Genomic DNA, 144,179 nt, shown 5'->3' with positions numbered 1-144,179 from the left:
AGGTTTGGAGTGCCCCGAGCCCTGGTCTCGGACAATGGTCGGCAATTTAATAGTGGACCAACTCGGGAATATTGTGCTCGTTTTGGAATACAGACCAGGTTCTCTGCCGTGTCCCGACCATAAACCAACGGCCAAGCCGAAGCGGCCAATAAGATAGTGCTCAAGGGGATCAAAAAATCCCTTGACGCAGCAAAAGGGGCTTGGGTGGACGACCTGCCTGGAGTCTTGTGGTCTGCTCGGACAACTGTAAAGGAAGCAACGGGACACTCCCCGTTCGGACTAGTCTACGGTAGTGAGGCAGTACTACCCGTAGAGGTCGGTATCCCATCACCTCGGATCACCTTCTATGACTTCGAGCAAAATGAAGAAGAAAAGCCTGTCAACCTCGACCTGCTGCCAGAAACAAGGGGCAACTCATTGTTAAGGTCGATCCGCTACAAGCAAAGAGTAATCGGCAGTTCAATCGTCGAGTCAAGTCAAGGCCAATCCAGCTTGGAGATTGGGTGGTCGGGAAGTTCGAAGCTACGGGGCTATCACATCTGAAAGGCAAACTAGGGGCCAACTGGGACGGTCCTTACAAAGTAACCAAAGTCATCAAGCCTGGTACATTTCAGCTCGAGAATCCTGAAGGCATACCACTTGCTCGGCCATGGAATCTGGATAATCTAAAGAAATACTATGTATAGTCAATTGCAATTAGGGGCATATACCAGATACTGGCCAGACGTGGCATGTAGTCACTCGGTCCAGTCCAGGTCGAAATTGTAAGACTTAACCAGTCAATCTTCTAAGTTATAAAAAGACTTAACCAATCATTTTCATTTGTCCTGTTCCAATTAAACTTACCAGTTTTAAGTATTCGAATTTTAGCCCGACCAACTATATCTTTCGAAACTTAACCAGTTTCAATCACGAGTTGTTCGAGTTAAATCCGACCAGCGCTATCAGGCAAAACTTAACCAGTTCGAAGAATCAGTACGAAAATTGCAATCGACAAACATAAAAGGTGCTCGGATAAAATAGAAAGAGGACTTTCATTAAAGTTAGAAAAATATTACATCCTAAAACCTTGGTACTACCAAGGTTAAGAGCAAAAAGAAAAACAAAATACAATTCAAAGGAAACCTAAGCGACATGGGGGTCGGTCTGATCATTAGTACTTCCATGATATTCCTCGGACCTGGCCACCCCTTGGTCCTGCTCCTCAGCAACCTCCGCCTCCTCGCCATCATCTTCATCATCGTCCTCATCGGCAGGCGATATGCAGCTCGGCAGCAAGGCCTGGTCTTCCTCCTTCAGAAGGCATCATAGCTTCCCTTCACCTCGGACCAGGGAAGAGAGGGTGGGATCTGGCCAAGGCCGCCTTCATCCGCTTGAGGGCGTCGTCCACCCCCATCTTCTGGGCAGTAGAGCCGACCTCGTTGACAAAATCGGTACAAGCCTTGGTCTCCTTCCAACCCGCAAACCATTGGTCCTCGGTTTTGGGAGCCTTTTCCAGCTCAGCCAGTTGGAAGCGCAGCTCGGTTATTTTGCCCTCTGCCTCCACAACTCGGGCCTCAGCAGCCGTCTTGGCAATCACGGCCTCGTCCCTCTCCTTAATGAGTGCCTGCTTGGCCAAGTCCCACTGGGCCCGCTCAGCCTTGAAATCTTCCTGGTCCCGATCAATGCAGCGCTTGGCGTTGACAAGGTCGGCCTCGGCTATCCTCTGGCCCTCCTTGGCAGCGCGGAGCTCCTCGTAGTGCTTTTTACCACGAGCCTCCAAGTCGGATACCTTGTCGGCCAGGTGCACCTTGTTCCGAGCCACGTTGACCAGCCGAGCGGAGAACTGCAATAACAAAAAGATTCAGTACTTGGCAATGAAAAGCGGTAAAGTTAAAAGCGAGAGGAGCTCACCTCAACCCAGCTGCGGAAGAGGTCGTTCGTCTCCTCCGGGCCGCTGGACTGCGCAATGTATTCCCGGTCGGTAGGGCTGTACAGGCACTCGACCGCATTCATCCAACGGGTGTCGAGCCCGTGGGCATCCAGTTCGGCAAACGGCTTAGCCAGCGAAGGTTGAGCTCTTCCGGGTCGTCATGAGGGCGAGGGGTGGCCGGCGTATATTGAGGACTCTGAACCGGTCGGAAGTCCTCAGAATGGACGGAAATCCGAGTCCCCTCGGACCTGTCTGCCCGCTCCTCCGTTCGGGGACTATTGACTTCGACAGATTTGGCCTTTTTAGCCTTTTCGTCCTGGGACTTGGCCAACGCCTTCTCGGTCTTGCCACCTTCTGAGGATCCCGCTCCTTTCTCTTCTTAGAAGCCTTAGGCTTCGACGGATCCTGCAAAGTTTCAAGGTCAGCTCGGAACTAGCAAGAAAAAGTACTCGGCCAAAACCCGAGACAACCTTTTGGAGGGTTGGGAACTCCGATCTTCTTTGCCTTCAACTCAGCCTTAAGCTGGGCCGCCCTCATTGCTGCATAGTTCAACTTCTCAGCCATTTCGGGGTCGGATTCCAAGAGACGCGTCAAAGAACAAGCTGCAAAGAGAAGCATATTGCTACGAAGTTGAAATACAAACACAAACAAACATGCACAGTAACCCCCTCGGCCGATTACCCCTGGGGAATGTCCAGCTAAGACCGACCGCCGACAGCAAGTGCTCGCTCTTGAACAAGCGGCAGCTCGGTATCCAGTTGCTAGCTACATAGACTTCTCCCCCTTGAACAATTTGCGCCTCAGTCTGCATGTATATAGCCGCAACGGCTTCTTCCTCAGACATCTCAGGAACCCTGAAGTTAAGCTCGTGGTTGGGCTCGACATCCGGTCGGACTGTGGGGATTCCCCAGTCCCCTCCAAAATATACGAAGGCGAACTCCCTCCTAAAGCCTTTTTGAGACGTAGGCAGGTCAAGCACCACCTTGTAACCCTGTCGGGCTTGAAAATACCACCAACCTGGACCGTTGTCTCCGGCCGACATCTCGACCAATTTGAACATGTTGCGCCATAGTCTGATAGTCGGTCGGACGCTCAGCATAGCGCATAAGGTCTGAACAGCGATGATTCCTCCCCAGGAATTCGGAGAGATTTGACTTATGCACAAATTGTAGGCGTTGAGAAGATCCTTCACAAAGGGAGTCAAAGGAAATCGGAGCCCCATCTCCAAAGACTTATAGTAGACCGCAGTGCAGCCCGGGGGAGGAGTAAGAACCGTATGAAAGGCTTCCGGTCGGACTAACATATAAGGGTCCCTTATGTGAAACCTTGCAGCCTGCCCCCTCAGATCATCAAGAAGGGCCTTCATCAGTGAGGGGAGCGGAAACTTGGACCCCGGTCCTCCTTTCGGATCTGGATCCGGAAACTCCGGTCGGCCGGAGGTTGACACTTCTTCGCTGTCCGACATCGTCACCCTCACTACACCATCAGCAAGGTATTTATCTAAGTAACTGGCTTTAGAAGAAAAGGCCAGGGACACTTCCCAAGGGAAGGGAACAGCGCCCTCGACCTCTTCCTCTAGCGACGATGAGGGGCTCGGAAGCAGAACCGCGTCGGGAACGGCCGAGGGGTCGGGACAACTTATTAAGGTCGACACCAACGTTATTCCCATCCCTCTCACCTCCTCGAACCGATTATAGGGAGGTGAGGTCGGAGGTGTCACCGACTCGGACGATTATCCCATTATTGTATTGACAAGGGAGTCGGCCGAGGTTATTGAAAAGAAAAAGCGAATAAAACTAAAAAAGCAAGAGCGTACCTGGTCGGACGAGGGAAACCGGAGAAATTGCAGAAAAACTTAGAGAGAAGCGAGAGCTTTTAGAGAGAGAAAGTGAAGAATTTTTGGAAGATTTTGCACAAATGATTTCTCTCTCCTCTCCGTACAAATATATAGGCGTGCCTCGGGACGCGTCCCTCCACAAACCTATCAAATGCCTCCACATGGCCAATGGAAGATGAAACGTCAAAATTTCCAGAAAGTCCCATCCAGCTCAACTACCCAGCTGAGAGACGCCATGTGGCAAACCGCAGGTCTCCCACTCAAGGCCACCCGCTCGATCCTAACAGGCATTATCCTCGGATGTCAGTCGGACAAAAAGACTCCCTAACTCCGCTCAGCCAAATCTACCAAGTGTTAGGGATAACCCGGTCGGCCTCTCCAGGGCATGTTAGCCCCTGTCCGAGCAGCGCCCGTCAATCCAGAACCCGGTCGGTCAAGTTGGGGCTCCATCACCCTTTGCCCGACCAGGTCTCTGTTCGTCCCCTTTACTTAGCCAAGTTTGCTAAGTGCTAGGGAGCACCCGGTCGGCCTCTCCCGGGCATGTTAGCCCCTGTCCGAGCAGCGCCCGTCAATCCAGAACCCGGTCGGTCAAGTTGGGGCTCCATCACCCTTTGCCCGACCAGGTCTCTGTTCGCCCCCTTTACTTACCAAGTTTGCTAAGTGCTAGGGAGCACCCGGTCGGCCTCTCCAGGGCATGTTAGCCCCTTGTCCGAGCAGCGCCCGTCAATCCAGAACCCGGTCGGTCAAGTTGGGGCTCCATCACCCTTTGCCCGACCAGGTCCCTGTTCGCCCCCTTTACTTAGCCAAGTTTGCTAAGTGCTAGGGAGCACCCGGTCGGCCTCTCCAGGGCATGTTAGCCCCTGTCCGAGCAGCGCCCGTCAATCTAGAACCCGATCGGTCACATGGGGCTACCTTACCCATTGTCCGACCAGGTCTCCACAACTCCCCTTTACATGGCCAATACCACCAAGTACTAGGGGGCACCTGGTCGGCACTCCAAGGCTCAGTAGCCCTTGTCCGAGCTGCGCCCGTCATCTAGAACCCGGTCGGTCACATGGGGCCACCTTACCCGTTGTCCGACCAGGTCTCTGCAACTCCCTTTACTCGGGTCGGTAGAACTAGGTACCGAAGGGTACCCGGTCGGCCTCTCCAGGGCTCGTTAGCCCCTGTCCGAGCCACGCCCACCTGTCTGGACCCGGTCGGGCTAACAAGAGGCTCCTTGGCCCCTGTCCGAGCCGGTTCCTTCTCCAGGGACCTGGTCGGTCAAGTGAAGGGCCCATTAACCTCACAGCCAATTTTGTCGCCTCCTTCGAGACCTGGCCGGTCAATGCAGAAGCTCGCCTCATCTCAAGCAAGTCTTTCAGCATACCAACCGCCTGGGGCTAAGAGCACCTGGTCGGCGCCTCCCCGACCTGGTTTCCTTCTGATTCCCCTTCATGGAGGTCGGCCTAACTAAACCAGCGGATCATCGACCTGGTCGGCGCCTTCCCGACCTGGTCTCCTCCTGATCCCCCTTCATGGAGGTCGGCCTAACTGAACCTGTGGATCACAGACCTGGTCGGCGCCTTCCCGACCTGGTCTCCTCCTGATCCCCCTTCATGGAGGTCGGCCTAACTGAACCTGTGGATCACAGACCTGGTCGGCGCCTTCCCGACCTGGTCTCCTCCTGGTCCCCCTTCATGGAGGTCGGCCCAATTAGACCTACGGATCAGACCTGGTCGGCGCATGTCCGACCTGGTCCCCCTCTGGCTTTTCCTTTCTGAGGTCGGTCAGATGAGAGAACTCTACGCCACCAAGAGGCTTCACCCGGTCGGACGGCTCTCCTGCCCCTTCCTGGCGTGGGGCTAAATGTTTGGGCACATTAAATCCTTCCAAGGAAGTCATGCCACATGGCATCGCCACCTAAGGATCGTGGGTCCCACCAGAATCACCCTTTGAAAAGGTATCACCAATCCCCAAGTGAGCTGTCATGTCCAGCACACCACTTTATGGAAATTCTCACCACTATAAATACCTCTTGTCCCATCAATGCAAAGGTATTGAATACTCACCTAACTAACTTGAGTTTCTCACATCTATTATCTCTCTACCTCAATCATCAACTGACTTGAGCGTCGGAGGGGCGATCCCTGAACAACCCCCGGGTTAGTTTTTCTGTGTTTTGCAGGTTTACGGTGAACTGATAACCAACCCTGCTCGGACCTAAGGACTTGTTCAGCACAGACCATTAACCTTAATTTCTAGACAGAAACAGCAACATTTTTGAAATTGCAGACTTCGAGGTATTTCAATAGTGTATAATTAGATGGGAAGGGATATGTAATTAGACTAACTAATAATACAATAAATACATTATATCGACACCTAGCATCCACCATCACCACCCTACCACCGCCAGCCGCCACCACCCCGCCAACATCACCACAACAACCACCCCGCCAACAACACTGCCAACACCACCACCACAACCATCCCGCACCACCATTAAAACCACCGCCGTAACCACCCCGCCACCACCATCTTCCATTTCACGAAAATTCACAAAAATTCACCAAGATCTTCATCTTCTCCATCTTCATCTTCTATGTGAGCAAATTTTTTTAAAAAAGATCTAATCTAACCAATTTTAGAAGGATCTAACCAAATTACAAATCCGACGAAGGAAGAAGAAGGAGATCAAAAGAGAGAGAAAGAAGGAGAACAAACAGATCTAATTTTCTTCGTTCGTTTGGGTTTGGCACAACTTGTAATACTTCCTCCTAAAATGTTTACAGAGAAAGGGTGTATTGTAACATTTCACTTCACACCTAAAAAGTTTACAGAGAAGGGTGTGCTGTAAGATTTCACTTCACACCTAATATTTCACTTTGCATCATGACCGAATTCGCACTTCGCATCGTGGGGAAGGAGAGAGAGTGGTGTGAGTGAGGAGCTCAACTTCGCTCAAAATTCTGACTGTAGTGTCGAGGGTACTAGGGAAAAGAGAGAGAGTGCGTGACGGAGGAGAAAGAGTGGAGGTGGTGGGGAATGGGTTGGGTTTTCGTGGTGCTGTAGGGGTGGTGAGGTGAAGGAATGGTTGTGGGTGGAAGATCATGAAGTAATTAGGGGAAAGATTAGGTAGTTTAATTATTTTAGATTAGAGTACTTAATCAATAATTTTTATATAAAGAAATGAAATTTAAGTAATTTTACCCTCCTAAACTTACCAAATAAGGAAAGAAAAAAATGTTAAATATTTTGGAACATCCCGAAATGGAAAGTGTTGCAAATATTGTGAAACAGAAGAAGTATGTGATTTCACTATAAAGAAACACATCGGCGGTTGATTGGTAATAATGCCGCACATTATCTTTGTCTGTCTTATCAAAAGCTTTCTAGCAGTAGCACTTACTTATTTAAGTTAAATCAAATAACTAAAAGAGATAGGGAGAGGTGGTAACTCAATGGAATACCACCCCGAATTTTAGGGCATTGTCAAGGGTTCGAATCCTCAATCCAACAATATATATGTTGGGACATTTACTTCTGGAGTGTTTAGTCTTATACCTAACATCTGAGCTGGTGAGCCATACAGACTAATAACCTAGCAGGGGTTATTCTTCGGACCAATTATCTTTCCTAATAAAAAAATAACTAAAAGGAAAATGGACACCGGCAATACCAACTTTGAATTATTATCTCATAGCAGTTCCTCAATTTAGGAAACTAAATCAAAATTATCAAGGAACAATCCCTTAATATTAAAGAGTTTAAACTTTGAATTATATCTCATAACAATCCTCTAATATAAAAAGTTCTTTAAGTTTGTGATGCATGAGATCTACAAATGATCTGAAATCATTAATGTGATCAGACACTGCGCCCTAGCAAATCACAATATGAGATTGAAAGTCGGTGGACTAGTCATTCTGTTTATGAATACGAACTAGACTTTTTGGTTGTGTAATGTACGAAGCTGGTGATCAAGCATCTCAGAAATCATGTTATTAAAGTTGCGGTCATATCTAGAAGAAATGTGGGTGGTATGGTATTTTATCAGTCGCATGACACCAATTCCATCATGTTGGAATTAAGGCTGGAAAAGCCTTAGCTTCTTTTATTATATTGTCCCACATTGCTTGTGGGAGGGAATGCTTCCTTGTTTTTATATTCCCTCCCTCCTTCCTATTATTGAGTTGGTACTTGAGATGCTTTTGTGGTGGGATGTCATGTTTGGTTTGGGCTTGCTATCACACGCGTGCGCCGCCCACCCGGACCGGGCTAGGGTCATGGGCCATGGGCCTTGGGCTTTGGGGAATAAACTTAACTTAACTAACTTTCTAGATCCGGGTTGAGCGCGTGTGTGACTAATGCAGATTTGTAACGTTTTGACCGTTACAGGATAATGGCAATCCCATAATATCCTCCCTATTTACCGCCTTCCTTTTTTGGCCTGATTTTCTCCTATAAAATCAGTGCTTCCTGATCAGTTCAAAACACAAAAACATTCTCTTCTATTCCTTCTATCCCCTCTCTTTCCTAGGCTTCGTGCTATTCTCCAAGTCTATACTACTAATGGTGGCAGTTTTAGGCTGTTGTGTTAACCTTGGAAAGATTTTCGGCCAGATCGATTACCACCATTATCAAGCCGTAATTGCTTTCAAGTCAGTGGTCTCCTACAACGACACATTCTTGAAATCATTGTCCTTCTGTCATTGAGTTTTGTCAGTTTCTAACAATTTGAAAGCAATTACCTTATTCGCAATGGCTGACAGTTCAACCAAATCCATGGCTTATCTGTCCAAGTTTGAGTCTCTTGACGGAAATAATTATAAACGATGGGCTCAAAAACTGCTCATGTTCTATGAACAGTTGGACATCGATTATATTATGTTTAAGGACTGTCCTACTGTTATTACTGCTACAGGTGATTCATCTTGTTCTCCTTTTGCTACTGTTATTAAGTAGAATGAGGACCAAATTTTAAAATATGAAAAAGAATAAAAAATTGTTCGTTTCCATCTCCTTCATCTGATGATAAATAATCTGTTTGATTTATTCATGGTGTATAAGTCATCTAAACTGGTTTGGGAGGCCCTTGAGAAAAAATATGGGGATGATGATGCTGGGAAACAAAAATATGTTGTCAGAAAGTGGTTGGCTTTCCAGATGGTTGATGATAAACCTGTCATGGACCAAGTTCATGCCTGCGAAAATCTGTGTGCTGATGTTTTAAATGAAGACATAAAAATTTACGAAGTTTTTCAGGCTAATGTATTGCTGGAAGAGTTTCCTCCTTCTTGGAGGGAGTTCCGTCACAATCTTAAGCATAGGAAAGAGTTCATATCTCTACAGGAACTAATTAATCAGTCATATGAGGATTGAAGAGGCAAACCGCATCAAGGATAATCAGGACTATGTTCTTGTTAATGTTACCAAAGCTAATCTGGTGGAATCTGCTGCTACTTCATCAGGTTCTGATAAGTTTAAAGGTAAAGGTAAAAAGGTCATCAATAAAGGTAAGAAGCAAGGGAAATTCAACAAGCCGAATGGTAAGATTCAAAAGAGGATTGTTCTTTGCTATGTATGCGGTAATAAGCCTGATCATAAGGCTTATCAATGTGCTCAACGCCAAGGGTAGTCTGTCCAAAAGGAAACACCTCAGGCTAACCTTGCTGAATCTGATGATATTTTTGCTGATGTGGTTATTGAAGCAAACCTGATCGAGAACAGTTTTGATTGGATTCTGGACACCGGGGCTTCAAGGCATTTATGTTCAAACAAGGAGCTGCTCCATGACTTTCAGGATACTATGGAAGGTGAGTGTGTTTACATGGGCAATGCGGCAACTGTTGGAGTGCTTGGACAAGCTAAGGAAAGGTCACTCTAAAACTTACCCCTGGAAAAACCCTCTCTCTTTCAAATGTCTTGTATGTTCCTTGTAACACCCCCAAAATCTATACACGTCTACGACTACGTCGCATCGACTTTGGGAGTGTTACCGCCGCGATGAAACGCAAGGCTTATTAGAAAGGAATGTTAACTCAAAATCATTGTCTCGAAAACTGAAATGCAGCGAAAATAAAAATGTAACTACAACTCAGGAATAATCATCAACGACCCCTTTTATCCAAACCACAAACTAATTAAGTAAATCATAACAGTCTTAAAATGCTTAATTAAAACGCGTTAAAGTTCCAAGACTAAGGACTATCCCTCGTACGCTCAGTATCATGCAGCACACCAGTACACCTAGTCTGCTCCCCATTGTAGCATCAATGGTTCATCACAGATTAACAAACACACAATAACACAAAATCAACTATGCTGAGTACATAGTAAACCATTGGATGCATACAAACATAAACAAAGCAATAATGATCATTCCTAGACATGATACTACACTAGCATTACATCCTTTACTTTTTATTTAGTTGGAAGCGAACGGGCACCGTCATCTTACTAGAATCATACGTGCTACTTAATCCTTAATAGACAACTTGGTCTGTTGGGTGAAATGCAAATACGATTTTGTTCCGTCTCACACACATCACCTTAGTATGCATACCCCCAAGATCGTACGGAACCTTCCGCCGACTTGAGTTATCAAAATTTATAAGGACACTACCGTCGTCACAGTAGGGCTGCGTAGGAGTGTAGAGAAAGTCCCACACTCCCCTCATTGTTCATCACTTGTAGGGAATCCAACTACAAGTTTATTGCCAAAATCCATTCTTATTATTGTCCATTCATACCACAATAATATAGAATCAGTAAACATGCTTTCTTAGATATAGTACTCCAATCTTTACTTCTTGTAACATTCTTGTTACACCATGGATCAAATAATATAAATCCAATAATCATGCTCATGATACGATAGAATTTCGCATTACAATGCCACATATCGATTTTCAATCATAAACATGTTACCAAACAATCTCAGCAATCACAATTGTTCCCTATCATGATTCTAGGTTCCGATAGACTAATTCGCAACCTAACATGATACTAATAATTGCAACTGAACTGGTACGTGTACGTACCTTGTAATGAAGAATTTTTGCTGCCTAAACAAACGTTCAGCTTATGAAATTGGGACCTAAATGAGTAAGGAAGTACTTCAGTGCTACGTCCTTGATAATATTATCAAATAATATGTGACTAATATTAGTTGTGCGCTTTTTTCTGTGTTGTGTCATATGTGCATATTCCGATTTCTATATGCTATAAGGGTTTTAATTGGAGCTTTTTCTATACTCATAAAATGAGAGTGTTTTTTGACATTACAAAAAAGTTTAGTAGCAAAATATAGATTTGTTTAGGTGCCATATATTGGATCAAAGGTTAAATAATTCAATAATAAGAGTTAGAAAATCAATTACTTTAATATATTGCAACATTGATAAAAAAAAAACTTGTAATGGTTTGTAATTGAACTTTATGTTATTTGGATTTTTTATTTTAAATATATATATATAGATTGATGAAACTATTTGGTTTTCTCATAAAATAAGCAACGATTTGCAGCAATGTGAAAGTTTCTGACTTGGTACTCGAAATCTTGACCTAAATTCTTATGAAGCGGTTAAGTGTAAATCAACATATAAATACAAATATATTGTTTTTATAGATGGGTCCCTCAAATGGATAAAATATATCACCTTTTATTTTATTAGATCATAGTAGTAAATATACCAAGTTATTGTGTCACTAATTTATATAAATAATCTCATTAGTTAATTATTTCTACACCATGATTTTAGGAAACATATGATAAAATCTAGGATTTGTTAATATATAATTTAGTAATTTTTAAGTTAGTAATTGCATAGTTTGAATAAAGTTAAATTAAAATATGCTAATTAAAAATATTTCTCGTGCAATTGATTCGCACGAGTTTCTTATGGATATCCACTTTTTTTTTTTTTTTGACGAGAAAAGTAGTAGCCATTTATTCATCTTTAGTTAATCAATCTAAAATTACATGCACATAGACTTCATGTGGAACCTCCTCTAACCACACCTTTGTCTCCTAAAACTTCTTGCTTACATGAGCTAAATTTTGTGCTACACTATTACCACTTCTTCGCACTAAAGAGAAAGCTATAGAACTGCATTGCTTTGCTAAGTGGAAAATATCCCCTACTATATTTCCAAAGCTTGTCTTCTCTTTAAGGCCCTTCTTCAAATGATAGTACAACTTACTGTTATCCGCTTCCATTATCACATTCCTTAGCCCAGCTTCAATCACAATTAGTAATGTTTGTCGGGCTGCCATAGCTTCTGCAACTTCAACACCAAAGGTTCCTTCTACCTTTGAACACATAGCAACCATTACTTCCCCTTCATGATCACGAGCTACTCCCCCTAGACCAAGCCCCTGGTCCTTAAATACCGCATCATCGGTGATTATTTTGTAGACCCCATAATCCGGAGCCTTCCATTTCTTACATTGATCTGCGTCCAGCACTTGCTCGTCCTCCTTCGCTTCATTTGCTCTCTCCACCTCATCAACTAGCCGTAGCGCCTTGTTCATAACATCTGTGGCTTCTACCATTCTATTCTAAAAAATCCAGGCGTTTCTTTTGAGCCAACTTCCCCATAGGATATTCCAGAAAATGCTCCACCAGACCCAGTCATTATGAAACTTCTCAAGTGAGACCACCCATTAAAAAAAAAAAAGACTTACCATTAACGGTATTACTATCTAAACGAAGTGGCGACCATCTCCAAATATGACGCACCTCACATCATTGAATTAGAGCGTGTTCAACAAATTCATTTGCTTATCCACATCTGGGACCTCTTACATCCACACACATCTTTCTCTTCGCCAACTTTGTTTTAACAGGTATTCCACCATGAAGAGCCTTCCACCCAAAGTTTTAAAATTTTTGACACGCCATACCACCCCACAAGTTCCTCCACAGCCTCATCTTCTTCTCCCCAGAATTCGATGCTTGTTGTGCCACTATTTCTTTTAATTCCACATGATATGCACTGCGCACAGTAAAGTTCCCATCCTTCGTATGGAACCAGGCCCATTGATCAACACTCAGATAAAGTGGTAGGGGTATACATTGGATGTAGTCCATTGCCCATTGACTGAAGTGCATTTTAAGCGTATCCTGATTCCATTGTCGTCCATTCATCAACTCACTTACACTTCCCAGGTTGTATTCGACATTGTTAGCTCTAAGCAGTACTTTAAACCCCGGGACCCAAGGGTCCTTACATACATCAATAGTTGAACCTTCCCCTACAACCTTATACACATCCTTCGCCAACAACTCACGTGCCGAGAGAATTGAGTGCCAGGTGAAACTTGCTTTTGGGCTCAGTTTTGCTTCCATAAGATTAGTATTCGAAAAATACTTGTTTTTAATGTTTTTCTCATCATTGAATCCGTGTTTGTCAACATTCGCGATGACTGCTTTGCCAGGAGCGCTTTGTTAAAGGCATGTAAATTTCGCACCCCTAAACCCCCTTCATTCTTTGACATATACATCTTTTCCCAAGACACCCAAGCCACCTTCCTCTCATTATTTCTGTCCCCAAAAGAAATTCCTACACAGATTCTCAATTACATTCAATATACTCGTCGGTATGGCGAAGCATTGCATAGCATACGTGGTATTGCTTGAGCGATTGCTTTAATGAGCTCTTCTCTACCTGCTTGTGATAAGAGACCTTCCTTCCATCCCTTTAGCTTCTACAAGACCTGTTCTTGAATAACTTGGAAAACCCGGTTTTTTTAACTCCCAATGTAAGTTGGAAGTCCTAATATTTTTGATGTCCATCAACAGCCTTAAAGGATAACTTTATCTGAAGCATATCTTTCTTCTGTGGGTCAATGTTTTGGCTAAAGGACACTTCAGAATTTTCCATATTCAATATCTGGCCTGATGCCGCCTCGTAAATGGAGAAAATTTCCATCACATTGTCAATCTCTTCTTCATTTGCTCTAGTAAAAAGCAAGCTATCATCAGCGAAAAAAAGGTGGCTGATAGGATCAACCTTTTTCCCGATCTTGACACCATGAATTGCCTTTTTGTTTTCAGTTGCCCTTAACAAAGCGGAGAGCCCCTCTGCACAGATTATAAAAAGGAACGGGGATAACGGGTCGCCTTGTCGGAGCCCCCGATATGGGAGGAATCTCCTATAGGGTTGACCATTTACCAAAAAAAGAGAAGGAAGCAGATTGTACACATCTCATAATTGCCGACACAAACGTTATTGGGAAGCCCACTTTACACATTATCTGCTCAAGAAATTGCCATTCCACTCTATTATAGGCTTTACTCATATCCAATTTCAACCCTAAATACCCGTCATTTCCCTTTTTCTTTTTCCTCAGGTAATGAAAACATTCATAAGCCACTAGAATATTGTCTGTAATCAGTCGTCCCGGGACAAAACCGCTCTAGGATTTATGAATAATGTGAGGGGGGATTTTTTTTCATTCTATTAGCTAGCACCTTTGCCACAACTTTGTACAATACATTACATAGGCTGATTGGTTTAAAATGAACAGGAGATTCACATTGTTTTTTCTTTGGAATGAAAACAAGATGAGTCTGATTTATAGAACCAATATCCCCCCCCCATTGTTCAAAATATCAAGAATTTTTTTTATCACATCATTTCAAATCATACTCCAAAATTTCTGATAAAAAAGGGCACACATACCATCAGACCCAGGGGCTTTTGTAGGGTACATTTGTGAAAGTGCTATGTAAATCTCCTCACTAGAGTACGGGATTCGAGCATTGCAGCCATGTCATGCATGATTTTTGTGCTAACTTCGTCTATGACAGGTTGTGTATCAATCTGAGCATTCGAACCGAAGACACCTTCAAAATACGATACCAACACTTCCGATATTTTCATGTTCATCTTCATATAAGTTATGAGCTTCGTCATAGAGATGGTCTTTATTATTCCGAGTTTGACGTTGCTTTGCCTTAGCATGAAAATTTTTATGTTCCGATCTCCATTTCTCAACCAATCTTGACGACTTATTTATCTCCAGTACAACTCTTTCCTTGCCTCCTATTCATCCATTTGTTCATCCAAAGCTCTCATTTGATCAATGTTCTCCCGGGATTGCTATTCTTCCATTAACTTCTTCATACTTTCTGAGCAGGTTCTCATCTCCTTGGCAAAATTGCCAAAAGTATTGTTGCTCCACTTCGTAAGATGGGCTGATGTATGAGAAATATTACTACACACATCTCCACCCTCAATCCAAGCACTATCAATTATTCCGAGCACTTATTATCCCTCACCCACATCTCTTCGAACCGGTACATCTTCCTTTTTTTCTTCGTTATCGGTGCATTGATACGGGCTTTCACACACAATACAAGCGGGAGACGATCTGATTTCATGTTCTCCAAATGCGAGACAAAGGATCCCGCAAACAATTCTCTCCATTCTGTGTTCGTCACAAATCGGTCCAACCTTTCCTAAATTTTGTGTTCCGCACCTTGATTATTTTTCCAAGAGAATGGATGCCTAATGAATCCAATATCTTCCAACTTATAAAAATCAAAGGCACTACAGAGTATCGCTGCTTCTTCAAACTTAAAATCACCACCCCCTTGCTTTTCAGTAGACCATAGCATCAAATTAAAATCACCACAACAAACCCAAGGCAGGTTCTGATTGTTATATAGTGTCTCGATTAAAGTACTTGTCTTCTGTTTATTTTCTTCCTCAAGGTACCCATATCTGTTCGTTAATCGCCACTTTTGTTGATCTGAGCTATCCACAAGAGCATCAATGTGTTACGTAGAATATGACTGCACTATTACGTCCCATTCTTTTGTCCACAGCAAAGCTAGTCCACCACTTCTTCGTCTCCCATCTCTAATACATCCCACTGCTACCATACTACTATACTTGAGTTTAACTTTTATTTTTTCCATCTCATGTGCGTGCATTTTTGTTTCTTGCAGAAAAATTACAAGGGGATTTTCGTTGATCACAATACGTCGTAACGCATTGACTGCCTTAGGGCTCCCCAAGCCCCGACAATTCCATGAGAGGATGTGCTTCATGGAGCACCGAGAGCCCATGATGTGGGGCCCATCACTTTTTCGTCAGCACTCTCCTTCGCATGGTACTCCGATCGTTTATGATTCTTTTTTTACAAGCTAGAGGTCCCTCCGTCTCCACCTGCTTTCCTTCCTCCCTCATAGTGTCTCTCTCCTTCCTAATCCGGCCCAGAATCGGTGCTTTCCTATGGGTAGGGGCAAAGCCAGCTCTAACTATCTTCTTCCATTTTTTCTTTTTAACCCCTTCCCCTGACTCGACCATATGATTGCCACTCCCCTGCGCAGTTTGGTTATAGTTGTCCTGCTGGCTTTGGACAGTATGAGTAGGGCTCCCTCCTTGTTGGCCCTACCCTCCCTCATCAGCCTCTACACTTTCTTTCCTACCTGCTCCGTTGGCCGTCACTTCTCCCTCTATAACACTTTTATTGTTAATCTCTGCTATGGAACACACATTAAGTTTTTCAACTACTTCCAGGACTTGAGTAGATGTGACATTATTCTCCCGCGACTGCTTAGATTTTGGTTTTGTCACAAATGATTTATGAGCACAACCTGGATTCATATCACTTCCTCTCTTCTCTACCTCCTTTATGTTCGTTTCCATGGTGAGGCTTTTAACCACATACCATACTCCAACACCGAATCTCCCTCCTCTCCATAATCATCACATTCCTTTAGTCCATACCCAATCTTTCCACAATAAAAAAAATATAGGGGGTTTCTCGTATTTGATCTTAAAGAAAACTTCCTTGCCTCCTCTCATCTTGATTTTTATTTTCTTAATCACAGGTTTTCGAGTATCGATCATCACTCCCAGCCTGATTGATTTGTCGATACCAACTGTTCCCGATGAATCCATTCTAGTGAAATTACCAATTTTATTTCCAATTACCTGAACATTGTCCTTGTTTAATCTGCCTTTAAAGGGTAGATTATACACCCTAACCCACATAGAAAATTCATGAATCTCCATATCTGAGGGTTTCTTATCTCCGATCATATCACTTAACATAAGAACATGCCGGTCAAAATGCCATGGCTGTTCCTCAACCACTCTTTGTTCATCTTTCCAGTGGAAGAATTGGAATACAAACATATTCTTCCCAATGGAACTATTCTCCACTCCATGCTTCGTTTGCCAAACACTTTTTATTGTCGCAATGAAAGCGTTTACGTTTATATTTCGATTCGTCCAGAGTCTCCAAACCAGCCCTAATTCCACCCCGTCCTCCTCGTCATCAGTCGCCTCATCTTTCCATTCAATTACATCTTCGTCTTTATTTTTCCGTGAATGCCTTATTTGTTCTCCTTCTCTATTCGCTTCTGTTTTGGGATTACTATCAGAGTTCTGTAGTTGTAGATTAGCCTCGCCCGTACTTGAGATTCGTGAGGGGGAAGCCATTAATGATGCTCTCAAATCAAGATAGATTTGGGAACGAAACCCAGAGTAGGAACAGAAAACCCTAGAACGAAACCCTCCCAAGGAAAACCTAGAGGGAACTTTTTTAAGGAGCCAATCACATGACTTTTCCACTTTTCTTGATGCACTTGCCAATACATATTTTAATTTATTAATATCATTAATTTGCTATAAGTCAACATCATAGAAAGCTGATATGTTGAAAATATACATTTCAAGATGAGTCTAATTAGATCACATGACTTTTATTTTTCCTTATGTAAAATTCACAAAACGCAGTAAAAAAAAAAGTGGGTAAATAGGAAAAATATTAATCTGTATTAAGTATTTAGAAATGGATGAAATATGAATCAAAGAAAAAAAAGTCATCACTTTTAATTTTAACTTCTAAATCGTTATTTCCAATTTATAGAACCATATATAGGCTTGTTTTCGGTATGATCAGAGCCAACAGTAACGTTGGGGCAATCATAAGTTACATTTCAGAATGTGCAATCAATACTCATGATATTAATTTACTTGACTATTTTTTTTTATTTTATTACATTGTCATTCCTAGTCTAATTTATTCACTTATCTGTGTTGTTTATTTAATCTGATTGGATCTGCTCTTATTGTCAGTAAATTGATCTTTTTTTTACATGAATTGCGCCATTTCAAAATTTTAGATTCCGTATTATTTGATTTAATTTGATGAAAAAAAATATCTATCAAAACATATCTACATTAAACATTCAGTGTATTCTTGCATGAGTCGAAACCTAGACGATTATTATAGAATATTATGATCACAAGTAGTGTTCAATTTTATTTATTCATTAGATTTTGAGTGACAATTTCTCTTTTGTTGGAAAGTGGCAATGTTAAACCTTAGCATATATTCATAAAATATCAAGTTATATGAAATAAGCAACATGTTTTCAAAAATAATAATTTTAATTTATAAATGGAAAACATAAGAGAGATAATCTAAGATGACTAAAATCATGACGCAAAGTTTTTATAAATTTGCGGGTGGGGGGTAGCATGGTGAAATGCAGTGGTGGTGGAAGACAATAAGAGAGAGAGAGGGGTGAACAGAACTGCATAAAGTAGGAGAAGAAGTGGTTGCATGATTGAGTCCTAGTAATGGATCGAATTGAGATTTTATCTGATTCTCAAAGTGAAGCAATGGGAAGAGCAAAAACTTTTTTCGTCAATTTTTTTTCTCAAAAATGGTTATTTACGTGTTGTACCATAATATTAACTACATCAGTCATTGAACACAAGGGTATTAATAAACAATATGTTATGAAAACTTTAAATCACGAGCTAATATTCACAGCATGATTTAGGGTCTGTTATCTTCGGCATAAAACAACTAAACTGAACTGATTGCAACTGAACTAAATCTATACAAATATATTAAAAAGTGTGCGTGATAATGTATACACGCCACGTGGCACCTCTGTTACTGCATTAGAATTTTCCAATGTGTATATAAATCATGTCAATGAACAAAAGTAAAATTAGCTTGCAACAGGATTTGAACCCGTGACCTAATTGCTATTATACATGACACAGTTAACATCTCAACCAACTTTTAATCATGCTTTAAGTGTTCACATTATTATATTTATACCTTTTAAATGTTAAGTTTTCCTTCATATATTTTATTGGGAATGGAAAAAAATGCATATCAAATTTGAAAAACACTACCGAACCGGGACAACTATCATAAACTTGTTGACTTCTAATAGAAATGATGATTGGAGCTGAACCAAACTGAATCGAACTGAATTAAACTTAATTAAATTAAACTGAATTAAACTTAATTTAACTGAACTCAACTGAAAATAAATTGGAAAGAACAGACCCTAAAATCATAAACTTGTTGACTTCTAAGGGAACACTATAAGAGAGGGGTGAATTATAGTGTGACAAATATACATTATATTTTGCGGAATTATAAAACAACGAAAGGCACAAGAGAAATACACAAGAGATTTTAGCGAGGAAAAACTTCCTAGGCCCAATAGGAAAAAACAACCTCGACCACAAGGGATTTTAACTCAAACTTTCCACTATAATAGGCCAAAACAACTCTATAACAATACTATTACTTTTCTCTTGAGCTACAACTTAAGTTACTAAACTCAAGTTCCCAACGATAGTTCCCACAACTGTCGTTCCTCTCAAACTTCACTCGAAGTTACTATCTCTTTCTCTTGCTTCACTCAAAGCTTCTCACACTTACAATGAAACTCGCTCAAGTTTCTTCCCTTTCTCTTGCTTTACTCAAAGCTTTTCTCAATACAGGATTTCACTCAAAATCCCCTTACCCCAAAAACCAAGATTACAAATAATAAAAACAATAAGAGAATAAGTAGGAAATACGTAAGGAACACAAGAGTATATTGAAGGAATGACGGTACTGACTCTATCTTAGTTAAACCCAATTAAAACCGAAGTCAGACACACTATGGAAGGACTACTAAAGTTTGACACTTTATGTAAAATAACTTAAAGTCCGACGCATTAAACTTTAGATTAAGCGCCTATTTATAACATAAGTAGTCATGAAATAACTTACCACTAATTAAACCACTAACCCCATGATATCCATAACTAAATTAATTAATTAGTTTTTATTTAACTTTACTTGAGAATTAAATAACCACTAACCCACTATTTAACTTAATTGGAAAAGCAGTAAAGCAAAATGTGGTTTTTAAAATTTGAAGCCTAATTAAACTAATTAAAATAAATTAAGGCTTTAATAAAATAATCAAGCCCATTACCCCACAAACAGTAAAGGTGTGCAGTAAGCTTAAACGTGATATTAGTTTGTTGGGGAGTAATTAAACCATATAAATTAATTAATACTTGGGAACTAATAAGCAAGCCCACTAAACCTACTAAAACAAATAAAACATTTAACAGTAAACATTACGTGGTTTTAGATACTTGGGGAATAATTAAACTATTTAAATTAATGATTTAAGAAAAAATATCTTTTTAAAATATTCAGATAAAAACTGAAAATCAGATTTTATTTAAAAATAAAATCTTTTGATTTACTTAGAATAAAAAGATAAGATTTTAAAATAAGATATTATCCTTTTCAAAACAGAAAATCATTTTAAAATCTTTTCCTAACAAACTAATAACAAACTCCCTAAAATAGTGGATCTAGTCAAAACTAACCTAAAACTTCTAACTAACCTGTTAGGCGCACAAGTAATGTTAGGCGCACTACATAGGATGTTTTAGGTCTGTTCCCAACCTGTATTCCCAAACTGTACCAATGTTTGTTCCCAACATAGGAACAGAACTGAATTTCCAATTATTCTCAAACTTTGGAAACATTGCTTAACATTTAACTCAAGTTCCTATGTGTTTGTGTGTGTTCCTATGTTACCACAGCATGTTCCCATCTACTAAGTTCCCATGCCAAAGGAACTTGTAGACTTAATTAATAGAAACTGACACAACCTTTTTACCATTTAGACTCATTAAACCTAGGAACTTAACGAGAGACTCTAAACCTTCATTCCAACTTTATAACTCAAGTTTCCTTACCTTTCCGGATCTTGTTCCCTTTTTACATTTAAGAACTTAAATACAAACTCATGCTTCTAAGCTTCCTTCATGTTAGGATAGTTGTTCCTTTGAATATCTTCACTTCAATCTTCAAGCCAAACCTCTTCACTTCAACCTTGATTGTAGTATTCTCTTTATCCATAGGAACAATGCACCTCGCACATCTTTCATAACAAGCATTCTCAATGCTATAGGCACAATCTTTTACAATGATTCTTGCACACATAAAACTCATAAACTTTGTTAGTTAAATTACTTTAGTTTGTCATCATCAAAACCATATTGGGTCAACAATTTCCCCCTTTTTGGTAATGACAAACCAAGACAAAGTAATATAAAAAATAACATAATTAGAATATAATATTATAATGCAAGATCATATTAAATAGAGAATAGACAATAGTAAGAATAATAAATAAGTATACTTTGCTCTAATCTTCCCCCTTTTGACATCATCAAAAAGCGAATTACTTTTAAAGAATTCATGATCAACCTTTCTAACTTATAGTGACACCACACCACCATAAACATAAAATTAATGGTCAAACATGAGTTAAAAATTTCAATTAGCTCAAACATAAATCTAGTAATATTAGCCATCCTCATGCACATGATGATCAATTAGTCAAAAAAGCTAAAGCTTGTTAAACATAAACCACCACTATTACCAAAGTGCAATCCATACAAAAGCAAACAAACCAAATGTCCAATAGAATTAAAAGAGACGATCAAAGGCTCATTTTGTGAAGGAATGGTTGATATAGGCTAAGTGGCAAAGATATATATGTATGAATTGGTCACTTGTTCCTCTACCATTACCTTATCTAAACTTCTAGTTTTCTTGTGATTTGCCTTTGAAGCACACACTCGTTCTTTTCAAATAACATGTGGTTCCTTACTTCTTTTTCAATACTTTGAATATAATTCTGTTGTCATTTTGAGATTCAAAGAAATAACTGATTCCTTTTGTTTACTTTTAGATTTGATACTAAAGGAACACACTTGGGACTACTAGAACCCATTGACAGCTTTGTAGAAGTAGGAACTTGAACATTTTTGGAACTTTTTCTCTTCTATTACTCCCTTTCACACATCTCTCCTTTTATTCTCCTATTTTTCTCTCATATTTCTTTGTCTCCCTCAAACTCTCCTTTTTCTTCTCCATATCACCTTATTCTCCCTCAAGCTTTTCCTTTTATTTTCTTTGTTCCCCCTCAATTGTAGCATCATCATCAATATTCAAAGTGATAGTGGAGGAACACAAACCGAAAGATTCGGAATTATGGTGAATTGGTTAGAAAAGAAAAAGTATATATATAAATGTGAGATGAAATCATTTTGGAGAAATCTTTGAGATTTTGAAAATTATATGGTAGAATAAAAGATATGAGAATTTAGGGAATGATATAACTCATGTGAAAACAGAATTGGACATTCATATGTAATGCACTTGATTCATGTGGAATGTATAACATATGAGTTCCTTAGATGAAAGGAACTACACTTTTTACTCCTTCCTCTTGACTAACAATTAGCAATATGGACAATAAGGGGAATATTACAAAGACATCAGTGAGTCATCTTATCAATTTAACTCATGACTATGCATAAAACATAGAAGCAATTGTGGTGACACACTTTCATATGGAAGATATTTCACAAAAACTCTACATAAAAGCGCTAGATGAATTTCACATTTAGGGAAAGACAAGATAACTTAACTCATTTAACAAAATCACCTCTACTATTTTCATAAACCTTTTTAAGTGAGCGAAATTAAAAAAAATCAACCAAAGAAGCTCAAGGAACAACGAGTGTCATATGTTTTTCCCCCTCACTAAGGCATTCATAAAGTCTAGCAATTAGAATTAGGAACCCAACTTTGTTTAGGTTCCATAGTATTACACATATTAGACTTTTTAACATGTAACTCAGTTTTAGACTTAACATCAAATTTGGCCATTAAACATAATTGAGAAGTTCCTTCATCTGAAAGTTCCTCTTCGGATTCAGACTCTTGTTCCCACGAGGGCCACTCTTTAATATAGTGATCTAATCTACCACATTTGAAACAACCATATTCATATTTTGAAGTAGAAGACTTTTTACCTTTGGTTTTGCTCGATTTGAGATCTCTGTACATCTTCTTGAATTTTCGAACAAGTTTCATAGTTTCTTCGGCATCAAAATCTTCGCCCTCTTCTTCCTCTTCATATGCCTTTCGAGCAAGTGCCCGATTTGTAGAAATTTCACCATATTGAGTTCCTAACTGAAGTTCATGGGTCAACAATGAACCTGCTAGCTGCTCTAGATTGAACTTGGTGAAATCTTTCGTTTCTTGGAGAGCAATTACTTTGGCCATCCATTTCTCCTTTGGTAAGCTCCTTAAAATTTTGTGAACCTGTTCCTCAGACGAAATATACTTTCCAAGAGAATCCAACTCGTTAAAAATGTTAGAAAATCGATTAAACATATTACGAATCGTCTCATATGGTTTCATTGAAAAGAGCTCATATTTACTCATTTGAAGACCAATCTTAGACCTTTTTACCTCATTTATTCCTTCGTGAGTGACTGCAAGTAAATCCCATATTTGTTTAGCATTTTCGCACCCCATGACAAGATTGTATTCATGAGGTCCAAGACCACAATTAGGGATGGCAACGGGTCGGATCTGGACCGGGTCCAGGTGGACACGGATCCAGATCCGTTTTCTGACCCTGGATCCAGATCCGACCCGAATCCACCGGGTTTAAGAAAGTTGGACCCAGATCCTGCGGATCCGAGTCCAAAACGGATCCGACTCATTTCATTCTCTTCAAAGAATAAACGAGCAATGAAAACCCAGTGGGACCCTTCAATTCATTCTCTTCAACACTTTCCCATTCCAAAACAGAACTACTCCTACAAGAAACAGAAGAAATAGAAGAATTCGAAGAACTTGAAGTTTTTCTTTCATAATTCAACCCACATGAATCTTGTGACCAAATTACCTCACTCTTAGAAACAACATTATTATTAATATTATCATCAGAAAAAACTCCATTCCTTTGTTTCTCAAATCTGAAGGTAAACACAGCTCCCATCATATGGGACCCACAATCTTCATCAAATAACCAGTTATAAACATCCCATGAAAGCTGAATCGGGTACCCATCAACTTCAATTCTCTCACTTCCTCTAAACTTCCACTTCAAATGCTTCACTTGTAATACTCGTTTCGAATCAAATCGAATCACTTGCAAAAGCCTCCTTCTCCAAATCCCCGACTAAGAGAGAGATTTGGCCATCGAAGACGACGACAATGTAGAACCCGATTCGGGCCCGGGGCCCGGCGCGAACTTGGCGGAGGAGAAGTCCCAGAAGAGGTAGATAGAGGAAAGAGAGTGAGGAGGTGGTGGGAGTTTTTTGATGCCGGATTTGTTCCAGAATAAGAAGGGTTTGAGAGTAAGGTGGAAGGAGAGAGAAGGAGATGGGTGGAGGTGAAGGTGGAAGGAGCAAATAAGTTTTGTTGACAGGAAACGCACGAGAAAATTAAATGGAGAGGAGGTCAGGAGCCCAGCCCAACATGGATTTTTTTTTAAAAAAATCGGATCTGCGGATCCTGGTCCATTGTATAGATCCGGACTCGGATCCGTGATCTAACAAGTGGACCCGGATCCGACCCGGATCCAACGGGTCCATAATTTTAGGATCCACTGCCATCTCTGACCACAATACAACAGTTGAATAGCTTGAGCATTCATTTCTAACTTCTTATAGTTAAAAGCATCAAAATCACATATAGGTTTAGGAACTACCTCGTTTTTCTCGTTTTTGGTTGTTACTTTGAAATCGCCAACTTCTATGACTTTCCATACCTGATAGTTTTGTGCTTTGATGAAGATCTCCATTCTGTTCTTCAAGTAGGTGAAGAATTTCCCGTTGAACATTGGAGGTCGTAAGGTTGAATAACCTTCTTTGAGCTTTTCAGTAAGTAGTGTTCCCGTCAGGATCTTTTCTCAATAGGGTTTCCTATGTTTTAGAGTTCCCACACTGATACCAATTGTTGACTTCTAAGGGAACACTATAAGAGGGGGGTGAATTATAGTGTGAAAAATATACGTTATTTTTTGCGGAATTATAAAACAACAAAAGGAACAAGAGAAATACACAAGAGATTTTAGCGAGGAAAAACTTCTTAGGCCCAATAGGAAGAAACAACCTCGACCACAAGGGATTTTAACTCAAACTTTCCACTATAGTAAGCCAAAACAACTCTATTTACATTACTATTAATTTTCTCTCGAGCGACGACTTAAGTTACTAAACTCAAGTTCCCAACGACAGTTCCCACAACTGTCGTTCCTCTCAAACTTCACTCGAAGTTACTTTCTCTTTCTCTTTCTCTTGCTTCACTCAAAGCTTCTCACACTTACAATGAAACTCACTCAAGTTTCTTCCCTTTCTCTTGCTTTACTCAAAGCTTTTCTCAATACAGGATTTCACTCAAAATCCCCTTACCCCAAAAACCAAGATTACAAACGATAAAAAAAATAAGAGAATAAGTAGGAAATACGTAAGGAACACAAGAGTGTATTGAAGGAATGACGGTACTAACTCTATCTTAGTTAAACCCAATTAAAACCGAAGTCAGACACATTATGGAAGGACTACTAAAGTTTGACACTTTATGTAAAATAACTTAAAATCCGACACATTAAACTTTAGATTAAGCGCCTATTTATAACATAAGTAGTCATGAAACAACTTACAACTAATTAAACCACTAACCCCATGATATCTATAACTTAATTAATTAATTAGTTTTTATTTAACTTTACTTGAGAATTAAATAACCACTAACCCACTACTTAACTTAATAGGAAAAGGAGTAAAGTATAACGTTGTTTTTAAAACTTGAAGCCTAATTAAACTAATTAAAATAAATTAAGGTTTTAATAAAATAATCAAGCCCATTACCCCACAAACAGTAAACGTGTAGCAGTAAGCTTAAACGTGATATTAGTTTGCTTGGGAAGTAATTAAACCATATAAATTAATTAATACATGGGAAATATTAAGCAAGCCCACTAAACCCACTAAAACAAATAAAACGTTTAACAGTAAACATTACGTGGTTTTAGATACTTGGGGAATATTTAAACTATTTAAATTAATGATTTAAAAAAAAATATCTTTTTAAAATATTCAAATAAAAACTGAAAATCAGATTTTTTTAAAAAATAAAATCTTTTGATTTACTTAGAATAAAAAGATAAGATATTAGAATAAGATATTATCCTTTTCAAAATAGAAAATCATTTTAAAATTTTTTCCTAATAAACTAATAACAAACTCCCTAAAATAGTGGATCTAGTCAAAACTAACCTAAAACTTCTAACTAACCTATTAGGCGCACAAGTAATGTTAGGCGCACTACATAGGACGTTTTAGGTTTGTTCCCAACCTGTGTTCCCAAACTGTACCAACGTCTGTTCCCAACATAGGAACAAAACTCAATTTCCAATTCTCAAACTTTGGAAACATTGCTTAACATTTAACTCAAGTTCCTATATGTTTGTGTGTGTTCCTATATTACCACATCAGGTTCCCATCTACTAAGTTCCCATGCCAAAGGAACTCGTAGACTTAATTAATAGAAACCGACACAACCTTTCTACCATTTAGACTCATTAAACCTAGGAACTTAACTAGAGACTCTAAACCTTCATTCCAACTTTATAACTCAAGTTTCCTTATCTTTCCGGATCTTGTTTCCTTTTTACATTTAGGAACTTAAATACAAACTCATGCATTCTAAGCTTCCTTCATGTTAGGATAGTTGTTCCTTTGAATATCTTCACTTCAATCTTCAAGTCAAACCTCTTCACTTCAACCTTGATTGTAGTATTCTCTTTATCCATCGGAACAATGCACCTCACACACCTTTCATAACAAACATTCTCAATGTTATAGGCACAATCTTTTACAATGATTCTTGCACACATAAAATTCATAAACTTTGTTAGTTAAATTACTTTAGTTTGTCATCATCAAAACCATATTGGGTCAAAAAACTTATAAACAAAAAAAATCCTGAGATTTTGCACGGTCAAAAACCTAGTGCATATTGAAAAGAAAAATACATAGTCCCTTATTTAAGTAAGTATATGTATTCATCAAGTAAGAGTTGACTACCAAGTAGTACTTGGTCTAGTGGTAAGGAGAGCATCGGTTGGGGGTTCAATCCACACTAGAAGTACTTTGAGGGTAGGGATTATCCTTACCCTTTCCCCTTACTCTCAAGTATCTGACCCATTAAAATTCGAGCGGGCCGGATACGGGATCCGGGCCACTTCTTACCAAAAGTGAGAGTTGACTCCTTTGGCAAGGTTTTTAAATCTTACCTTAGATTCTAAAAGTATTGGGTTCCAGTTACATTTGGTGCGATTAAAATATTACTTTATGGTTACGGAATCAATTGCGTAGATTTAATTTTTTTTAAAACCAACATACATGAGCAATTGTAAAAAACAATTCCTTGAATTATGCAAAGTGGGTTTTAATTTCAGAAATATGCCCAAAAAAAAAAAATATTCCCCGCGTACCGTCCACATAGGACGGCACACTAGATTTTTTTTTCTACTTAAGTAAAACCCAAAGTAGCGGTTTACTGAATTTTTTTTTTACTTAAGTAAAACCATGGCGCGATATAAACCGCTACTTCAAGTAGCGGTTCATTAATGAAGAGTAGCGGTTTGCTTGTAATATTTTCAATAAAAGCCTGTAATGCAAATATCTTTAAAATCGGTTGGTAAGAATGCGGACACAAGAACCCAAAGACCAAAAAGGAAAAGTCAATAAAACCAGTTGGTTTTATAGACTTTTTTTAAACCGCTACTTGAGATAGCGGTTTATGTGTATAAACCGCTACTTAAAGTAGCGGTTTATTTGAAAATAAACTGCTACTGTGAGTAGCGGTTTACGTGGGCAAAAACAAAAGAAAAAACAGTTTCTCGGGTACGCAGGGAATTTTTTTTTGGGCATATTTCTGGAATTAAAACCCACTTTTGCATTATTCAAGGAAAAAATTCCAATTGTAAATTCATCTCAAAATCTTACTGTCAAATGGTCGGATAAATACCAGTTACCAATTATACCATATTGTAGATTTGTAGGATAGTGATGCAACTGCCGGTTGCATCTATTTTTAAGGTAAATCTTGTTCGCAAGAATATCATAAAACCATCCTTTATAACCAAGTTTTTCAAAAAATAACTAGTATCTTTTTAAAATTTTCGTTCAAAAAAACTATTTTATTTAACAATATGCTACCATTTGATCCTTCAAAAGGTATAAATACTAATAATAATGGATTTACCTTTTTTAAAACCTTCATGAGCAATTGTAAATTCATCTCAAAATCTTACTGTCAAATGGTCGGATACACACCAGTTACCAATTTTACCATATTATAGATTTGTAGGATAGTGATTAGGCATGGCAATGGGGCGGGCGTGGGTCGGGTTTGCTTGGACCCAGATCCAGACTAGTTTAATTTTCACAGACCCAAATCTTCCCCAAATCCGTTGGGTCTAGATTTTTCAAATCCAAATCAGCTGGGTCTAGCGGGTTCACGGGTGCTAAATGGGTCCTTCGCAGTTTTAGATTTTCATCATATTTTTAAATATATGTAATTAAAAAATTTCGCCTTTATATATATATATATATATTATTATATTAATATATATATATTATATATATATATATATATATATATATATATATATATATATATATATATATATAGGTTCCTATATCCATGGTTAAAGCATTCTCTAAACAAAATTTTAAGAATTCACACATAAAATATTAAAATGTTACAACTTACGAAGTTACAAGTCTTAGATGAAATTACAACACTAACGAGTTCACAAAATCACAACTCATAAAACCTTATAGCATGAGCAATGGTTGGGTTGGTCTTTGTGTTTTTTTTCCTCTCTCCTTTTTCCTTCTTACACCTCACATCCCACTAAAACTTCCACCAACTCATCTTTTTTTTCTCACAATGGTTTGGTTGGTCTTACTTGGTTTTTCTATTTTTCTCTCCTACTTTTACCAAACCCCACCATATACTCTCTCTCCTACTTTTACCAAACCCCGCCATGCACAAATGTAAAAAAAATATTGGGCCCAGCTTTTTTGCCACTTGTCGTCTTCTCCCTCACCCCCAAGCATGCCATCCGAGGTGCTGTTGGTCTGGAATTCTAGACCAACCAGCTCCAAGGACCAAGTTCCCCAACGGTTAAACCAATTAAAACTAGTTTTACTATTTGCTAGACCAATTAAAACTAGACCATTGTAGATGCTCTTAGAGTTTAGGTAAAAAAAAATTTCTCATATGCAAATGGGTCCGGGGGAGGAGGGTTGGGTCTAGCATATATGGACCCGGACCCGACCCATGCTCGATCTTCAGGACCCAGACTCATTGGGTCTAAAATTTCTGGTCCCAGACCCTTATAAATGGGTCGGGTCCTAGCAGGTTTGGATCGGTCCAAGACTCATTGCTATCTCTAATAGTGATGCAACTGCTGGTTGCATCTATTTTTAAGGTAAATTTTGTTCGCAAAAATTTCATAAAACAACTATCTTTTGTAAATTTTCGTTCAAAAAGACTATTTTTTTTAAATTTTCGTTCAAAAAACTATCTTTTTTAAATTTTCGTTCATAAAAACTATCTTTTTTAAATTTTCGTTCAAAAAGACTATTTATAGAACAATATGCTACCATTTGATCCTTCAGGAGGTTTAACTACTAATAATAACGGGGTGACCACAAAATGCTTTTCTTTCCTCCCCTATCGTTTTTCCGTCTTTCCTTGCTATCTCGTAGGCATCAACCCTTGAAGCGACATTCAATTAATGATTAATGCTAACTATAAACATAAAATGTTAGTATATTGAAAGAAATTTACTATCTAAGGTAGTTTTTTGAAAGAAAAAAAAATTAACATATATTTTTTTTAAAAAAATTGATTATAAAAAGTAGTTTTTAGAAATTTTACCATCTTGTTTTAATGTTACCAATTTTTGTGCATTTGGTGCATTGTGCACTATTACACAAATTATCTGTTTTTTTAAAAAAATCAATATTATTTTATTTTAAGGTATCTTTTTATTTTACAAGAATCACTTTATTACATGAAAAGATAACTTTAACATAGCTACTTATAATGATATCTAAAAAGAAACACAAAAGGATGCACAACATACAATTGTCAAGTGAGAGCCTAGGAGTTGGTATTATATTGTTTGAAAGGTGACATCTTAATAATATTGAAGTACTATTATGGGTTTTTTTTTTAAAATCACGAAGACAATACAAGATATAAAAAAGGGAGAGGAAAATTCAAACTTGTGACATATTATTCACAACATCTCAATCCTAACCACTAGGCCAAGACAGCCTTGGTAAAGTACTACTATGTTAGAGTATTGCATAATATATTCTTTTCAAGGTAAGATAAGCGGTGCTTACTTGACGGGATAAGGAAAATTATTTATGAGTCACATGAGTTTTAGATAAGTGATGTTACTAAGAGCATCCACAACAAAGAGGAGGTCCTCTTCCTAAGTGATGTTACTAAGAGCATCCACAACAAAGAGGAGGTACTCTTCCTCTTATATTTTCTCTCTCCTTTTCTCCTCTTGACACCTCATTTTCTCTTTCCTCCACCTCATTTCCCACTAACTCATCATCTTCCTTTTAACATCTCCATATATTTTTCTACAACAAAGAGGATCCTCTTCTTCTTACTTTACACATACCCCACAATGTATTCTCTAATTTATTTTGATAATTATAGTTTTGATGGTATGTTTCATATTATTAATCTGTGTATAATTAAAATTAATTAATGCCATCTTTGACTACTACGCTTGTATAAGTTTGTAATCCGTAAAATAAATTAACACAATTATATAAAAAAACATAAATTGCATTTGACGAACAATAAAAGAACAGATGATGTACGATACACTAATATTTAAATACTAAAAATACACAAAGCCGATGTATAGTACATATTACTATTCATGTCGAACCCCGAACTTGTTCCATATGTGATCGACCAAATCGTTCTTTAAAGACATATGGATATTCCTATCATGAAGATCTTCTCTCCGAGTGAAAAAGTTATGAAGGTTTCTATCCTCATATCGTCCTCTCGTGATGGTAAATGGCTCAACAACGGTTCAGGATGATTCACCTTGATTTGAAGGTCGTTCTTGGGCAAATTCACTCGGGTCTTGATAATTTGCATAGGTATCTCGTTCATCGTCCACTATCATGTTATGCATGATAATACATGTCATAATGATTTCCATAGTTGGTCGATACTCCATGCTAGTGCTGGTTGACGTATTATTGCAAATCGAGCTTGTAACACCCCAAAGGCATGCTCCACATCTTTTCTAGCACTCTCTTGTCGCTGGGTGAACATCGTTTGTTTAGGAGTTTGAGGACGTTATGGCATCAACAAATGCTGCCCACTTTGGATATATCCCGTCTGTGAGATAGTATGCCATATGATAGGTGTTTCCATTAACTGTATAAGTGACGTTTGGTGCTCGACCATTAAGAATATCATCAAACACAGGAGAATATTGTAGTACGTTGATATCGTTGCATGACCCAGGTATCCCAAAAAATGCATGCCAAATCCAAAGATCTCTAGAAGCAACAGCTTCTAAAATGATAGTAGCTGTTCGAGATCTACCTTGGTACATTCCTTTCCATCCAACTGGACAATTTTTCCACTGCCAATGCATGCAATCAATGCTTCCTATCATCCCAGGAAATCCACGACGTTCTCCTTCACTTAGAAGACGGTGAAGATCTTCATCTGTGGGCCTTCTTAGGTAATCGTTCGAGAATTGAGTTGTCACCCCGTTAACAAAGTGGGTAAGACATTCTCTTGCCGTACTTGCACCCAACTTCAGATATTCGTCAACTTGGTCAGCTGAAGTACCATATGCTAATTGTCGTATTGCTGCAGTGCATTTTTGTAGAGTTGATGCACCTAATCGCCCAGTAGAATCTTCGCTCGGTCTGAAGAAGGAGTCACTTGCAGCCAAAGCATTAGTAATACGAAGGAAAACCTCCTTTCGCATGCGAAACCTTCGCCGAAACTGGCCTTCATCATACAACGGCTGGTTACAAAAGTAGTCCCTAATTAATCTCTCGTTAGCCCCCTCATGATCTCTAAGAACAACTTTCCTTCGTTTCTTCTTACTTGACCTATTTGGCACGTTTTGTTGAATGGATGAGGCAACAACATAAGTTATTGCCTACTCTGTAAGTCGCAAACTCTCACTCTCTTCAACCCAATCCAACATCATGTTATCATATATTTCATCCCTTGAACTAGAAGAATTATTGTCATAATTCATTTTCAATTTAGATATATTTGAAGGTGAATTTGTAAGTAAAGGATAATAGCTTTTTAGTATATTGTTGTGTAGATAGTGCTGAGTAGATCTCAGAATATATAGACAATTTGAATGTTAATGATTTACATGCCTTTTTTTTCTAACCACACAATTTTTAAAAAAAAATCTTGAATGAGGCAGAAGATAAGATTTTGGACAACTCCTGAAATGATTCAGGAACACTTTTCAGATAATTGGCTGGAAAGTAAAAGTTAATGTTGGACAACTCTTGAAAGGTTGACAACAACAACAAACATTATTACACCATCTGTAAATTATTTGATATGACTAGACAATGCAAAAAGTTGTGGGGGACATACACCATCATTTAGCTATATGACATGATTTGACAAATCACTACCAAAAAAATTTCAAGTACTCCAATAGTAAATTATATGATTTAGCTGAACAACGAAAAATAGAATTTGAACTCCAAACCAAAATAATTAATGCAACAACACACTTCCAATAACTTGAAAAGTTTACAATAACCCACAAACAATAAGATACTTAACATACTAAAATAGGAAATGTACTTAACACACTTACACTAATTTAAAAGGTTGACAACAACAACAAACATTAAGATATTTAACATATTACAACACATCTAGACACCTTAACACTAATAATACATATTCTTAAACTCCTCCTTAAGTTTCAAGTACAATTCCTTGTCATCTTCGTCGAGAACGGGTTTTGCCATCAACATACTTAGCATACGCATCTTTAAAAGAGTCAATATTGTTGATAATTGCCATCAACATACCTTAACATACTTAACCTTGACTCTTTAAAGATGCGTATGTTAAGTATGTTGATGGCAAAACCCGTTCTCGACGAAGATGACAAGGAATTGTACTTGAAACTTAAGGAGGAGTTTAAGAATATGTATTATTAGTGTTAAGGTGTCTAGATGTGTTGTATATATGTTAAATATCTTAATGTTTGTTGTTGTTGTCAACCTTTTAAATTAGTGTAAGTGTGTTAAGTACATTTCCTATTTTAGTATGTTAAGTATCTTATTGTTTGTGGGTTATTGTAAACTTTTCAAGTTATTGGAAGTGTGTTGTTGCATTAATTATTTTGGTTTGGAGTTCAAATTCTATTTTTCAAGTACGAGAAGAAAAGGAACGAAGTGAAGATAATTGCCTCTTGCTGTTTTTGCCTTTTCTTCACTTCACTTCGTTCCTTCATGAGTTCTAGCATCTGTTCTCCTATATTGTTCCTTCTATCATTAATGTCTTCTAGAGATGCTTGAAAAGAGTCAAGGTTTATCGTACTGGCAGTAGCAGCTTCTTTTGCTTTCCTCTTTGCTTTTTTCTGGCCATCCGGCCTACCATTTCCAATTTCTTCAGTCTGTGTATCTGGTTCCGACCTCTTAGAGGTTCCCCCGCTCTCTGAGGAACATTGAATGCCACCAGTGGGTTGCCATTTTGTTCTCGTCTTCATGATTTTCCATGCATGCATTAAATTAAATCTATTACCATGATACAATTTCGAATAACTCTCATGAGTGTTGTCCTCCACATCTTCATTTGTTTGTCCACTTTTTTTGTCTCTTAGACACTTGCCATACACACCGACCCATCTTGAAACAGTGCGATTAATGTGATCCCAACGATTTTGCAATGATTTTATAGTTCTTTCTTTCAACTCAGTTGGATTAGTATGGCGTGCAGCCTCATAAAGTTCAAAATAGTTTTCCATAAAACTCCCATTGATTGATTAGTCCCTTTCCCGGTGTCTCCACCTGCGTTGATGTAAGCAGAGACTAGAGCTTCATCTTCTTTTATATTGAAAGTCACCTTCGGAGTCTTCTTTTTGGTACTTCCTTCGGGAAATAATTGAACAACAACTTCATCAATGTCTTCTAGATGTTGCGCTCTACTTATTTTTTCATTTGGGGTCCTACTACTACTACCATCCCCTCCTGGAGAATGCTCAATTGGTTCACCACCAAAATGTTGAGACATGGGAAACATTGGAATATTTTGGGAAGTATCAAGTTCATTTTGGTTTGAAGAGTAATGAGGATTTTGTGGTGTTATTTGAACATTATTTGCCTTGATTGACTACTAAAAAACTGAAATGCCATCTGAAATTGAGGATTGTTAAAAATACTTGGATCAAACTGAATATTATTTGGATTGTGATGGAAGTTTGGATCATTTTGGGCGTTTGGATTATTTATGTAATTTGGATTATTGTCATCCATAATTATCAAACTTTTAAAGGGAATGAATTGATTATTATAGAGTAAGTAAAGAAAGAGAGAAATGTGGTAAAAAAATAAGTGTGTCAAACTATGGTAAAATTGGACTCTATTTATAGAGAAAAATAAAACATGTCCAATAGTATATTTTATTATATAAAATTTTGAATCTAAATTATTTTATAGTTGTTGCTAAAATTAGTGACTCTTTGAGAAAGATAATATCCAACCAAAACTTAAACAACTATCAAGTGGGCCCACTACAAAAAAAAATCAACAATTTTTTGTGAAAACGCAGCAAAGCAGTGGAAGAAGCTGTGTTTTGCAGCCCAGTCATCAACCTCTTCGGCACAAGGGCCGATGCTCCATTTCCTCTACAAAAAGAGGATTTCCTTCAATCCTCTTCTAAAGAGGATCCTCTTAGTAAGGTCTACAATGGAGAGGAGCTCCTTTTTGAGGAGAGAGAGAGCTAAAAGGAAGCTCTAACCCTCTTTGTTGTGATGCTCTAATCTACCACTTGTACTGTATAAAATTATAATATCAAGGCTAGGACCTTTGACTTTCTATCTCCCACATGTGAGAACAAAGGTGCAAATCTTAATGGAAGTAAATTTCGATTTTGTGGGGAGGAGGAATGAGGCTTGTTGGGCCTCTAGGTAAGTGACCCTGTGCAAGGTAGGGGTGTTCATTTCGGATGATTTGATCCAAAAAAATGAATATCCGAAATTTTGGATTGAATCGAATATCCGAAAACTAAAATATTACATTTTTCAAAGGAAAAGTTCATAAATAAGTTTCGAATCGAATGAGATATTTCGAATATCCGGTCTCGAAAACTGATATTTTTAAAACGGATATTTTTGGATATTTCGAATCGGTTATCCAAATTTATCTGAAAAGATCCAATATTTCGAATATTTTCGAATATCGAAAAATAAAAATTTTCGATCTATATCGAATTCAAAAAATTTCGAATATTCGACTTGAAATATCCAAAAACAAAAAAAGGGATTACACATTCGAATTCAACCTCATCGAATATTTATGAACACCTCATAGCAAAGGCAGAGAAAAAAATTCTTTTCACGAGTTCCAGTAAGGGGGCAAAAAACAATTTATAAAGTTATAGAATCGTATCATATTGAACTCTTGTTTTTATGTGGTATATATATTTTACATATTCAAAGTCAATAACTCGTTGGTTGCGAGTCTTTTCAGGGAACGGTTGTTACTTGTAAATGGGGAAGATAGATATCTTAATCATGATCTCACGAGGCGTCGAGGCATATAAATTATAATATTATAGTAATTAGTAATACAATAATGAGGACAAGCTAGTTACATAATTGCAGGATAAGTGCTATATAAAACAGTTATTCATGGTATTATATTGGGAGATATTCGTAATCATGATCCCCCAACGTTATATACGTTTGCTACTATTATGAACTTATACTTACAATTTATAGATGTTAATTAGGTTAATTTGTTGAGATAGTAGTTCGTAGTCTAAGGGCCTGTTCTCCCCAGCTTATTTTCAGTTCAGTTCAGTTTAGCTCTAATAAGTTCAGTTCAGTTCAGCTCCAATAAGTTCAGTTCAGTTCAGTTCAGTTCAGCTCCAATAAGTTCAGTTCAGTTCAGTTCAGTTCAGCTCAGCTCCATTCTTTTATAATTATTTTGTTAAATATTATTATTATGTTGGTATAATTTATTTTACTAATTACTCTTATTATTATTATTATCATTATTATTATTATTATTTAAATATATATCATTACTATTAAGTAGTATTATTATTGTTGTTTCTATATATTATTTTGTTTATTATACCTTCACTCATTATTATTACTATTATTATTAGGAGGAACATGTATGGTTTAGGTCAAAGCACAAATAAACCCACTTTGTTTAGCCCATAAACCAATCAAATCGCGTCAAGACGTTTTATGATGTAATTTTCGCGGTCCAACCCAATCATTATTTTTATTACTAAATATTTTTATATTATACAATCTAATTATTATAATAGTAATATTAATTTACTTCTTAGATATTATTGTTATCATATATCATCATCAAGTATTAATATATTAATACAAATAATATAAAATAATTATTATTAATTATCATTATTATCATTAATTATTATTATTATTATTAATTTACAATTATTAATATTATTTATTTATAACTATCATTTAAAAATATCCAAAATACTATTATTATTATCCATTATTATTACTTATCATTATAATTATTATTTAATATTCACATCATTATTGTTTAAAATATTATTTATATATTTAGGGCATGTTCTCTTCGGCATAAAACAGCTGAACTGAACTGAACTGAACTTATTGGAGCTGAACTGAACTGAACTGAACTTATCAGAGCTGAACTGAACTGAACTGAACTGGACTGAACTGAACTGAATTGAATTGAATTGAAATAAACTGAATGTAATAAATATATAAATAATATTTTAAACAAGAATAATATGAATATTAAATAATAATTATAAAGATAAGTAATAATAATGAATAATAATAATAATAGTATTTTGGATATTTTTAAATGATAGTTATAAATAAATTATATTAATAATCATAAATTAATAATAATAATAATAATTAATGATAATAATGATAAATAATAATAATTATTTTATATTATTTGTATTAATATATTAATACTTGATGATGATAAATAATAACAATAATATCTAAGAAGTAAATTAATACTCCCTCCGGTCAAAAAAAAAAAATTAATACTCCCTCTGTTTTTTTATCATTCCTACTTTTCTGTGCGCGTCTTCCAATGCACGTTTTAAAACTTAAATATCTTTCATTATATATTAGTAAAAATTATAACGATTGAATATTAATAAAGTACTAATTGAGACGAATCAAACAAGACCCCACATGACTATGTTTTTTCTTATAAATTGAGAACATTTGAGAAGATTCTCTCTATGCATGAATAGTGTCAAGATTCTAAGTGAGAAAGATAAAAAAAATAGAGGGAGTATTACTATTTTAATAATTAGATCTAATAATATAAAAATATTTAGTAATAAAAATAATGATTGGGTTGGACCGCAAAAATTACATCATAAACTGTCTTGACGCAATTTGATTGGTTTATGGGCTAAAAAAGGTGGGTTTATTTGTGCTTTGACCTAAATCATGTTCCTCCTAATAATAATAGTAATAATAATGAGTAAAGCTATAATAAACAAAATAATGTATAGAAACAACAATAATACTAATAATAATAATAATAATAATAATAATAATAATAATAATAATAATAATAATAATACTTAATTGTAATGATATATATTTAAATAACAATAATAATCATAATAATAATGATAATAATAATAATAATAAATAATAATAATAATAGTAATAATAATAATAAGAGTAATTAGTAAAATAAATTATACCAACATAATAATAATATTTAACAAAATAATTATAAAAGAATGGAGCTGAACTAAAATGAACTGAATTGAACTGAACTTAACTGAACTGAACTGAACTGAACTTATTGGAGCTGAACTGAACTGAACTTATTGGAGCTGAACTTAACTGAACTGAACTGAAAATAAGTTGGGGAGAACAGGCCCTTATTATATTCAATTTAATTTAATTCAATTCAGTTCAATTCAATTCAGTTCAGTTCAGTTCAACTCTAATAAGTTCAGTTCAGTTCAATTCAGCTGTTTTATGCCGAAGAGAACAGGCCCTAAGACCTGAAATCGATTAAATTGATATTATTAAATGTGATTTTTTGAGGAAGTGGTAGTAGCTCAATAGAATATCATTCAAACAATGAGTCTTTACTTCTGTTGTTTTTTAGGATGTTTAACTTTATATCCAACTTTTGAACTAGTGTACTCTAGATGTTGGTTTTCGGGCCAATTATCTTTCCTAATTAAAAAAAGTTATCTATGATTTCCAATGCGAGAAAAACTATTATAAGGACAAGTTCTACAATGATGTCATTGGAATTAACTAATAAACATCATGTGTATCATGCTAGCGTAAATATAGGCATTTTAAACAAAAAGAACAGACAATTTAGGATAAGCTAATGTGTCTCATTAATAGAAGAACTAATACACAATATATTTAGGAGATCTTCTTGTGTTTTTTTTAATTGAACCATCTAATTTTTTTCCATAATTTTAACGAAGAGGAGAGAGAAGGAAATTGGACCTATAACTCTCTCATTATGGTAGAATAGAAAGTATAGTAAAGGGTATAGAGTTATAATAGCATTAACATATTTGCCAAAAATAGAATCATTGCACTAAAAAAAGCACCCGAAAATGAAAAATAATAATGCAACAAAAAGACAGAGGAGGTATAAGAAAAGAATTTGCAGATTTAACAAATAAAACGTAAATCAAAAGACTACTTTTTTTTTCTAATACTCGCAATGTTGAAATATGCATAAAGACTAAGGAGAGAAATAAAGAGAGAAATATAAAATATATTGCTAAAGTATCAATATTGTTTAAGGAACTTAATGATATAGAAAACGTTTATATATAAAAAACAGAGAAAATATATCATAAAGTGTTGTGAGAAATAGAGAGAAGTTATGCAAATATATCAGAGAGTATTGTATTGCATTGATGTGAAGAACTGATTTCTTACATCGGTATTTATAGGCAAAAGTATACTGTTTTTAACATTACATTTTCAACGATTTCTGCGCGGACGAAAAACTTTCCTAACATGCAGTAAATGCATGGCATGACATTCACTATGCTTGAACAGTGAAATTTTCCAATTCACTGTTTCTCAATACTCCCCCTTGAATGTCCATTTATAATTCATAATAGACGTTATCTTATTAAGAATCTTTGTTAGGAAAAATCCTGTGGGAATAATCCGTAACTACTAGGGAAAGAGTATAACTATTATGTATCTTTATATGCTTAAAATCAACTGCCTCATTAAAAACCTTGTCAGGAAAAACCCGGGGGATAAAAACCTGATCGAAGGGAAAAAGAGTGCAGCGCATATAATACTCCCCCTGAATTAGCATACATCAGAAGATGACGCATTCCAATTTTCGGACTAATTCTTCAAATTTCTTCGCCGGAAGGGATTTGGTGAATAAATCTGCAAGATTCTCACATGATTGGATTTGTCGAATGTTGATCGTCCCTTCCTTTTGGAGGTCATGAGTGAAGAAGAGCTTTGGTGATAAATGTTTAGTTCTGTCTCCTTTGATGTACCCTTCGCTTACTTGGGTGATGCATGCAGTATTGTCTTCGTAGATGATAGTTGGATTTGTTGTTATTGTTTCCATCCCGCATTCTTCTTGGATATTCTTGATCATTGACCTTAGCCATACACATTCCCTTCCAGCTTCATAAAGAGCAATTAATTCCGCATGATTTGATGATGTGGCCGTCAAAGTCTGCTTTGTAGATTTCCAAGATATTGCAGTACCTCCATAAGTGAATACATATCCGGATTGAGACTTAGCCTTTTGTGGGTCTGAGAGGTAGCCAGCATCTGCATATCCAATGAGTGACGCATTGGGTCTTGACTGATAGAATAATCCGAGATCTTGTGTTCCTCGAAGATAACGTAATAAGTGTCTGACTCCATTCCAATGTCTCTTGGTTGGTGCATTGCTGTATCTAGCTAACAAGTTTACTAAAAAGCTATGTCAGGTCGAGTATTGTTAGCCAAGTACATTAAAGCACCAATTGCACTTAGATATGGTACTTCAGGACCAAGAATCTCCTCGTTCTCTTCTCGTGGTCTGAATGGATCATCTTTCTCATTCAGGGAACGCACTACCATTGGAGAACTTATTGGGTGGGCTTTGTCCATGAAAAAACGTTTCAGGATTTTTTCTGTATAGTTTGATTGATGGACAAAAATCCCATTTCTTAGATGTTCCATTTGCAGGCCAAGGCAAAATTTTGTCTTCCCGAGATCTTTCATCTCAAATTCTTTCATCAAGTATTTTGCAGTCGCTTCAAGTTCTCTAGGAGTTCCGATAATGTTCAAATCATCGACATATACAGCAATGATCGCGAATCCTGATTTAGATCGCTTAATGAAAACACAGGGACTGATTTGATTATTTTTGAATCCTTCTTTCAATAGGTATTCACTAAGACGATTATACCACATTCTTCCAGATTGTTTTAACCCATAGAGTGATTTTCTCAATTTTATTGAGAACATCTCTTTGGGCATGCAATTTTCTGGTAGTTTTAGTCCTTCAGGAACTTTCATATAAATATCTGTGTCAAGTGAGCCATACAAATATGCGGTCACTACATCCATCAATCTCATTTGCAATCCTTTCGAAACTGATAAACTTACCAGAAATCTTAGTGTAGTTGCATCGACTACTGGAGAATATGTCTCATCATAATCAATCCCTGGCATTTGCGAGAAGCCTTGGGCTACTAATCTTGCCTTATATCTAGTAACCTCATTTTTCTCATTTCGTTTTCTCACGAATACCCATTTGTACCCAACTGGTTTTACACCTTTTGGTATTTGGGTTATTTGACCGAATACTTCACGTTTTTCAAGTGATCTCAATTCTGCTTGAATTGCCTCTTTCCATTTTGGCCAATCTTTTCTACGGCGACATTCATCAACTGTATTTGGCTCTACATCATTTTCATCGTATGTCATTTCAACCGCTATCGAGTAAGCAAAAATTTCATTCAAGACAACATCTTTTCGATTCCATTGTCTCTTTGTAGAAACATAATTAATTGAAGTTTCATTGTTGTCTACGCTTTCATGTTCCTTTTCTTCTGGAACACGTTTCTCTTCATTTTTGTTTTCATCATGCTCTGTTGGGAGATTTATATTAATTTCGTTCGTTGTCTCCCCTTGCCTTTTCATTTTTCTCGGTTTTAAATCTTTAGAACCGGGTGGGTCTGCCACGTTTTCGACGTGCTATTGACTCATTTTCAATTGCCTTATTGTCATTAGGAATTTCAATCCGTTCCGGAGCATTCGCAGCAGGTACATGTGACTTTGTCACTTTCTTAGAATCTGTGAATGCATCTGGCAATTGGTTTGCAATACTTTGCAGATGAACAATTTTCTTGACTTCTTGTTCACATGAATTTGTTCTCGGGTCCAGAAACGACATTTGCGATGCGTTCCATGTAATTTCCGATTTTATATTTTGTGGGTCCACTTTCTCTCCCCTAAGGATGGGAATACCGACTCATTAAAATGACAGTCGGCAAATCGAGCCGTAAATAGATCACCAGTTGTTGGCTCTAAATATTTGATAATTGATGGAGATTCAAATCCAACATATATTCCCATCCTTCTTTGTGGACCCATTTTAGTACGTTGGGGCGGAGCAATAGGTACATGTACAGCGCACCCAAAAATTCTCAAATGTGAGATATTCGGTTCTCGACCATACTAATTGTAATGGTGAGAATTTGTGATAGGCTGTCGGCCTTAATCTTATCAATGTTGCCGCATGTAATATAGCATGACCCCAAGTAGTAGATGGCAATTTTGACCTCATTATTAATGGTCTTGCAATTAATTGTAGTCTTTTGATTAATGATTCAGCAAGACCATTTTGTGTATGTACATGAGGTACGGGTGCTCAACAATAATCCCAATAGACATGCAATAGTCATTAAATGTTTGGGATGTAAATTCCCCAGCATTGTCTAATCTTATTTTCTTTATTGTATGATCTGGGAATTGAGTTCTTAATCGAATTATTTGAGCCAAAAGTTTTGCAAATGCAACATTTCTGCTTGACAGAAGGCTCACATGTGACCATCGAGTAGAGGCATCAATTAATACCATGAAATAACGAAATGGTCCACATGCAGGATGAATAGGCCCACAAATATCTCCTTGAATTCTTTCTAAAAACATTGGAGATTCAGTGGCAATCTTATTTATAGATGGTCTGATTATCAATTTGCCAAGTGAGCATGCAGAGCATGTTAATTCATTTGACCGAGGAATTTTGACATTCTTTATAGAGTGTCCATTTGAGTTTTCAATGATTCTATGCATCATTCCTGTGCCAGGATGGCCTAATCGGTCATGCCATAGAGTAAATGATTTTCTATTATCTAACTTCTGGTTAGATATCATATTAATTTCAATCGGACGTATATCTATGCGATATAGTCCCGAGGAAATTGCTGGCAATTTTTCATAGATGTATTTCTTGCCATTTTTTCTCTGCCGTTAGGCATATGAATTCCTCTTTGTTCACTGTCATTGTTTCCAAATGGTAACCATTCTGACGTACATCTTTGAAACTTATGAGGTTCCTTCGAGATTTACTCGAATATAATGCGTCATTAATTATCAATTTTGTCCCATTTGGAAATATAATGCAAGCTTTTCCAGAGCCTTCAATTAGCTTGGCTGTCCCAGAAATTGTACTAACATTTGCTTGGAATATTGTAAGTTTTGAAAAATACTCTTTATTTTTCAATATGGTGTGTGTTGTCCCACTGTCCAGGAGACATTGTTCTTTAGTTCCAACTTCTGATGAATTCAAAATAATAAATACGATGATTAGTATAAGAAAAATACGTATTTTTATTAATAATAAAGGAACAAATACATGAAAGTGGATATTGAAGCAGTTGAAATAAAAAGCACATTAATCGATAGTGATCTAAACAAACTTACCGCGTCCACCACTATGTATAGCATTTGCTTTTGGTGGATTAGAGCTTTCTATAACATTTATCTCATGAGTGGCTGAAGACCCCGTAGGTCTAAGATTATGATTTTTCAGCAAAAGATCATTATTTTGTTCAGCCACAAGTAGTATTGAGATTAGCTCAGAGTACTTTTTGAAAGTTCTGAACCTGTATTGTTCTGCCAATAGGATATTAGAGGCGTGGAAAGTGGAGAGCGTTTTGTTTATCATTTGCTCTTCTGTGATGGGATGATCACAATATCTTAACAATGATACAATTCTAAACAATGTTGAATTGTAATCACTGACCGTTTTAAAATCCTGGAACCTCAGATTGGTCCAGTCATAATGTGCCTTTGGGAGAAGCACATTTTTGTGATGCCCATATCTTTCATTTAGGCTATCCCATAGTTCTTTTGGATCATCCACAAGTAGATATTCACTTTTTAAACTTTCATGTAAATGATGTCTTAGGAGGACTAAGGCTTTTGCCTTTTCTTGTACAGTCGCAATTTTAACTGATGCGGCTGTTGTAGTTGCATCCCTTGTTGGGTTGTCACATCTTTAATTGTATGTTCCAGTCCTTGGGCCTTTAAATTCATTTGGGCGTCCACCGTCCATTCTAAAAACTTTTGCCCAGATAGATCTAGTATGTTAAATTGTCTTTTCACTAGATTTCCCATTCTTTTGACTACAAATAGGTAAATATTTGAAATTAGTAATGATGATAAATCACATATATATATTATTCACATATATATATTATCTCCCCCTGATTTATATCATTATTATTATAGATAAATAATACAAACAAAAAAAACTAAAAATAGCGTACAACAATAATGAAGCTAAGCAAAAAAAAGCAAGAAAATACCAAAAATAGAAACAAAATACAAGAAGTGAATAAACAAAAAAAAAACTTCCTAAAATGCACTTAAAGACAAAAAAAATTGATATTCATGTGCATTTTTCTCCATTCTTCCGGGGGAAATTTTTTTTTGTCTCCTATTTATGTATTAGGAGGTATATCATTAATGCCATGAGGAGGAAAAAGAAACCGGCTATAAGAAATAAGTAGAGTTTTATTTTCCTAAAATCCTCTTCAAAAGAGGAAGATGAGGGTGGAGGACGGTTGTCGTCAGCGTTAAACATGGTGGCCGGAAGGTTGAGGAAGAAGGAAAAAAAATTTGTGGGTTTAGAGAAAAAAAAAAATCGGAAGAAGATAAGGGATATGTGGTGAAAATGGGGATGGTAATCCGCTTTTATAAAGGGTTATCCCTAACTGTGCAGTTCATATACAGTTAAAAAATATACAACGCAATAAAATTCTAATATTGACAAATATATATTAGAGCATGCTAGTAAATTGGTAATATAATATATGTAACTATAAATGCAAAAAAAAAAGTAGAAGATTAGAGACAATAATATATAATAATGTTCTGAATGCTTGTTCCATGCATACATACGACATTATTGCACATATAAGACATAATAATGCTATCACTTCACTAGGCCGTCCATATAGGTGGCAATAAAAAAAATTAACCTGTCCATATAGGCGGTTTAAGAGCAGATAAAATAAAATAACGTAAATAAAATGTCCTTGCCCTCCATGAAGGTGGCGTCAAAATTATTTGTTTTCTGCGTTAGTAGTATGGTGACGTTTACTACTAGTTTCTTCCTGTTCATCTCTATCTCTTTTATTACTGGGCGGAGGTTGATTTTCAACTAGTTGTATAGGAGGGTTATTATTGGTGTTGGGAACAGGGGTTTGTGGGTTTTCTCTGATATGAGTATTTGTAACGTTGTTACGGTAACTGTGTCGGGGCTGTATTACAGTTCCCCTCGCTGGGTTGGTAGTGAATGGCACATTGTTTCGCTCTATCCAAAAATAAATACCCGAGACAGAGACATTGTGTAAAACAATGTTAATCCCGTTACTTTGTTGGTCCATGTTCAGGTAGTAAAAGGGTTGGGCTTGGAGAAAAAAAAAATTAAACTTAAAAACAAAATGGATGTAAAAATTTTAAAGATACCTTAAAAAAATTTCCGGTAGAACACTCGTGCTGATAACGTGTTGTGAGAAATAGAGAGAGAAGTTATGCAAATATATCAGAGAGTATTGTATTGTATTGATGTGAAGAACTGATTTCTTACATCGGTATTTATAGGCAAAAGTATACTGTTTTTAACATTACATTTTCAACGATTTCTGCACGAACAAAAAACTTTCCTAACATGTAGTAAATACATGACATGACATTCACTATGCTTGAACAGTGAAATTTTCCAATTCACTGTTTCTCAACATAAAGAATGTTGTTAGGTATGTGAACTAACAACAAACAATTTCGTCATATTGTAGTACTGTATGAGTATAATTAGGACTTTTGAACTATTCTGCAATCATCCAAGACATAAGAAAACAAATGTCAAATATAGTGGGAGAGTGTCCTCGTGATTATCCTCACATTACAGTTCTCTTTTTCCATCCAGAATGATTACACAGCACTCATGCATTCCACTAGATACTCTATGAAAAGTCACAACATTGAATAGATTTTAAGAACTATCACTTTTTCTTCTCTTCATTACAATTACTAATGTTTTGGGTATTTTCTAGAAAAAATGAGGATGCGCTACGAAGATATTTTATTAAAAAGGAATTTTTATCATAAATAATGTTAAAGAGAGTATTAATTCATCCTACGTGTTGAACTTGAAATTAATTTTATGAATATCGTCCACGAAGGACAGCACGCCATCGTTTTGGTGTTTTTAATAAAATCGCTACTCCAAGTAGTGGTCAATACTAATAATGTTTCATCGAAATTGACCACTACTTCAAATTGCAGTTATATTATGTCCATGAAGACAAGTTTTAAAGCATGCATACAAACCACTACTCAACAAAAGAGAAGAGGGAAAAAGGGCGCCACCTGCGCGGGACGCACAACCCTACGTGGCGCGCTTTTTCCCCTTTTTTGCCTCAGTGGAGATTTGTGGTATAAACCGCTACTTGGAAATCGCTACACCAAGTAGCGATTTTGCCTCGTAAATAATGCCTCAACTTAAAGTTAACCACTACTCTTAGTAATAGTTTGCTCTTTTTTTTTCTTGCGTGCTATCCTATGTGGACGGTATCCATAGATTTAGTTTCAAGTTCTACATATATTCTATTTATCCAATGCGTTTTACCCCATCAGATAAATCAACCAAGTTCCATACTTGATTTTTAGACATGGAATCCATTTCAGATTTCATGGCTTTAAGCCATCTTTCAATGTCAGGACTCTCCAAAGTATCTTTGTAGCTAGTAGGTTCTTTTCATTCTAAAATTGTTATTTCATAACTTTCAGTCAAAAGAAAGTCAATATATCTCTTTGACGGAATGATAGTCCTACTAGTCCTACGTTCGGAACAACAAAAGAAGTTTCTACCTCATTAGGTTGAGGGACTTTGCATGGAGTATCTCCAAGTGGGACGGTAGGAGGTATGTGAATTGAATGAACCGCCTCCTGAGTATTTTCATTTCGAGCCTCCTTTAACAAAGGTTTTAACCTCATCCATTTGTTCCTCATCTTGAATTTCTTCGAGATACACTACTCCCACTTGTTTTTTTTGGAAATAAACTCCTTTTGCAAGAAAGACACCATTACGAGAAACAGATACTTTGTTTTCACTTTAGTTGTAGAAGTAGTATCCCTTAGTCTCTTTTGGGTAACCCACAGAGAGAAAATTTATCGAATTTGGGTGAAGATAGAGCTTATCAGAGAGTAAACGTTTTACATAGACTTCACAACCCCATATCCGTGGAGAAGACAATTTTAGAATGTTTTTAGTCCACATTTCATATGTTGTCTTTTTCACTGCTTGGATGTATGGTGTTTTGATAAGTGTAAATGTTGTTATTTCAAGCTAATCCCCAGAATGAAATAGGAAGATCAACACAAGACTCGTCATGGATCAAACCATATCAAGTAGAGTTTGATTTATTCTTTCATAAATGTCATTTAATTGTGTAGTGTTCCTAGTGGAGTCCATTGTGAAAGCATTCCACAATCCTTCAAATTATCACCAAATTCTTGAGATAAATATTCAGCATCAGGATCGAATCACAATGCGTTAATTTTCTTCCCAAGTTGGTTTTGTACTTCATTTTGGAACTCCTTGAATTTTTTAAAGGGTTCTGACTTATGCCGCATAAGGTAAACATATCCGAATATGCTTACATCATCAGTAAAATTTGTGAAGTAATTGTGCCCTCCCCTAGCCAAAGTGACTCATAATCTACACACATCCATATATATGAGGGCTAAAAGGTCATTGGCCTTTTCACTTCATCCCTGTGAAAGGATACTTTATCATTTTCCCCATCAAGCAAAACTCACAAGTATCAAATGATTCGAAATAAAATGATTTGAGAATTCCATCTTTATGAAGTTTCTCAGTGCGCTTTGAGCTTATGTCACCTAATCGACAATGCTATAGGTATGTAGGGTTTGAATCATTTGCTTTATGATTCTTACTGTCTGTGGTATAGATGTGGGTTTCTAAGTCTAGCACATATTAACCATTTAATAACTTAGCGAAGACATAGAACATATCATTCAAATACGTAGAACAATAATTGTTCTTTATGGTAAATGAAAAACATTCCGACTCCAAAGGAATAAATATAATGTCCTTTGTTATAGCAGGAACACAATAACAATTATTAAGTTCTAAAACTAATCCTGAAGGTAAAAGTAGGTTATATACTCCCACTGCCAATGTAACAACTCGTACTCCATTGTCAATGTGAAGATCTATTCTCTCTTTTGATAAGTCATTTTATATATAGTTTTTAGGTGCATTTAGGTTGCATTTTAGAGCATTTAGTTTAATATTTAGGTTCATTATTGCATCATATTCTTAAGTTATGTTATTCTACTCCTATTCAGTATATTTTCTTATTTTTGATGAATTTAAGGTAATGAGAACGTATTTGGAGTATGATTAGCTAAGCTTGAGGATTAGGAGCACTTGGAAGGAAGATACAATGCATAAGGATCTTCATGGATATTTTATAGTATGAGTTTGAGCAAAAACAAAGCGGGAAATCATTAGAAGAATGTAAAAAACAGTTATGTCTACTCTCTTGATCATAACTTTTGATGTGATTCTTATAATCGAGTAATTCCAGCAGATTTGAAAACTAGACTTGAAGAACTTTCCAATGATAGGAAGCACACCTCGAGGAGACTTCTAGTCAAAGAGTCTGTTGGAATCTGTCATCGTACGCGCGGATCACTAATTCCGTCCATTTAATGATATTTCGACTTTTCTTATCTTGTAAATTACTTTTCTAGTCATATTAGGTTACCTACTATTAATTATATTAGATTTTTATTCTTTCTCTTTCCTTCTTCCTTTTTGACTCTTTAGTTTTTATTTTCTAAGTTTAGTTTTAGTTTTCTCGTCTTTTTCTCTCTAGTTTTTTTAGTTGCAAACCCTAGTTTTTTATGTTCTTCATTAATTTATGATTTCTATTTATTTCTTTCATTGATTGCTTTAATTATGTTTTCCTTGGTAGATGTAGTTTCTATTCTTTGTTTCATGATTGAGTAGTCTTATTTTCTAGGGTTTAGGAATCCATGTTTATATGATATCATTGTTGATTGATATTTATTGATGGTTTGATTAGTTACTTAAATCTCTAATTGATTAGTGTTTTTATTATTAATCTTGTAATATGATCAATTGCCTGATTAAATATTGCTAATATCGAGTCATAGATCGAGAGATACTACTCTTTAGAGGCTTACATGCAATTAGCAAATCTGATTATGTTGAGTGACCGTACTAGCATATGTTGATTTGAGAGCGTTAAGTCCCGATTCTAGGATTAACCTATGCTCTACATATCTGATTAATTGAACTATTGATGATATTTTGATAGATTATAGTTATAAACATGGTGAACCATTACCCTAGATCCCTTTTAGTTTGCTTTTCGTAGTTTTATTACTTTAGAACTTTAATTCAAATATGTGTGATCTTTTTTAGTTTCTCTACACCTTAAAAACTAAATTAAAACGACCATTTCTCTGCGTATTTGACCGTACTTACCCTACTACATCGTTCGAAGGTTTTGCAGGAATTATTTTTGACAGATATAAGACATCTTATCACCTTTCCTAATGTTCTACTTCTTTTGAGGCCTTACAGATAATGTGTGAACCACATGCGGTATCAAATACCCAAGAAGCAGATGTTGCTAAGTTCTTCTATAACATACATATTTGAACTAGGAACTCCTTTATTTTGATCTTTTAGATACTTGGGGCTACTACTCTTCCATAGACCGACCTTGTTACATGTGTAACAATAGTGCTCATCAGTAAATTTTAGTTTTAGTGTAGTCTTTTGCTTTTCAGAAGTTTCAGATTTGACAACTTGTTTGCTTTCGTCCTTCTTGACAGCAATCCCAATCCTATTGAGCGATTTTCCTTTGCTAACCATAAGCACATCTGTATGTTCTTTTGCTGGCTTGTTAGGGATGTTTCGCGGAGTCTAAGTTAGCATTTCACGAAAGTGATGTGTCATCTTTAGCCAAGTACTCCATCTGGTTTTCATTATTTTACTCACTTTCCTTTTTTGGTTGTCATATACTCCCTCCGTCCCTAAATAGAGTGCTCATTTCTTTTGGGTACAAGGATTAAGTAGAAATTATGTGTAGGACATTTTCGTTGTATTAAATCATAATAAAATATAGAAGTTGGTACACCTTTTATGAATTGTTTATTAAGGAGATAGAATGTGGGCCATATGGGAAAGTGGGTGATATTATAAAAGTTGAAAGCAAAATAATATATTAATTGGTGGACCGTACCAAATAAGAAAATAGGAAATTTATTTGGGACAAACATAAATATAAAAATGGAAACTCTATTTAGGGACGGAGGGAGTATTAGTTTATCTAGGGCTATTCATTTAGGATTATCCTCCTAATACGATCCGAAATTTCAGATCGGCAAATTGTGATATGAATCCGATCTAGAAAAAAAATCAGGGATATCCAACTTTCAGATATCCATAATTTTCGGATCGAATATCCGGAACTATCATATGTAAAAAAATTAAAACAAATCAAGGTTCTTTACTTGTTTTTTTCAAGACCAAATCGACAACAACAACATAATATTCTAAATAATTTATACCGCCTTCATCTGTAGGGTTTCTTTTAATAAAGTGATGCAAAAAGGTTTTCATCAATTTAGAGAGGCGGGGATTGGAGAATGCAACAAATTAAAATCCAACCAAAAAAATTTTGACTCCTCCGGACAAACTAATGAACATTAGGCAGCAACAACCACCTTTATGCTGCTCCTCCTCCTCCTCCTCCTCCTTACGCAACACTCACAACCCTCACAACCCTCAAATTCCTCCCTATCACACAATGCTCAGTTGCTCACAATCCCATGTCGACAGTGAACCTGGAACAATTAAAATTAGTGACATACTAGACTAGAAGTGAGTAGGAGGGGCAAGCATGTTGAGCGGCTGGCGAACTATCATCGCTTCGACTTGTTGTGATTTAAAATCAAGTGCTAACTTGTTTGCACAATCACAATAATCGAGAAAGAAATATGAGATTAAAACAACAACCAAGTAAGGCAAAGAGACAGAAAACAAGAAAGAATACACCAATATACGTGGCAAACCCGGGTGAACGTACAACTCTCCCACAAACTCTTTCTTCCTTTCTCTCCTAAAACCCTAGAAAATATGAGATATCAAGTTTGAACAATGAAGTTCTGTGCTACTCTTCTAAAAACCAGAAAATAGAGTATTACACTACAAGGTATAAAAGCAATCCAACGGCCGCGATTAACTTAGACCGCAAAGACACTTGAAAATTTGGGTTTACCCACCTGGTCCCGAAAATCGCTTTCCCAGGCAAAGTGCGTGCCCTCCCGAGTGTTGAGATCTTGAAGTTTCTGCCTCCAATCTGCCAAAATCGTACGCCTGAGCGAAGAAGTGTCCGCCCGACGCCCGGGAAAGAGGTCCACCCACGCTGTTGAACCACCCCCGGGTCCCTTGTTGCACGCTCGGGCAACTGCACCTTGGCAACATTTCTTCACTTCTTCCTTGCGTTCCTTGCTTTACCATTTCCACCAAACCCCAAAAAATTCCCACCTAGAGATTGGTTAAACAAGAGAACATCCAACCATAAACACCTGAAATCATCATCCTCCATACATTGACCATAGCTAATTGCGGTTTCTTTTCACCAACACCGAGATCTCAACCAACCCCGATCCAACATCTCTCCTAACTCATCACGACCAGGCTTCGACTATGACTATTCATGGGTTGGGTTGCTACGGTTTGGGATGTAATCCAAATCAAATCATAAATGTGCGGTTTGACATTTTTCAGCCCAGAACGCACCACACTTTTGCCGAAACCAACCCAAATCGCACCAAGCGAAATGGTTTGGTGCGGTGTGATTCAAACCATTTTTTCATCCCGGTATGAGTTTTGTAATCTAAGAATTATGATTTTATTCAGCAACTATTGGAGCAAAAGATATGTGAAAGAACTAAAAGAAGTGAATAAACCCTAACCTAATTTAATCTTATGTATTTTGCCTAGTGTATTTTTTAAAAAAAACTAAAATAGATGAACTTCTTTTTTTTTAAAAAAATTATCTAAATAGTTTTGCGGTTTACGATGGAGTTTGGTTTTATAAAATTCAAACCCAAAATTGCAAACCACAGTTTGCTTGAAATCATAAACCAACCTACAATTTTTAAACTGCAAACCAAACCAAATCGGAAAAAAAAAAACAGGTTGGGTTGCGGCTTGGTGCGATCTAGACTGCACTCTGGACAGCCCTAGCTCCCAACTAGCTAGATACAACCCGAGCATTATCACCATGCTCCCACCTAGACATAGCATTCCCCATGATAACACATTTCCTCAACACCAAGGAAATGTTATCGAAGTATGCACCAACTCCGCTCCAAATACATCATTCTACTCTGACTTTAATTCTCATCTACACCACCTCCAATTCATTGTAACATCCCTACATAAACCTACATACCCTCCTACACCGAAGGTCGATTCATCTAAGAGACACCACAACTAAATGAAGATCCTTCCACTTCAACCAAGGAAGATAACCGCTTCCTCTCTAACCAAGGAAGCCCGTTGATATCCAATCCTACCCCAACAAAACACTCACCACATAAGCCAAATAAGCTTCTCATTGTTCTAGATACAAAATCAAATTGATGCCACTCGCAAAAAACACCTTTTGCACCACTTAGGACTTCTTGCATAACATGCTTGTATGTCGTCCTTCACTTTGTGCGCTTACTGGTCAATTTCCCATCGGAACGCCTCTTGACCACGGTTATCATCCCTTGGCCTACTATCGATACATTCTTGACCAAACGACACCTAGCATGAAGTTCCCACCCCAATTTCGGGCCCTTTTCTTGTGCTCCTTATGGTGTAGAGTGTTTCATTTCTTGTCCTTTTAGCTATGACCATAGCTCCTTCAACCTGATGTTGCAAGTTGAGTCACTAATATAAAACTTTTCTTCAACCATGGGATGAACTTGACATCTTTCAACTCCAACAAGCCATCACGATTGAGTTTTAAACTCACATAATCTTTCCCCATGACTTCAACTACCTTGCCATCCGCAAGATAGACATTTCAAAGCTTTCCGAATTTAAAGTTTCAACACAACTCCTTGCATGGTGAGGAATGATGAGAAGAACCCAAGTCGGAGACCCATGATCCCGAGCATTCAACCAACTCTTCAGGATCACCCATGCTTACCACCAAAGTGTCGGAGATGTACTTTGAAGTTAAGTTTGTTGATGCATCTTCCTCTTCCTCACCATCTTGAACCTTTTTCTTCCCTTTTCCATTCTCTTTCTTTGGACAATCTTTCTTCAACTGTCCTTCATTACCAAAATCCTAACATACCACGTTAGGTACCCTATTTGGTTTACCATACCCTCTTGACTTCGATCTTCAATGAATTACATTTTCCCACTATTGATTCCTTTCCCCCCTACTTTCACTACTATAAGCACCACCCAATAATTCACCGAATTCTCTCCTTCAAATGCTCTCACTCAAAATAAACTCCATCACATCATCGTACTTCAAGTTCTCTTTACTGGAGGAGTTGCTAATTGTAGAACCCATAGTTTCCCATTACAAGGGCAAAGAAGACAACAAAATCAGTGCCTTCGTTTCATCACTAAATTTGACACCCACCAAAGACAATTGACCCAAAATCGAATAAATCTCATTGATGTGTTCGGCGGTCGAACTTATAACACCCCGTGTTTTTACTCCTAATTTTTCACGATTAATTATACTAAGTTAGTATTTTTCGATAAAAGAATAAATATTTTATTACTAATATTTTTTTAGGCATGTGAATATGATTAATATATATTTATATGTTGTGTTAGGTTCATATATATATATATATATATATATATGTGTGTGTGTGTGTGTGGTTAGTTAATTATTTTAAAGGTTATATTTGTTCGTTATTTATTTAGGCGTTTAGGATGCAATTTTGCCGCGTAGCATTTTTATAACGTTGTTGGACCGGCTTGAATGATGAAATGGAGCATCACACGTGGCTTGTTGCCAAAATTCAGCAAGTTCGGAGAGGAGAGTGAAGAGTTGTATTGATCATTGGTGTCTCTTTGAACTCATTTTAACCCCCACTTAATCACTACATTAATCCCTTCTTAAACTTTTGATTTTTCCCTTGAAAAATCTGATTTTATATCTGAAAAATTCAAATTCCAGCACCATTCTTTTCATTGCATAAGGATCATCATGGATATCTCATAGTACGAGGTTGAGCAAAAGCAAAGTGGAACATCATTAGAAGAAATGTGAAAAAAGAGTTATGTCTACTTTTCTGATCATAACTTTTTAGGTGCTTCTTAGAATCAAATAATTCCAGCAGATCTGAAAACTAGATTTAAAGAGCTTTCCAAGGATAGGTGGCACGCTCCAAAGAGACTTCTAAGAAGTTATGCCTTTTGGATGATTGCACTGTTTCTGCTGGAATCTGCTACCATACACACGGATCACTAGTCCGCCCATTTAATGATTTATTCGAGATTTTTAGTATCTTGTAAATTACTTTCCTAGTCATATTAGGTTATTTTATATTATTAGATTATAATATCTCTTTTTTTCTCTCTCCTCTCTTTTGACATGACGTTATTTTTTACTCCAATTTCCTAGGTTTGGTTTAGTTTTCTTCATATTTTTCTCTCTTATTTTTAGTTGCAAAACCCTAGTTTTACTTTTTCCTGATTAATTTATGAGTTAAATTAGTTTCTTCATATATTAGTTTAATTATATTTTTCGTTTTAGATGTAGTTTTTAATCTTTGTTTTATGATTAGGGTTTGGGAATCCATGTTTATATGCTTTGAATCTTGATTGATGTCATTAATGGTTTGATTTATCATTGATATCTCTAATTGATTACGTTTTTATGGTTAATCTTGCAACCTGATCAATTGTCTGATTAAATCTTGCTAATAAAGAGTCATAGATCGAGAGATAATACTTTTTAGAGGCTTGCCTACAATTAGCAAATTTGATTATGTTAGCGACAGTATAGTATATGTTGATTGGAGAACGTTAAGGCCCGATCGTATGATTAACTTTTACTCTAGATATCTTATTAGTTGAATTGTTGATGATATTTTGATGGCTTATAAACATGAACATACATGGTGAACCATTGCACTAGATCCTTTTTTAGTGACCCTGCTTACTTACTACACTAATAGAAAATTTGTAGGAATTATTTTTGATAGGTGTACGACAACCTATCAAATTTTGGCGTCGTTGTCGAGGAGACGATATTATTTTATTTAGCTTCTATTGTTGGTGTGTTATTTCACTAGGAACACTACAAGAGGGGGGGTGAATTGTAGTGTGGAACTTATTTCCCAAATAATGCGGAATTTAAAACATAAGCAATAAGGACCTGAAAGTGCAAGAGAGATTTTTACGTGGAAACTTCTTGTCTCAATATAAGAAGAAAAACCACGACCTACTCAGGATTTAAACTCTTCACTATAATAGGAAATCTCCTATGATTCAACCTATTACATACTCAAGTTCCACTCGGAACTCCAACTCTCTCACAATCTCCACTCTATACTCTAGACTTAACTCTAAGTCTTTCAAGAGTTCCCACAACTCTTTACAAAGGTTTACTCAAACCCTTCACCCCTAGATAGACTTCACCCTAAGTCTACGCATACACAACAAGAACTTACTCAAGTTCCTAACTCGAACTTACTCAAGTTCCTAACTCGAACTTGATACAAGAATTCACTCAAACCCTTTACCAAGTTCCCATTACAAGAGTTCACTCAAACCCTTTAACCCAAAACTCAAATACAGACGCTGGATAATTTGGTTTAACTCTAGTATATAGAAACTAAATAACAGTAAATGAACATGGCACTCGTAGGAACTTGAAACTCAAAGGAACTGACTCAAACAAGGAATAGAAAATATATTTCTTTCGTAACGCTATTCCTTAAGCCAAACTTATGGAATGACATAAGTCCAACACTATGGAAAGACACTAGTCAGACAATTTGAAAATTAATTGAACTTGTGTATTTATAGCAGTCTTTTAGAATGAACGTGGGATTAATCATGTGTTAGTGGTTAAACCATTATCCCATGATGTTCCTTACACGAAGGAACACGTTCCTTAAACATCCCATGATCTCTCCATGATCACTGTTAAACGTGGGAGTGTTTTTAGTTACTGCTCCTTAATTTTAGCAACCACTTTAAGCATTAATTTGAAAATCTGATTTAATTAAAAACACATTAAGTATTAAATCTGAAATTAAATCATTTTTAAATAATTATCTTTAAATTTCTTCCGTAAAAACCGAATAATATTTTATTATCTTTTGAAAAATAAAATCTTTTCCTTAAAAAGATTTTCCTAAAATCAGATTTTTCCTTAAATAAAACGGTTACCTATAATCTAGGCATAATTTACTCAACTGACATAACTGTACCGTTGTAATGCTCCATCCTAAGTCTAGTTCCTTTTAATAGTTAGTTCCTTTAACTTAGATTAAAAGACTACCACGTCTGTTCCTTTAGAGAGGAACAGACAGATAATTTATTTAACAATACTCATTATACGTATTATAAATCAAGCCTTTTTATTTTCCAAAAACTAAAAAGATAAAATTAAATTAATTAAAATCAGATTCCTAGAGAAATTGATTTTATTAAAAACTTATCTAAAATTTATCTTTTATTTTTAAAACTAAAACTTATCTTTTATTTTAAAAACTAAAACTTATCCTAAAACAACTAATGCATATTATTTATAAATAATTAACCAAGTAGATATTTATTAAGAAATACACTCTAAATAAACTCTTATAGATTAAGATAATAATATGCATCTGATTTATTGACTCTTAAATACTTTTGACTCTAAGTTCCACGAGTTCCTTTAAGCTTACGAGTTCCTTTAGACCTTGTTCCTTTACCTTTCACGTTTCCACATACTTACATGAATCCTAGAAAATAAACTCATATTTTCTGCCTTCATGCTCCATGCTGCTCCAACTCAAGAACCGCATGTTGATAGCTCCACCTTTGGAACTTCAGTGTGCTAGTTTCTTTAAGAAACTTCGCGCTCATACTTCCTGCTCAGGAACTTCTTGTTTCAACTCTGAAACGTTATATTGCTGCTCCCACTCAGGAACTGCTCCAGAACTTCATATTCAATGTTCCTCATAGGATGTACCTAGGAACCGCTCTATTTATGTTCCTTATCGGAACTCTTTTAGGAACTTCACTTGTTGGTAACCTTCAAGATGTGATATATTCAACCTTTGATGACTTGTTTCATGTTAATGTAATATGACATCTCAAACACACATGTTAGTTAGATAATCATCATTTGTTTACAATCATCAAAATACTACATGACTCAACATGGTGAAACTAAACTGTATATAAATTTTTTCTTTCTTTGATAGTTTTTTTTCCTCTCTATTTTAGTTTGTTGTCATGGAGTGATTTCATTATATTTCATAGGGGGATATTTTTTCTAATTTTATCGAGGACATTATGATTATTCAAGGTATCATAATGCGAATGATTAAGTATTTGATGCATTATATGATTGTCAAAATTCACAAAATTTGTGCGTGAATTCCTACGAATATTGTTCTACCCTAATTAGCTTTATTTGCCTGATTATACCCAATCTTACCAACCTAAAGTAAATAGTTATTTTCAACTCAAAACATCAGAGCATCATAAACTTTTTAACATGATGAGAAAGTATATTGCTAAACAACATGAAGATTTAAATGAATTAGCTCATGATTAACAAAACACGGCAAAATCTGTTGAATTACTTGTTGTGCAACAATCTACTAACCAACATGTGATACTTGATGATATTGATATTGGTGTTGAGAATTATATTTCAGAGGAGAAAGGTGTTGATTTGACTCATGATATTTTGGTAGAAGGTAACGGTGTAATTAGTGAAGTCGGTAGTGAGTGTCTCTATGTCGACGAATCCATAATTGAGAGTAAAAGTGTCCACATTTATTCGATAAACTTTTCATCTGCATATGAGTCTTTGTCGGTTCCATCTGATACTGTTTTTGAGTCTCATGTTCCATTCTCTCAAAACATGACATTATTCTTGGTTGACCAATATTATATCATGCATCGTCTCCTTTGTCGGTTCCATCTGATACTGTTTTCGAGTGTCATGTTCCATTCTCTCAAAAACTTGACATTGTTCTTTCTTCACCTATATTATATCATCCATCGTTCCTTCGTTCTCTCCTTTTGAATGACTCTCATGATAACGTAAATAATGTACAATTAGTTTCTTTTCCTCCTTTTGAGTCATGTAGAAACACTAACGAATTTCCTTTTTCTTATACATGTAAATATTTTTTTTTCTTTGTTTTTTTTTGTAGTTAAAATAACTTTTTAGGACTAATTTTTTTTCATTTTTCCTTTCCATTCTTATATGGTATGCTCTGAGATGTTTACAGGAACATATGATAAGCTTCTTAGAGAATTGAGCTATCATAAGTGGTCTACTAATCTTAAACAGTCATGCAAGACCTTAAATTTGCGCTTCTTAGGAAGCAACCCGGGTTTACTTATTTTCTCTCTTCTTTAATTTTTATTTTGATTTTTTAAATTTTTGTTTCATCCTGTTTGAGTGATTCTATTCACTTTGGTGTGTTTTTTGTGTTTCTTGTAGGTGGAACGAGATTAAAAGAAGAAAAGAAAAAAAAGTTTGTCTGAGTATTGATTGCGCGGTCGACCAGGCAACATTACCCCCACCAGGTGCCAAGTGAATTTTGAATAATTTTGAAAAAATTCAGAAAATTGGCTAGGTGTTTCACTGTTTCTCGCCTGGTGAACCATGCAAAAGTGCCATACTAGGCGGATTATGGCTTGATTGGCCTGTTTGCTGCATGACAGGGCGCGTAGAAAATTCAAAAAAATAAAAATAAAGAAAACCCAGCAGAACCCTCCATTCTCCCCGGTTCTTTCCTTCGTCCTCTTTCGTCTTTCACCCACTTCTTGCGTCTTCTTCACCGACCCAGCGCCAGCGAATCACCATCACAAACTCGACATCACAATCAGCACTAGCAAACCACCACCATGACTCGCTCCTTTCACGTCTTCTCCCATAACCAACCACTTCTTAACCTCCATTCTCCTTTTCTCAGCCGCACTCCACGCCTTCCGCTCCCATCACATGCACTCATTGTCCTCCTGCACTCATCCCAGCACTACACCACAGTGCCACGCCCAGCGTGCCACCTCTTTCAACCACCCCCAACAGTTGGACGCCCCATTCCTATTCACACACCCAACACCCCTTTGCCCTCCTACTCTTTCGCTTCCTTTTCCTGTTCTATTTGTTGTTGTTTATTTTCGTTTTTTTTTTCATTTTTACTTATTATTATCTTTTCCCATTTAACACCTAATTTTAGTTTTTTAATCAATGGTTGTTATAGGATTTGTACAAGATGGCAACAATGGTCCAAGTTGGTTTTTGAGAAGCAATACGATGAGATTTTTGAGTTTTTATCGGTCCTTTATTCATTTAAATTGGGTTGTAAGACTCTATATTCTCTATTGTTTATCATCTTGATGTTCCAATTTGTTTTTGCTTGGATTTTTATTTAAGATGTTATACTTGTTGATTTCTTATGACTATATTGATTTGATTCTTTCATTTGTGGGGTTTGTGTGCGGCCTTAGTGTCGGATTGTGGTATTGGTGACAGAATTGGTGTTCGATGATTGTTGGGGTTTGGTTTTCATTCCTTCTCTAATCTTGTTTATGCAGTGAGGACACTGTAGATTCTAGCTTAGGGAAGAGACATTCTATCTTTTATTGCTTTGTAGTGTAGATTTCATTGCTTTCTTAGAATGTTGCATTGTTTGTACCGCTCAATATGAGTGGGAGTTTACGTGTAACTAAAAAAATTTGTACTGCTTTCTTAGTTGCATCTGCATATATATATATATATATATATATATATATATATATATATATATATATATATATTATATATATATTATATATATTATATTATATATATATATATATATATATATATATATATATATATATATATCTTTCATCTCATTTTAGTTGCATTTGTGGGACTATTGCTAGCACTTTTCGAGAACCTTGTTGATATTTTACTACAATTCCTAAGCGCCATTCATCTTGTTCATTGATTCTTCATAGCAGGATTGTTTCACAATTGATTATTTGTGGTAAAATTGATTGATTTCACTTTGACTCGATTTAACTTTATTGTGCAGACGCCTAATCCAAGTGAGCTTTAATTTTGTGCCTAACGTATCTGTGTCAGTTCTATTTTTTCATGTGTGATTAGTTCCTTAGTTGCGCTAATCTTGACTTTAAATTGGTACTCTTTGATATTTGATAGTACATACATTTTGATATGATTGAGGCGTTTTATTTCAAGATCTCTTAGATCTAGAGTTATTCTTGTTTTCATATTATCCTTCCTGATCTAGCCTCATTGAGCCTTCCTGACTGTTTTATATAGATACCTACATTACAAGCATTAGCCTTATTTGATTCTTGTCCCAAGCCTAGCTTGGGGAAGCGACTATTAGTTTTGGTTTTGTTTGTATTGAATTGAAGTGTTGTATTTGTGTTTTAGATGGATGGAAAACTATTTTTAGTGAGCTTGAAAATTGAAATGAAAGTTCGAAAAAGAAACACAAAAAAGTGAAAAATAAAATGAAAAAGAAGTGAAAAAGAGTTGTGAATAAAATGAAATAAAAAGGGTTATGATTGAACTTCTTGAGTAAAAAGTGTCGTCGGTTATATTAGTTGGTTGTTGGTTGTTGGTTGTTGCATGGAGTTGTTACGACCTTTCATGGCCATGTTTTTAGTTTCCAAATTATATTCCATACCTTTAACATTAGCCCCATTACAAGCCCTAAAATTCCTCTTGATCATTGTATATTTTATTGTTGAGTATTAAGTGAATCAAAAAGTTAAAGTTAAAGAGTATATGCATCATCAGATTCAACTTATTTTAGGCTGAGTGTAATCAATCATTTATCCTTTAAACACATGAGAAATTTGAGCACACATGACTATACATGAGAGGTCTATCAAGTTTGGTTAAATCTAGCTTGGGAGAAATGGTATATGGTATAATTGGAGAGTCGATTATGATACATGCCATGTTATATGTTTTGATGTATGGTTTGTGTAGTGATATATCTCTTGTGTCTTTAGTTGAGTGTTTAGCCCTATTGTAGTCCTATATTGTAGGTTTTCTTTCTTTTCCAATGTTTATGTTATATTGCTTGAGGACAAGCAATAGTTTAGCTTGGGGGAGTTTGATATGTCATATTTACATATAGTTTTTTAGGTGCATTTAGGTTTCATTTTAGAGAATTTAGATACATATTTAGGTTCATTATGGAATCATATTCTTAAATTATGTTATTCTACTCCTATTCGGTATTTTTTTTTTTTTGTGATGAATTTCAGGTATTGAGAACGTATTTGGAGTATGATTAGCTAATCTTGAGGATTAAGATCATTTGGAAGGAAGATGCATTGCATAAGGATCGTCATGGATATCTCATAGTTCTAATTTGAGCGAAAGCATGCAATAAAGTGGAAAATCATTAGAAGAACTGTGAAAAAAGAGTTATGTATATTCTTCTGACCATAACTTTTTATGTTCTTCTTATAATTGAGTAATTCTAACATATTTGGAAACTAAATTTAAAGAGCTTTCCAACGATAGGTGGCACACTCCGAGGATACTTCTAGTCAAGGAGTCATACCTTTCAAAAGATAATATTGTTTCTGTTGGAATCTACTACCGTACGCGCAGATCACTTAAATGCATCTAAAAAGTATATGAAAATATGATACATCAAGCCCATAAGCTGTTTGGAGGTTGCGGTCTGACAAACCTTAGGAAGTGAGTTGCGATTCACTATCGTTCTGCTCTTTTTCTCATAAACTTTTCTCTATGTTTTACTTTGTTTTCTTATGGTGATTTATGACTTTGTTTCTGTGATGGTTTTCATTCTTTAATTATAGAATCAATGCTAGAATTTATATTATCATGTGAGTTAGTAGTTGAAGTCTTTTGTGATGACTAAATGTTAAGTGAAGTATGTTGTGATGATTCTATATTATTAAAGCTTATCTTCTAATGCTATCATGATGCTATTTGTTTTGAGATAACTGCTAGTTACTCCCCATTGATTGTGGATATTTGTTGTTCTTCTTGCACATGGTTCCGAAAGCTAGACCTATTACAGTGTGGACTCGAGAAGTGTGTTCTGGAAATTTTTACTAAGCATCTAGTTTTTATGATAGTATATGACTTTTATGAGGACTTTAGGAAGACCTTCACCATTATAGGTGTGAAGTAGTTGGCTTTTGGGTGATTGTTTTGCCACATGAGTTTATGGATGTTTTTAGTTGTATTTTGGGATTTCTAGTGTAATATTATGAAATGTTGAACTTATTTTACAGTTATTTAGTATGTTATTATGATATGTTCTTTATAATAATGTTTAGTTGAACCGTAGAGTGACATTATCCGTCCGCGCAATATTTCTGTTGTCATCTACTTTGTTTATTTATAGTTGTACTTTCTTTAATATTATTGCTTAAAAGGACGAAGTGTTACAGAATTACCATCAACCATCTCCATATCAAACAAACGATGCATCAAGTATACTTTGTTGATAGCCGACTGTTTCTCATACATACTTGACAAAGTTTCCATCAAACCCGCTGTTGTTTTCTCATTCTTGACATTGAAAGCCTTACTCGGGGCTAATGCCATTCTCACAACTCCAAGTGCTTTCCTATCAAGTAGTTTTCAATCATCCTCAAGCATACTACTTGGTCTTTTTCCTCTAGATGTAAGCAAAGATTCTTCTGATGCAAAAGAACATCCATTTGCATTTTCTAAAATTCAAAAACTTTACAATCAAACCTCTCAATTCTCAATTTCTATTCTTCAAGTGTTAATTTTACCCAAAAAATCCAAACTTTGATTTGTCAACACCAAAAAAAACCCACTTCGATTTTTCTACACCAAAAAAATCCAAAATCTTATTTCTCAACCAAAAATCCAGTTTTTCACACAACACTAAATCACTTTCCCCAAAATTGAACCTTAGCTCTTATACCAATTATTGTGATTTAAAAACACGTGCTAATTAGTTTATGCAATCAGCAATAATCAAGAAAAAATATGAAATTGAAACAACAATTAAGTAAAGCAAAGAGATAGAAGACAAGAAAAAAACACACCAATTTACATGGGAAACTCGAGATAGAAAAATCCACAAACTTGCACTATAGAATCAATAAAGAACAATGGTGAACTTACGACTCTCCCACAAACTCTCTCTCTCTCTCTCACACACACACACACACATAAAACTCTAGAAAAGATGAGATATCAAGTTTGAACAACGAAGTTGTGTGCTAAACTCTTCTAAAACCATAAAATATGGTATTCATACTACATAGCATAAAGGCAATCCAACAGCCACGATTAAAAATTAAACCACAAAAACACGTGTGAATCTAGGTTTACCCGTTTGGCTGCAGAGATCTTGAAGTTTCCGCCTTCAATCTACCAAAATCACATGTTCGAGTGAAGAAGTGCCCACCCGAAGAAGCCGCCCGCCCGGGCTGCCATGTCTGCCCTCCCGGGCCCCCTGCTGCCCGCCCGGGCAGCTGCACCTTGGCAGTTTTTCTTCGCTTCTTCGCATCCTTGCCTTCCTTGCTTTACCATCTCCACCAAACTCCAATACAGCTGACTGCCGGTTGATGACAAGTAGAGTGCCAAAGAGCCAAAGGCTTGAGAGACTCGACTGACTGATGAATGACAAAGAATAATAGAAGAGGAGAGAGGAAAGAATGAGAAAGAAGTGAGAAGAGACTCGAGCGGTGGGATAGAGGTTTGGACATTTAGGGTTTTCGATCTTTCTTTCTAAAAAATAAAATGTTATAATTTGATGAAAATTGGATATTTTGAATATCCGAAAAAGAAAATTTGTGATCCGTATCCGATCCTATTTTTTTGATATCTTATAGGAAATATTTGAAACTCAAAAAAATCGGATCGGATACCCGATTTTCCGGATCGAATCGCTCGAATACCAGGTTGAATCATTATGACCAACACTAAGTTTATCCACTTCTAAATTATTTTGTTTTTAGAATGGTCCTACCAATTTTTTTTTCAGTGAAGTTTTCTCACTCTACTTTTTTTGACTATAATATTAACTTCAATACAATATGCAATAAATTAATACTTTGTTTCTTCTTTTAGGACCAACATGTCTATTTCTCGTAAAACTTTGTGCCAAAAAATATAGATAAAGTAATAAAAAAATCAAAGAAATACCATTTTAACTACTCCCTCCGTCCCATAATATAGTGCTTGTTTCTTTTTTCACGGTCTCCAAAACGTAACTTTGACTTTTAATATCTTCAATTCCTTATTAATAAAAAATATAAAAAGTTGATATTATGAAACTACACATTGAGACGAATCTAACAAGATCCTACATGAATATGTTTTTTTATATATACAAATGAGAATATTCGGTCAAAGATTTTAAAGTTTGACCACCAAAAATGAAATAGGCACTATATTATGGGACGGAGGGAGTAATCATTAAAGTTGCTATAAGTACGTGTTAAAACAAAAAAAAAAGTCTCTTTAAGTCATTTCAGTTTCCAAAAAAGAAAAACCTATTAACTGAATTTGCTCTTTGCTCTCTATGCCTCTCTCTCACCTCCTCTATTTCTCTCTCTTGTGTTCCTGTCTCATCATTATCGACTCCATTAAAGGTTCAAGAGATCAATTATCATTTTCTACTCTTTTACTGCCTTAATTTTGTAAATAAAATATGGTAGCCAATAAAGTTGTAGCTTATGATCGATCTCTAGCTGTGACCAATGCAAATGATCGAGAGGTGTGCTTTTAAGGGAATTCTCTTAAGTTAGAAATTGAGGATTACTTTAGATCTGTTTGTTTTCTCATATATATATTTTCTTTTTCCAACAAACTTCAAATATTATACGTAAACAAGTTCTACACTATAGGAACGCAGCTTGAAGAATGAAGATGCAACTAACGAGAGCATTATATTGCAGAAGCATCAGTTGCTTGCACTTCAACTTGATGAATAACCAATATGGCAATATACCAGCATCCACCTCTCTAGCTTTTCAACTCCCGTCTTTCGATCTTGCGTAAATCATCTTGCTTTTCACCATTGTTTGCTTTCTAATATTATCATATCATATCTTTATACTATTTTCGCTGCTTTCATCTTGTGTTTATATATCAAGATTCAAGAGCAGTGCATATTGCTAAATAATACAGTATATAGTATTCCCGAACACATGATCTGGAATTGAATTCCAAGATTTAACATTCTCAAATTGAATTCCACCATTTGAAAGAATTTCATGTTCCCAAAGCAACCTAAGGGTTTTTACCCTATGCACTTATCTATTGTAATTTTTAAGGAAAAATATAGTAACGTTAGGGTCTTATTACATTCATCTCGATATATAATTTCATCAAAATTTTAGAACTTTTACTATAAAATAAGGGAAAAGTTATATGCAGTCCTAAGGGTTGTGTATAAAAAGCTTAAAATGGAAATAAGTTGCATTAATTGATCATTTATTACATCAGTTGATGCAAAATTTTTCCATAAATTCACAACTTATTTTCATTTTAAGTAGTGTATTTATGTCTTATATGCAACCCTAAGGGCTGCATATAGCATGACCCATAAAATAATTAAAGAGAATTTTTTCCTTGAATAATTCAAAAGTGGGTTTTAATTCCAGAAATATGCCCAAAAAAAACAATTCTCTGCGTATCGTCCACGTAGGACGGCACGCGAGAAACTGTTTTTTTTTTTTTTTTTTTTGCTCATGTAAACCGCTACTCATAGTAGCGGTTTATTTTAAAATAAACCGCTACTTTAAGTAGCAGTTTATACACATAAACCAATATCTCAAGTAGCGGTTTAAAATTAAAAAGTCTATAAAACCAACTGGTTTTATTGACTTTTCCTTTTTGGTCTTTGGGTTCTTGTGTCTGCACTCTTACTAACCGATTTTAAAGATGTTTGCATTACCGACTTTTATTGACTTTTCTAGTTTATAAAACCAAGTGGTTTTATTGAAAATGTTGCAAGCATACAGGTACTTTGAGTAGCGGTTTGCATTAATGAAACTGTTACTTGAAGTAGCGGTTTATATCGCGCCAATGTTTTACTTAAGTAGAAAAAAAAAATCTCGCGTGCCGTCCTACGTGGACGGTACGTAGGGAATTTTTTATTTTTTGGGCATATTTTTGGAATTAAAACCCACTTTTGCATTATTCAACGAAAAAATTCTAATTGAAGAGATTTATTAGTTGAAATTGTGCATTTGTAAGTTAAAAAAATCCATTGTTGTAAACATGTAATAGAAAAAGAATGGATGAAGTAATTTTTTGGGTAGTAAGATTTATGCACGTATGAAACGAAAAAAAAGTATCCTTTAACTCCTTCCATTCCTGGGATTCTATTAGTTTTGCATGCTATAATTTGGCTAATCTGAAGTTTTTTGAAGACTGAAGAAATACTTTGTAGATAAGTCAAAAGAAGAAAGAATAAAAGTTGTTACTCTTTTCAAGAGAAAACTCAAGCACATACCTCTTTATTAATGAAGCCTAATTTATTTTTATTTATTTTTTCTTTTGGCTGAATATTTGATATGTTCAACAATCAACTATACTGTAATAATAACTAGATGATATGTTATGTTCTGTCTTTCGGACTTTGCATTAACATCTCTCTAAAAAGTGAGACCATCTCTCTCTAAAAAGCTAAAAGAGAGAGTGCTTTATTTTCTACTAAATCAAATCCATCCTCCCTGATCTTTTCCAATCCAAACAAGTTAATGAATAACCCAAACACTCACCCGCACCACCATCATGGAAACCCCGAAACCAATATTCTTCGAAGAGTTGGTATCCAAATAGAATCAGAAGATCATGACACTAACCAAGATGATTATATCCTTTACAACACTGTCCTTGGCAAGGTAAAGGACCTTCGAGAATTTACGGAACAACAAATCGCTGACTGGGTTACAACATCTTGGACAACCCACGACATGATCCAAGTGAAGAAGGTAGGGAAAATCTTTTTCTTCCTCTGCTCAGATGACCGTGATAGAGCTAGCCTACTGGATCTTAGCTCCGCAAATTTCCAAGGTGCTCTCATTTTATACAAAATGTGAACCCCAAAATTCTTTTAACTCCCACTCCTTCCAGAGGATCCCCATCTGGATCAAAGTAGAAGGTCTCCCTCTTCTCTACAACAAATTGAATGTGGCGAGAAGAGCCCTTGAAAAGTTAGGTACTGTTCTCTATTTTGATTCAGACTCTATGAGGGAGGGATTCAAGGACTTCTTAAGAGCTAAAGTTCTAATCCCAATTAACAACCCCCTCGTTCCGGGTGTCTACTTCAATAGGCAAGAAGGGCCTAGAATCTGGATAGACTTCAGATATGAAGGCGTCTTCATTTTCTGTTCCAAATGCGGAAGAATTGGCCACAAGAGACCAAGATGCAGAATTCCAATGGCAATAGCAAAACGTCATTTCGCTATGGTTCTTGAAGATATTGGCCAAGGGATCTTCTTGCCCATAGTCTCTCCTTTCGTCACTCCCCTTTTCACAAACAAACTTATCGGGTTAAAAAGGGTGGAGAGACTTAGAACAACTCACGTCAACCTTGTTCAACTATCTGAAGAAAGAGACAAAGATGGTGATAGCTTGTCTGAACAAACATTAGATGATAATCATGGAAATGATGACTCTAGCTCTAGTGATTCATCCAGCAATGATGACCCAGCTCATCAGAATAATGAAGATTTGGAGGGCCAAGATAGCAATAAAGAGGGTGAGCAAAACCCTTCTCGGGGTAAAGCTTTGGAAGATTATCATGCTGCAGGTCCCTCGAAAAGGAAAAGAGTTCATGATTCCGGGAATCAGCACGTCCACAAACGCCTTCGACATGCTCCACCTCTTCATCATGCATCCAGAATACTCCCATGCACAGGAGTCCATGCAGAACGAAAGAGTTCTAGCTCTATGCGCCATTTGCTTGGGCGCCAGAAACCTCAAGGTACTGTTGAAGATGCGACCGCGAAATTCAAAGTCCAAGGGAATTCAAAGCTTGCAAAGTCCAATGTTCATTCAATGCGCCCCAACACTCTGAAAAGGAAAGAAGCCCCAGCTGGAATTGCATTCAAGAAGTCTGCAGGAAAAGTTAAGAAGAAGAGGAAAAGAAGTGAGGAGTTAATGACTCCCAACCATTCCAACCACCTTCCGCAGGATTTGAACCGTCTCACCCCAGGTAAGTGTGAGTTATTTTCAGCAAGTTTATTCATTGGGGGAATGTACAATATTATCCTTTACTCACAAAGGAAGGGTAGCATTGTAATTCCCTATAGTAATTTTTTCCAAAAACACCCGGATGTCTTCTTCCAAAGCATTTTCAGTACACTCCTACTGGCACTTCTTCTGAAGAAAAGAGTTCTCTCTGCTTATTCTCCTTCTGCTGACCACCTAGCTTCCACCTTCTTCTCCTATTTATATCTACCCCCCCTTATTAAGCCATTACATCATATCCTTTTTTCGAAAAACTCCTACAAAACACCAAAAATGGCATCCTCTTCCAGTGTCCACCCAGTTTCCTCTCACTCATCCCTTGAATCTGAAGATAATGATCATCACCTAGCCTTCCTTCCCCCTTATGAAGCTGTTAACCTAGCCTCGCTTTTCACAAATGTCCAAATAGTTGATGATGATCGCTTCCTGATCCCTCGCGACCCTTATAGCGATTTTTTCATCCCCTTTGGCTCCTTGACATACCTAGATGCCATATCTCCCTCACACTCAGCCCCCTTTGACACTGAACCCCTTGATGAGGAAATTAACACCTTCAAAAACCCTCCGAATTCCCCAGTTTTGGAATTTGACATGCCTTGTTCAAACTCTTTCGACCCTTTAAACCTTGAGATGCCCCAAGAGGACTCTCTGCAAAGCCCTACTGAAAACACAAGGACATTTCAAGAAGAGGTAAGTTCTTTTATTCGGTCACGAATTACCCATTCGTGCAAAGATTCTGAAACATTCTGTCCTGTGCATGTGGATATATATGCACGTGAACTCAAGGATCTATCAAAAAAGGAAACTTAGGACCACTTCCCTTTCCTTTTCGGAATGGGATAATCTCACCAACTTTGTCGATTCTACCCCTATTGTCCCACCTGTCAAAAATAAAGACTCCCAGTCAAAGATCTCCCAAGAAATCCCCTATAAATTCACTGAAAATCTGTCCTTTTCCTCTATCTCCTCTTTCGAGTCTCTCTCTCCTATGCAAACTCCCCCAAACACTCCAAAATCCCCCAATTCCTTTAATTCTGCCCTTTCTGATCTCCCACTTGAGGATTGGGATTACGAAATCGAAACAATGGACCTTAACCCCTCTCTTCCTGAAAAATTTCTCACAAAAACTCCCGCTATCCCTATTCAGACCCCACCTCACTCTATTAAAAGGAGGAAGAAGCGTGTTTGGGAGCCAAAAGGAATCTTGTCCCAGTATCTTCACAATTTTGAGAAAGAAGCACAGTTAATCAATGCGCAAAAGCTGTTCGATCTAAATCTCCCTCCTACAGATGGCCCTTCAAAGTCAGTGAAATCGAAGAGAATTAAAAGACAAAGAAAAACAAAGGGTAAAGGGATACTGAAATTTGGTCTAAGTGACGAGGATAAATTTGAAATGGTGGATAAGGATACTGGAAATCATGCTTCTTCGTCATTCAAGGAGACCACTGCCAAGGACAAGACTGAGACGGGGAGGGGGTATGATGGTGCGGCTGACCCACAGCCTTGGTTGAAGATATGAATCTCCTCAGCTGGAATTGTAGGGGGCTCAAAAGCCTTAGCCCTCAGTCCTTAAGGTTTCTGTCTAATACTACTAATGATAAGAAGTTAGATGTCATTTTTCTGTCTGAAACGAAATGTTCTGTTACGGCCTTGGAGCCAATTTTCAGTAGGATAGGCTTAAAAGGGTGTACGGGGTCCGACTCTGTCGGAAGTAGGGGTGGGTTATTTGTTTGTTGGTCCCCGAACGTAGTTGTTTCTGTCCTTTCCTCCTCAGCTAATTATGTATGTTGTAATATCCTAGATGTTGCTGGTAATGAGTATAACGTAGCGTTTGTTTATGGCTCGCCCTATATCTGTGATAGAAATGCTGTCTGGTCTTCCTTAACTACCATTCTAAACAACAATAATGGGAAATGGTTGTTAATGGGGGATTTTAATCAAGTGGAACACAGTCACCAGAAACTAGGAGGATCCACAGATTTGAAAGGTGCTAATGTTTTTCTGGATTGGAAGCTTAGAAACCACCTTTTTGACCTTCCTTACCAAGGGGTAAATTTCACCTGGACTAACAATCGCTCAAACAATGAAGCAATTTACGAGAGAATTGATAAAGCTTTTTGCAATGCTGAGTGGAAATCGTTATTCCCAAATGCTGAAATCTGGAATTTACCTATTCTTCTCTCTGATCATAGCCCTATTGTACTTCAACTCTATGAGCATGATTCGCGAACCAAAAAAAGACCGTATAGGTTGGATGCTTGGAGTCTCAATCACGATGAAGTTGCTTTAATAATTCAAAAGGAGTGGAAGGAGACTCTTTCAGGCTCTTCATCCTTCATTTTGCAAAGGAAAATTCAGAATAGCCTCCGGAAGATTAGAGGCTGGGTTCTAAATTACAAGTGTCAACATAATATCAACTGGAGTGAGATTAACAATAGCCTCATTGATCATCAAAAAGGAATTTCTCAAACTTCCCAAGCTGCCCAGGATCAAGATCTTAGGAAATCCTTCCTCAATACCATCGAGGACAAATCTGTCTATTGGAGGCAGCGTGCAAAATCAAAGTGGGACGAGTTTGGAGACAAATCGACTTCCTTTTTCTACAAGAGTGTTAAAGGGAGATGTTCAAGAAATGAAATCAAAGCTCTGAAAAATGATGACGGTGTCTGGACATCAAACCAAGTTGAAATTCAAAACCTGTTCCTCTCAAATTTCAAGAAGATTTATCAAGCTGACTATGGTGAAGATAACCGAATTCACCATGACGATTCCTTTTTCAACCCCATTGCAACTCTCTCCCAAGCTCACATTAATATCCTTAATGCCCCCTTCTCAAATCAAGATATTAGGAAGGCTTGCTTTAGCTCTAAACCGCATAAGTCCCCAGGCCCTGATGGTACCCCACCGATTTTCTTCCAGCATAACTGGGAACTTGTTGGATCAGACGTGATCAAAAGTGTTAAAGCTTTCTTGCATTCAGGTTTTATGTTAAAAGAGCAAAATAAGACTTTCATCACTCTCATTCCCAAAAAGGATCGTCCCCAAGATTCAAGAGATTTCAGACCGATAAGTCTGTGCAATTCTTCGTACAAGATCATCGCCAAGCTTTTAGCCAACAGGTTGAAACCGATCATGGGTGATTTGGTGGATAAGTACCAGAACGCTTTCATCCAAGGAAGACAGATGACGGACAACTGTCTTATATCTCATGAGATTAGTAACTGGGTTCGGAAAAGAAAGAAAGGATGTAGTTTCGCTGGTATTCTTAAGGTTGACCTCAGTAAGGCTTACGATAGAATTAGATGGGATTTTGTCAAAGCTATGCTGATAAGGATGAAGTTCCCTGATTCCTGGGTCGTTTGGCTTATGCAATGCATTACTACAGTTTCCTATTCTATCTTGGTGAATGGTGAGCCCACGGAGTCGTTCCTCCCTTCTGTTGGTCTCCGTCAAGGAGATCCCCTTTCCTCTTATATCTTTATCCTCTGTATGGAAGTCCTCTCTAAAAACCTCTCTAGTCTCCAGGATTCCAAAGAGCTTCAAGGTCTCAAAATAGCTAGAAATGCCCCTGAAATTTCTCATCTATTTTTCGCAGACGATGCTCTATTCTTTTTTAGAGCAATTCCGAAGAACTGCTGGGTTATCAAGAATACTCTAGCAACATTTTGTGAGAAATCAGGGGAAATGATTAACTTCGATAAGTCTCATGTCATATTCAGTCCCAATACCCCCTTGAAATTCAGAAAACTTATGAGGAAGCCCTTAGGGGTTATGGAGAAAGAGAAAATTGGCATATATCTAGGCTGCCCCATGGAAGTTGATGGGAGAACGACCTCGGCTTTCAATAATGTCATTGCTAAAGTGGGGGAAAGAATTGCGTCTTGGAAATTTTCAAACCTGTCCCCATCGGGAAGACTAATTTTGGTGAATACAATCTTAATTTCACTAGCCTCCAATATTATTTCCACATACTTGATTCCCCAAAAGATCACCCGGAAAATCACCTCATTGCTTCTTAAGTTCTGGTGGGGATCCTCAATGGATAAAACCCCTATATATTGGAGGAAGAGATCGCTTATTGAAAAGCATAAGTACCAAGGTGGTCTTAGTTTCAGGAACATCACTCACACAAACAAAGCTCATTTGTTCAACCAAGCCTGGCGCATCCACAAGAACAAAGATTCCCTAATCCATCAACTATACGTAGCCAAATACAAGAAGGACCCATCCAACTGGCTATTGACAACGAGGAGCCAAAATCTTGCTCCTATGCTTTCAGAAGTCTACTAAGTGCCTCCAAGAGCTGCAAAGATGGCTTATACAAAAAACTTGGGAATGGGAATTCTATTAGACTAGCAACTGATAAATGGCACCCGACAAAACTCCTTGTTCCCAAAGATGTGTCTAGATCGGGTTCAAGTTCTGCCCCTATTTGGGCATCAAATCTGATTGATCAAAACAAGTCATGGAAACCATCGGCCGTTTGGAATCAGTTCTCGAAGGAGGATGCAAGAGAGATATTCGCTACTTATATTCCTAAAGCTGATACAGAGGACGAAATAACTTGGAGTCATACAAAGTCGGGGGTTTATTCAGTAAAATCAGGATATTGGTTCCTTAGCGGTGATCATCATCATCAGCCGAATGATTCAATCTTCTGGAAAGAATTCTGGAAGGCGGATTATTTCCCGAAATGGAAGCACTTCTTATGGAAAATTTTTAACAACGCGCTCCCAACGGCGGATAACCTCATCAAAAGAAAAATTTCCGGGATCAACCCAATCTGCTGTCTTTGCAACTCAAAAGAGACTCCATATCTCACATGCTGCGGGATTGCCAGATCGCTCAAAGAATTTGGAAGGGGTCCCTTGGTATTGTGGCGAGTAACGGGAATAATCTGCAAATTCAGGAGTGGATTAAGAACTTTCTTAATCTTTTCAAGAAAAGGAGGAAAGAAGACGGCCTAATTTCGGAAGCAGAATTCATAGCAACGCTATGGGCAATTTGGGTTCATCGAAACGAAGTCATTTTCAGAGGGGTCCTTCCAAATCCCGATCGAATTATGATGATTAAAAAAGATCACTCCGTCAGGTGGCACACCACGAGGGAGAGGCAGACTCGACGTCTAGCCAACTCTGTTCAAGATATCCACGCAGATTCCAGAATCAACCAAAGACAAGAATGGACAATAGGAGACAGAAATATTTCAAATATCCAAACTCTGGTAGTCGATGGTGCTTGGAAGAACAACGCGAGTCTGAATCATTGGCAAGCAGCGGTGGCATGGAAGAATGTAAACAATGACCCAAAAGAGGAAGCTGCGGTCAAGATCTTCGCAAACTCAGCGGAACAAGCAGAAGCATATGCTATCTTGAAAGCTATTTCGGATATGGAGTGGCGAAGCCCTGGTCTGATCATCAAGACGGATAATATTGAGGTAATTAGAGCTTTAAAGGGAGACTCTCCTTACAACAAAAACATCGAGAATATTATCAAGGATATCAAAAGAATAGCAAATAGTTTTCTCTTCATTTCGTGTGCTAAGGTAAGTAGAGAAGAGGTTCAGTTAGCTCATAAGCTTGCCACTCAGGCAAGGAAAAGCTAATTTTTTTTCTTTCACTGTATGTTTTACCCTTTGTCAAAAAAAAAAAAAAAAAAAAAAAAATAACTAGATGATAATTGGGATATTTTTTGCAGGTCGGCTCTTGAATGAAAGCAACAACGAACAAACTAAAAAGAAAGTAGGTAAGAATTTATTGCTAAGATTTACTAACTCGATGAAATATGTTCAACTATTCTCCCTCCAACTTTCTTTTTTAATTTTTACTTTTACATACTATTTAAAAAAAATACTTTGACTATATTATATCATCAATATATAAAAGAAATGCATCTCTCCTAGAGTAATATCAATGCTTTTTATTTTTATTTATTCCAAATTAGCTTGAACACTTTATTATTAACATAATTGTATTATTATAATAAGTATTACTTTTTTGACACTCTTTTTACCCTAATAACTCATGCTTCCTCATTTTTTTTAATTTACTTACTTCACGAAGGAAAAAGTATAAAAGTATGCAAAAAAAAAAAAAGGAAAAATTCACAAAAGAGAGCCCGACTATTATCCATATTCTTTGATAAGTCCCAATTATGAATTATTCCGTGCAGGTCCAAAGTTTACTATCTTGTGATTTTCATAGGTCCTGAGTTACTTATAACCGGTTTAGAAAGTAAGATTTTTAAATATTTACCATCTTTGAACACTTTCAGCAAATGACAAATACCTATAAAATGGGCCAACGTTTAAAAAATCTTACCTTTTAAAACATTTATATGTAATTCAAGACTTATAAAAATCACAAGGTGATAAACTTGAGACCTGTCGGAAATAATTTATAGTTGGGACTTATAAAAGAAAATGGGTAATAGTTGGGCCCATTTTTGTGAATTTCTCCAGAAAAAAAAAAAAAAAAAACTGAAAAGATGGAGAGAGAAAGTGGAAAGTAAAAGATAAAGTAAAAAAAATAGATTAAATTATTAACAAGTAGTAAATGACATGGGTGAAAAAAGAAGGGAAAGTAGATAGAACATATTACGAAATAATAGAAAAAACAACAATATAGAGTTTTAAAAAAATAGACAAAAAAAAGTGTGTAAATTAAAAATGAAAGGAAGGAGTATCACATCTATTTTTAAGTTAAAAACATTAATTATTTTACTTACTCAACTTAAATTAATATACTTTTGATAACCATAATACAATTTATCGCCTTAATATATATGTTTTCCAACCAGAGTTAAGAAACGGAAGAAGTATCCGTAATCGTAATGCTTACAGCATTAGCCAACGTAAGATCAAGGTGGTACAATTTAAAAACGGATGAGGTATAAAATAAGTAGGAAAATGAAAAAAGAATGAAGCAGGTTATTAGTACTTAGTAGAGGTCCTTTTCTTCATCTGATATGGCCAATTGACTATAGAGTATTATATGACAGGCAAGAGTAGCATGAGCGTTTATATGACTTTATTATTGAAGTTTGATGATTGATGATAGCACGACACAACTTTTCTTTATAAATATAAGTGGTTATGTACATTACGATATGACCAATTGTCCAATTGTTGTCTTAATTTCTCTTGTATCACCAAACCAAAAAAAAGTAGTTAATGTTCTTTTAAAATCATGTTTCGTTCATAATTTTTGGACTTTAAGAAACGAAATCATTTATCGATTCTCTTTTTCTTGTTTGGTTCAACCCCTCATCTATCCATTGTCATTATTTGGTGGTAATGGACTCTGTCAAGTAACAAAATGTATTATTTAGTGTTAATGGTTATTATTCCGTTTCCAATCCATGGCTTGAACCAAACACGTATTAAAGCCTTAAAGGTAACCTTTTGTCGTTACTATTACTCTCCTCTATTTGTTTTCATTCCATTTCCATTCAATACATTGAACCAAATCACCCCTAAGTGTGATTAGAATATATATAGCTTTTTCATGTTTGATGACTAGTAAACTTGTATATATGTTTGATGCAGCAGCATGGTAGAAGATCAACTTGAAATATGATGATGGAGGATCTGTGGACCTCATTTTGTGGGCAATCTAAATGTGCAACAAACAGCTCTGAGCCTTGTAATCCTAACTTCATGTTTGTAAATCTTCCTTCTTCATGTGTCAATCATGCTACCATTCTTTGTTTTGATATACTGCTTCTGGTAGTTCTCTCATGGAGCTTCATCTGCAAAATTTCTTCCAAAAAACTCGAGTTACAAGCTCATTCGAGAGAGTTGTCAATCTTGCAGATATTATCAGCTGTTTTTAATGGATGTTTAGGTCTTGTTTATATTGGTTTTGGTGTTTGGATTCACTGGTGGATTTTATATCTCTTTCATGGAGTTACATGGGTGCTGATAGGATTAACAATAAGCTTAAGAGGAGAGTTTTTCTCGAAAGTCACATTGCGAATCTTGTCCATCTTGTCATTCCTCTGTTCTGGAACTCTGAGCTTTATTGTTATGTACTCTGTAATAGTGAACCATGATGGATTAACAGTTGAGGGAAGCTTAGATATCCTATGTTTTGTAGGAGCAAGTTTGCTCTTGTTATGTACTTTCAGAAGCACCGGTTATACTCCTGTAAACATCAGGGAAAATGAATCAGCTGCTGCAGTTACACCCTTTGCAGAAGCGGGGTTCTTCAGTGAAATGTCATTTAGTTGGTTGAACCCTTTGATGAAATTGGGGAGAGAAAAGATTCTAGCAGAAGATGACATACCCGAATTAAGGGACATAGATAGAGCAGGATATTGTTACTTACAGTTTCTTGATCAGTTCAGTAAGCATAAAAAAACTGATCAGTCCATATCAGAATCCTCGGTCTTGTGGTGCATTGTTGAATGCCATTGGAAGGAGATTCTGATATCCGGGTTCTTTGCACTTCTAAAGGTACTCGCTCTATCAGCTGGACCTCTTTTGCTGAGTTATTTCATTAAGGTGGCCGAGGGTAAAGAAACTTTCAGGTACGAAGGTTATCTTTTAGCCATTTTACTTTTCTTTTCAAAGATCTTAGAGTCTTTGTCGGAAAGACAATGGTACTTCCGGACCAGACTGATTGGCCTTAAAATCCGGTCCATGCTCTCTGCAGCAATCTACAAAAAGCAACTACGATTATCAAACGTTGCCAAGAAAATGCACTCGGGTGGTGAGATTATGAATTATGTAACTGTGGATGCTTATAGGATAGGAGAATTCCCTTATTGGTTTCATCAAACTTGGACTACAAGCCTCCAGCTTTGCTTAGCATTAATTATTCTAATCAATTCAATCGGACTTGCAACTTTCGCATCATTAGTAGTAATTGTTTTGACAGTGGTTTGCAACACTCCCTTGGCAAAATTACAGCATAAGTTCCAAAGCAAGTTGATGGTTGCTCAAGACGGAAGGTTGAAGGCTTTCTCGGAGGCTCTTATGAACATGAAGGTGTTAAAGCTATATGCGTGGGAGACTCACTTTATGAATGTAGTTGAGGCATTAAGGGTAGTAGAATCTAAACGGTTATCAGCTGTGCAGTTGCAAAAGGCGTATAACTTTTTTCTGTTTTGGACGTCTCCTGTATTGGTCTCAGCTGCTACATTTGGGGCTTGTTATTTCCTCGAAGTTCCTTTACACGCGAATAATGTTTTCACATTTCTTGCAACAATACGTCTGGTGCAACAGCCTATCAGAGCTATCCCTGATGTCATTGGTGTAGTGATTCAAGCAAGAGTTGCGTTTACAAGAGTTGTGAAGTTTCTTGCAGCAACAGAGCTTCAAGCTGGAAATGTCAGGAAATTGAGCAATATAGTGAACCACAAATATGATCATGTCATTCTGGTAAAATCTGCAAATGTTTCATGGGAATTCAATCCATCAAAGCCGACACTTAGAAGTATAGATCTATATGTTCGTCCAGGTGAAAAGGTCGCTATATGTGGAGAAGTCGGCTCTGGAAAATCAACATTACTAGCAGCAATTCTCGGAGAAGTCCCATATATACAAGGGATTGTAAGCTTGTTTCATAACCTACATTGAATAGTAAATATTCAAAGATTTATTGAAATTATCTCTGTTCTTTAACATGCATTTTTTCTCTTATAGATGGAAGTTTATGGGAGAATCGCTTATGTATCCCAGACAGCTTGGATCCAAACAGGGACAATACAGGAAAATATTCTTTTCGGGTCTGCTATGGATGGCCTGCGGTACCAGGAAACTCTTCGTAGGTGTTCATTGCTGAAGGACCTTGAGCTTCTTCCTTATGGTGACATGACTGAAATAGGGGAAAGAGGAGTTAATTTAAGTGGTGGCCAGAAGCAACGGATTCAACTTGCTCGTGCATTATACCAAGATGCTGACATATATCTTCTAGATGATCCATTTAGTGCTGTTGATGCACACACTGCAACAAGCCTCTTCAATGTAACTCTTATATCTTAAGTTCTTAATCATCAAAAGTTTCATCTCTTTGATATATAACCTACAATGACATGTCATTCTATATATTGTGGCAGGAATATGTTATGGAAGCTCTTTCTGAAAAGACTGTCTTGCTTGTGACACACCAAGTTGATTTTCTTCCTGCATTTCATTGTTGTTTGGTGAGCTTCTTCTTCAAATGGATTTTGCAACATTCACTAAGCTTAGATACTTTATATATGGTAAATTTGATCATTTATTTTTGTAAATATCATCTATTTTTGCAGCTGATGTCAGATGGAGAGGTCCTTCATTCAGGCCCTTACAACGAGTTATTAGCTTCGAGTAAGGAGTTTTTGGACCTTGTAAACGCACACAAAGAGACAGCTGGTACTGAAACACTGTCTGAAGTTAGTTCTACATCTAGAAGACATAATTATTCGACTAATGAGATTAAGCGAGCCACTGTTGAGATGGAAAATCAACCATTGAAAGGGGAACAGTTGATTAAACAAGAAGAAAGAGAAGTTGGAGATTCTGGCTCTAAGCCTTACTTAATATACCTGAATCAGAATAAAGGCTATTTATATTTCTCAATTATTGCTCTTTCTCATCTCGCGTTTGTGACAGGACAGATACTACAGAACATTTGGATGGCCTCAGGTGTTGATAATCCTCAAGTTAGTGAATCAAAACTGATTGTGGTTTACCTCATCCTTGGACTATGTTCGACAATCTGTTTACTCTTTAGATCTCTTGCAGTGGTTACATTAGGGATAGAATCATCAAAATCTTTGTTTTCTCAGTTAACAAACTCTCTATTTCGTGCTCCAATGTCATTTTATGACTCTACGCCTCTTGGAAGGATTCTTAGTCGGGTAAGTATGAAATAATCACAAGGTTTACATATCTAATCCACACAAGTTGATCTAAACTGATTTTATAGTAACTAAGGGTGTGTTTGATATCACTGCCTGTTTCAATTTTTTTTTGTTTTAAGATTTATGAAGTCACATAATATAAATTTCATAATGAAGTTGAAATTATTCATATTTATACTCGGCTTGTTTATTTTAGAAACTGACAGTAAAAAAAAAGAACCAGAACTACTAATCTAGGATCCAATGTTATGTTTAGTGGTATAAAAATCTGAAAATTGAAAACAAAAAACAATAACAAACCGGCACTAACTTACACCTTTTATAAACTGCAGATCTCTTCTGATTTGAGCATCGTTGATCTTGACATCCCCTTCAGCATCCAAACAGCCTTTGGAGCTACTACAATTGCATACTCTACTTTAGTAGTGTTGGCCGTCATTATTTGGCAGGTCTTAATTGTTGCCATACCAATGGTTTACATGGCAATACGACTGCAGGTGAGTTTTTCGACATTTGTATTATATTGTCATTTGTAAAGATTGTTTTCTTTTCAAGACTTAAATCAATTCCTTTATGAAATATGCGGACAGAGATACTACTTTGCAACCGCAAAAGAGTTGATGAGACTGAATGGTACAACCAAGTCTATGGTTGCAAACCATTTAGCGGAGTCATTAGCTGGGGCAATGACAATTAGAGCTTTTCAAGAGGAAGATCGTTTTTTTGCTAAGAATCTGAATCTTATTGATACAAATGCAAGCCCATACTTCCATAATTTTACAGCTAATGAATGGCTCATTCAGAGGATTGAGACCTTTAGTGCCATTGTTCTCGCAGCTGCAGCATTGTTCATGGTTTTACTTCCTCCTGGTACTTTTAGCTCAGGTAAATCATATACAAGTTCTCTGTTTCTATGGCAGCAAATCTTCTTTGAAATAAATGTTTGACAATGTCCTCTGACAACTAATAATGCAGGCTTCATTGGTATGGCACTATCATATGGTCTCACGTTGAATCTGGGTATGGTTTTCTCAATTCAGAATCAATGCATTTTAGCCAACCACATAATTTCCGTGGAGAGGCTTAATCAATACATGGATATACCGAGTGAAGCTCCAGAAGTCATCGATGATTGTCGTCCTCCACATAGCTGGCCATCAGCTGGTAAAGTGGAGATATGTAATTTGCAGGTAAAAAAATTTGCATTTTGTTTATATCAGACACATTCTGGATAGATAAAATACTAAGACATTTCATATTCGCAACAGATAAGATATAGACCCGACACACCACTGGTTCTTAAAGGAATCAGTTGCACATTTGAAGGGGGAGATAAAATTGGTATTGTTGGTAGGACTGGCAGTGGGAAGACTACCTTAATAGGAGCATTGTTTCGCTTAGTGGAACCAGTAGGAGGGAAGATTATAGTTGATGGTATCGATATAGGTTCAGTCGGACTTCACGATCTAAGGTCACGTTTTGGGATTATTCCTCAAGATCCTACTCTCTTCAATGGCACAGTACGGTTCAACTTGGATCCATTAGGCCAGCATAATGATGAAGAAATCTGGGAGGTAAACATCAGTCCTCTTCCTTGGTTATAAGATTGAACATTTTACATAATGTAGCCTGTCTCCAAAATGAAAAGACATAAGTTGCCTCTCCTTCTACTTAGTGGAGAAAAGTTCATCAAATGGCTAAAGTCTACGCAAAAAACACTAATATGTCTACCTTCTTTGAAAAGGTGCTCATCAAATGTCAGCTTAAAGATGCAGTTGAAGAGAAAATACAGGGGCTAGATTCCCTAGGTAAGTCTTCATAGTACATATATACATATTAGTATAATAACTTTAGTTCATTAAGATGCCTAGTATTAATATTTGGATTGCACAAAACAATAATAATCTTACCATAGTTGTGGAGGATGGATCGAATTGGAGCATGGGACAACGACAACTGTTCTGTCTAGGGCGTGCTTTGCTGCGAAGAAGCAGGGTGTTGGTGCTCGATGAAGCGACTGCATCCATTGATAATGCAACTGACACCATCCTGCAAAAAACAATAAGAATAGAATTTGCTGGTTCCACTGTTATCACAGTAGCTCACAGGATACCAACCGTGATGGACTGCACAAAGGTTCTAGCCATCAGTGATGGTAATTTTTATTTCTTTCCTTTCAATGTTGATTCCATAAATAATCAGTGAAGATATCGGTGATGCTAAAAACAAGTCTTGACTATTTTGCAGGAAAACTGGTGGAATATGATGAGCCAATGAAGCTAATGAAGGATGAAAGTTCGCTATTTGGCCAACTTGTCAAAGAATATTGGTCACATATCCACTCTGCTGGTCAGTCTATTTGAGCAAAAAGCAATTAAGGAGTAACAAATTGTGCATGGATGAAGATCCCTCCTTTACTAGCCTTGCTGGAGAAGTTAATTTATTGTTATTACTATTCTTTGGACTCAGGTGATGTCCAGGGTTGGTTGTCTTTGTGTGTTACATTTTCGTAGTTTAAGACAACTACCGTCATTTCTATTGCACTTATCAGTTACTTGGAATGGAAGGCATTGAAGGAGAAATAAACTAGGAATGCATGAAAATAAGGAACAAGATCGCTTGTAATTTTTAGTCTATATCAGTACAATGAAACAGGGCACTACATATAGAGGTGTCAATTCAGTTCAACAGTTCAGTTATGGTTATAATCAAACATTTCAGTTTATATCACTTCGTTTTGTACCTATTAAAATAATTAGCTGTTCAGTTCAGTTCAGTTAACAAACTTTCCAGTTCAGTTTAATTCAGTTTTTTTTCTTTTCCATTTTAAGTTCAATTCAGTTCAGTTGCAGTTTAAACCAGTTTTATCCAAACAGTTAAACCAACCAATGGTTGAATTCATAGCAGTTAAAATATGTTGCGATTATCTTCAGTTTCGTTTCAGTTTACTTCAGTTATTGACGAAAATCACATAAGTTCGGCAATAATCACATCGGTTCGGGTAGAAGTTAATCACATTCTTGTATTTGTTCGGAAAAAATTGAACTTCATGTCGGGTTTTGGCCAAGTGTTTTTTTTGGATCCGGCTAAAAATTAATGCAACAAATAACTGTAGTCGGCACTTCCGCAATTGCCTCGAAAAAAATAGTTGTACTTCAACAAATAACTGTAGTCGGCACTTCCGCAATTGCCTCGCAATTGACATCGGTAAATGTGTATTTTATTACTGATATATTCAATAGCTTGGAATAAGACAAATTTATATAAGTCGATATTCAAACTTTTAGTTGTATGCAAATCATAACATATTTGGTTAAAAAGGACGTCTCATATCAGTATAAATTCTTATAAACTTCCTCGAAAGACGAGTTAGGCATTTTTAAAAAGCTGATTATATTAATGTATTATTTTAACTATAAGGCCTTACTATAAGTCTATACTATACTAGTCACTGAGACTATATGCATTTGAAAACTGAAAAACATATAATCGACGTAAAATAAGTTGATATTAATTCAAATCAAGGTATCTATGTGTGACGGTAAAATATTTGAAAATAATTTTGATTAATTTAAAGTAAGATTAAGTTGCATCCATTTTGATTTTAAAACATAATATTTGAGTGAACCAAATTGATATTAGATTACAACGTATTATTTCACTAGGAACAATACAAGAGGGGGGTGAATCGTATGTGTAGAAACAAACGTAACTTTTTGCGGAATTTTAAACTTAAACAAATAAACAAGCTAAAGGAACACAAGAGATTTTTACGAGGAAAAACTTCTTGGGCCCAGCAAGAAGAAACAACATCGACCACTAGGAATTTTAAACTCAACTCTTTCACTAATTAAGCCAATTTAAATATAATATTTCAGTTGGTAACTTAAGACCACTTTAAAAATTTCTAGCGAAGAAGTCAACATCTGATGCGGACTTGCCTTTCCTTCCAATCTCTCACTCTCTTTGTTGACTTTAATACTGAATATAAAACCCCAACTCAATACTGAATATAAATCCTCAATTTTGTGTGATTCCTTTTCCTCGCCATTGAAGCAATTGGTTGAAGGTTTGAGCTTGAAAAACGAGACTCGACCACGATGCGTCCAATAAAATAACAATTGCCACTTGAATATTGACTTATTTGTCAGACATTCTTAAAGTGGTCTTGAGTTGCCAACTAAAATACCATTTTAATGTTTCCCTCCAAAAACATTTTATTTGGTTTTTCTTCACAAAAAACTACTTCTTCCGTTTTTTTAGATGTTACACTTTCTATTTTAGGAAGTTTTAAATTAGATGTTACACTTTTATTTTGGGTAATAACTTCTCTCTATCTCTCTCCTATCACATGTTCACATGGGACCCTTTTGTTTTTCATTCTCTCTATTTCTCTTCTCTCCAAAAATTACCTAGGAGTCCGTGATTTGAAAAGTGTAATATCCAATAAAAAACGGAGGAAGTATAAAATTTGCAAATTTATTTTTCTAAAGAGTAAATTGTATTTGGTCTTATCTGAACAAAAAAAAGACCCTAAAAATGAAGAAAATTTGATCGAATCAATGCATTAAAAGTATAAAACTTCGTAGTAAGTCTTGTAACATACTCACAAACAGGTGGTGATTTATGAGCATTTACAGTTCTCTTGACATTCGAATTCTGATGATTTGTTACTAAGCAATCTCTACTAGAACTCTATATGAACATTACGAATTCAACAACATAATATGTTGAAATTAACGTCAAAAAACAAATTATAACATGAGATACTGACAAATTAATGTTGGGAGTTTTTTTTAAAAGATTTTTTGACTTTTACCACCTTATATGTTCAACTTTTTCAAAATAACCACCTTCTATGTTAAATTTTTTTAAATGACTACCTTATATCACCAAAATGTTGTTTAACTCCTACCACTTAACGGATTCTGTGAAGAGGAACGTTAGTGGGGTCCTGTTATCTTAATATCAATTCGTTTTCCCTCGTAAATGTCATCCTATCCCCTCTTGCATTATAAAGGATGCAATTGAAACATCCCAAAACCTCAAATCCACTCAAAAACATAAACTTTTTCCTAAAAAAGGGTTAGGGTTATATCAGCACATGTTTGGTCGAATCAACAACAAAATTTGGGGATAATTTCGCTGCTAGTGAAGGTATGTAACCTAATTTCGTCAATTAGGGTTTCTAAAATGGTGGGAATAGGTTTTGGTTTTTTTTCGATAATTGCTAAGTCATGAACCAAATTAATTTGTTTACTTCAATTATTTACTTGATTAGGTTAAATGTCTTCTTCAAAACCAAAATCCATAGGAGAAGAAGTTGTTAGGTGTGATTGTGGTGTTCCAGTTGTGAAATTGAAGGCATGGACAACTGACAACCCAAGAAGAAGGTTTTGGGGATAAAAATTCTATGAACATGGCAATCCTAACAAACTATGCTGCAAGTTCTTTAGATGGGTGGATAAGAATGTTGAGGATTGGCAGAGGGATGTCAGTCATCAGCTGTTGCTTAACAAAAAGCTTCTTCAAAATGATATGGACATGCTTAGGAATGAGGTGAATGACTTGTGTGGCCAAAGAAGATGCTTACTAATTGAAAATGATACCTTGAAGGTGAAATGCAAGGCAATAATGAGGGCAGAGATGAAGCAATTCATGACGGTAGGAAACAAAATGAGGGTCAAGGGCAGTCCAAAGTATCTGCTTGTAGGATTAATATTTATTGTCTTAGTCAATGATGTTGTGCTTTTAACTTTGTTTAGTTAAATGATTGTAGAGGTGTATGTGGTTGTTGGTTGTAGGTTGTAATGGTGGATTTTGTAACTTGTGTGTGGAACTTGTTCGAATGTTATGAATGAAGATGATTAGTAAAATTGCTGCATCAATTTAAGCCTTAAATCTGCATTTATATATACTTTGAGCTGCATGTTTTAAACCATTACAACTTATTCAAAAACAAGAAAGCTTTGTCTCTAAAACAAGACTACAAGTCAATTGTTCCAAGGGGGGAGGGGGGTTGGGGAATAAATATACCCATAATTGAAAAAGTTTCAAGCCATGAGTTGGGATAATACTAAAAGATAAACCATGCATATTGTTCTACTAAAACAAGAGTACAAGACATATTGTTCTACTCAAAGACATCATAATTTTTTGGTCCTTGACCTAGTTTGCAGCTTCTCTCTTACAGGTACTCTCACTGTTGTATTGTTAGCAGTAGTGGTGTTGACAGTCGGTTGAGCGGATGATGATAGTTGTTGATGGGCTTTGGTGGCAGTTTCATTCTTCTTGGTGTGGATTGGTGCTTGTTTTGTGTTAGTTGGGATTGGGGTGGGTTGCTTGAGGATGCTTCATGTTGTTGTTGGGTATTAGCAACTCTACAAGCCCAGTTTTTCCTTTGTGAAACAACCCATTGTGAATTGCTAGGTGCCTCCCACCTTGTTTGGTTAACATTTGTTCATTTGTTCATTTGTTTTCCCCTTGCCCTTGCAAACCCTCTTATTTGGCCAAGCTTGCCACAGTTTCCACACCTGTTTTCCCTCTTCACTCTTTTAGCTTGGTGTGTTGTTCCCTCACCTTTTTCCTTCTTCCTTTTCTTGAGAGATGGCATCCCCATCATTTTTCTTTATACTGGTGGAAGAGATTGTGGTAGGTTCACCTTCTTCCAATTTTTAGGACCATGCATTGGCTTAATAATAGATGCATAAGCCTTTAGGTAAGTGTTCCTGAAACATAGTCAACATATGCAAGTCTGTTAAGTTACTGTCTCATGTAAGGTGGGAACAATTAGTAAAAGAGAATGAGAAAAGTACCTGTTGTATGCCTCATGTACATAATTATCCACATTATCTCTCTTATGTATAAATACATGCAAAGGCATGTACGCGTGGAATTCCAGTCAATTCCCACCGATAGCATGTGCAACTTTTGTCACTCAACTTCACCACAAATTAATCACCCCTAAAATCAACCTCAAAAACCCCTAGTCTTGAGGGACTGAGAATGGCTGCTCTAGCTAGATGGCTTATCTAACTTCTCAAATATACCCTTCACATAGGGCATGAATCTTCCATCATACTTTTGCACACTCCTTCCCATTTCTCATAATTTCTTTCCATCATATACCTCCTCGTCCACTCCATTTGAGTGAGGATTTGTATTTCCCTTGCATCCTTGAAGACTGCATCGAAAGTCTCACACATGTTGTTTAATAACATGTTAGACTTGCAATCAGCCTTGAAGGCATGCCTTGACCAATGAGAAGATGGGATATTTTTAATACGGTGGCTCACAAGTCATAAGTGATGCATTTGGGAGTAATAAAGACAAAATGAACAAAATAATAATAATGTAATGTGATTGTAGAAAAGATGTTTGAAATAATGCAGTGTGGGGAGAAAGAGAGAAACAGGGGAACTTTGTTTTCAGGTTATTACAATTTGCAAATATTGAGGGTAATACAATTTTTCTAAAAATATGGTTGCTATAAACTCACTATATTTTTTCAATGATAAATGATTATTCTACTCCACGTACAGACGTACTAGAGATAGACAATATAATGATTTTAATCCACTTGCTCAACCAAGTATTTACTGTATATATTTTTCGCACTCGTTAATTGACCAACCTACAAAAACCAAAACGAAAATAGTCCCTTCATAACCAATCATCCATAACATCAAATAAATCATCGTCTTTTTGGTGTTAATATTTATTATTTATGATAATCATTTTCATATTACTTACAGTACTAAAAATTATAGTCATACTTAGTATATGTAGATTGTTGAGCAAATTAAAGGTGTCAAATTTTTACAAGGTAATAGTTATAATTTTCTAATATGATCTCTATTATATAAGGAAAGGAGGGAGGGAGATGGTGTCCTTCCCTCTGAAAATATCAAATTACTCTTAATTATCTAATGGAATGAAAAAGATTACAAAAGAAAACAATTTAAGAATTCTTTGTCTATACAACTTGTCATTCTAAACAAGTAAAAAATGGTATATGTATCAAATATTTCAATCAAAAAATTAATGGACATAATATGTTGACCTTTTTTTGTAAGAGAAGATGGTATACATGATATCTACCTAAAAATTTTGAAACACTCGCTACCTTTGATACTCTTAATTCAGTCAAACTAATTCATTATGTCTGTTTTTTTTTTTTTGTTCAAATTTCATTCACAAAAAATTAATATTAAAAATCACTCACAATCTTTGTTAGTTTTTTACATTAGCAAACTAATATATTTGAGTTCATCTAACTATTAAACTTTCATATTTTAAGCGTAATCATAACTATATAATGAATATATAATAGGATAATAATTTTTGATATTAACGCACGCATAGCGTGCATATAAGTCAATAATAATTAAAAGAAAGTGATAGGGAGATTAAATAAATTAATATTTGAAAACATTATGAAAGGTAAAAATCATGAGAACGTATTGTGTCGGACTCGTCCGACCATAATCTTGGTCGGACGACTTTCAGGTGGTTTCAATTTTTTTTCAGGTAGTCTTCATTTTTTTCCAGGTGGTTCCAATTTTTTTTCAGGTAGTCTTCATTTTGTTTTCAGTTAGTCTTCTTTGTTTTTCAGTGGGTTTTTGTGCTTCAGTTAGACTTACTTGGGTTTCAATTGGTCTTTATTCTTTTTCAGGTAGTCTACATTTTTCTTCAGGTAGTCTTCATTTTGTTTCAGTTAGTCCATTATTTCTTTCAGTTGGCCCATTATTTCTTTCAGTTGGCCCATTATTTCTTTCAGTTAGTCCAACTGAAAGAAAAGAAAGTCTAACTGAAAGAAAAGAAAGTCTAACTGAAAGAAAAGAAAGTCCAACTGAAAGAAAAGAAAGTCTAACTGAAAGAAAAAGAAAGTCCAACTGAAAGAAAAAAAAGTCCAACTGAAAGAAAAAAAAGTCCAACTGAAAGAAAAGAAAGTCCAACTGAAAGAAAACCAAGTCCAACTGAAACAAAACAAAGTCCAACTGAAACAAAACAAAGTCCAACTGAAAACAAAACACTAACCTCTGCTTTCCTCTCATTTTCTCCTTCTTCTTCTTTCATGAAATATCTTCCAATTATAGTCATATGCACACTGCGCATTATTGAAACAAACTAGACCACCAACTTATACTTTAGAGTTTGGGGGAAATAACGATATAGTAGACCACTGCGCATGATTCTGAATGCGGCGATGATGACGTCAACATTGTTGTTAGTTTCTCAAGCTCACATCAATGGCGGATTGAGGAAAGAGAAGATATATAATTTGGTTCCCGCTAAGAAAAAAAGTGCAGCACCAATAAATCCATGAGAAATCATTTGTAAAATGACCCCATCCCTAATCTCCAATGAAAATCAAAAAAGTAAGTAGCAGGATGAGAGGAGAGAACTGGGCTCAGCCCGTCTGACGAGAATATTGGGTCAGACGGTCTGACCCAATACTTTCACAAAAATCATACAATATTTATATATCTCGTGTATTGCATAGGATAGAAAATTGCACCACTTTTCTTTTATAGGTGTTTCTTTTTAATTGCTTAAGTTCCTATTATGGTAAATTTTGTGGACCAAATTTACCTTCATACTCTTTCTTGACTTACCATCCATATCATTTAATTATCCAACCTACCCATAAAAATTAAGGGAATTTATGTCCATTTTCACTCTTTCTCCTAATTTCTTGTTTCTTTTGCCAAATCAAATAGTGTAATTAAAAAGACGGAGGGAGTATATGTAAACATCATCATGTGGGATTTTTTGGAATTTCTACACCAAGTTGGTAAGGAGAAGTGCTCTATTGAACCAAAATCTTGAACAAGTCAATCTTATGTATTTTATCGAGTAATACCCCATGGAAAGGGTAGGAAAAATGGGTAAAAGAAATTTGCTCCCAAAATGCTCCCCAATGGAATTTGATCAACCAACATTGTGAGATATAAACCTTTACCATTACATTAAACAACTTTTATGTCAAATATATATTAGTTTTTCAATAATTTCAACTACTTGGGGCATTTGGTTTACATCGAGAAAAGGGAAACATGGAAAATGTTTACAATGTTGTATATTTCGATGTAACTAAGGAAAACCCTAATATTTTACCACTACCACCTTTTTCCTTTACAACCACCACCATTGTCCCTCCTCTTTCAATCTACCCTTCCCCCATCGATTGTCGCCCCCTATCCGACCGCCACCCCCCCATTACCCCCTTTCGGCGAATGCCCTTAACCCTCCTTCGGTTGTCCCCCTTTCCTCTCTGCTTTTTCCCTTTCAAAGGCAACCTTTTTTTCCTCTCTATCTCCTCTCTTATAGATCTAGTGCTAAAATTTATAGGTATATGAGGTGGTTTTGTTTGGTGTTTGGTGGTGGGTGGTTGGTTTCTTGGTGGGTGATGTGGGTTTTGTTGGGTGGGGAGGTTTCTCGGTGTGTGGTAGATGGTTTCCGAGGATGATGGTGGATTTTGGGGTTAGTGGGAGTGGTGGAGGGTTTCAGGGTGGATTGAGGTGGTATTTTGAGGTTGTTGCGGCTTTTTCGACAGATTGCTAGAGGTTTTCCGACAAATTTGCTCTCCATTTCTAAGTTTATAACTCTCACAGTAACTTCATCAATGTTACCTACCAAATAAAAGGCATGTTCAGGAAGACCATTTAATTCTCCGGAAAAGATCAAGTGAAACCCTCTAATTGTTGATTTTGCTAGAGTAATATATTTTCCTGGAGAGCCTGTAAATACTTCTGCTACGAAAAAAGATTGTGATAAGAAATGCTCAATATTTCGTGCTCTTACTACAATTAAACGATCTTCTTCGGATATTTCGTTCAACCCAAGGATAGCTATAATGTCCTGAAGTTCTTTGTAATGTTTTAAGGTTTGCTTAACTCTTTGCTCAATTTCATAATATTCCTCCTCAACAATCCTATGTTGAAGCATAGTTTACGTTGAGTTTAATGGATTCACTGCTGGATAGATTCCTTTGTCGGAAAATCCTCTTGATAGTACGGTAGTCGCATCTATGTGCAAATGTCATGGCCAGAGCAGGAGCGGGCCGGGATCGGTCAAATCGTTAGCAGGTTCGTAGACGACTTGAATCAAAGTTGTTTTTGGGGGTGATGGTGGGGTGGGGATGGCCACGGTGGTTAGAGTGGAGGGGGTGATGTTGGGTAGTGTTGGTCATTGGGTCAAGTGGTGATTGTTAATAGTGTCTCAAGGAAAGGGTAAGTGAAATCCTTGGGGAAGTGAGGAATGGATGTAGAGGACTTTGGAGGCTGTGGCAGATCTTAACTATTTTCTTAGGGTGCCGAATTAATATGTGAAACAACATATTGCAAAATACAAACCAATGCAAATAGAAAAAGTACTACTGTCCCTAATTGTTTGTTGCATTGATTTTTTCCAATATTTGACTATAAATATTTCACTATTAAGGGTTTGTTCTCTTTACCTCATTTTTGTTTTACTAATATTTCTCTATTTTTCATATGAGTTTTTATATCAATGGTAAAAGTGGTAAAATTTAACAGTGAGGAAAACTTGAAAATGGAATAACGAATTAAAAACAGATACAATCATACAATTTTTTTAAAAAAAATCAAAAAATTATTCTAATTATGTCATAGTTGCTACTTGCTAGGCATTTCTACTTATTGATGGCCTTGCTATCAACACACATCCTCCACTGCTTTCCTTCTTAGGGACTAGAAGGACTGATACTGCACATGGACTCATGCTCTTACGAACGAACCCTTTCTTCAACAAATCCTCAATTTGCTTGTTTAACATCTCATTCTCCTCAAGACTCATGCGATAGTGGGGAAGGTTAGGTAAGCTACAACCTACAATCAAATCAATATGTTTATGAATATCATGGGAGGCAAATCATTAGGTAACTCATTAGTAATCAATTCTTTGAAATCTTCTAGAATTTCCAAAACTTCCTGAGGCTTCTTCCTTCCCGACACTCAACAACCCCTTAATCACCACTAGACATAAATAATAAATTTCTTTAACGGCCTCATCAAGTTCTTTGTCATTATAAGTCATTACTAAGAAACTAGATTTCTTTCCCCCTGGATTCTTTTCAAAATGCAAAAGATGAGCCATAGCAATTATGTTGTTCCCTAAATAAACATCATCACATTATCCTGTCCCCTATAAGTAACATGATCATTATCAAAATGCCAAGGCCTACCAAATAAAACATGACAAATATACATATCAAGAACATCACAAAGTACCTCTTCCTTGTAGTGTTTACCTATATATGGAGATGGGAGCTATGCACGTCAATGTGACTCGAACTTGGGATCCTTTGCTTACCCAAACGAGGGTGTATGGCTTCTCATGTGATTCTATGGGCAACTTCAAGTAATCTTCCAACTTCTGCCAAACCAAATTATTCTCCATGCTTCTATTACCCACGATCATATTACAAAATTTGTTCTGGATTGAGCAGTGAGTCTTGCAAAAATTTTCCGCTGACCCTTATCTTTGGATGCCAACAAGACCCTCTGCAGCACAAAGTTAACTCTCTCATCATATTCTCCTCTGCAAACTCCACATTTGTGTATTCATCACCTTCATGCTCCTCTCCATCCCCTTCTAAGACAACAGTTACTCTCTAATCGGACAACCATTGGATCAATGACCTTTGCCATTACAGCGATAACATGTCTCTCCACTGGGTTTGACATATGCATTGTTATGCTTCTGAACAGATGTCTTACCCTGTTGCACGCTACTAGAACTCCCTTTATTTGATGGTTTAGATTCTTTAGCTACTACACTCTTCTCCTTATCACCTACTGAGTCAAAGTTATTCTAGGGCAAATAACTTCTGAAAGATGAGAAATTTCGAGAGGATTTATCAGTTCTATGCAGCAATCCTCATAGTTTGCAAACCTATCTTCTCTTACAAAGACCCTTCAAACCACTAATGTTGTAATCCCCTGTAAATATATGAATTTTATAAATATATTTTAGTATATATATATATATATATATATATATATATATATATATATATATATATATATATATATATATATATATATATATATATTTAAATAATTTAGTTTAAAACAATTTATTTATTTAAAAGGTTGACTATTTTGAAAGTGAAAGGAATTCTTTTAAGGATTTAAGGAAGTTAAAATATTTTTTTAAGGCGTGCTTTGAAAACTATTTAAAAGGTTGACTATTTTGAAAGTCAAAGGAATTATTTTAAGGATTTAAGAAAGTTAAAATACTTTGTTAAGGCATGCTTTGAAAAATATTTGAAATACTATTTGGATTTGAAAAAGGAGTTTAAACGGGCTTGAGGAATCCAAAAACTAAAATGGACTAGGAAAAGGACTTCTAGTGATGTTAGGAGTTTTAAATCATCAATCATATTCATCATTCAATCCGACTTGAAACCCAGTTGCCTTTTCCTAAGCGCAAAAGGAAAACTTACTTATAAATACACTAAATCCAAATATTTTACCGACGCAAATTTTCTCTCTCCTCCCTCCCACTCACAATAGCCGGCCACTTATTTCTTTCTCCTTCCACGTCTTTTTTCCTTTTCTTCTTCCTTAAGTTTTGATTAAATATTATGTTTTTATGTTTTGTTTTAGTACTAATTATGGTTAGAAGCTTCAATTTTACTTTTTAAAAGATGAATCTATGATTATATAAATTATGTATTGAAAGAATAAAAAGTCAAATTTGATTATTATGTTTAAATTGAAATTTTAATTATCAAAGCATGGATTTTTAGGGTGATGAAGATTGGAAAATCATAGTAGCATGTTATAAACTATGAAATTGATTAAACTTATAAATTTAAGCATGATTAAGCATGTTTAAACGGATTTTTAATAAATTATAAGATGCTTGAATTTTAGAAAGGTTGTCATTAATGGAGTTTTATGGATTTTAATGACTAGTATAGTAGTACTATGCTAGGGAGTATAAGTAATTGAAGTTTTAATGATGAAAACAACTTTCAAAGATTTTTGAAGGAGATTTAAAGTATTTTAAAGTTGCTGGAATTTATTTGGAATATTAATTATAAATTTTATTGGTTGTTTTAGGCAGAAATTTCTTTGTAGGCGACTTCTAAAGTTGTTAAAGTGGTCTATCAATTTGTCTACACAAGGTAGTACATGTCTATGTGTTGTTTGATATAGTATTATGATTTTAGGAAGGAAAGTTATGTAGTACATGTATAGGAACTTTATGTGTTCTTATATGATTGTTTTTTTTTTTTTTTTTGCCGACAAGTACAAACAGGATAAACCTAAAGAATTAACTTACCTAGTCTAGCAGCTACGGCCAATCTGTGTGCCGGGGTAACATCCAATCTACTTACATACTTTATCTCACAGTAATTGAACTTACTACGAATGGCCTTGATATCTAAAATAAGGGAAGTTATTTCAAAAGCCTGATCTTGACTCTCACAGGCACGTACGGCTTCCTTAGAGTCTGAGTGGATTTGAAGATGTCTGATGCCTTTGGCCTGAACTTCGTAAAGGCCTTTATGAATTGCAAAGGCTTCCGCTTGAAGAGCTGACGATGCCATGACCATTTCATTTCCTTCAAAAAGTTTTTCTTCATTTACATAGGCCGCCCAACCAATCCCCGCTCTTGGAAATTTATTACTGAGACTTTTCCAAGCTCCATCCACAAGGATAACACATATACCTTGCTGACTAGAACTTCCTGGTAATCCGGGATTTCTCTGCTGGCCATCAACATTAAAAGAGGTTGTGGTCCTGTAAGACTCCTTTAATCTGTTACTCTCACTACAATCCTTCACCAGGTCGTTTGTTCGTTTTAGAATTATTATGTTGGATTTTGCAAGTTTTATGCCTATGAGCGAATATGTTGAGTATGAGATTTAATTATGAGATTGATACCATGTTTGTATGGAATATTGATGCAAGCATGTTGGTTGGAGACTTTATTTATTAATTTACATGGGGGAATTAATATATTTATTGGTTTGGATCATGATTGACTCATGTGTACCATTATATTATTATTTTCACTACTCTATGAGGACCGTAGGCCTTATTTGGTAAGTTGATAATTTATACCTTTGAAAGATAAGTTAGTTGTTGGCTAGGTTCAACAAATAAGAAGGATTGGATTAAAGAAGGAATTAAGCTTGAGTTGTAAGTTGTATGATCACTTATTTAATTCTAAGATAAAAATAAAATTGTGGATGTTTGATTATATTTATTTGTGTTGCTTGTGTGTCATAACAAGTAGTAATTGGTAAATCATGAAAAGTAAAACTTGGATAGTAATAAAATTTAGACTGGTGCACGTCTGAAGTTGGACAATCAAGAGTCGGGGTACATAGTAAACGTGTCATGGCTTTTTCTGGGAATCGGATAGATCACCTTTCTTATTTTTATTCAAAAGGTTCCTCAATATCTTAGGTCATTTGGAATACAAAGTCGCGCCTGTATTTCGTCTTCCTAGGTGAAAGCTGATTTATAGTTAGACAACTCAGTCCAATGACTATTTCATTAAAGTAATAAAAAGGTTGTCAAAGTTTAGTTCAGTAAAAATTATCTGCAGATTGTTATATTGTTATTTATCACTGCTTAATGATTATTAGTATTATGTTAGGAATGTTTATTTATTATTATGTAGTACTCAACTTTGCTGACTACGTGTTTTCTTTATATGTTTTGATCATGACTTGTCTTATAGATCCTGTGATGACTCGTTCTTGGTGAGCAGATTCTTTAGTGCATTGACATCTACAGGTATGCAGATGATGCATCTTGGGGTTTCGGGAATGGAGAGCTTGTGTAGCATATTGATATATTTATTTTTTTAGTAGATACATTTATATTTGAGTTTGTTTTGAAGTTCAGAGTTAACAATGTTGTTTGGTTTTAAAGTTACTTTGTTATTTATTATATTTCAATTCTAAAGTTTAATTATATGTTTTCCGCTGCAAAATTTTGAATAAGCCGATACGTTATCACACAGGCGATAATGCTTTGACGATTATCTAAGTTTTATATTTAAAAAGTATTTTTGGAAAAGAGATAATTATAGGGGTGTTACGAATGTATCGAGCCATTTTCTGCCTCTCCAACTCTCCCAAATAATTGCGCTAAAAAAACGAGAAAACTCTATCGTGTATACTGTCATAGTCCTATTTCCTTGAAGACACTCATTATATAATTTCTACAGAATCTGCTCATAATCTTCTGGCAAAAACCTCTCCACCACCAGCTGTTTCATTCTCCGCCAAGTCTTGACTAGCCCCTTCCATTGTCTTTGCCTCCGTACGACTAGCTTATTCCACCAAACAACAGTAATACTTTTCAACCGAACCGCCACCATCTTAACTAGCTTATTTTCAGGAACCTCCATCACTTCGAAAAACCTATTAACGTCAATCTGCCAATCCATAAACTCTTCCACCCCATGGTTCAATAGAACAATGGAATATCAGGCTTCACTCGATAATGATCTTTATGATAATGACCCCCTTCATCATTTCTTTCTTCTTCGAATGGTTATTCTTCCTCGGAACTCGAATTATCAGCAACAATCATTCGTTTACTTCTACCCCGTGGAACCCTACTCAGTTTTCCTCTCCTATTTCCTTTGTTAATTCATGTTATTCAGAACATTATTCATCTGCATAGTTAATGTTGTCATCTGATTAGTCAAAACAGTTAGGATCACGGTAAAAGTCGCAGTAACTTCCTCAAAATCTGCTTTGGTCATTGGGCCTCCCATGCCTGTTTAAGATACAAAAATAAATAGGAGAAAGTCTGCTCTAATACCACCTGACGTAGTCCGAATTAAAGAAGGAAAAGAAAACGCAATTCCTAGTACGAACAAGCAGATTTACAAGCGATAAATCTCTCAAAGAGCTATGAAATTCATCAGAAAAGAGATAAACTCTCAAAGTGTCATTATTATAAGAATAGTTGCCTCTAATGACGGCTTAACATATTTAAATAGTTTTAGAAAAGCCCAAATATAAACATTAATTAAAAACAAAATTTGGAAATTATTAAGATGTTATTTTCATCCCCTAAACGAATCCGGAAGGCTTAAAAAGCTTGTAGGTCACGACATACCGGTGATTGCACTCGTTGGCCCGTTATCCTTTCCGAAATGGTATTTTACTAAACATTCAAACAGTGGAGGCCTGACTAGTAAAAATCATTTCAGGCATTTTCAATACCCCAACCAGAATAGGTTCCAAGAACAAAGTCAGCTAATACATTATCCAACCAACGATTCCCCTCAAAAAAAAAATCCAACCAACAATTCATTTTAGTGGCTTACAACATATTTGTGTTATTAAGCATACCATACAAGACATTCAAAATCAAGATATAGAGAAGTCCTAATTTGATAATAATATAACAGGTTACTCGTACCTAACTTGCAGAATTACTTCTTTAAAATAAATTTATGAATATTTAATGAAAATAATAGTACTCCCTCTGAATTTTATTGGTTTACCCACATACCTTTTTGCGTTGTCCCTTATTAGTTTACTGAGTTCCTTTTTCATGTGCTTAGAATGGTTCCGTCAATTGTCTATTATTATCTTTATCTTATCACTATACATTTCTTAGCCTACAACATTAACTTCAATATTATATGCCAGTAAATTTGTACTTTCTCCCTTTTTATAACATACATACTTTATGCCTAAAGAAGTGGATAAACTATTAAAAACTTGATGAAGTATATGCCTTCAATCAAAGGAACTATATAAATTCTATATAATATGACCTTCTAGAATCAAATTTTAACTCTAACAAACTTCAAGGCATAGACATAACTCACACTCCTTAGTAGTTTTTATTTTGAATGCAACAACCTTTGACCCATATATGTATAATCATAAATAACTTCTTTTGGATAATTTCCTCACGAGTTATTTAGAAAAGCACACCATTTTCGGGTAGAAATTCCTTAAGTTGGGCAAGTAAAACGTTATTGTAATAAGGTTAGAAATAACTTTTCGTGAAACTGCTTGCATATTTAAATAAATAATTTAAACTTTTAGAATTTATCTTACATGGAGGAGAGAACACGAAAAGAATTGTCATTTGATTTCTCTAAACTTTTCAGAGGGATATCTCACTACTTCTATGTACTTATTGCAAGACTATCATGATATGTCCCCGAAATATATGTAGTACAAAATTTACTAAATACATAATATAGTTCATAACTGCTCTAGCAACTTCTTCCCCTCACAAGAATTTAATGGAAATATGTAATTTATAATTTTATATTATTAGAAACTCAGATTCATAGCTTTTGAATCAAATATATCAAAATCTCATAGCATAATCTTTGGGTATTTCATATACAAAGCTTAATATGTTTGATAAATAAAGTATACTCGTGTTCTCAATAACTTAGTATAAGTCAAACCCTTTATTCGCTTAAAACCTCTCAAATGCGAACTTTAGGAAAAAAGAATAGTAGTCCACTTATATAAAGATTATCATAGCCGAAACTAAAAACAAAACATAGCTTATCAAAATATCAAAATCCAAATAGAACTGAAATCTTATATAAACATTATAGCTTAGGGCTTGTTCTCCCCACCTTATTTTCAGTTCAATTCAATTCAGTTCAACTCAATTCAACTCTGCTCTGGACAATACTTTTACTCTCACATATCACTATTCATTTCAATTCAGTTCAATTCACTTCAGTTCAATTCAATTCAGTTCAATTTAGTTCTATTCAATTCAATTCAACTGTTTTATGGCGAAGAGAACAGACTCTAAAACAGTTGAATTGAATTGAATTGAATTGAACTAAATTGAACTGAATTGAATTGAACTGAAGTGAATTGAACTGAATTGAAATGAATAGTAATATGTGAGAGTAAAAGTATTGTCCAGAGCAGAGCTGAACTGAATTGAACTGAAAATAAGGTGGGGAGAACAAGCCCAAAAACTCTCTATTGAGAATCTTTCAATTTAATCTCATTTAGCAACCTATATAATCGAAGCAAATTTTGATTTTTTATACTTATGCATAATCATAGCAAATGTAGTTAAAAAAATATTGTAATATTATTCTCATGTGCATGTCCCAAGTAGAATTTATGTTATTCTTTTTGAATAATTGTTCTAAAGTCAATGTAATAAAACCAAGTTGTACATCGCTCATATTCTAACTTTCAAAGTTCATATCACATATATTAAATCTCATAATATAAAATATCTTAGAACATATTTCTAGAATTTAGATGAATAATTATAGCTAACCTTTAACATGATTTAGTATTATAGACACGTAATCTGACTCACCAATAGTATCCAATGATGAAACATATCATCATCCTAAATTAGTCTGGTCAATAGGAAGCGAAATTTGAAGAACTAAGCCCAAAATTATTTCAAGAATAACTTATCAAAAAAAAAAATCATTTTAAGAATAACAAGTCTATGTATTTGTTCCAAAAAGTCCAATTAATTATTCATGATAATTAATTATATTTTAAAGTCCATTTTCAAGAATTTCTAGAAATTAATTTTGATAATTAATTGTATTTGAAATAAAAAAATTCTAAATTGAAAGATATTATCAAAAATCAAAGTTCCATTCAAATGACATCATACTGATGACTTATAATCATCAATACCTAAGACTTGTTTGTACGAGATACAATCATATAAAGCTGTAATGCATAAGGACCAATATTGTCAATATCCAACTATCATGGCTTACATGAAATGCATGTAGTGGCATATTGAGGGATTTTTATACTGACACAACAACATAATGGTACTAATTAATCAATACATCACGCACTAGAGTGTAGACCTCATCTGATTACTTGTGAGACAAAATGATCAAAGTTAGATCAAACTTTTGGAATCTCTATATCAAACTTTTTTGTCATACCACTTTGCTATATACCCATTTTTTATTAACTTATAATTTGTTTTTGTTTTGTTAACAATTTAAAACTCTATTAAATATTTTGGTATAACGAACACTAAAATAAATTATCATTGGCTTTTGTTTAATAAATCACAATCTGACGAATATAGTGTATTTTACAAAATTTTGCATTATAACAAATGTCAAATCTACACACTCAATATGACGTACATTTAGAAAGTGACGAGTTTTTCTCAACATGACAAAATTGTAGGACGCATTAATCTTTCGGAATGTGTGAGGAAGATTTATCATTTATGGTTGGAAGTAGTTCAATTAACCTTTTCGTCCATGCACTTTGAGCATTTGCATCTGAAGCCATAATCAGCGAGTAGTTTCTGCCTCTCTTCATATGGTAATTCCTCATCAATATACGATATAGTTACCTGTAGATAAACAGAATAAGAGTTATCAATTCTATCATCAATATTCTCAGCACTCGTATGTCTCATCACATCAAAACTTGGATCATCAATCAACAGGTGATAGTCTAGTGGTATTGGCATCACCTCCGATCCCAGAGGTCAAGGGATCGAGTCTCACCCCTTGCAAGAATGGATCCCCAATTTCCCCCCTTCCTTGCAAGGGTCTTCATCTTACCTTAAAAAAAAAAAAAAACATCAAAACTTGGATCATCATGGGCTCATGGCTACACTATACCTGCTCTCCTATTCGAATAGGCGTAATCGCAACAATCGTTGCTTGACCATCTCTATCCTGTTTTCAAAGCACATAAAAGAAATATAAGTTGTATTAACCAAAACTACACGGGAAAGATAATTATGTGTCAAACAGCATATTATGTTTAGTTTCCACAAACACCAATTATAATGATGTTCAAAAGAGAACTAAAGAGAATTTAGAGAAAGTATTCTGGTTCACCAGTGGTCACAACTAGAAAAATCAGCATCTTGAATTTCTTACTTTCAAGTAAAACATGTATGTAGTCACAACTCACAACTACTTTTTTGAGCCAAGAAATGATTTTTCATACGTTAACCTTTTCTATCAAATTTACGGACCAATTTTTTATATAGCATAAAGATTTTAAGTGGCAGATGAGGTACAAAAACATTTCAAAAATCGAGTTGCTTCACCTTCAAGTAGCTATACTAATTAAACATTGACATTGATAAACAGCAAGGAGAAGTGAGATATTAGATTTAAGAAATCAATGTCAGATATCAGGAATCAGATCACAAGACATTAAACTGAAAAATAAATAAATAGCAGTATCTCTCCATCCAAAAAGTTATAACAATTAACACCAATATCAGACCCTTAATCACAATAAAATGGGTCACTGCATGAGCTGAGAATTAATCTTTGGTCTAATTCTCTTCTATCAAGTGCTATATGCTCCTAGAAACTAAATTGCTTCATATTGTTACTTACACCCTCCATCCAAGTCAACTTTGGCCTCCCAGTTCCTTCTTTAACCTTCATTATCCTGACTGATGCATCCTCTCATGGATGGCTCACATGTCCAAGCCAACATAATCAAGTTCTGTCTTATCTTTACACTCAATGTTTACAACTCCAATCCTCATTCGTATATCATCGTTCCGAATTCTATATCTAAAAATGTTCCACAGATTATCGTAATATGTGCATCTCTGCCACCCCTATCTTCCTAACATTATGTTTCTAAATAGCCGAACACTCAAACCCATATAATAGCACTCGTCTAATAGCTAACATATAAAAATGTCCTTTCCACGTGGGTCCGCTCCTCCTCACAAGGCATAGCTGGATGTCTCCTACATTCTATACAGACGTAGCAACAGTATGATTGAGGACATGTTCCCTGCTCGACATCCACTACATAGATATATGCACGAGCTCACAACAAGAAAAATTCATATCCCATGTAAATTTTCTGAAAGGAATTAGAAAGCATGAAATCTTTACATGAACTAAGAAGACAAACACAAGCTATCAACCAGGAAAGTCTAGTATACATACATTCTCTCTCTTAAAAGCTTTTGCATTTGGACAACAAGAATGATTCATACAGCTCTGCAAAGGAAAGAAAGCAGTTCCTACAAGGAAGATACATAAATTTCAGATAAGCCTTGTATATCACAGTTGATAACAAAATCAAATTAGAATCTAAGCCACCAATTAGCAAGCACAACTTTTCAGCAATTGTTCAGCTTCCTGTCACTAAGGTATCTATTTTCTGAATACCTCATCTCTACCATGCAATAGAAATTATTGAGCAACGATAAAATTAAGGCACATATCCCACCTTGACAATAAATTGGATAATCGTCATCAAGAGCCTCCAATATTGGCCGAGTTACAGCTTCAACTTCTTTCTGTAGAAAATTGCAGGAGGACGACAGGCAATGATAGCAATGCGTGGAAACTATTTAACTTTAAAAGTCAGAAGCAAGCATCTAACCCTTGGGGATTGCGGAAGATCGTCTACATACAGAAAATAATCTTCGACTGGAGAGGCCACAACCAAATCGCTACATAGTATAAAAGTTAAATTGAATGTTAAAACAGTTTTTTATTTGGGGGAGAGGGGGGGGGGGAGAGGACATATCATCATTCTGCAGGATTCCGACAGAAACCAGTGGTGGAGATTACATCAGACGATGCAAAAAAGAACCATAGAAAGAAGCAAAACCACATAAAACAGGGTAACTTACAGATTGTTTAACTCAAACATGCCAATTATCTGACCATATATCTCCAGGGAGAATACTTGAGATTGTCAAGGATGAAAATTAGTAATGATGTAAAGCAAAAGACAAGAGTCGGTGATAAAAAGAAAAGTACAAAAAACAGCAAGGATACAAGGTGCGCACTCTGCATCAAATATCGCTGCTTTCAAGAGTTGCAGTGACTGGCAAGCACAATAAATATTAGGATTCTACTACTGCTATAACAAGAATATGAGCACTAGAATACGATGAATGAATACAAGCAGAAATTTGCAAGAATCAGTAAGGTAACTAAGAAAGACAAAAGAGGACCCAGGCTGAAGTGATACTAATCTCAAAAAAAAACCTAGCAAACTCATCTTAAAAGATGATCAAATTCTGTAGAGCTAATAGCATGTTCAGCAAAAAATCCCATTTTCCAGGTTTCCTTTTTGAACATAAAATACGTCCAGTACTAGAGGTGAAAGGTTTTACTTGAGATTTTACTAATACCGTAACATGGCTAATTCCAAGCACTAGACAGGTGCTTTGGATAAAGAGATATAGGTTCTGAAATCCTCTGCCACAATGCCACAGCATTATTCTCTCTCCCACACCTTGACTTCCGCTCAACATAAGCCTCAGGTTCTCAGCCATGCCACTGACACCAACTCCTCCCTCTTTTTATCTAACCAAAATTTGCATGTATTAGATAAATTCATCTGTTCCAGAGATTATGCCCTTGGCTGATCAGATCCTCGAATATGATTTTAAATCTTGCCACAAATTCTTGATTCGAATTTCCCAAGCATTTTAAGATAACATCAAATAAACATTTGCTGCTCAGTTCAAAAGGCCATATTAATGCTTTCAATTCTGACCAATGTTGCTCAGTCACGGATTTAAAGTGTCGTACGGATTAAAAGTGTCGTATCCAAGTAGGGATCGGGACCAACACTCTACTCCAAAATTTTGGCCGATAGCCGACAAGGTCGAAAGAGTGTCTTCACCATATTTTAGGATACGGCTATCAGTTAAAGTGTCCGAAAAAACTCCCGACATTTTGTTTTTGTTAAAATAAATATAATCAATTTTAAAATAAAAACAAAAAAGGATAAAATTCAATATATTTAATATATGAAAGAAAACTACTTAAAACATCAAGAATCAGAAGTCAAAAAGCCTCCTCAAAATAGGAAAAGCAGCCCTTCAATTCATTAAAAATCTGGGAAACTAACAAAAGTTATCTTTAAGAAGGAGAGAGAGTGTTTTGCAGCTGTATACTTACCATCCACTAAGAGAAAAAACATCCAACATCCCTTTTCACATTTAGGGTTTCTCATCCAAGCCCTAGATTTGAAATTCGTCTTTGCCAATTCCAGGGAACCTTTCTTCATGCTCTTTCTCTCTTCTCATATGTCAATCTCAACATCTGTATCCCGACACTTGACCAATTATCCCAAGCACGTTGAGTGTCGTACCGAGATACTTGAGGCAAATGAAGGTGTCGGATTAACATAGCTATTAACTAAAAGAGAGCACACTATAACAAAGTGATGAATCAGTCCCCACTACTTTTTGCTTTTAAAATCATCGAAGTAAACATTATCGTACTCAGACTCGGGTACAAATATCAAACACAAGTACGTGCCTAAATCTCCAACTCCGCTATTATATGAAAATATTCCATGGTTTTGGTGCAAAATGAAGTGTCACTATCCATATTCCATACCCATGTTGTGCATCAAAAATCCAAAACAGGGTGCTTGAGGTAAAGTGTGGAGTCCGAGTAACATAGATTGAACATCATAGCCCAAAAGACTTTGGTCTTTTCACTTTATTTCTATTCGCACACGTAAATACATTATTACTGTGTTATGCATCTGAAAGTCATATATGGGGACTTCCAAATTCAATGACATGTGGACAAAGTTTAAAGAATGTCCAACATCCAAATATGGAATAGGGTGCATGGAATTCAAGAAAAGAAAATTCAAATTGTATATAGATGTTCTTTTAATACTTTTGTTGATTTTAAAAGAAAAAAACTATTGCATGATTAAAATTAAACTGGCAGACGCGTAGTAAATTAGCATAACTTAATATGTGAGAAGAAAGTACTTTTGTTTTTGGATATTGTAGGATTACTATTATTTTAGATCATGATTAGGATTAAGACCGATTTTTTTCAGATGACATACAGTTTTAGTTTAGTTTCGAAATATAATTACGATTAGGAGTAATAAGAATGATGCAAGATTATGACATAAAGTAAAAGAGTACCTATTATTATTTATTACTTCCACTGCTTTTATTAGTTGCAACATTTTGACTTTCACACTTGCCAACACAACTTTGACCATGATTATCTATAGTTATCTATTAGTTACAAAATTTAGAAAGTTCAAAATTTAAAGTTATACATTGTGATGAATACATACTATATTTCTTTTTATATGTTAGTAAAACATTTCGGTCAAGTATACCAGTAGCGCAAAAGTCATAATATTGCGACTAAAAACAACTAGAATGTTAGCCTAGCCTGTGCATTACATGGGTTTGAAAGCTCGTAAGTAATACAATGATTCTTGTTTTCTTTGCAAGGCATATTAAATAAAGTTTATTAAGATTTAATGCCGAAGTTTTACTAAAAGATAGCAATAACCTGGAAAACACAAAATGAAAAACATATTTTTAATATAAAAGTTAAATAGTTGAATTCCAGGAAAAGTTATTTGAATAAAAAGAAGGATCACCTCAAACGCCAGCTCCTTAAACTGCAACCTAAAGTCAACTTCATCACATTTGTCAACATCTTCTGGCAATGCAATGCATTCCCACCACCTACATGTATACAGAATAATTAAATGGTTTATGAGACATGCTTAGAATAATTAAATTCTATAAGACAAAAGTTACAACACAACTAGAATGATACTAACATCCTGCATTTAGAGTGAGGTCTAGCTAGACATGACTTGATAAGAAGTTTGTAGCTCTTGGCAAACACAGAAAGAAAAGGAAAAGGAAAAAGAAAGGACACAGAAATATACACATATCCAAGTTTAACGCTTCAACTGAGTACAATGATAATAGACTTGTGCAAAATTATCACAAGCTTGTATTTGACAAAAAAATCAAAATCAAACAATACAAAAAACTAGGTTAATACACTAACCAGAACTATCAACATCTAGATATAGTAACAGCCACGAATATTAATGGCACTCCCATACCATAGAATGTACACAGAAATTTAGGCCTGCACTATCACATGAGCATTTTTGAAGCAAAAATGCCACCTCCTTTATCTAATACATACACATGCATGGATCAATTATCATATAACTAACATATCAATTTTTTGCTATCCATAACAAATCAAAATCATCCAGTAGACAGCTTAACGACTCCATTAGATTGTTCGATCATAATAACTAATACTCTTTCCATCTCTAAAATCATTATCCATTTTGCCATTTTGAGACGTCTCAAAATACTTTTCCTGTTTCCTACTCTGGGTTGGGACCACATTCAACTAGTACGACATCAAATCACCAGCTATCCCCTACCACATCTACTTTTTCTTTCTTTTCTCAATAAAAACATTACCCACTATCTTCATCATATTTACTTCTTCTCTTTCCTCAACATAAAATCTTCCGAATGGCCCACCTCATACTTCCTCAAACTTTGTGCCTTAATTAAGCACATGGGGTAATGTATTTGAGACGGACGGACTAATTATTATAATTAAATAATTTCATCTTGAAGCTAATAGAAGTAGATTTACTTTGGAAAGAACAAAACACATTTATGTCTTCTTATTTTAAAGATAATTATCTTATAAGATTGTTACCTCGTGAGTTGATATTGCTCAGGACTGCTTAGTTATGAACTCAATAATCATAGTCACTTATAACTCAGAATGTTCGAACTTCCAACATAGTTCTCAAACCTTCAAACATAACTCCTCAGAGTTAGAAAGGAATACAGCTAACATTCATTTCAGACCGGATAGGGCTAAATAATCAACTTAATTCATTCAAAATCTAGAGCCCTAACGATCTAATCAGGAATTCTCAAAATCACTTCCATTCGAGAAGTCTTCTGCACTAAAAACTTTGGTTTAGGATAAGGTTCTCAAATCTATGGAGTATGCATCTTTTCCAGTACCTTCTCTTGTATCCCATAGACACTGGCTTCCATGCTTCCAGAAGTAATGATAAATCAACAGTTGCAGTATTGGATGCAACAGAACCTACTTCTTTGAGACGAGCTTCCTTCAAATTCTTGTATCTCATGCTGGTCATAGCAATCACCTGAGGCCCATAATAAGCAAAAGCAGATGAGAGGAAACCAGTTTGTGCATGAAAGGAAAATTAAATATTATAATTTATAGTATCAAAATGTGTACTCTGCATGATAAGAGTATATAAGAGTCCATGCTAAAAGCACATTCCTTTGTTCTTTTTCTATTGCAACATATGAGTTTTCAAGCTTGCCGATGCACAAGTTTAAACATTAATATCTCTACTTATGTTTTAGTAAAAAAATTATGAAAAGTTGATATTTTAGATGTACATATCAAGACGAATCTAAGAAGACCAGACATGACTACATTTTTCCTCATGTAAATATCACAATAGATGGTGAAAAGGTTGTGTGAATAGTGTAAAAACTCATATGTCGTGATAGAAGAAGAACAAAGTAAGTATTGTTTTGCCACTTATACTCAACAATATGAATTAACACAAGTGTGACTATTAGAGTATCTGTCTATATGACCCTTGAAATGTCAAAAATGGAGGATAGAGAATATACAAGGATTCATTAAAAACAAAATACCAGCATTAGATGTATGTGGACTCTTAGTTTCAAAAGCACCCAAGGCGTGCCTAGGTGCCAGGGGAGGCAAGAGCCAAAAGACATCAGGCAAGTCAGGGACAAGAAGTCAACGCGCAATTTGTCGCTTTAGGAGAGGTGCAAGCACACCGAGGTGCGCGCTTTTAGGAAAGAGTCGCATAAATAATTTTATCTAAGTTGAATACGAAGAAATTTTTTAATGAAATGTTACCAATGCTTTCATACACACACTTTAAGAAAAGTCATCACTAAAAATAAAAATCCCCAATATGGGAGTGAAACCCTAATTTTGCTAATTGAGATGTAGTCTAAATCGAGTGGTACCTGTTACTAGCGAGCATTATTGGTGACGTCTTGCACTAAATCAATCGGTGGTTGTCACTGGTGAAGAGTTCTCGAGTAAATTCTCTTCAATCTACTTTTTCTCTCTCTTCTTTGTCCCCTTTTGCCATCTTTTTCTTCTCTCTTCCTCTTCAATATGGGTCTAGTGGTGTTTGAAGATTATGCTTTAAGTCTTTCTTATCTTCGACTTTTCATGAGATGTTTGAAAATTGAAAGTCTCTGTGTTTTCTTTTTTCTTCTTTTCAAACTTAAAATTCACATGAAAATGTTGCCCCGCTACCCCACCAAAGTATTCCATTTTTTTTTTATGACCAGTGTTTTGTATTCACGTTCCTTTTCCTTTCTAAAATTTTAAGGGGATTTTAATTTATTTTTTTGAAAGTAAGGGACTTAAATATTTATATTCATAAGTATTTATCTAGATCATTCATTGAAATTCGATACTAAGAAAGCATATTTAGTCATCTACTATCAAAAAGCACATTTAGTAACTTCAAGTAGGCTTCAGGTTGCGTAAGAGATTACCCGCTGTAACAATGACTCTCCTAGAAGATAATAATGTCACATACTTACTCTATTTTAAAATACTAGACACACTTCTCCTGGTATGCTTGCCAACGCATAACTTTAACTATTGATATCTTTAAGTTCCTAACTCCCTACTCCCTACATGTAAAAATTATAAAAAGTTGATATTCTAAAAGTATATATCGAGACGAATCTAACAAGACCCCACTATATTTTTCCTTTCATAAAATCACAAAACAGGGTCAAAGGAGAGTGTAATTAGTGCAAAAGTCAAACCGTGTCATCTATTTTAAACAGAAGAAGAATTCATTAATAAGGTATAGTCAGGAGCCAATTTAGAATACAATATCTGCACAGCTGCTCCAAAGCTAATTTTACTTACTGCTCCTCAATATAGTATAGATTATCAGTTCATTGCAAAGCTCTAGATTAAGGGGTTATATGGTACGTAGGAATCAAGAGAAGGAAAGACTAAAAGACAATCATTACCTTACTCGGTGTTTGATTCTTTTTATATCTCTTTTAGTTTAGAAGTTCCCCCAATATCCTCTGACCTGATTACCGCAGTCCGCAGGGATTTACCCTCAATCCACTTAGCTTTGTCACTCCCCAACCACCATTAGTGGCACTCCACCACCAAATCAATAGCACAGCACCATCATCTGCCCTTCCCAGCACCACCACTAAACTTCATCCACCAGCAGCCACACAGCACCAGCAACCGTACTCTTTCTCCTATACCAGTAACATACATTACCACTGTCCCAACCACTTTACATAATTCGTTATCACCCCAAAACATTAGTCCACTGATATTTTAAAAGACCCAATAAGCTCATCAACACAGCAAAATGCTCACAACCAAGGCAAAATTGCATGCTAAATCATCGACTCATCGTGCCCAAGCCTTCAAAATGTTATTTATAGTCATTTATCTCAAAAGAGAAACCAACGATGGCCTCCATGGAACGACTAATCTTGAGAACCTGGGAATAATTTGACCCTATTATGGTTAAAGTTTGCTAGATAAGGTCCCAAATCTGGAAGCTGTGGCGTAATTCAATCATCATACAGTTAAATCTCATCAAGATATTCATGATGTTGAGCCAGGTGGCAGTGCGTCAGAGAAAGGTCTACACTGATGTTTGTTGTCAAAGACTTAGAAGGTAGGTACAGGTGGCAGTGCGTCAGAGAAAGGTCTACACTGATGTTTGTTGTCAAAGACTTAGAAGGTAGGTATAGGGAGGGTAGAAGGATTAGCTGTCGTGTGCTATGCGTTTTGGTGATTATAAGGACGGGAGAAGGTGGCCCTAAGGCTGAAAAGAAGTGTTGACTTAGTGATTCAGAAGGTCCGTTGATTGTGATTGGTATTTGGGGAATCAGTAGTATGGATGTATAGCTTTATTATTAGATTTGGCAACCAAACTCTTTAGGAATAGTAAGAAACCATTTCTCGTCTCAAACCAAACAAAATAAATAATCAATGGGTTTTGGATTCTTTCCTTTCCATTCTCTTTCTTGATTCCTTTCCTTCCTGTACCCACAAACTAAACCACAAAATTGTCAACCTAGGAACACTTTGAAGCAGAGGTCAAAGAAGCAGCTAGGAAGTGTAGGAAATAGGAAGAGAATTGATCATCAATTCATCACATACTTTGGGTTTTTTTTTCACATCTCTATACAGGATCTGTTATGGAAATGAAAGGACGTTCTCTACTCAGAGGAACCTGTGGTAGACTGTTTATAGAATACCATATTCAGAGCTGCTTGTAGACTGTTTATAGAATACCATATTCAGAGCTGCTTGTTGTTTCTCTGATACTCCAAAGCAACTTTTCATTCGGTAGTCTTTCTAGTCCTTCTCTAGCTGTGTTGCACATCAAGATTGTATGTTTGAATGATCCAACTTTGTAGTTTTGAGTTCATAAACTCTTTTGCTTTCTCAAGTGATGAGCCTCTTTGCTAAACCTTCTAGGAGGGTGATGAGATACTAATGCTTTTTGCTGAGATTGCTTTAGGCTTTGTCCCCTTGCACATTGCATCTTACTGTACCACTCTTCTTTATTTATTAATAAAATATTATCTTGAAAGGCCAAAAAAATAAATACCGTTCTCAGTTGCTTCATTTTAGTAAAACAAGTTATAAAAAAATTGTTTGCGAGCTTAGTTCATAAAAATGTTTAAAACCAGGTCACCATTTGTACACAGTCTGTGGAAGATCGATGCTCAAATCTTAGGATCAAGATGCTTCATACACCATGCATATAAAATGTGAGGAAGAGAGCAGTAAATGCATAGAACACCCTAGCATAGCTAGCAATGATAATATCACTAAAGATAAATGGTGACAGAAAACTGTGTCAGCGCCAAATAAAGAGAAAAAGGGATGCTGTGAAAAGAAAAAGGGGAAAAATTTATAAAATATAGAGAACCTACCTTTGCAGCAAGAATAAAGATATCATTTGTATCTGCAGTAAAAAAATGTAAGGATAAGCTGTAGAGACAAAAAGGGAAAGAATCACAAAATCAACTAATTAAGAGCCTTACCATTTGCATGCTCTACAAACTTGGACAGTGCCCTCCGACATGATGACTTTGACTTCTCTCCAGTACAGAGTAAGGAATGACAGTTTTGCCAGTCAATATCTGCACAATATTTGCTATAGACTTACAAATATTAGATATCAATTATCAGGGGGTATGGATGAGCAGCTAAGATATGAATTTACATAGCAACAAATTTCTTGGCTTGGATACGAGTAAAATACACTGGTACCACGGTTATCAGGATTGTTGGATTCGTTTACAGTGGTTATCAAACCATTGATGCCATGATGCATTGTCAAAATAACAAGTATGACTATCTCTGAGAATCTTGCCACAAATGGTCTTCACCTTTTTCTTAAGCAAACACAATGGATGATATTTGCTAGCAAGAGGCCCTTTCTAAGATTATACTGACTTCACGATGTCTACATCCATGAAAGACCCCCAAAAAGCTTCTGTAACGATATTTCAACATGCATTACTGCTTTCTGATTGCAAACATTAATCACCTAGCCAAACTGATAGAGGTGTAAACAGACAGAAACAGGCAACAGTTTTTCATACTATAAACTATTAGTACCGTCAAGATACAACAGCTCAATCATGATCAACATTTCAAAGTCTCACTTCTTTAAGTCGAACTGACCTTTAATAGCATTCAAGGTGTGTTTGGTTGGACAGAAAACATTTTCAATGGAAAGTGGTTTTCCATAAAACTGTTTTCCATAGGAAAACTCAATTCTAAATTGACATTCCTTTGTTTGGTTGCAAGGAGAGTATGGAAAATAAGTGAGAGGAAAGAGAAGATATAGCTAAGCAAATTTGTGGATTAATGGAGAATAAGTGAGATCTTCATGCCATGGTTGAAGACAGAGAAAGAGCATTTTTGTCAAATGAAATGGATGGAGCCCTCGATAATGGCGGACAATGCGGCTTCCCTTGCCTCACGAGGGAAAGTTATTTTTGTCAGCCCATATTTTCCCCTCTCAAATCCGATCCAAACCAAACAAAGTATGGAAAAATAGTTTTCGGGGAAAGCACTTTCCTCCTAACTAAACACCCTCTAATCAACACAAATCAGCATACCCTGTAAATTGCGCAAATAGGAACATGCACCCAAGTACACGTAGAGGATGGTGCACCCTCTCCTAAACGACGTAGTTTTAACATTTTAAGAGTGCATGATTTTGAGAAAAATGTTGTTATTTAATTCTTTAAATCTTGCAACTTGTTTCACCTTTTCAAATATGATTGTTAGAGAGATTCCTTTTGTTTAAAATTTGAATTTTAAAACGTATGTTCTTTTAGTTTAGACTAGATGTTCATTTACTATATGTTCTTTTCATTATGACCTATGTTTTTTTGTAATTAGAGATTCACATGACCTTTAATTTAATATTTTATGTGTTCTTTTACAAGAATGATATGTTCTTTAGGGTGCACAATGAGCATTGTGCACCCTAGTGCATAATCCACGCTTTGTGTAAATTGAAAGTGCATCAGTTAACTCCCGTTAGCCCCTTTTTTCTTGAGATTATTCCCATGAGTAAGTGTCATGTTCCACATGAAGAACAACATATACAGTATCTGTAACAAGTAATATATTGCCTTGGTAATCTTACGATAACAACAGCAATAACAACATTCTTATTTCTGTCCATTCCACGAGGGATTTCTAGGAAGAAGTGGATCTTCTTGGAATAGTAGGAATATACGGCTCACCCTCTCAGGCCCAACTAAGGAAAGGAGCCTACAAGGATTTGATTATTACAATTAACCCATACAATGCTTTTAATTTCCAGGAAGGCTATATCTGGAATGGATGAGTATAAGCTAGTTTATCCAAAATACAAGTTGAAAAAAAGCTTTTATTTTGCCATGAAAGTTATGCATGTTACCTGCAGTAATTCTCTTCTCCACAACCACCCGAGCAGGGAAATGGCAATGGTAAGGAAAATTTATCAGAGTGAGGCAATACAAGTTGACCATTCATTAGTGATTCAACAACTTCCTCGGAAACTGGAATTTTGCCATTTGAACTAGAAGCGGAACATTCTCCTAGGTTAGCATCTCCTATAAAACAGGAGTCATCTTCCGCATCGGAAGAGTCGCTATGGCATGGATTGCTCGAAGAAACACCAAGTCCCTGGAAATAGAGTTTCCTCCCTATTTGAAGTTCAATTGACCCTATAAAACGAAAACAAGACCCACAGACAAAGCAGTCCATCTGCAAAAAGCAAGAATCAGCAAACATGACTTAATTCATAATTATTAAACTAACAGGGACAAAAAATCAAAATTATTGGTTAAATCAAAGGGACCTTGTTAGTAGAGTGTTGAGAGCCCAAAAGCATTTGGTCTTTCAGCACAAGTTCTCCTTCTTTGAACTCAGCATCAGCATATACTCCTGCAGCAAAGCATGAAGGAAAGAAGTCAGGCTTATATGAAAAACCAATCTCTTACACTGGAAAGAAGTCAGGTAGGGCCATTCCTGAATATTATTGGGCTCGGGCAATATATGAAAAAGGGCCTCTAATGTATAAGAAATTTAATAAAATATGCATGTCTCTATGATAAAACTAATTGAGAATTGACTAACTCGTGTTTATCAGCCACTATTTCTTAAAAAAAAAAATAACTTTTTCATTTTTATATGATTTATATATATATCTAATATTCACTCCGTCGTAGAAAGATCTGAACGCTTATTAGTTCACGTAATTTAAGGAATAATAGTGGGATCATGCCAAAAATAAAAGTGTTTAAAATTGAAAATGGAACAAACAAAAAAACAAAAGTGTTCAGACTATTGTGGGACGGATGGAGTAGCTCGTAATAAGCTAGATAAACTAATAACTGAACGAATAAAATTGGAATATCAAATATAGAATACACTTTATCACCCAACGCCAATAAAAATTATTAGAAATCTAAGTATAGACTTCAGGTTCTATACATTATTTTTTAACAATTTACAATTTTAAGGTAGATAAGATCAATGATACAAGGGACGAAATTCGATACGAAACGCGAGATGGAAACGGAAACGGGAAACGCTACCTTGAGTGAATCGGGAACGTTTGGTGTTTAGTTTAATATAAACAGAACTAAAAATGTATTTAAAATTAAATCCATTTCCCATTTCTCAAAATATGATTACATAAAAAAAAACAAGAAAAACCTTGCAACTAAACAAAATAAAAAAATTAATATTTAATGACTACTAACTTGTAAAACTAATACTGCTAAAAAATTCAATATTAGTTGCAACTTGCAACCTTGCTAGTTCCCAATGCAACCATACACCTTTTCAAAAAACAAAAAAAAATAAAAAATGAAAGGTAAACCGTAAAAAATAAATGATGGGCCCCAATAAAGCATTAAAGCTTCTCAAGTTGTGTTTGTACTTTTGTCTCATATTACACTGTGCATCATCTTCAACCTTTCAGCTTTCCATCATCTCTTCCAAAAAAAAAAAGCTTTCGAAAAACATAACAAAAATCAAAATTATGAACACTGGAAGAAGAAAAAGGAAACGCCATGACCACTGAGACGCGAACCCAACGATTTGGGTCGCGTTCGTTTCGCGATTCGGTACGAACGAACCAGAACGCGATTCGGCCGTACGTCCCGCGTTTCTGGTTTCACTGGATAAGATATAAAATCATACTAACTAAAAAAAATGAAATAGTATAATATGGTGGTATAAAGGAAAATCAAGAAGCAAGTTTGAGTTATTCTAAAAATAAAATGAAAAAGAAAAGGAAAGTAACAACTAATGAAGTAGAACATTTTTGCCAAACTAGAAATTTGCATTGTAAAAAGAGATAGAAAAGGAAATTAAAATAAGTATGTTGGAGTTTATTGTAAAAAGAAAAGGAAAAAGAAAAGGAAAAGGAAAGAAACAAAAAAACGAAAGAATTGCAATATCTTTGGATTCGAACCGCTGAAGCCGCACAAACGCTCAACATTTACAGAGAAATACCATCTTTACTATGCTAGGTAGATGCAATCTCACGTTGACTTGAATACTTACTGTGATTTCAGAATTATGGTCCCTTGGGCAGGCGGCCCGCCTGCCCCTCCTAGGGCCGGCCCTGAAGTCAGGCTTTATATGAAAGCATGTGTCTTGGAGACCATAAAAAAGCATTTGTCACAACTAAATTGGAACAGAGGGAGTATATATTTTGATAAGGAAAATATTTTAACATATCAACGGCAGACGAAGATCAAAAGAAGAGGATAAGTTTTCATAACTGCAAACAAAGATTAAAAATTACACATTTCCTTTGAATTTCCTCAAATCAATAACCGCAAAAAGCCTATGTGCTTAGTCCACAAAGATGCTAAATAAATTTCATTATTTTACTTCCATAAAATAATTTTGCAAACATATATCTAAATACGTGCTATCTAGTTTTTGATTATGTTAGCACTTGATAGTAGCAATTCCCTTTTTTGGGGGAAGGGTAGGGGTTATAAGTTTTTTTTTGTTAACTAAAGAAATAATATTAATGAGTAATGACGGTAGAGAAATAAGATCATCAAATGACAACTAGTTGACCAAGAGCCTCTTAAAATCTTAATCAGGGGACAATAGTGGTTGAGTATCAACTAAACTTAGAGCCCAGATATACACCTTTGGAGAAGCATTGGAACACAAGAACAAAACCATTTCCACAAGACTCCCAACGTAGAAGCAGAAACTATCTAAGACGTGTGTGTTGCAATCGAACATAGCATTGTAAGGATTTTTAGCTTACCATGAGAGTCATATTCTTTTTTTACATAAAAATATGTATTTTTATTGGAGACCAAGGGGTGTCATCCATGTACTAAAGGAGGAGTGAGAAAAATAAGGAAGAAGCACTCAAGCTATCATGGAACAATTTATCTACAAAATCAGGATCAGTCAAATGTCGCTCAAAGACTAATCCAACAATACAAAAGTCTTAAGAAATGGAACTTGAAACCTTCACGAGCGGGAGCTAAGCCCTCAAATTATATTTTTTCTTTCTTTCTAATTTTACTAAATTGCCAATAAGCATCATCTTCCACGACCATAGAAGTAGGTTGCGAAAGCACAAACCATGTTATCGCCCCCATAAACAGTTCCAAAACCATTAGCTTCATATCAACCACAACCAAGAATAATGAACCCAAACGAAAAGGAAAAAAGGTTGCTCTCTCACCTTGCGGTAGCGCTTTTGGTTCCCTAAGTAGAGAAGTTCAACTCACGAAAGTATGCCACTCAGATAAGGAAGGTGGCAAAGAAAATAAGGTGCATTCTCCAATTATGACACTATTATGTCTACACTATTCCAAATCTTTAGTGATGACAAACTTACAGAAGTTATTGCATTCTCCTCTTGTTACAAGGAGGAACATTTATTGAACAAAATACAGCAACTCACTATGCTTCTAATCTTAAAAGATCTGTGGCGATCATCAAAGCTTCAGGTATGCCATCTGTGAACATTAATCCATTCTATAATTTACACTAAAATTATCCACAGATAATAGCCCTTGCTTTAAAATTATTTGTACTCATAAATAGTAATATACTATTGTCAATCCATGTACAAATGGTGTTGCAACAAGCTTCCCAACAAGGGCAATCTATATATTCTTCTAGAGGCAACTACCCCTAAAGTTTAAGATTCAAAGTAAAAAAAAACTATAAATTTTGGATGGATCCATTTTGGACCCGGATGTGTGGGACCCATTGTATCTGGATCTGGGTCTATTTTTCCGAACCTGTCGGATCCGGGGCACTTATGGATCCAGCCTGTGAAAACGGATCTAGATATGGATCCAGAAGGATCCGGTCTAGATCCGGCCCGTTGCCATCCCTACCGATAATTGCTTGGGTCAGCATTCTTGGCAATAACTCCTGGCAACAATGATATCTCCAGTTGTTTTCAATTGGGTTTTCAATGATCATCATAAGTTGATAGTTTATGCCAACACAACAGTCGAACCAAAAGTAAGTGACTTACTTGACTTTGATGTGGCAATGAGTGAGCAATAGGGATGAATGCTGCTTTGAATCCTTATGGAGATGTTCACATCGGAAGTAGCTTATTTGGTTTTCCACATACCTAGGTAATTGGCATGACGGCATCCAAGTGAGCTCCAGCTACTTTCTTCCAATCTTGAGGTAATGATGGATTATCTATATATGAGATTAATACGTTTGCATCCGCTAGAAATGGTAAATCATAATATGGTTCTGATACTCATATATGCCATTGAGCTTCACGGTTTGTGTGGTAGACACTAACTAAAAGGCGGTAATGTTATTGAACTTTTATATAATCCTTTACATTCTCATGTCAATGTCCCTGGTTATGGATTTTCATCCCCAACTTGTGCTTTTCTTCAATAATTTCCATTACCACTGAGTATCGCCTTTGAAGTAATAATGGCAATTTATGAATAGAAAGTAGCGTTTGAAGATGAACAAAGATTAGTTTGGAGTGTGGACACTAAGATGAGACTTTCCTCCAAAAACTTTACCAATAAAATCATTACTATTACCACGAAACCATCATTTATTCCCGTCACCAAAGACACTACAATCTCTCCTTGGTCTCACAAGTTCGTGTATAATCGATCGTTCATGTACTTATTACACGCATACAAGTATAAAATTAGTCATGCGTCCTATGCATGTACATATAGAATGAGGAGAAATTACACCCCTATTAAGCTCGCTAGCTTATTTACTAAGGTAGTCTTAGAAACACACTTAACAAATAGGCCTATTCAAGCACATTTTACTTTCGAGTTCAAGTCCGAACATTGTGAATATATGATAATAATATGCACATCAAATCAACTATTAGCAAAAATAGAATTCATAAATTTAGGAGGAAGAGACAGAACAGTACCCTTTCCATGGTCACCATCAACTTTAACTTTAATTCCTTGACATGGCCTTGTTGCTATCAGATTATCAAAATATTCCTGCCCACCAATTTTATGTCAAAACAGCAAAACAAAAAAAAAAAAGAACAGAACTTTTAATTAAATCAAAGCTGTAGAAATATTGAATGAAATGAGACAATAAAGCAAAGATATGATATACACCTGGGCTTTGTGAGAAGGAGGAGATTGGAGAAGAGCAGATATTTCGGGCGCGAATTGCACATCAAGAGGACAAATGCTCTCCATGCTACTTGCTACTTGCTAGGGGTGAAGACGGCGTAGTGAGGACTGAGGAGTGCGAACACCAGTATTGGACGGAAAGAGGGGGGAAATTAAATTATATACCGTGTGCGCTTTAGTTTTAGAATGTGTCGTTCAAGTAGAAAAGGCTCCCAACAAGTTCAAGTGCTGGTTACTTGTAAATGAAAATTAAAAAGATATTTTAACTGAAATAATACAAACTTTTGCTTGTTTTCTTGAAATAATATAAATTTTAGATTATTTCTAGTTAATACAAACTTTAGGTCAAAATTTCTCCAATAGGTCAAGTTTACAAGCACTCGGTTAATCCTTTGCACCGTGTGTCTGTTGACCTTTTCTTAATGAATTTCCCTCCCACAATTTGTTGACTCCTCAACCAAAAAAACAAAATCCTCCAGATTTTCGAAATTCCCCTTCACCAACCTCTGTCACTACGCCATTATTGAGTTTCTCTCTCCGCCGTTACTGAATGCACCAACCTCAACATTGACGTTTCAACCCCAACAGAAGGACAAAGACGATATCGTTTTGCGTAAGGTAAAAATTCGAAACCCTAAACTTTTTAATTCGTTTTTGAAGATGAGTTTTTTTTTGGTTTATGCCTAAATTGCGGATGTTGGTGGGTTATTTTGATGGAATTGTTGCTTAAAAGTAGGTAGGTTCATGAATTCGCTTCTAATTTGCTAGTAATTCAATTAAAGCAAAAAAAATTGTTCATTACCCAAATTTTGTTCAATTGAAGAAATTAGGGTTTTGTTTTGATTTTGTTAGTTTAGGGTTTCTAGCTGTGTGGATGTTTCTTATGTTTGTTGTTGATTTTTGTCATTGTCATGCATAATTGTAGGATGTCTTCTGTGACTGCCAAATTTTGGCATGGTGGTGTTTTTAGGAATCATGAGAAACGTGGTTTAGTTTATGAGTGTAACACCCCGATAACTCTCTCTTTTCAGAAATACCTTTTCAATATAAAACATAGAGAATTACCAAAGCATTATCGCCCGTGTGATAACGTATCGGCTTATTCAGAATTTTGCAGCGGAAAATATATAACTAAACTTCATACTTTATTTTAATAAATAAGTAAGTAAATGAGTACTTAAAATGAAACATTCTATGAATGTCTACTCATATCAAACTTAATATAATATGTTTCTACTAATGCAGAAAATATAATATACTAGATTACACAAGCTCTCCATTTCCAAATTCCTAATGATGTAACATTTGTGAATCTGTAAATGTTAATGCTATAAAGAATCTGCTCACCAAAATGGATCATCACAAGATCAATAAGGCAAAGCCACGATCAACATGTAATCCCCCATATTATATTTAGTATTTATATACTTATATTTAAATATAATTTAGTTTTAAATGACTTAATTATATATAGAAGTTTGACTATTTTAAAAGTCAAATAAAATTATTTTAAGGATTTAAGAAAGTTAAAAATATTCTAATTAAGCATGCTTTAATAAATGTTTTAAATACTAATTATTGGAAAAGAAGTCTAAGTGGACTTGAAGAACCCAATTTTAAGTAGATTAGGAAAAAGGAGTTATATTGATGTTAGGAATTCTAATTTATTTATCCTAGGTGTTGTTTGGTTGGAAGCTATTTCCCTTGGAAATACAAATTTCTAGGAAATACATTATGGGTGTTGTGTTTGGTTGGAGGGAAATGGGAGAAGCATAGGAAATACAAATTCCTAGGAAATACATTATGGGTGTTGTGTTTGGTTAGAGGGAAATGGGAGAAGCATAGGAAATACAAATTCCAAGGGAAATAGAATTTCCCATGAAACATGGGAAATCACTCACCAAGCCCCCCCTTGGTGAGTAATTTCCTAGGAAATGCAATTTCCTATGATGTCAACCAAACAATTTTGTCTAATTCCTAGGAAATTAACAAGGGAAAGAATTTTCCATGAAATGTAAATTCCCATGGGAAATTACTTCCCATGTGAACCAAACGAGGCTGTAACACCCCGATAATTCTCTTTTTCTAGAAAATACTTTTATAATAAACCTTAGAGAATTACCCAGGCATTATCGCCCGTGTGATAACGTTTCGGCTTACTCAGAATTTTGCAGCGGAAAACAACTTACTAAAAACAACTTTATTAAAACTTATGAAACCAATAACAATGTCTGAAACTAAAACACACCAACTTAAAACTATTGTCTGAAAACATAAGTTCCTACGAAAACAACTTAAATGGTACTAGTAATACAAGAGTCTCTCCATTCCAGATTCCCAATGAGATGCATCTGCGAACCTGTAATGTCAATGCTTTCTTGACTCTGCTCCCCCGAAGGATCACCACAGGATCAATAGGCAAAGCCATGATCACACACACAGACAAGCACGTAATCAGCAAAGCTGAGTACTACATATCAGACATAAATAATCTTAAACATGATACTATAAAAATAACTTGCAGGAATAAATAATAATATAAACATATAATAATCTGCAGACAACTATTACTGAACTAGACTCTAAACTTTATTTCTTTCTTTAAATGGAATAGTTATTGGACGAGTTGACTTATCTAAAATAGGAAATATGGGAGCTACCACATATTCCAAAAATGACCTGCGATATCGAGGAACCTTTGAACTAAAGAGGGTGGTGATCAACCATTCCTAGAAGAACCATGGCATGCTCACCATGAATTCCAACCCTTAGTGTCCAACTCTAGACGTGCACAGTCTAAAGTCTATAACATATTCTCGTTTCACTTTACGTTGAATATATTTTATTACTGGTGTTGACACAACAAACAAGCAACACATAACTAATACTCAAACAGTCATAACAAAAACTCTTTTTATCTTTGAATTAACAAGTGATCACAACTCATCAATCAAGACTCCTTTAACTCCTTTTTATACTTTACTAACTTGCTTGTTGAACCTAGCCAACAATAAACTTTACCTTTATATAGGTAAACTTGTAACTTACCAAATAAGGTCCACGGTCCTTATAAGATAGTAAATAATACTAAAAGAATATATGTAACACATGATTCTAACTTATATTAATTCACTCACGAATTAATAAATAAACTTAACTTATCCTGCTTGCATCAATCTTCCATACAAATATTTATAATCATAATCACTTCTAGTTTACATGTAGCACACAGGCAAATAACATGTAAAACAATTCCAGTAATCATATATATGAACAAATAGAGTCCTATACATGATACTAATAAATAAAATACTCTTAGAGCATGCTTCTAAATCACATAGCACGTAGACGATGTACGTACCTTGTATAAACAAATCGGTAGGCCACTTTTACTCGCTAAAAGTCTCCTACTAGGAAATCTCCGCCTAGAAAATAAAGTAATGAAATAAATATCTCGAGCTAAAAATTTACAGCAACTTTAAAACGATCAAAACCCCCTTAAACGTGTTTTAAAATCATTTAATCCCTAGTATAGTACAACTATTCTAGTGATTAAAAATCATTTAAAACTCTTAAAATACTTATTTTCTGAAATTACAGCACTTATAATATTAATAATCTATGAAAATATATCCAATACATATAAAATTATATACTAACCAAATCTCATGATTTATACTTTATATATATAGTTTCTAGTAATTAAAAACCCTAAAAACTATAAATTTCATGATAAAACTAAAATAAACTTAACGTATTAAATCTGAAATTTGTTATGATAATAAACATAATAACCAAAATATATATATGCATATAAAACAGTAATTTAAATCATAAACATGGTAATTAATAACAAAATAACATAAAAACTAGTACTTTAATGGAATCTTAGAGAGGAAGAAAGAAAAACAACCACAACAATGATGAGGAAAAGGCCGAACAGCAGCAGCCACAGAACAACAAAACCGGCGGTCAAGTTTCGGTTTCTCAAGAAGCAAACGTGACGTTTCTTGTTGAACAAGAAACGTTACTTGGGGAAGAAGAAACAAATCTTTGAGAGAAAACTTGATGAAAATGACGCACAAGGAGGAGAGAGAGAGAGATGCCGAGTGAAAAGGGAGAGAATGACGTGAGAAGAGGAGAGAAATAAGTGTAAGGTAAAATATTTTGGGTTTTTAGGATATTTATATAAAGGCTTGTACTTGTGGGCTTAGGAAAAGAGATTTTAATTAATGAACCTTGATGATTAATAAGATGGGCTATCTAAAACTTTAGCCATCAAATTACTCTTTCCCTTTTTATCACTTTTGGGCTTTCGATTCCATTAACTACCTTTTCAATATACTTTTAGTATTTAAAACTCTTACTGAAACATGCTTAATTAAAACATTACAAATTTTATTAAGTTATGAAAAATAATTTCAGTTGACTTTTAAAATAGTCAACCCTTTTTAAAAGTCAAATCATTTTCCAAACTCATTTGGATTTAAATACAACTATATAAATACTTAAATATATTTATAAAATTCTTTAAAATTGTGGGGGATTACAGAGGCCCTATTCATCATCAATTTTAATTAAGCCCAATCTCCTTTTCTAAGCCCAAAAGGGAGCCTCCTTGTAAATATCTAATACACAAAGAATATTTTTTCTCTCTTTTCTCTCAAACCACAAGGCTAACCTATTCTTTTTCTCTTCTCACGTTTTTCTTGTTCTCTTTCTCTTTCTCAAATCTTTTCTTCTTCTTCAAGTAACATTTCTTCTTCAACAAGAAACGTCACAAAAGCCTTCAAATCCTCACGTGGGGCGTCGTTGTTGCTGCTGCGTGACCTGTTTTCCGGCGCTTCTTTCATTTGCTTCTTGGTTATATGCTTTGTTGGTTAATTTCTTTTCTTCTTCCTCAAATTTCCATTAAAGACTATGTTTTTATGCTTTATTTTGATGCTAATCATGATTATTGATTTTAATTTACTGTTTTAATAAATAATCTCGATTCATATATATTATATGTTATAAGAATAAAAATTTAGATTTGTTTATTATTGTTAGATTGAAGTTTTTAATCATTAAAGCATGGACTATTAGGGTGTTAATTATTAGAAAATCATAGTAGTATGTTGTACACTGTGAGATTGTTTTAGATTTTGAGTTTAAGCATGTTTATATATGTTTAAAGAGGATTTTATGATTTTATAAGTTACTGCAGAAAAGACTTTATTAATGGAGTTTTAAGAATTTTAATTACTAGTATGGTAGTACTATGCTAGGAATTAAAAGTAATTAAGTTTTGATAGTGAAATCAACTTTTGAATATGTTTAAAGGGAATTTTAAATATTTTAAAGTTGCTGAATTTTATTTAAGAGTATTGATTTTAGTTTATATTAATTTCTAGGCGGAGAATACTCAGTATGGGACTTTTAAAGAATTGAAAATGGTCTGCCGACTAGTTTACACAAGGTACGTACATACCTGTGTGCTATATGATTAGTATCATGATTTAAGGAGAAAAAGTTGTAGTATCATGTATAGGAACTTTATAAGTTCATATGTGATTGCTAATATGATTGATTTCTACATGTTTTATGCCTGTGTGCAAGCATGTTAATTATGAGTTAGATTTGTCATGTTTGTATGGATTTATTGATGCAAGCATGTGGATGGGAACTTTATTTATTAATTCACATGGGGGAATTAATATGTTATTAAGATTGATTCATGTTATTCACGTGTTCCCTTACAAGTATTATTTTCACTACTTTATGAGGATTGGGGGCCTTATTTGGTAAGTTGACAAGTTATGCCTTTTAAAGGTAAGTTTGATTGTTAGCTAGGTTCAACAAATAAGAAAGTTTGAGATTAAAAGGAAGTAATAATCTTAGGTTGTAAGTTGTGATCGCTTATTAAATCCTAAGATAAAAGAAGTTCAGTTGTGAATGCTTGATTTGTATTTCTATGTTGCTTGTATGTGTGTCATAATAAGTAATAACTTGTAAAGAACGTAAAGTGTAACGAGGATAGTTATAGACTTTAGACTGGTGCACGTCTAGAGTTGGACATTAGGAGTTGGGGTACATGGTGAGCGAGCCATGGCTTTTCACGGGAGATGGATTAATTTTTGTTGTTGTATTACTTTCTTCCTCAGTTGCTTCACTTTTTCTCTCATCTGGTTACTTGGTGAATCGTCCTCTTGCTCTTCATATCTGCTTCCTCTATTCAGTCTTGACATAAGTCTGCTTCCCCTGCTCATATATTCTTGTTGGGTGTTGTAATTCTGCTCAAATGTCCCTTTGCACCATTTGAAGTTGTTGCAATCATTGCATTTATAGTATAGCCCGTTTGGATTTGTTGTTATCTTTGAACTTCGAATGCTAAATCTTCTTCTATAACTACATTAACAGTTAGGGACCTAAATATATGGAAATTCATGAGAAGAGGATGAACTTTTAGTATGTGAACTCATTACATTAAAGTGAAGCAATTGCTGTTAAAAAAAGGAGATGCTAAACAGTCAAAAAACTTGTTGTATTTATAAGCTAAAACCCAACGACTAGTTTTTAAAATCTTAAAAAATAGTCATTGACATCAAAAGGTATATGATGAAATAAGTTTATAGGAAAGGATATATGGTGCATTAAGTTTTTAAATAACGCCGACTTAACACCCGTTAACAAGAAGGGTAAGTGGTGAATAATTTTCAAAAATCAGGGCTATATGGTCAATATTTGAAATATTAAGAATATATTGTGAATTTCGTGATTTGTAAGAAGTATTTGGTGAAAAAACCGTAAAAAGAAAAGTCTTATCTAGCATCTTCCTCAAAATAGGATTGTTGACATGAATTAATCATCAAGAATTCAAGACTCAGGAGTCAGGAGACAGGAGGCAATGGCTTACAGGTAAAAAATGAGCTGTGTGTTTACACTTCCGGCCTTCCACAATCCCTAACCCCCAAAAATTCCAACCTCGAATCGATGAAACGAACACACATCTACCACACTTTCACAAATCAAAAATGGCGAACCACTTTGCTAACAATCTCCATTTTCTCTCTCCTACTAATCTTCTCTCTTGCATTCCTCCGACGTAAATCATCTCCACTCCACAATCTACACTCAACAACTTACTCCCGTGAAAATTCACGCCTTCTTCCTGAGATTCCGAGGTTTGCTTACTTAATATCAGGGACAAAAGGCGAGGGTTTGCAAGTGAAGAGATTACTTCAAGCAGTATATCATCCAAGAAACTACTACCTAATTCACCTTGATCGTGATGCGTCGGATGATGAGAGGGTTGACTTTGCTAAGTATGTTAAGTCGGAGGCGGCGGTGAGGCGATTTAGGAATGTTATGGTGGTTGGGAAGGCGGATTTGATCACTTCTAAAGGTCCTTCTGCTACTGCTTCTATGCTTCATGGTTTTGCTATTTTGTTGAAGCAGGCCAAACAGTGGGATTGGTTTATCAACCTCAATGCTTGGGATTATCCTCTTATTTCACAAGATGGTTGGTTGTTCTTCTCTTTTTCGTTTCAATGATAGGGACTAGGGTGTGTTCTATTCAAATCAATGCGGCTTATGCTAATAATACTTCCTCTGTTCTGAAATAAGTGATACATTTCTCTTAAAAAGTTCACATAAAAGGGAGAAGTGTTAAGTTGTTTCAGAACGAGGAAGTATTTAAATCATCAGAACTTATGTGAACTTATTGTGGTTGTGAATTGAGTTGCCTGTTTCGGGTTTACATATCTCAATGCTTGGTATTTAGGGACTAGAGTGTTTTATTCAAATGAATGCAGCTTATGTTAATAATATTTAACTTATCGGAACTTATGTGAACTTATTGTGGTTGTGAATTGAGTTGCGTGTTTCGAGTTTACATATCTCAATGCTTGGGATCATCCTCTCATTTAACTAGATGCTTGGTTGTTCTCTTATCAATTTTGTTTCCTCCATAGAATGTATTCTGTTCACATGAATGCGGCTTACGTCAAGTAGTATTTAACTTATCTGAACATATCGTAGTTGTGAATTGAGTTGCATGTGTTTTGAGTTTACATATCTCAATTTGTGGGATTATCCTCTCATTTTACTAGATGATTCACTTCAATTTACGGTGTGTTCTATTCAAATGAATTTGATTAACTTACGTGATGTTATGATTAACTTATCTAAACTTGTCTGAACTTATTATAGTTGTCTGTTTCGAGTTTACATATCTCAATTTGTGGGATTTCCTCTAATTTCACTAGATAATTAGTTCTTTTGCCATTTTTCGATTTAGGGTGTATTGATTCAGATGAATGTGGTTAACTTATGTGACACTATATTTAACTTATCCAAACTTATTGTGGTCGTGAATGTTTCGAGTTGTGTGGCAAATAGCAAAGTTTGAGGCTATGTAGGTGTTGGAAAGAGTAACAAGGAGTAATTAGCGAAAGGCCTATGTGCACAACTATGTGTATACCTAGCCGCTAAAGAAAGTTGAAGTTAATTTATTGTGGTTGTGAATGTTTCGAGTTGTGTGGCAAATAGGATGATACATTGGATCACAGTCATGTGAGGAGGAGACTAAGAGAGCTTGGGAAAAGAGGTTCCTTTTGCATGGAAACAAGTGTTGCAAAAGGTAGAGCGGAAGGAGTATATAAGTTGGAAAGGAAAATATTGTACTCCCTTGATATCAAGATACGTTACTTGTATGAATTTGTCTCATAGGTTAAGGAAGGAATATAAAGGGGGTTATTTAGAAGATATTGAGGTTAAAAAAAAAGGATGTGGGTGGAGATAATAGGTACTATGCTATTGAGAAACTCATAAAATAAGTTGATATGATTGAATGTAGCTGGTAATTCATTATTGAGAAGAGAGGGAAAAAGTATGTAATGGACAAAATACCTTAAAGTTATATTAAGGAGAGAGAAGTTGAGATGTGGCCCTTATCTAATCTCTATTCTATATGTGAACTCCTGACCCTTTGGTGTCCACCCTTAATTACCTAAATACCCCCAACTACCAATAAATATTACAAAACCAATTCAAATCTCTATTATATATGACAACTACCCACTTTAATTAAACAAAAGAAATTAAGATTACCATATCTCTATCTTTGTTATATATGAAGAATTTTATATGCTTTCGCACGCATCGCATGCATATAAGGCTAGTTAGTAGGTAAAGTATTGGAGACACCGCAGAATGGCAAAATAGGTAACGTGTCCTGAGTTGGAGGGAGCATCTTTTGGTAGAAAGCTAATAGTACAATATTTTGAGGGGAAGAGATTCTATTTTATTGTTATTTACTTGTGTCTTTGCTTTTTTTTATGGATGTTATCTAAGAAAGTTATGGATAGCTTTGTACCTAAGAGTAAGAGTGTAAGACTATTGTATGTTACCGAAGACTATTGTCTTCCAAAGTATAAGAAGAAATTGACTTATAGATTTTGTGCAACTCAAGATAGGTTAGCTATGCTGTGGTTATAAAATATGTAAATCAGTAAATGCAGCACAAACATGCAATAGTCTTGATCATGGACAATTCAAACATACCTTTTATACTCTATTTACCAGCGCCATAGTGCAAAGAATTGGGTTACGGTTATCAAAAAGCCTGGAGCTAAAGGTCGTTTGTCAATTGAATTTGTATTTGGGTTTCTCCTGAGTTTAGGCTATCGTTGAGTTTTCTATTGACAAGGTTCCGCTTAGACTTTTCTGGAACGTCTTTAATTTCCTTCTCCATTTGTCCCGATTATCCAAATTCTAGTTGTTGCCTGTAAGTTTAAATATAGTTCCGCTCAAAATTGAGGGAGGAAATTGGAGAAGGGGTAGAGAAAGATAGAGAGATCAACAGATAGATAGGGGAGGAGGTGGGAGAAGAGTTCATCTACTGTAAGATTATTTACCAACTTTTGCTGAGGAATTTTTAATATATATGATGCATGCCATTTCCTTTTTTTTTTTTTTTTTTCCTTTTAGCTGATTTTCAGTGTTGGCTTTCTACTCAGATCTTCTGCATATCTTCTCTTACTTGCCGAGAGACTTGAATTTTCTTGAGCACACAAGTGATATCGGTTGGAAAGAGTGAGTGTATTCTTCGGCTTTTCAACTTCCCTTTTCATCAACTTTGAATTATCAACTCCGACTCATAAAAGATAAAAAGGTATTAACTAAAGTCCTCTGTATGTGTATACAGACATCAAAGGGCCCGGCCTATCATCATCGATCCTGGCTTGTATCATGTGAAAAAATCTGGTGTTTTTTGGGCCAAAGAAAAAAGGTCTTTGCCTTCTTCTTTTAAGTTGTTCACAGGTAAGTTTCATTTTTTTTATTTGCTTCACACCTTATATATGTATTTCGTCTTATAGCTCAGTTATTCATGGACTTTAAAATTTGTTCATGATCATAAACACAAGTGAAGCTGCTGTTGCCTAGCTTTCAGCATATCATAACTGCTTATGATGAGGCTCAGATTAAACAAATTTTAAAGTTGCATCTTGCATATGTGTTCAGGCAGTTAATCATTAGTTCTTAGTACCGGGACCATGCCTTGTCTTGCCTTCCTCCCAAAATCTATGCTACCCTTAGGAGTTAGGACTTAGAGCTCTGCAGTTGGCTACCCTGATTACTTTCCTGTTGTTCTCAATGTTTAGCTCTTATCTATGATACAATAACAACAATGCCAACACTAAGATCCTAATATGACAGAGTGCAGTGCATGAGTCAAGATTTTATCTATGGTTGTTGTCCATATAGATCCTTGGCCTCCGTTCCCTTTTGCCAAGTGCTATAAGCTCCTGCAGACCTAATTTCTTCATATCATTATTAATACCTTTTGGTCAAAGTCATCTTTTCTCTCCCCAACTGTCTCTTAAATATTTATAACCTAAAACTCTAACACCTTTATTGGTGCATTATCTAGTTGACGTCTCAGTTGTCCAAACTCCGACCTACGTAATCGGTTCTCACTTATCTTATCCTTAAGATCTGTGACTCCAACCGTCTTCTGAATATCTCTATTTCGAAATATTCTTTAATGCATTTTAACACATCCATCTTAACATACATATTTCCGTTGCCCCCATCTTCCCATATGATCTTCCTTGAATGCCTAACACTCCAATCCATATAATAATGCTGGTCTAATAGCTATTCTGTAGAGTTTTCCATTTAACCTTAGAGGTACTACAGTTGCACAATATCTCAGTTGCTTTCTTCATTTGAGCTGTATATATATTATGAGTCACGTCTTAGTCAAGATCTCCTTTCCTTTGTAAGATTGACCCAATGTTCATAAAGAGATTGCTTTTGGGCAACTCCTTACTATCTAATGTTATTACATCCTCGTGAGACTCTCTCGGTACTAATACTATTATTGATCTCCATCGTATTCACAAGATTATAACATTTATCTTCATCACTCCATTTTAACATTTACCTCATCCGATATAGTCCATTTAGTTTGTTTATTGTGAAGGGGAAAGAGCTTTTTGTAGACTGTGGCATACTCCTATCGTGATGGGGAAATCCTCTGTTTCCCTTTCACATGTCTGAATATGTGTTTTCATGTTTCAATACATATCCTTAACTAAGTTAATATATTTACACAGTATAACCTTTTTTTACATTTCCTACCAAATCTGGCCTCTTGGTACCTTATCATAAGCCTTCTCTAGTTCAATGAAGATCATGTGTGGATCATTCTAGTTCAATTCAGTCCAAAAGTCCAGATCATATGTAGATAATTGCTGATGAAATATTTGTTCCTCTATCACATAAGATTGATGGTCTCTATGGTAGATCGTCTTTGTAATATTTCATCCTTTAATATATCATCCACCAAGGGAATCCTTGATAGGTTGATTGTATAAATTTTTTTACTCCGACTCGTCTATGTTCCACTTTCGCTTTTGGTAGGAATTATGTTGCATTCTTGTTTACTGTCACAATATGTATTTATATACATATTTACGTTTTTTTAAGGTAAGGAAAATTCCCTTGCAAGGAGGGGGGAGATTGGGGATCTTTCTTGCAAGGGGTGAGAATCGAACCCATATCATAAGGATGGAAGGAGGGCCTTACAACCACTAGGCCTACCTTGATCCTCATATTCATATGTACATGCCTGTTTTGTTTTTGTATTTTTTTAAATAAATTAACCGGTCCATGAAAGACCGTGAACCAGTATTGCTTTCCACCGTTTTTTTTTAGGAAAGATGAATATCCCTTGCAAGTGGACGGGGGGGGGGGGATTTGGAGATCCCACATTGCAAGGGGCAAGAATCGAACTATTGTCACAAGGGTGGAAGGAGGGCGTCCAAACAATTGCGCCAACCTTGATTCTTTCACCCTATGTATATGCAAATGCCTAATTTATTCAATTTTCTGATGTTTTGGTCTTTATTATACACGCAGGATCTGAATGGGTGGTGCTAACTAAATCTTTTGTTGATTTCTGCATATGGGGATGGGATAATCTTCCTCGTACACTACTCATGTACTACACAAATTTCTTATCCTCTTCCGAGGGTTACTTTCACACTGTGGTCTGTAACCATAAAAACTACCAGAATACCACTGTGAACCATGATCTGCGGTATATGAAGTGGGACAACCCTCCAAATCAGCATCCTGTCAACTTAACCCAGGAGCATTTTCATGACATGGTTCAGAGTGGAGCACCTTTTGCACGCAGGTTTGCTATAAACGACCCTGTTCTTGACCAGATTGATCGGGATCTTTTGAAGAGATCGAATGGTCATTTTGTGCCTGGGGGGTGGTGCCTGGGAAAATCTTCTCATGGGAAGGATCCATGTGTACTATTTGGGAATTCGGATGCTATAAAACCAAGTGTAAACACCAGAATGCTTGAAAAACTTGTTCTCCAGCTTCTTGATCCCGAAAACTTTAGATCTAAGCAATGTAGGTAACTTTCGTAATACTTTACATTGTGATTCGCTCACTATAATTCAAATGGAAAACTAAACGTGCAAATATGAAATATCTGCATCCCAAGTCGTTAAGTAGTCGGCATGAAAATGGACTTGTGTTTCTTCCACACAGTTGCTCAAAGCCTCAAACTATAACTCAAAGTTGTGCATTTCAATGAAGATTAGTGTATTGTTAATTGCTTTTGCCATAATATCTTGGTGTAATGACACTTTTCGTATGTCGCTTGATCTATTGCGTCGTTTGATCTGTCTACTCCACGTGTAGACCTTGGCATACTGCTTGTGCTTGCCGCGGTAGGTAGGGGGGGGGGTGTAACCATGTAATGTAGGTTGTCTTCATATCTTTTCTGCATCCAACCAATAAGCTGTCCATTGGTCTTCTTCCCTTCACTTTATACTTGAAACTGATATTCTTGATTATTAATAGGTGATTATGCGTTATTATTCTGGTTTAATATTCTTTATTTAGGGTTACAAGTGGTTGGTAACCTTGAATTAATCACGGATTCCTTTCTCTTTAATTATTTGACTCTCGAGTCTCGAGTATCATATGAGAGTTTACGGACATTGTAACACCTACCCACTGGGTAGAGGCGTAGAGCATCTCAACACTACTGATAGAGCATTAAAAAAATAAAAATTATGTTGAGTTGGATTTCATTATCACAAGTCCACAACTCTCAACAAGTCTTTATTAATGGTGGGTAGTAAACCTGATGAGTAAACAAAGTATTTTTCAGAGTTTACATTTCTTCTATATATTCTGATTTTTCTTAATTAAAAATTGACTTGAACTTTCACATTTTCACAAAAAAATTTAGCGTACTTTTTCCCTCTTTGACCATAAATTTATGTGACTCCTATCTTTCAAAAAAAAAAACTTGAATGAACTCGGTGTCATAATAACTTATTATGAACCGGGTATCGTATGATACAATTAGTTTTTATTTGATATAGTTAATTTTTATTTGATATAGACATTTTTTTAATGATATAATCACTTTTTTCATAGTCATTTTGGATATTATATAGTCAATTTTCGAATGATATAGTTGATTTTTTTTTAATATAGTCAATTTTTGTGATATAAGAAGAGCTAGTCAGTTTGAGTTTACTGTAAATTATTATGAAGTCAGCTCATCCAAGATTTTAAGAGTGTCCTTGCATGAAAGAGGTGTGTAAACTTTAGAAATGAATTGGCGAATGCAACTGTGTACCTCAATTGTCGCTGAATTATCGATTTTAAGTTAGTGGTTTTTCAACACCAATTCCTTGAGTTCATTTTGTTAATAGAACTCTTATATTCCAATTTCCAACAATTTGAAAATGATAACATTTTCAACGGCTATTTGATTTAACTTTATTATAAAGTAAGGATGTGAGACAAACACATAAGGCAAATTGAGTGTAAAGAACTTAAGAGGATTTTCAAAGTGTATTTTCATTCACGTTTTTGTCGACACGATCCCAAAGATTACCACTAATCAAGGTCCATCTGTGGCCCGGTGAAGCTGAATTTTTGTTTTTTAGGGACATCTTAGGCTTCATTTTACACGGTAATCGGTGGGATTGTTATTTACAGCTCTGAAGTGTATGGCATGGCAGCATCCATGAAGCCTAAATTTCTAGCATAGAATTGGTGAAAAATCTACTTGGTAGAAAAAGGTTGGTTATTGGAGGCGAATATTTTAGTAAAGAGGACGCATCATCGCAATCAGAATATCCTACTCAAAGAGTTCTTGATTAAAAATCAAGGGAGGTTAGTTCTAAATTACATTGTAATATAAATTTATAAAGAAAAATTTCATGGTAATGCCATCTCATTCCTAAACATCTATTTTTTTTCTAAAATTTTATTACCATCTGTTTGGGCCTATTTCCTTGGTTAAGCCAGCCAGAGACAAGTAAGCCCAATAACAAGTAAGCCCAATAAAGCCTTAAACCTCCAGAGGGCTCCACCTGTGATAGTGCCCCCCAGCTGGCCTACAGTTGGGATATTCCTAACACTATAAATACTCAACCCCCTCATCAATGAGAAGGTATTGAATTCTTACCTAACAAACACAGAGCATCTCTCTCTAGACTTTATCTCTCTAAGCTTGGTCACTGACTTGAGCGTCGGAGAGGCGATCCCAGAACAACCCCCGGGGCAGTCTAACCATTACTTTTGCAGGATTCCGGCGTACGGACTTTGGACTCAGGACATTCGAATCTGACCCGGTATTCCCTAAGCAAAGGAATCAATACCTTAATTTCTAGACAGAAACAGTTTGGCGCCGTCTGTGTGGATAGTACAAAAAGTTACTTCGCCACCACTCACTCAGATTTACTCACTCAGCTACTCAGCTCAGAACGCCAATTGACAATGGCACCAACAAAAAACACTCGCGCTAAGCAAGCCTCTGACCAGGTCGGTCGGCCAGAAAGAGGCCACTCCCCCGCGCACAATAGGGATCCCCCGAACCCTCGGCCGGAGCGAGGTCACTCGCCTGCGCATAACAGGGAGGCCGAGCGGACCCCTCACCGGCTCGGAGGTCACCTACCGTCCAAACTCTGGACCCTCGGTCGGTATCCCAGCATATTCAGCATGTGGAGCCTCAGCCGCTCTTTGCGTCTGACCTGGCCCTTATCACGGCTCAGCTCCAGGAAACTTTCCAAAAGGGCATGATGGACATGCTCCAACAGAGGCAGCCGCAACAAGCCGTCCCGCTCAATTAGCATGAGCCCAAAGAGTGCACAGTCGTCCGCTCCCGGAGGGACCACTCTCGTTCTAATCGGGATCCGCAGCCTAGCCGGCCACGGTCCGATGCGAGAGATCCGAGCCACCGGGAAAGAGAAAAATCAGCACGACAGGGGTCGGCCCGTCTGCATGCAGAAACCCATATATCTAAATCCCCAAGGGGTGGTGTGGGTCGGAAACCCCAAGATGCCCGAGAATTCCTTAACAACAAGAAGCGCCTCAGCCAAGGCTATGACGCTCGGGAATTCCTCAAGAAAAAAGCAAATGCCGAGAGGGCCAAGGGGACTCGGCTCATTCTCAGCCTCCTAGGCTAACTGGAGGGGGGCTCAAGTTCTTGATCCCCTTCAGCCAAGAAATCCTAGGGACCCAGCCCCGGGGAAAATCAAAACCCCCCTGATCGAGCCATTTGCAGGCCTAACCGACCAGATGATCATATGGCTAGCTACAAGGCTCAAATGAGCGTTCAGACAAGCTGCGAGGCCACTTGGTGCCGTTCTTCCCTACCACTTCAAAGGTCTGGTCTCAATTGGTTCCAAGAACTACCGGCGGGGGTCATCACTGACTTCGCCATACTGGAACACCTCTTCATCCACCAGTTCGTAGCTGGAAAGCGGCAAAGAAAAACCAGCCTTCACCTCATGGGGGTGAAGCAAGACAAGAATGAATCCTTGACGGACTATATAAAGAGGTTCAACGAGGAATCTCTCAAAATAACCTACCTACAGGACGCCGTAGCCTTACTCGGCTCAGATGGTCATTGGCCGAAAATGAAGTAAAAACTTACTCGGAAGCCATGGCTCGGGCCCAAAGGTTCATCCAGGCACGGACATCTGCCGCTACTCGGATGAGGGTGGCAAGAAGAGAAAAGATGAAGGGGGTCATCTGGGTCAGCCTAAACATCAAAGAACGAGGGGCCGAGGGGATCGGCTCACCGACAATGGCAACGACCCCCGATTCAACAAAAACCGGAAGGAGATCTACTTTGACATCCGGAACAAAAATTGGCTTCCCAGGCCAACGCCCATCCGGACATCATCGTCTCGGAGGGATAAGAGTTTATGGTGTGACTACCACAAGGAATGTGGACACACCACCAAGGACTGTCGAGAACTCAAGAAATCCTTGAACGGTTTGGCCGACCAGGGCAAACTCAACCACTACCTAAAGCGCTCGAGCGAAGAAAAGGGGAAGCAAAAGGTGGGTCAGTCGAACAGTGGGGACACGGAAGGATTCATCGGTGTCATCGCTGGGGATTCGCGTCGGGAGGCCTAACCGGCCGAGGCACGCAAGGCTCACCTCCAAACCTCAAACATCAGGTCTTGATGTCCAGCTCCCCCGAGCTAGTGGCCCCGTCATGACTTCGGGGAACCCAGTCGGACGTTGCATTCCGCACGACGACCCCCTGTCATCGAGCTCAAGGTAGCAATACAAAGGTGAAGAGGGTATTGGTGGATAGTGGGTCATCCGCTGATATATCACCCTGACTGCCTCAAAAGTTGAAGTACACCGAACGGGATGTTACCCCATGGCTCAGCCGCTCATAGGCTTCGGGGGCAACTCTGTCCCCCGGTCGGATCAATAAAATTACCCACTCGGATGGGTGAAAAGGGTAAGGGGAGAAGCCTACCGATCGACTTCTTGGTGGTAGACATCCCTTTGCCTTACAACATAATAATGGGGAGGCCCATGCTAAACAAAGCCAAGGCCGCCATCTCCACCTACCTGTCCTCTTGCAGTTTGAGACTGATGACGGGAAGGTAGGAAAAATTCAAGGCGACCAACAGGCCGCAAGAGATGCTATGTGAATAGCCTCAAAAATAACGACGTCCAAAAGGACTCGGACAACGACGTCCAAAAGGACTCGAAAAAAAGAAAATACGAAGGGGGTCAGCCCTCAACCAGCCTCGGGGTGTACATAACTGAAAACCCCAAGCAATACGAACGTCCTCAGCCAGCCGAGGAGACGAAGAAGTCGCGATCGGCCAGGACCCGGTCGGACTGTCAGGGTAGGCAAGGCCATGGACCCCAAACAAGGCAAGATATCATCCAAGTGCTCACGGAGTACCAAGATGTCTTCGCCTATGAGGCCACAGAAATGCCGGGGCTCGACCCGAAAATCATGTGTCATGAGCTTAACATCAAAGAGGGTTCAGACCAATCAAGCAAAAGCTCAGACACCAAGGTCCCGAAAGAAACGCCGCAGCAGCTGCAGAGGTCAAGAAGCTGCTCGAAGCGGGTTTCATAGAAGAAGTCAATACTCGGAGTGGCTGGCCAACGTGGTATTGGTCAAAAAGCCGAGTGGGGCATGGCGAATGTGTGTCGATTTCACCGACTTAAACAAAGCCTGCCCAAAAGACAATCACCCTCTGCCAAAGATCGATAGGCTGGTCGATTCAACGGCAGGGCACGCCCTTCTCAGCTTCATGGATGCAAATGCCGGCTATCATCAAATTCCCATGGCCGAGAAGGATAGGGTTCATACGCATTCATCACTCCTCAGGGGTCTACTGCTACAAAATGATGCCGTTCGGCCTCAAAAATGCCGGGGCGACATATCAGCGAACCGTCAACAAAATCTTCAGCGACCAATTGGGTCGGAACATTGAGGTATACGTTGACGATATGATAGTCAAAAGCAAGGCCCAGTCGGATCACCCTGCAGATCTGAAAGAAACGCTGAGCACCCTAAGGAAATACCGAATGATGCTCAACCCTAAAAAATGCGTCTTCGGAGTTAAAGGGGGAAAGTGCCTCGGATTTTTAGTAGATGAGAGAGGATCGAAGCCAACCCGGACAAAATCAATGCGGTCTTAGAGATGAAATCTCCTCGGAACGTTCAGGAAGTACAGCGCCTAACCGGCTGCTTAGCGGCCTCGGTCGTTCCTCTCCCGGTCGGCGATAGAGCTTGTTGTTCTTCAAGGCCCTGAAGCGAAAAGAGTTCGCATGGGACGAGAAGCCGAGCAAGCCTTCACTGCCCTCAAAAATCACTTGGCGACTTTGCCTAAACTGATCTCCCCCTTGCCGGGGGAACCCCTGTTCATTTACTTGGCTGTCTCGGACTACGCTCTTAGCGCCGTCCTAATAGCCGAGCGAGAAGGAAAGCAACATCCTGTCTACTTCATCAGCCACGCCTATAGGGGGCCGAGGCGAAGTACAACGATGTTGAGAAAATGGTCTTTGCCTTAGTAATGGCAAGTCGGAAGCTCAAGCCCTACTTCCAAGCACATCCCGTCAAAGTCCTAACAGGACAACCGCTCCGGAAGCTTATAGAGAATAGAAATCACTCGAGTCGGATGAGCGATTGGGCAGACCAGTTAGCAGATTTTGGGCTCGAATTCGAGCCCCGAAGGGCAATCAAGGCCCAAGCACTCGCTGACTTCATCACTGAATGCGCAACTCGACCCCGGTCGGTTCGCAAGAGGAGTGGGAGTTGCTTGTTGATGGTATCCACAAAGAGTGGTTGTGGAGCAGGGCTGGTCATCAAACCCCCGGTCGGAGAAAAAATTGAATATGCTGTTAAGTTCGAGTTTCTCGGATCTAACAATGAAGCCGAGTATGAGGCCCTCATCCTCGGATACAGCTATGCATCCTAGCTGGGCAACATCAGTCATCGCCAAGTCCGACTCACAACTCATAGTGGGTCAGATTTTCCGGAGACTATGAGGCCAAGGAGGACAACATGAGAATGTACTTGGCCAAAGCCCGAGCTGTCATTGGAAGGTTGTCCGGATTCCGGATTACCCATATTTCCTCGCTCGGAAAATCAGCAAGCTGATGCACTGGCTCGGATGGCTAGTTCTGCTGAAGGGTCGGCCCCAGAACCATAACTTGGGAAGTATTGAAGGAGCCTAGCATAAATGCCAAAGAGCAGCTCGTACTCAATCGTTCCTCAAACTGGATGGGCGAAATTGTGGAGTACTTGCGAGACGGGACCTTACCCAGTGATCCTAAAGAAGCCGACCGGATTAAGCACAAGTCAGGTTGGTTCCTTTGGCATGAAAGGCAGCTCTATAAAAAGTCCTTCACTCATCCCCTCCTCAAATGTATAACCCCCGAGGAAGGAAATTATGTCCTCCGGGAAATACATCAGGGAGCCTGCGGAAGCCATCAAGGGGGCCGAACGATAGCCGGAAAGGCGCTAAGGGCAGGGTACTATTGGCCTACTTTGAAAGCTGACGCCTCGGACTTAGTCCGGCGGTGTCCCTCCTGCCAGATTCACTCGGACATACCAAGGGCGCCTGCCACTCCCCTCACCACCATTCAAGCAGTCCTGCCCTTCGACAAGTGGGGCATGGACCTGCTCGGACCTTTTCCCCCAGCTTCTGGGCAAAGGAAGTTCCTAATTGTGGCTATTGATTACTTCACCAAGTGGACCGAAGCCGAACCACTGGCCTCAATTACTGACAAGCAGGTCCAGCTGTTCTATTGGAGGAATATCATCACCCGGTTCGGAATTCCAAGAGCCCTAGTGTCGGATAATGGCCGACAATTCAACAGCGGGCCGACTCGAGACTATTGTGCCCGGTTCGGCATTCAAACACGGTTCTCAGCCGTCTCCCGCCCTCAGACCAACGGGCAAGCCGAGTCAGCCAATAAAATTGTCCTAAAGGGAATAAAGAAATCCATTGATGCAGCTAAAGGGGTATGGGTAGACGACCTACCCGGAGTACTCTGGTCGGCTCGAACAACAGTGAAAGAAGCCATGGGGCACTCCCCTTTCGGCTTGGTCTATGGTAGCGAAGCTGTCCTTCCGGTCGAGGTGGAAATCCCCTCCCCTCGGATGACATTCTATGAGTTTGACCAAAACGAGGAGAGAAAAACCCGTCAACTTAGACTTGTTGCCAGAAACCCGAGGCAATGCTTTGCTACAAGCCATCCGGTACAAGCAAAAAATCACAAGGCACTTTAACAGGCGAGTAAAGCCTCGCCCAATCAGCCTAGGTGACTGGGTCGTTCGAAAGGTAGAAGCCACCGGACTTGCCCATCTCAAAGGGAAGTTGGGGGCAAATTGGGATGGCTCTTACAAGGTTACAAAGGTCATCAAGCCAGGGACATTCCGACTCGAGTCTCCCGAAGGGGTTCCCCTGGCTCGACCTTGGAACTTAGACAATCTCAAAAGATTCTATGTTTAATTTCTTTTCGTTACTTGCAATAGGGGCATGTTGTAAGGCCAGCACTACCTGGTCAGTTTTAGCAAGCAAATCCAATTGTAACTCGGACTTAACCAGTCCATGTACTAAGTCGGGTTTTTACCCCAGAAATGAAAAAGACATAGCCAGTCTCATTATGTTGATCAAAAAGGCAAACAAGACTTAACCAGTCCATTGTCTATTAAATGTTGTGATATTGCAAATAACGAAAATTGTGTGATAAACGACAAGTTGCAAAATAGCAGTTGTATTCCAATTGATCAAAAGTTGCAAAATACAACCAAAAGTTTACAAAAAATAATACAAGGATTAAAGCAAAAAGCCAACATGGCAAAAGCATAGAGAAAAATCCTAAGGCAGCTTGGGAGTGGGGTCGGCAGGGTGCTAGCAGCTTCTTCGTCATCATCGTCCTCGTCATCCGAGCTCATCTCCTCGGCCATTTTTGCCTTGATGACGGCTGTCTCGGCCTCAGCCAACTCCTGGTAGCGCGATCAGACAGAATTCCAGTCAGCTTCTGGATAGGAGTCGGCCAGGGCCTCCCTGAGCTTGGTGAGGGCCTCATCCTCGCCCATCTTGTGGGAAGATTGCCCAACCTCGGCACAGAATTCGGTGCAGTCATCCGAAGTCTGCCAAACCTTGAACCACTCCTCCTGGGAGCGGGAAACAGCCGCCTGAGCCTCCTTCAGTTGGGCCTCGGCAGTGGAGAGCTTGAACTTGATCCTCTCCAAGTCGCCCTTGGCACGAACCTGTTTGGACTCGGCCGCAGCCTTGGCCGACTCGGCATTTTCCTTGGCCAGGGTGAGTTTGGCTCTCTCCACTTTCCAATCCTCCTTCTCCTGCTGCCAAGTTGCCTCACCCTTCTCGATTTTGGTGTTGCCCTCCTCCAATCGCAGCTCGGCCAGCCGCTGGCCCTCCTTGGCCTGATAAAGCTCATCAAAATGCTTCCGAGCCGCATCCTTCAGCTCCTGGACCTCTTGGACCAAAGCAAGCCGGTCCTCGGCCACCTTGGTCATCCGGATGGAAAACTGCCAGCGCAATAAACAATCAGTTAGAAGTTGGCTAATAAAAGGCAAGTAAAGGGCAAAGAAAAGTTCACTTACGTCCATCCAAGAGCGGAAGAGCTCGCTCGACTCATTCCTCCCATTGACCTCATTAATGTGGTCCCGGTCGGTCTGAGTGCATAGGATCTCCAGTGCGTCGGAAATCCTCTTCTTCTTGTCCGTTGGACATTTGGGTAAAAGGGATGGGCGCCTCGGACAGAGAGCGCTCGGCCAAAGAAGGGTTGGAGGTCCCCTGAACATGTCCCGAACTCCGGACGGGCTCGAAGTCCGAGGGATGAACCGAAATGTGGGTGTCCCCCCCTCCAGAGTCAGGTCGGGGACTGTTCACCTCAACCGAAGGCTCCTTCCGAGCCTTTTTCGCTGAGGCCTCCTTCTCAGCTCGAGCTTTGGCCAGAGCCTTCTCTGTCAGCTCGACCCTCTCCTCGGCCCTCTCCTTGCGTTTCCTCGGTTTGGGGTTGGAGGGATCCTAAAAACCAAGGAGTTAGCAAGATATGCGAATTGGATTTAAGCCAGGTCGGACGGAAAAATTGTTTACCTTCGGCTTGGAGGGCTTGTTGATCTTATTGGCCTTCATCTCGGCCCTGATCCGAGCAGCAGAAGTCAATCGCTCGGCCATCTCTTGATCGGTTTCTTTCAAGAATGCTAAAGAAGCTTCTGCAAAAGGAAAAAGACAGTTAGCAAAATGCAACAAGTAAAGCAATAAAAACAAGTTAACCGAACCCCCTCTTGTCGAATTACCCTTAGGGAAGGCCGGACTTAGTCCGAACGCAGCCAGGAAGTGCTCATTCTTGAACAACTTGCAGCTCGAGAGCCAGTTCCCCGCTACAAAAACCTCACCACCATCTACTATTTTTGCCTCCAATTGCATGTAGATGGCGGACATTGCTTCGTCCTCCGATAACTCGGGCACTTTGAAGTTCAGGCAGGGGTTGGGGTCGGCAGAGGGGGGAACAGTTGGAATACCCCATTCTCCCCCATGGTAGACAAAGGCAAAGCCTCGGCGAAAGCCCTTTTGAGAAGTGGGTAGGTCGAGGACGGTTCGATAGCCTCGCCGAGCCTGGAAGCACCAGCAACCAGGTCCATGATCCCCGGCAGGCATCTCGAACAACTTGTATAAATGGCGCCAGAGGGTGAGGGTCGGCTTAACACCGATAATATCACATATTACCTGGACCGCCAAAATTCCGCCCCAAGAATTTGGAGATAGCTGACCCAAGCATAGATTATAAGCGTTCAATATGTCCTTCTCAAACTGGGTCAGCGGGAACCTCAAGCCCATCTCGATGGCTTTATAATAGAAGGCAGTGCACCCAGGTGGTGGGCCCAGAATGGTGTGGCTGGCATCGGGTCGGACCAGCAAATATGGGTCCTTAATTTGGAATTTGGCTGCTTGGCCTCGGGCATCCTCCAACAGGGCTTTTATTAAAGATGGGAGAGGAAACTTTGCTCCCGGACCGCCTTTGGGGTCGATTTCAGGATATGCGAGCCGCCCTGACGTCGAAGCCTCGCCTTCTTTTCCCGGCATAGCTATCCTAACTACACCATCAGACAGATATTTGTCTAAGTAACTCCTCGAAGAAGGATAGGCCAGGGACACCTCCCATGGTAGGGGGATGGCACCCTCGGCCTCCTCCTCCTCGGCTTGCGAAGGAGTACTCGGGAGGGAAAGCGCCTCAGGCACAGCCGAGGGATCCGGGCAACTTATTAAAGTTGACACCAATACCATTCCCATACCTCTCACCCTCGGCTAAATTATAAGGAGGTGAGGGAGGGGGTGTCACTGACTCGGACGAGCCCCCATTATTTTATCAACAGAAGGGTCGGCCGATTTTATTAAAAGAAAAGAGAAGAAAAACTTAGTGAAAAAGCAAAACAAGTGCGTACCTGGTCGGACGAAGAAGATGGAACCCGGACTTAGAGAGAGAAGGAACTCTAAAAGTAGAGAGAGAAAGAGCAGAAATCTCAAAATTAGAGAGAGAGAGAAGTTGTAAAAGTGGCAAAATCTCTCCCCTCTCCCCCTACTTATAGGCAAAGTCCTCGATTTTCGTGTCCCGCGTCGGTTCTTGGACTGGGCCCTGTGTTTTCGCCACCTTAATGGGCCTCCCAAATGCCCAAAACTGTTCAAAAGACACAGCTCCAAGGAATATCAATCGTCACAAAGGTCATAAATGACTAGAAGTTGAATCGCCATCATGTTTTCAAGCACCCCAATAATCCACCATCGCCACGTGGCATTTCCGGTTTCAAGAAACTATTAAGTTCACCAGCTCAAGATTGCTAGTTCATCAGCTCAAGGTTACCAGCTCGGTCACTTCAGCCAGTGGTCCAAAGCCTTAGGCACCGGCTCGGACAAACATGGGGCTCATTGGTCCCTCATCCGAGCCGCGTCCAACCAACTCGGCCAAGGAGGCTCTCCCCTTTGGTTGAGCAAGTCTCCTAAGTCCCAGATTGACTTAGCGAGAGCAGGCATCGGCTCGGACAAGCATGGGCTCATTGGCCCTCATCCGAGCCGCGTCCAACCAACTCGGCCAAGGAGGCTCTCCTCTTTGGTTGAGAAGTCTCCTAAGTCCCAGATTGACTTAGCGAGAGCAGGCACCGGCTCGGACAAGCATGGGGCTCATTGGCCCTCATCGAGCCGCGTCCAACCAACTCGGCCCAAGGAGGCTCTCCTCTTTGGTTGAGAAGTCTCCTAAGTCCCAGATTGACTTAGCGAGAGCAGGCACCGGCTCGGACAAGCATGGGGCTCATTGCCCCTCATCCGAGCCGCGTCCAACCAACTCGGCCCAAGGAGGCTCTCCTCTTTGGTTGAGAAGTCTCCTAAGTCCCAGATTGACTTAGCGAGAGCAGGCACCGGCTCGGACAAGCATGGGGCTCATTGGCCCTCATCCGAGCCGCGTCCAACCAACTCGGCCAAGGAGGCTCTCCTCTTTGGTTGAGAAGTCTCCTAAGTCCCAGATTGACTTAGCGAGAGCAGGCACCGGCTCGGACAAGCATGGGGCTCATTGGCCCCTCATCCGAGCCGCGTCCAACCAACTCAGCCCAAGGAGGCTCTCCTCTTTGGTTGAGCAAGTAAGTCCAAGAGTGGCTTAGCGAGAACAAGGTACTGGCTCGGACAAGCCTGGGGCTCATTGGCCCTCGTCCGAGCCATGTGTAAGCAAGCCTTTCCTTTCTTAAGGCTCGGGTCGGTGCATGCCTTCCTTTTCCTCCCAGGGGTCGGGTCGGCACATAAGCTCCCCCCTCCCCTTGAAGATATCGGGTCGGCGCATGCGTTCCCCCTCCTCAAGGAGACCGGGTCGACACATGCCCCCCCTCTTCCTTGAAGATATCGGGTCGGCACATGCCCCCTCTCTCCTCATGGAGACCGAATCGGCACATGCCACCCTCTCTCCTTGAAGAGACCGGGTCGGCACATGCCACCCCTCTCTTCAAGAAGACCGGGTCGGCACATGCCACCCCTCTCCTTGAAGAGACTGGGTCGGCACTTGCCACCCCTCTCCTCAAGGAGATCGGGTCGGTACATGCCACCTCTCTCCTTGAAGAGACCGAGTCGGCACTCGCCTCCCTCCTCCTCCAGGAGACCAAGTCAGCCTAGGCTCAGGGCTATCTAGGTTCCGCCACGAACTGGAGACTCCTCAGCAAGGCCTCGATGTTTCCCATTCCTGGCGTGGGGCTAATTGTTTGGGCCTATTTCCTTGGTTAAGCCAGCCAGAGACAAGTAAGCCCAATAAAGCCTTAAACCTCCAGAGGGCCCCACCTGTGATAGTGCCCCCCAGCTGGCCTACAGTTGGGATATTCCTAGCACTATAAATACTCAACCCCCTCATCAATGAGAAGGTATTGAATTCTTACCTAACAAACCAGAGCATCTCTCTCTAGACTTTATCTCTCTAAGCTTGATCACTGACTTGAGCGTCGGAGAGGCGATCCCGGAACAACCCCCGGGGCAGTCTAACCATTACTTTTGCAGGATTCCGGCGTACGGACTTTGGACTCTGGACATTCGAATCTGACCCGGTATTCCCTAAGCAAAGGAATCAGTACCCTTAATTTCTAGACAGAAACACCATCTATTATCAGTATCTGTTTAAAAAGGTGGTATTGAGTGAATGAAAATAAAGGAAACCTCATGTTTTTATGATGAAATTTCATTACCATGGGTATCGACATTAAAGTTTGATTATGTATTTACACTAAATTTAAGGTTTTATGTCTTTTTTTTTATGCAATATATTAAGGTGATATATCTAATACTTTAAATTTTGTCTAATCATGGTATCGACATTAGAGTTTGATTACGTATTTACACTAAATTTAAGGTTTTGTGTCTTTTTTTTTGCAATATATTAAGGTGATATATCTAATACTTTAAATTTTGTCTAATCCTTTATTATACTTTTGTATTTTTATAATGCATTTTATTATTTTTTTGAATACATTATAGTCATATTACAACTATTTAAAATAACATATCTATTTATTTTTATCCATATAATTTTTTTTGTATAAATAAACATACCAATTATAATATATTAAGATATTTTTTTGATGCAATTTTTTTTTGAAGGGAAAAAAAATAAAAAATAATAATAATATATTCTTCTTTTTATGTAATCTGTTAAGATGATATCTCTATTATATTCTCTTAAATGCAATTAATTTAATACATTATACTTCTTTTTACGTAATCTATTAAGATAACATCTTTATTATATTCTATAAGATATAATTAATTCGATACATTTTATCACATTTTTTTTTAAACACTTGCTCTCGCACCCCTTACATGTTACATCCCCCACTCTCTCTAAATTCTCTGCCCCCCTCTCTCTCTCTCCCCTTCCTTTCCTCCTGCAAAACACCACCTCCCACCATCGTCCCCAACAAAATCAAAACAAAACAAACCGAGAAACACAACCTCAAACTCAAACATACCCAGCAACACATTCGTGCCATTAGCTGTCGAGACTACGACAACCACCATTCGTGCCATCGCCTGGCTACCTCCCATGCCTCAGCGCTGCTAGCCGGCGAGCCCCTTCCCCCTGTTTTTCGAATTCTGATTGAAAAATAAATTTCAGATTACAACAATCATAGATTTCAATAAATTGTGGGTTTGAAACCTCATTGTTTTCCTTTTGCAATGACATTTATTCTGT

At 36.9% G+C, this 144,179-nt stretch overlaps 3 protein-coding genes across 10 annotated transcripts; 2 read left to right on the top strand and 1 right to left on the bottom strand.

Annotated features, from left to right (window-relative positions):
* The first annotated feature begins 64,547 nt into the window (after nucleotides 1-64,547).
* On the top strand, nucleotides 64,548-81,943 carry LOC104884018 (ABC transporter C family member 10). Of its 7 annotated transcripts, none has more exons than XM_057396119.1 (14): nucleotides 64,548-64,664; nucleotides 64,920-65,069; nucleotides 73,972-74,019; nucleotides 75,821-77,827; nucleotides 77,921-78,241; nucleotides 78,334-78,420; nucleotides 78,526-79,116; nucleotides 79,452-79,616; nucleotides 79,710-80,004; nucleotides 80,095-80,309; nucleotides 80,388-80,693; nucleotides 80,864-80,927; nucleotides 81,035-81,274; nucleotides 81,367-81,943. In XM_057396119.1, the coding sequence occupies exons 4-14, from the start codon at nucleotides 75,848-75,850 to the stop codon at nucleotides 81,480-81,482; spliced, it is 4,380 nt and encodes a 1,459-aa protein (XP_057252102.1). In that variant the 5' UTR covers nucleotides 64,548-64,664; nucleotides 64,920-65,069; nucleotides 73,972-74,019; nucleotides 75,821-75,847; the 3' UTR covers nucleotides 81,483-81,943. The 7 variants fall into 7 exon arrangements, with proteins under 7 accessions (XP_057252102.1, XP_057252100.1, XP_057252104.1 ...); XM_057396117.1 differs by having other exon boundaries at nucleotides 64,548-64,789; XM_057396121.1 differs by having other exon boundaries at nucleotides 64,548-65,069; nucleotides 73,972-74,015; nucleotides 75,824-77,827.
* Nucleotides 81,944-99,140: 17,197 nt separating this feature from the next.
* LOC104884016 (histone-lysine N-methyltransferase ATXR2) lies at nucleotides 99,141-117,335 on the bottom strand. Of its 2 annotated transcripts, XM_010668605.4 has the most exons (15): nucleotides 117,114-117,335; nucleotides 116,915-116,990; nucleotides 112,343-112,428; nucleotides 111,920-112,248; nucleotides 110,022-110,134; nucleotides 109,911-109,942; nucleotides 105,915-106,060; nucleotides 104,495-104,582; nucleotides 101,893-101,941; nucleotides 101,745-101,799; nucleotides 101,492-101,561; nucleotides 101,336-101,405; nucleotides 101,050-101,126; nucleotides 99,745-99,801; nucleotides 99,141-99,470 (listed from the first exon to the last, which is right to left on the bottom strand). In XM_010668605.4, the coding sequence occupies exons 1-15, from the start codon at nucleotides 117,195-117,197 to the stop codon at nucleotides 99,357-99,359; spliced, it is 1,446 nt and encodes a 481-aa protein (XP_010666907.1). In that variant the 5' UTR covers nucleotides 117,198-117,335; the 3' UTR covers nucleotides 99,141-99,356. The 2 variants fall into 2 exon arrangements, with proteins under 2 accessions (XP_010666907.1, XP_057246912.1); XM_057390929.1 differs by lacking the exons at nucleotides 116,915-116,990; nucleotides 117,114-117,335 and adding an exon at nucleotides 116,021-116,179.
* Nucleotides 117,336-123,955: 6,620 nt separating this feature from the next.
* LOC104884015 (beta-glucuronosyltransferase GlcAT14C) lies at nucleotides 123,956-130,248 on the top strand. The gene is made up of 4 exons (XM_010668604.4): nucleotides 123,956-124,632; nucleotides 127,130-127,205; nucleotides 127,318-127,433; nucleotides 129,537-130,248. The coding sequence occupies exons 1-4, from the start codon at nucleotides 124,104-124,106 to the stop codon at nucleotides 130,049-130,051; spliced, it is 1,236 nt and encodes a 411-aa protein (XP_010666906.1). The 5' UTR covers nucleotides 123,956-124,103; the 3' UTR covers nucleotides 130,052-130,248.
* Nucleotides 130,249-144,179: the final 13,931 nt, after the last annotated feature.

Source organism: Beta vulgaris, chromosome 7 (assembly GCF_026745355.1).
Source record: "Beta vulgaris subsp. vulgaris cultivar EL10 chromosome 7, EL10.2, whole genome shotgun sequence".
Lineage (NCBI taxonomy): Eukaryota > Viridiplantae > Streptophyta > Magnoliopsida > Caryophyllales > Amaranthaceae > Beta > Beta vulgaris.
This window is presented reverse-complemented; position numbering and strand designations above follow the sequence as displayed.

What these genes read in the sequence shown, in the direction of transcription:
- LOC104884018 (XM_057396119.1), top strand. Translation starts at nt 75,848, where the DNA reads ATGATGATGGAGGATCTGTGGACCTCATTTTGTGGGCAATCTAAATGT. An exon ending in TCCTGGTACTTTTAGCTCAG is followed by an intron (nt 80,005 to 80,094) that starts GTAAATCATATA and finishes CTAATAATGCAG; the next exon opens with GCTTCATTGGTATGGCACTA. An exon ending in TGGAGATATGTAATTTGCAG is followed by an intron (nt 80,310 to 80,387) that starts GTAAAAAAATTT and finishes TATTCGCAACAG; the next exon opens with ATAAGATATAGACCCGACAC.
- LOC104884016 (XM_010668605.4), bottom strand. Translation starts at nt 117,197, where the DNA reads ATGGAGAGCATTTGTCCTCTTGATGTGCAATTCGCGCCCGAAATATCT. An exon ending in GTTTGTAGAGCATGCAAATG is followed by an intron (nt 109,943 to 110,021) that starts GTAAGGCTCTTA and finishes TTTTTACTGCAG; the next exon opens with ATACAAATGATATCTTTATT. An exon ending in CTATTCGAATAGGAGAGCAG is followed by an intron (nt 99,471 to 99,744) that starts GTATAGTGTAGC and finishes GTTTATCTACAG; the next exon opens with GTAACTATATCGTATATTGA.
- LOC104884015 (XM_010668604.4), top strand. Translation starts at nt 124,104, where the DNA reads ATGAAACGAACACACATCTACCACACTTTCACAAATCAAAAATGGCGA. An exon ending in AGTGATATCGGTTGGAAAGA is followed by an intron (nt 127,206 to 127,317) that starts GTGAGTGTATTC and finishes ATGTGTATACAG; the next exon opens with ACATCAAAGGGCCCGGCCTA. An exon ending in TTCTTTTAAGTTGTTCACAG is followed by an intron (nt 127,434 to 129,536) that starts GTAAGTTTCATT and finishes TTATACACGCAG; the next exon opens with GATCTGAATGGGTGGTGCTA.